Source organism: Arvicola amphibius, chromosome 2 (assembly GCF_903992535.2).
Source record: "Arvicola amphibius chromosome 2, mArvAmp1.2, whole genome shotgun sequence".
Lineage (NCBI taxonomy): Eukaryota > Metazoa > Chordata > Mammalia > Rodentia > Cricetidae > Arvicola > Arvicola amphibius.
Genome location: NC_052048.2, coordinates 163,738,913 through 163,883,091, shown reverse-complemented (window position 1 = coordinate 163,883,091; position 144,179 = coordinate 163,738,913). Strand labels below are relative to the sequence as shown.

Sequence of the window (144,179 nt, the reverse complement as noted above, 5' to 3'; positions counted from 1 at the left end):
TAAGAAGAGAATGTTCAAGCAAATGTGTGTGTGCATGTGTCAGGGGTGGGGAGACATTCAGTCCTGCCATATTCCATCCTGCTGCTGGAGGTAGCGTACTTGAACAGTATTAATCATTCTTATGTCATCTTTAAACATTTTAATATTGAAGTTCTTGCTTCTTTTGTTGTTTATTTTTTAAAAATATGGTCTTCACTATGTTGCTTCCCTTTATTTTAATTGTGTGTGTGTGTGTGTGTGTGTGTGTGTGTGTGTGGAGAGAAAGAGAGAGAGAGAGAGAGAGAGAGAGAGAGAGAGAGAGCGCTAGCAAAGGACAACCTTGGGTGTCATCCTCCTGAACTCAATCTCCCTTCCTTGAGGGAGTCTCTTGGTTTGGAAGTCAACTCCTGCAGTCAGGCTAGCCTGGAGACCAGCAAGCCTTGGACATTCTCTCATCTCCCTCCCAGTGCTGGGCTGACACATGCACATTCATTATTTTATGCAGGTTCTGGAGAGCAGACTTGGGTGGTCATTTATGTGAGTCAGTTTACCCCTGAGCTGGCTTCCCAGCTTTCTATTTATTCTTCTGATGACACTTTTTGTCTCTACTTCTAGTGTACTAAATTATAATAAGACACGGTGAAGATAAGATCTGATTTAAGAAAACAAGTATAGATATTTTATTTAACCCTATTAATAAAAGTTAAGTTCATTTTCTGCATAAATGTTATAACAATGTAATGTAATTTTAAAACTCATCATTTAACATTCCTACAAAATAATTCTGATTTTACTGAGTAAAAAATTGAAAGATAACCAAAACCATTGCTTAACTGTCCTGTATTTGTGGTGATTTGAATAAGAATGGCCCCACAGACTGGAACATTTGAATGGGAGTGGAATTACTTGGAAGGATTACAAGGATTAGGAAGTGTAGCCTTCTTCTGCATGTTGATATCCAGTTATGCCAGCACCACTTGATAAATGTGCGTTCTTTTTTCCATTTGACATTTTTTTGCTTCTTTGTCAAAAATCAGGTGTTCGGAAGTGTGTGGATTAATATCCGGGTCTTCGATTTGGTTCTACCGGTCCTCCTGTCTGCTTTTATGCCAATACCAGGCTGCTTTCAGTACTCTAGCTCTGTGGTAGAGTTTGAAGTCAGGGATTGTGATGCCTCCAGAAGTTCTTTTATTGTACAGGATTGTTTTGGCTATCCTGGTTTGTTTTGTTTTTTTGTTTTTTTTTTTTTTTCTTCTCCATATAAAGTTGAGTATCGTTCTTTTGAGGTCTGTGAAGAATTTTGCTAGGATTTTAATGGGCATTGCATTGAATCTGTAGATTGCTTTTGGTAAGATTGCCATTTTTACTATGTTAGTTCTGTCTACCCAAGAGCATGGGAGATCTTTCCACTTTCTGGTGTCTTCTTCAATGAAAATAGATCCATATCTATTAGCATGCACAAAACTTAAGTCCAAACGGATCAAAGACCTCAACATAAAGCCAGCCATACTGACCCTCACTGAAGAGAAAGTGGGAAATACACTTGAACCACTGGCACAGGAGACCACTTCTTAAATATAATCCGAGCAGCACAGACACTGAGAGAAACAGTTAATAAATGGGACCTCCTGAAACTGAAAACCTTCTGTGAAGCAAAGGAATGGTCAACAACAAAATGACAGCCTACAGAATGGGAAAAGATCTTCACTAACCCCACATCAGACTGAGGTCTGGTCTCCAAAAAATATAAAGAACTCAAGAAATTGAGCATCAAAAGAACAAATAATCCCATTTAAAAAATGGAGTACAGACCTAAACAGAGAACTCTCAACAGGAGTCTAAAATGGCTAAAAGACACTTAAGAGAAGTCTCAACATCCTTATTCATCAGAGAAATGCAATACAAAACAACTCTGAGATTACATTTTACACCTGTAAGAATGGCCAAGATCAAAAACACTGATGATAATTTATGCTGGAGAAGATGTGGGGTAAAGGGAGCACTCCTGCATTTCTGGTGGAAATGCAAGCTGGTACAGCCCCTTTGGATGTCAGTGTGGTGATTTCTCAGAAAATTAGGAAACACCTTCCTCAAGACCCAGTAATATCACTTTTGGGTATATATCCAAAGGATGCTCAATCATGCCACAAGGACATGTGCTCAACTATGTTCATAGCAGCATTGTTTGTCATAGCCAGAAACTGGAAACAATCTAAATGTCCCTTGACCAAAGAATGGATAAGGAAAATGTTGTACATTTACACAATGAAGTACTACACAGCAAAAACAAACAACAAAAATATAATGACATCTTGAATTTTGCAGGCAAATGGATGGAGCTAGAAAACATCATTTTGAGTAAGGTAACCCAGACCCAGAAAGACAATTATCACAATGCTCATTCATAAGTGGTTTTTAAACATAAAGCAAATAAAACCAGCCCACAAATCACAATCTAGAGAACCTAGACAACAATGAGGACCCTAAGAGAGACTTACATAGATCTAACCTACATGGGAAGTAGAAAAAGACAAGATCTCCTGAGTAAATTGGGAGCATGGGGACTTTGGGAGACGGTTGAAGGGGAAGGGAGAGGCAGGGAGGGGAGCAGAGGAAAATGTAGAGCTCAATAAAAATCAATAAAAAAGTGTAGCCTTGATGGAGTAAGTGTGGCTTTGTTGGAGAATGTTTGTCACTGGAAGCATGCCAAGTCCAGTCTTTCTCTTGGTCTGTGGATCAGGAAGTAACTCTCAGCTCCGGCTCCAGAGTTATGTTTGTCACCATGCTAGCCCCCATGATGATAATGATCTAAACCTCTGAAACTATAAACAAGCCTCCAGTTAAATGCTTTCTATTACAAGAATTGCCTTGCTCATTGTGTCTCCTTACAACAATAGAATGGTGAGTAAGACATTATTCAAACCATGTTCTAAGGTTACAATAAGAAAATTATGTCAAAAAGATTTAATTTTTGATGTTTTTCCTAGAATTTATTATTAACATGGTAATTGGGTTGATTAATTTTAATTGCTATGACAAATGTCTGATGAAATCAGTCTACTAAAGGAAAGATTTATTTTAGTTCATGGTTTTAGCCTATTGTTAACGGTTCTGAATATAAGGACAACATTGGCCATAAAAAAAGTCAGACTCATTCATATCAACTGCCTCTCTGTGTCTTAGCAGCTAATATCTTTCATGACCACCTCTTTCTAGCCAAAGGTTTTGCTCCTGCAGATATCCAGAGTCCTTCTCTTAGAATCACCTGGACAGGTGCCTGTAGACATGTCTTGTCGAGGTTGACAGGCTTAGCTCTAAGGTGCACATTCCTTCTGTAGGGTGGGACAAGCTGACCTTAAACTGCTGAGTGTGTGAGTATAACTCATCACTTGAAAGTCAGAGATCCTGGCTGCAGACACTGAGAAAGCAAATAACACACAGCTGCTGTAACATTGTCTCTGCATGTATGCTTTCCTTAATTTTGGAAAGATTAACATACTTTTCGATGTTGTTGGAGGTTTTTTCCTTAAGAATAATTGATTTCCTATACTTTAAAAATAATCTTTAAAACATAAATTTTAACAATTTTATTTATTTCATTTTTTATTTTATTATTATTATTTTTGGGGGTTTTTTCGAGACAGGGTTTCCCTGTAGTTTCCAGAGCCTGTCCTGGAACTAGCTTTTGTAGACCAGGCTGGCCTCGAACTCAGAGATCTGCCTGCCTCTGCCTCCCTAGTGCTGGGATTACAGGCATGCGCCACCACCTCCCTGCTTTTTATTTATTTTTTTATTAAAAATTTCCACCTACTCCCCTCCTCCCACTTCCCTCCCCTTCCCCTCCCCCTCCCTCTCCAGGCCAAAGAGCAGTCAGGGTTCCTTACCCTATGGGAGTTCCAAGGTCCTCCCTTCTTCTCCCATGTCCAGGAAGGTGAGCATCCAAACAGACAAGGCTCCCACAAAACCCGAGAATGAACTTTCATGTCAATGTAAGGAAAACGTCAAATGTTGGTAGTCTTCATGGCTGTGTGTGTTTGTGAATAAACTAAAACTCGAGGAAACTTTATAATTTAAAAGATATATTTTATGATTTTAAAATGACTGTTATGGAAATGAAATTATATCACTTTTTCCTCTTGCTTAGCTCCCCACAGCCCCTCTCAGGCACCCTTCTTTCAGGTACCCTACCATCTCCTACATTCTCAAATTGATAGTTTTCGTTTTCCTTTTATTATTATTATTTTTACATTCACATCAACATTTCTAATAACCTGTCTTCTATTTTAACTTATTTGTATCTGTCTAGTTTTATATCTTGAATGTTGTAGGTTACTTGTCTGTTTGTATCCTTTTTTAATCATGATAAAACAAAATGGGCAATCAGGTGATAATTTGAGAACAGGTTTACAATGGACCCTTCTCTAGGTAAATCTAAGCTGCTAATTTATTCCAACTCTGTTGTTGAGCAGTTTCCATGTGCCATATGACACAGCCATACCAATGAAGAACAATTTCATCAAACATCAAACTCAAACAGAAGAGTGGCAGTTTTCTGCACAAGATAGGAAATATCCTTATAAAAGGACATTTTAAAATTCTCTGAACCTAATCCTTTTTATAGCCACTAATTTAAGTTTTTTTTTGACTCAAATAAAATGGGTAATTAGTATACACAGTTTCTTCATTAAATAAAGGACACATGAATAAAATGCAGATTATTTATGGCAACACAGATTAAGTTATTTAATGTTCAATTTATAAACCAGTGTTCGGTTTTTGTATTTGTCTTGTGCTTAAAATACATCTTTAACTCAGAGGTGCTAAGCATTCTGTAGGTTCTCCACAGAAAATAACAAATCCCTTAATATTAAGTATAACTACAAAGCTGGGCAATGGTAGTACACACCTTTTAATTCTAGAATTAACTAGCACTCAGGAGACAGAGGCAAGCGAATATATGTGAGTGCCAAGCCAGAATGGTCTACAAAACAAGTTCCAGGACAGTCAGGGCTACACCCCCATACCTACCTCCAAAAGGGTAGCCATCATTGGCTAAGGATAGCCACAAAGGGGTGACCTCATCTGCAATTGCTTTAGGTAGTCACTGATGTGACTATCAACAATGCTGCCCTCTGTGTCTGGCAGAACAGTCTGTGTTGTCATGAGAACAGCAACAGGCAAACCCTAATGCATTTCTGATGCTTTCTAAGTAATTCCCAGGTGGTTCACAGTGAGGAACTTTTTGATCATTTTTAAATTATATTGCCAAATGTCATCAAATCATCTCCTGAAACTTGTAATAGAACATTACAATCTTCTGAAAAAAATAAATATAAGTAATCTTATAACTGTGTTTGTTCCAAGGAAAGAGGGGCGGGGGAGCCTGTTGGCCACAGCTGGCACTGACAATAAGTAAATGAGGAAGACCAAAGATGATAAACCTTTCACTTCCCTACACTGTCTGACTAGAGCATAAAAGAGGTTAATTTGCCAGACAGCATGCCATTGACCCTGAGGATGCTTCAGTACATTAATCTTGTGGCCAAGTGGCAGACTGGGAAAACCTTGCCTCATGCAAGGAGCAATGCATAAGCAAACACAGAGGGAAATTCTAAAATTGCTCCCACATTCTATGTGGCAGTTAAGAACAGATCTGAAGGAACCAGACATTCTGGGTTCAAGTCCTGGCTCTCATGTAAAGTGAATCTGTGATCTTGGGTGGTTTCTTCAACTTTCTGTGTATCACTTACTGCATTTTAGAATTAGATATTATAGAACCTACTTCTCTTGGTCTCAGGAACTTTGAATTAGGAAAGTTGAATGAGTTAGGTACACAGCACTCTTCCAAACATGGCTGTCCTAGAAATAGGACTGTGTTTATGAATTTATTTTCCTTACTCATCTTTCTATCCTTTTCTTCTTAAATAGAGTCTCCAAGTTAACTCAAGATGACCTGGAAATTATAATTCTCCTGCCTCAGCTTCTGAAATGCCAGGATTTCTCTGTGCACTGGCATACCACGCAAGCATTTCCATTGTAGCAGGACTGCTCACGTTTGTCTTCTACCTTAGATTGATGTGTAGGTGTTTTTCCTGTCCTGCAACCACTCTCAAATCATCACTCAGAGGCTTGGTGCTAATTATAAATGCTTGGCCAATAGCTCAGGCTTCTTACTAGCTAACCCTTACACTTAAGTTAACCTATATTTGTTATCTATGCTTTGCCATGTAGCTTGATACTTTTTCTCAATATGGCATACCCATCTTGCTCTCTCTGTTTCTGCTGATGACTCTCTCACTCTGCCCCTCTTCATAGCAGTATCTCCAGTTTCATTGTCCCTTCTAAATTTATCCTGTCTTGTTATAAACAAATCAGCTTTTTTATTAACCAATGAGAGTAACATACATTCACTCATATAGAGGAATCATTCCACAGTGTTACTGTTTTGGACTCTTAAGCTACAGCCCATATTTGTGGATATTTAGAACAGTGATTCCTAGACCTTGAAGGACAAAAACAGACCTTGCTGAATGAAAACAGCAAATAGATACCAGGGCTGCCGGTAATATAGCTGTCCCTTTATCTTCAGAGCAATTTGTCAGAAATAAGAGAGGCAGAAGCTTACTTTCTGATTCTGTAGCAGTTCAGATCTTCCTAGTCTCACATACCTAGGCTGGTGAATCCAAATTCCCATGTAACCAATCAGATTGTGTGGGTAAGCATAATTTCCCAATCCAAACCAGAATGGTGCACAATTCTATGGAAATCTAAGAACACCTATCCTGAGTCTTGGCTTCTGGTTGCTTGTTTCCCGAGTCCCATCACTCTGCTGTTTCTTTCCTTGCTACCCATCATTGACTCTGCACTCTGGCTTCAAAGGTGGAAAGCCAATCTGGAAAACTTTGCTGTTTTTTTTTTTTGTTTTGTTTTGTTTTGTTTTGCAGTGTATTTAACAATTGTTTTGGAATTAAAATCCTGATGTGGATGCAATCATGGTCTGTAGGAGGAGTTTTTTTTATTGTGACCGCTGGCTCCCAAATAACCACACAAAGAATTATTCTTAATTACAAATGCTTGGCCAATAGCTTAGGCTAATCTCCAACCAGCTCTTACAACTTAAATTAATTCTCTTCTTTTAGTCTATATACTGCATTGAAGCTCATTTACCTCATCTGTGAACTTCCAATGTTACTTCTTCCGAGTCTAGCTCTCCATTCCTCTGACCCCACCATCCTTCTACCCAGCATTTTCTCTGTCCCGAGAATCCTGCCTAGCTATTGGCTACCAGCTTTTTATAAGTAATGAGAGCAACACATCCTTGCAGTGTACAAAAGGGTTATTCCACAGCAATGGTCAGGCACTTCTGCAGGTAAGTCTCTGACAGTAACATCTATGACTCTTCCAAGAAAATACGCATGAAGAAAGCCATGGAGTTTTTGTCAACTACCCAATCTAGTCCCTTTTCTCTCCCCAATGCAAGGGACTATAAGAGACCTTAAAAATACAGTTCAAGCTGGGCGGTGGTGAAGCACGCCTTTAATCCCAGCACTCGGGAGGCAGAGGCAGGCAGATCTCTGAGTTCGAGGCCAGCCTGGTCTACAAGAGCTAGTTCCAGGACAGGCTCTAGAAACTACAGGGAAACCCTGTCTCGAAAAACCAAAAAAAAAAAAAAAATACAGTTCAAAATTAGCACTCAGAATAACGTCAAGCACTGGAGCCCAATGGTTAAAAGGGTTGGCATATTGCCAGCAAGGAATTATGTTCTATAGATGACATTAGCTGTTTTGGCATCATCATCATGATTGAAGAGCTCTAGAAGGACAAAGAAATTCTCTGTAGAGTTTTCCAGCATTATTAGGGGAATGAAATCTTAAGTTTAGTGTGATATGTTTATAATCTTGATATGCACTGTAGGTTCTTGCAGTGAATGAAAGAACTTCAGCAACGTTGGCCTGCATGTTTGAAAAGTAAAAATGTCACCAGCTGTTCTTCCCCGAGTATCTCAGATTCCTTCCTACTTTTTCCTTGATTGACTGCTTTATCTTTGGCAGAAAGAATTTCTCATTGGCAGTCTTTCGTATTTCCAGACTGACTTGGCACAGAACCTTGGCCCACACTTCTCAGTTTATTCTATTTGGATGTTAACAGGTACTCGAAGTGTCCATCTTAGAAATAGTCTCTAGATCACACACAACCTTAATCCTGTGAATTGCCTCTCATAGTTCTAAATGGTCCTTAGATGTCTACTGTTAACCAGAAAAGACAGCTCTAGTAAGATCTTTGTGCTGATGTTGCAAACCCCAAAGCAAGGATCATCAAAATCTGAACAATTATAAGGTTGGAGAAATCTATACTGACTCAGACACAATACTATGAGAACAATGGAGCCTACTATTTTCAGTCCTCTGTACAACAGGTTTATATATTTAAGGTAGAATCCCAGGGCCCAGTAGGACAAGGGTTTGCTTGACTTTAATCAGTTTGTTGTGTTCAAAGAGTGCTGAAAATGTATAACAACTTCATCCAAATTTGGGTACACAAAGTGGGAAACACATATACAGACGTGTATGTGCACACACACTGAAATAACAGAATACTTATAATTACCTCACAGTCTGTGAGATAATGCATACTAATACATCAGCAACAGACCCTTCAGTTATATATGCTACTCTCTAAAGATATGCCCTTTATTGTTATAAACTGAGACCAGAATCAACTAATGTCAAATAATGACATCTAACTTAAAATAGCAGCCTTATTGGCAGGGTATACAAGAGCAAACCACTACTTGGTGCTTGAGACCATCTGTACGTAAATATGATGCTTTTACATATACTTGTAACTCTATGGTAAAGTGGGTTTGTATGTGTGTGTATTTTATTAACCAAAGGAATGGAAATTTGCTGTGAAATTGTGTCTTATAGAAATGTCAGAAGCTATACCTATGAAGACTCACTAATATCACTGCCTGAATATAACCAGAACAAAAATGACACCATTGAGAATGGAGATATAAAAGGGGGAAAGCTCTTGAGGCCCCAATCCTAGACAAAGAGCTAAAAGTAACTAAGGAATGCTCAGAGTGGGAGAATAGTCTTCCCCAGGGAAAAGAACACCAACTGGTTACCCAATACCAAATGATCAGCCCTGAGTGTGTGTGTGTGTGTGTGTGTGTGTGTGTGTATACACAAATAAAGTTTAAAATATTAGAAACATTAAGAGGTTAATGACCATAGTATAGTTAATAGTATATGTTATCATAAATGTTACATTAATGTTTTCTCCATCTCATAATATCTTACTATAATGCATTCACACTTCTGTATCTGAGATACGATACAATATAAGGCAGTAATTGTGGATAGCTGAAAAAACAGGAGGGAAACCAAAGGGAAAGGGGAGTTACTATGCTTTCTCCTGCCCATTTTTTTCATGTTGTATCAATTATTTGTCCACAGATTTATTTTGTCATGTGTAATCTTTTTGTTAACATATTTATTATCTCCCAACTTTTTCTTAAACTTTCAGCTTTAAACACAGGATTTAAGCTTACCTTAAGTGTTGCTGATATCAGTTTAAAAATTAACCTAGCCCATTTTCCTCATGTTGCTTTTATAGATGAGGAAATGCGGTTTAGCTGTGTTATTTGATGTACTGGAGACAATGCTTTTGTTTAATGGCAAAAAAAACAGAAGTGAGTACTTAGCCTCCTCACTCTTAGGAGTTGTTACTTCCCTTCTTTGACAGTTTGCTTCTTTTAGTGTGTTAAAAATGCAGTTCTCAGCCTTAAGTGCACATTAGCACTACCCGAAAAAAATTTATGAAGCCCCAATACCCAGGTTACATGAATCATCAATTATTTAGAATCAGTATACTTAGAATTATCTAGCATATTCTAAAGTATACAAAATTGAGAACTGCTGCGTATGTCTTTTCATACATATGTGAAATACAGGTGCACAATAGAAGGTCCAGAATTTGAACTTAATTTAGGAGAAAACGAAGAATCAAGCCACATTTTAGATGGCTTTCTTTGCAGCAGGGTGGTTTTATGCATAGAATGAATGATCACAAAGAGATTCGTTGCTCAAAGAGTTCTTGAAATAAGAGACGATAAAGAGCTGGATTCAGGTGTCAGCAGTGACCCTGTCTGGGGAACATGGAGAATAGTGAGTTGCTTCTGGAAACACTTCTACAAGACCTGGATTCAGGTGTCAGCAGTGACCCTGTCTGGGGAACATGGAGAATAGTGAGTTGCTTCTGGAAACACTTCTACAAGACTTGGAAACACGTATGAAGGCTACCTGAGAGAACAATTCCAGAGCCTTGACAATCGTGCCTATCCCAATTCTGGAAGTAATTTGTTGCCCACATGTGGTAAATTAACACTTTGAATGACAGTGTGCCAATTTGCAAATTACTTCTTTCAGGGAATTAATGACTGCCGAGTATAATCACCATGGCATTATTTTATTGGCATTAGCATTAATAAATATTTCATGAACCACCAAAAAAATTATAGTCCCAACATTTTGAAGAATAGACATTGTTCCAAAATAGGAAATACCAACTCTAGACTCTCACCAGTGACAATATTTTTCTAAATATTCATAAATAAAATAACAATTCATTTGAGTAGCAGATTAATTGAGATGAGTTTCAATTATACTTAATGTTAAGTAGTTTTGTTTGTGTAATTATGGTCTGAAGGGCTTGAGAAATCAAGCAGCATGATTTTTAGAGCAATTTAATTGTAACATTGGAGTTTTCAGAGACTCTCTAGGTTTCGGTTGCCTTATCTATAAATCAAATAAAATGCTTTCTACATATGACAACAATTTTCTGGTGAGGATATCCCATTTATCTGAGTATTACAAAGTCTTACCTTTGCACTTTGCACATTGTTTAGTTGTGTGTCTCTATGTTAATTACTACAATTAGAAGTTTCTCTGATAAGTTTTGGTATTGATATACAGGTATAACTGTATGTCATTATGAATCATTTTGTTACTATGATCCTTTAGCAGAAAACTAACATTAAGCATTCCCCTAGGCCTATTACCTGTCTAGTTTCAGATTCTTAGTCATTTTAGCAATATCATCTATGGGTTCTCTCTCACAAAATGGGCCTCAAATCTAATCAAAAAGTGGCTACTTACTCCCATAACATTTGTGCCACTATTGCACCAATATTTCTTGCAGCAAGTCTCTGTTGTTGGTCACAGGGTCTACAGCTCTATAAAATTGGTGATTCTATTTCCCCCTATAGTGTGCAAAGTACCTTCCAACACCATAAATGGTGGGCAATGGAGATCAAACTTCTAGCTGTGGATGGCTCAAAGGAAACATTATCTTTCACATACAACAGGAATGAAACATATGAAGTCACACAAACTGACCACCTTACGAGACCCCTATAGATTCCAAACAGACAAAATCCCAGCACTGAAAAGTTGAGGTGTATAGCACAAATAATAAAAACTCAGAGACAAATATTGGGGTTCAATCTGAAGATCAGAAGAGCAAGGCAGTCAAGTTACTAGAGCTCTTACCTCTAAGAAATGTTCAGTCTGAAAGAGAAAAAGTTCCTGTCCCATCCTGTCTTATATTCCTCTCTAGTGTGGGGATTAAAGGCATGAGCCACCACCACCTGATCTGTTTTTGCATTGATCTTGTGTAGACCAGGGTGACTTAAACTCACAGAGATCCATCTGCCTCTATCTCCCAAATCCTGGTATTAAATGTGTGTGACACCACTGCCTGGCCTCTAGTGGTTTAGTTTTACCTTCTGGTCCTCAGAGAAGCTTTATTTATAAAACATAAATAAAAATATCACTAGGTTTCCCCTTTTTGTGTAAAATAAAAAAGTTAAGAACAGGCTATAACTAATATAAAAGCTATATACAATAAGTACAATAACTATATACAATATATACAGGCAATAAATATATCCACAATGTCTAGTCTATTCACATTTGACAAATTCAGAGAAAATACTCCATATCTAGCCTATCTTGGTGATTCCAAAGTCTTGTACCTAATTTACTTTCTATCATAACTTGCATTGATATCTAAAACTATCTTTTATTATTATTATTACAAATTTTCACCTCTTCCCCTCCTCCCATTTTTCCCCTTCTCCCCAATCTCTCTTCCCCTCCCTCTCCAGTCCAAAAAGCAGTCAGGGTTCCCTGCCCTGTGGGAAATCCAAGGTCCTCCCCCGTCCATCCAGGTCTAGGAAGGTGAGCATCCAAACAGACTAGGTTCCCACAAAGCCAGTACATGGAGAAGAATCAAAACCCAGTGCCATTGTCCTTGGCTTCTCAGTCAGCCCTCCATGTAAGCCATGTTCAGAGAGTCCGGTTTGATCACATGCTCCATCAGACCCAGTCCAGCTAGCCTTGGTGAGTTCCCATTAGAAAGGCCCCACCATCACAGTGGGTGGGCGCACCCCTCACTGCCTTGACTTCCTTGCTCGTGTTCTCTCTCCTGCTCCTCATTTGGACCTTGGCAGCTCAGTCCAGTGCTCCATTGTGGGTCTCTGTCTCTGTCTCCATCCATCACCAGATGAAGGTTCTATGGTGGTTAAAACTATCTTTTGATATCTCTCAACCTTATATTCTTTACATTTCTTTAGTGAAATCTATTTCTGTGTCACATAAACAATGATAACTATAATTATCTAGTCTTCAACTGCCTCAGAGATGCAAGAATGAGATAATATTAACTGTGTAAGCAGGAAGTGCAAACAAGCAACTTCTGAAAATTATGAGAAATGAAAGAAATAGCTGGCTGCCTGGACAGTCATCCAAAGTTCCTATGTAATATTGAAGAATCCATCTTTGGCCTACAGGCCTAGAATATCTGGAAGACTTTTCTATGAAGCACTGACAAACTTCCAATATAGGTGGAGCTCTCTTTGAAATTTTGTGCTTTATGGAAAAGTCTTCCAGATACTATGGTTCTGTAGGTTGAAGATGGATGCCTCAATGTCACAGAAAAACTTTGGATGACTGTCAAGGTAGCAAAATATCTCTGTCAATTTTAGAGTTTTGGAAGTTCCTTACAATGCATATCCTGTTTACTTATGTAATATTGTATTCTTCTTGAGTCTTTGATGGAGTTGAAGATAGTTATAATCATAAAAGATATATTAGAGATAAACTTTAGACTCACAAAGATAGGATAGATGATAGAGTGTTTGTTTAATTTGTCATATGGAAATGGACTAAATATTGTAATTATAAGTCTTGCTTGATAACTGCTTTGTTAAATGTATTTTTACATGTTAAAATTAAAATCTTCCTCTTTATTTAGGCAGAAAAGAGGAAGTAATGTGGGAGGTGACATATGTATGCTGTATGTTTTATTGCCACTGGTTAATAATGAAGCTGCTTTCGGCCAATGGCTTAACAGAATATATCCAGGATGGAAAAGATACATAGAGAAAGCAGGCAGAGTCAAAGAGATGCCATGTAGCCACCAAAGGGGAAAGACCATTTTAGAGCTTGCTGGAACCTTGCAGGTTGGCCATGATCTCGTGGTGATGCACAAATTAATAGATATGGGTTAATTTAAGATATAAGACCTAGCTAACAATATGCTTAAGTGGTTGGCCAAGCAGTGTTGTAATTAATACAGTTTCTGTGTGATTATTTCTAGTCTAGTAGAGCAGTCACTGCCTACAAATCCCCTTTTCCAAAGCAACATATTCTTAGACCTAAATTTTGAAGTCAAGATACCTTTAAAATATGTATTGGTTTAGCTTATCAGCCCCCATAATCAAAAATTTCTCTGTAGTCAAAAAATTCAAAGAAAACACAATAATATGCATAATCCAGACTCTTGTGTATTTTTTTATCTTTATGTGGCTTATTTTTTATTCTCTTTATTCCTTTAATCTGTGACTGCCAATACTCTATTACTTTTAATGTCTCTTTAAAGACTTTGTTTTATTTTTTTCTATATTCCCTTTTCTCCCTCTCCCAAGCCAATGTACAGTTTTTACAAACACTATGACCCATTCAGAGGTTTATTTCTGTCTGGTTCTATCTTTAATACCTATCTGTAATTATTTTATAACCAGGAGCACTTTTAAAGTGGTAAACAGCTTGGTTGCAGTGTCCCTGGATGTTGACTCTCCCTCTCTCAGCCTTTCAATATGGTGGAAGTACCTTTAAAGCCAGCTTTGGGGCTGCTGGGTGGGAGCCATGCTCACCACCTCAACCCTAAAAAGCAGTTGGCACATGCCGCCATCATGTACCTTGCAGCATGCTGCCCACAAGCTCCATTCAAGTGCTCAGCATCTTGAAAGAGTCAGAGGTATTCTTGCAACTAACATAAACCAGGAAGCCTTCTTAAAGGAGCCATGCAGCTTTTCCTACTATTGCTCAGTCAGAAAGCCTTCTCTTAAAGGAATTATGCCTCTGCTGTGTCTAGCAATCAGATCCTGCCCACGAAAATGCTATTACCATGAAACTGTGCTTAACTCAGTGTGTGTGTGTGTGTGTGTGTGTGTGTGTGTGTGTGTCTAGAATTTCTTTCCAAGCTCACTCAGGTTTTGTGTGAATGTAGTTGCCCACGTTGGCACGCCACTTTGTAGGCAGAGGATGCTTGTTCGTTCCTTGCTAGCCAAACCCAAAATACAAACACTATAAAAATACAGAAACTGTATTAATTACAACACTATTTGGCCTATTAGCTTAGGCTTTTTTTTTAAAAAAAAAAAAAAAACTAATTCTTACATCTTAAATTAACCAGTTTCTATTATTCTGTGTATCACCACAAGGTTGTGGCTTACCAGGTAAAGTTCTGGTGTCTGTCTCCTTTGGCAGCTACGTGCCATCTCCCTGACTCCAACTACTTTCTCTCTATATCTCTGTTCAGATTTCCCATGTAGGTTTATTATGTCCTGCCATTAGCCCAAAGCACCTTCTTTGTTACCCAGTGGTAATAAAACATATTCACAGCATACAGAGGGTAATCCCATATCATATTATGTTTTTTCTGTTCATTTGTACCAATATAATTTTTCTTTTTTTAATTAAAAATAGACATTTTTCTCATACTTATACCCTGATTATAGTTTCTCCTCCCTCTACTTCTCCCTCCAATCGCCCATATCCACTCCCATTGTGTCTCTCATTAAAAAGCATGAGCTTCTAACATAGAACTACCAAGCATGCAAAGTAAAATATAAGATGATGCAAAACCTTTATATCAAAGTTTTACCTGACAATACAGCAGTCCTAAGAAGAAGCAAAGGTGTCAGAGACTCTCTTATTCTTATAGTGACTAGTTTTAGAAAAATTCTAAGCTAATAGCTATAATATATATGCAGAGGACTTGGTCCAGACCCATGTAGGCCCTGTGATGACAGTGTCAATCTCTATGAGCTCATGTGTGTCTTATTTAGTTGATTCAGAGGACTTTGTTCTCCTGGTGTCTTTACAACCATTCTGCATCTTCCTCTGCAGGATTCCCTGAGCTCCGAAGGGAGGAATTTGGTCAAGACATTCAGTTTAGAATCTCTTTCTTTGCTTAATAACCAGATGTGAGCCTCTATATCTGTTCTCATCTGCTTCCATATGAAGCCTTTCTGATGATCACTAGATAAAGCACTGATCTATGAGTACAGCAGAATATCATTAGAAGTCAAGAAGTCATTTTATTGATTTTTTTTTAAAGACCAGTTGTGTTTGGTTTCACCCAAGGTCTCTGGGCTACCTAGTCTCTAGGTCTTCTCTCTATTCTCAAGAATGGTCATGTCTGAGTTCCTTCTTGTGGAGAGGCCTTAAGTCAAATCAGACATTGGTTGACAACTCCCACAGTCTTGTGTCACCATTGCCTTAGCATATATTGCAGGCAGGACAGATTGTGGGCCCAATGTTTTGTGGCTGGGTTGTTATCCACTTTTCTCTTCTGGTAGCCTATGAAGTACCTTTATGTACTACAGATGTTAGACTATATAGGTGACGGTGCCATGTAGGCACTAACTTGACTTCTCCAAGTTCAATGAATTGTGTGGGAATTGCTGTTATTTTTGGAAGAGGAAATTTTTGACTTAACATCAGCCTGGGGTGTTTGGGAATTTCCAAGTGACCTCCTTGGCCAACAACACAATTGAATGCAATCCAGTTCCACCACTAAAAGCCTTGCCTGGCTACAAGAAATGGCTAGTTGAGACTCCATACCTCCCACAGCAGAGTTCCTCATGGTATATAAAACTTACCGAAAGGAATGTATTACAAGGTATTAGAGGTATTAGAGAAAACCAGCATATTGAATTTCCAGCAAGTTGAAAAGATTGTTGCCTGGGTTTAAGAAGAAAAGACTCTAAAAAATACTCTTGAGCCTTTCTTTTATACAGTTGTATAAATGTCCCTGAGCCTTGTGGTGGCAGGTTAAATCCTTTCTCTGATAATTTTAGATTATTCTTTGATATATGTGATTTTTAAAAATGAGAATAGATTGTTCTTTAATACAGTACATCACAACCACAGTTATCCCTTGGTCATCTACTCCAAGCTCCTTCCTATATCTTCTCTCCCCTAGATCTGTTCCCTTCTGTTTCCTTTCAAAAAGGAGAAGGCCATCAAAAGAGACAACAACTAAACACGACAAAATGAGATTCAGTATGACAAGAAGAAAGCTCTCATATGAGGCTGGACAAGGCAACCCAATAGGAGGAAAAGAGTCCTCAGAGAAAACAAGAGTCAGAGACTCAACTGCTCCCAATGTCTGAAGGCCTACACAAACACCATGCTAACAGTTATAACATATCCACGGAGAATTATATTATGCTCTGAGCTCGCTGCATCTGAAGTGAGGAAGGGGTTCTGTGGCATGTTTCCTCTACTCCCCCGCACGGATTGACTTGTGGTCAAGAGCATATAAAGTATCATACATCGTTTGGAGGGGGAAAAAAGAGTTACCCAAACTTAGAGATTCTCTTCAACTCTCTTGAAATCTCTCTCTCTAAGTGTTACAATACTTTCATTTTTATTTCCTTTAAATTCGGGCTCTTGGCTTCCCCTCTCAATTTAAAGCCATATCAACATGACTTTACTCTAACCTGGACTATAATTCTTCGCCTCCAAATACCTGCCAGTTTCCACTTGGTCATGTGTTATTTCCTCAAATCACTGTTTCCTATATTTAACCTGTCAACACCAATTGAATTGTCTCAGGCACAGAGTCCACACGACTGTCAGCTCCTCTGGCCCGAAATCAGAAGCCTCTTTGATTCACAGCCCTTTATCTCATCTGCCTTGGCAATCTCTGAAAGGTTTTAATGATTACTCCAAAGCATTTCTTGTATGAATTATATCTACTGTTTCCTGCATCCATCACCCTAAGCCAAACCCCTCCCAGTCCTGTGCTGCTGAGGTGGTTTCCTAACAGTTACCTCACCCATAATTGCTCCATCCGACCTAAAGCTAATAAACAACATTTTTATCTATGTATAAAATATTTCAAGCCTGGCAGTGGTGGCGCACGCCTTTAATCCCAGCACTCGGGAAGCAGAGGCAGGCGGATCTCTGAGTTCGAGGCCAGCCTGGTCTACAAGAGCTAGTTCCAGGACAGGCTCTAGAAACCACAGGGAAACCCTGTCTCGAAAAACCAAAAAAAAAAAAAAAAAAAAAAAAATTTCAAAGTATACAGTATATGCTATCATTTAAAGTGAAGAAATCAAGTTTGTAAATATTATTTTAAAACGCCAAAGAAAAATATAAATACTTTTGATTTGATAAAACTGAAATTACGGTTTTAAAAAATAGAGTTGTACAAAAATATTGACAAGCCAGGAAAGCAAAAATTACCCATTTTTTTATGGGTCAAAAGTTTGAAGGGATTTTCTCTGGGCTAAAATTGAAATGATAATAAGACCACCGTTTTGAACCCACTGAAGGAAGGTTATGGTCCTTTTCCAACTCCCTGGGACACCTACACATTTTGCTCATGTATTCCTTTCAGTTTCAAAGGCAACAATGGCCTGTGTAGTCTTAGTAATATTTTCTGTCCATCTACTCACTCTTTGACCCTTTTTTCCGCATTTAATTGGTCTTTTGATTCCACCAAGAATATAAAAGTATTCCAGGGTTCCTTATTTCCAGATTAGCTAATTAGCAATGGTGCCTATATCCCATTTCCTCTTAAGAAGTAATATGCAACTTAGTACTATAGCTCACAAAATATTCATAGGTTTTAAGATTACAGTATGGATGTATTTGGGGACCCATTATTTTATCTACCATAATATATTTCAAATTCCTTGAACACACACACACACATATACTTTTATATATACTAAATTATTCAAAGAATAGATATCAGTGTCTAATCCATAGGTTTGAATAAAACATACTATTTTCATGTACTATTTCAATTCTTCTTAATTTAAGCAATGGCCATAAAGATTAGGAAAATAAGCAGAGTCATTTTAATGACTAATTTTGCTATTATATCCATTTGAACATCTTTCTATGACTTTTAATGTTAATGTCTTCCAAGTTGATAAATCAGATTTTCACTTGTATGTTTTTACTTCTGGACTTCTCTTGCTGTTTTCCTTTTACATGACTGGCCTTTCACAGATGCCAGCCATCCTTCAAAATGAAGAGTTTTAACTTCAAAGTTTCCTTAGATCGTCACAGCATCCCCTCATCTGAAGTTCTATAACACAGCTTATACCATGAAATTCAACCAAGTGCTAACCATTGAGGTTTGGAATTTAGTATCTAACCCTACCAATAAGATGGGAAATGTAGAGGCTTGGTAATAACAAAATACCCCAAATTGTTCCCGTAGTATCACTTGAGATCTGATGGCGATATGGTGCACACTTAAATATATTTGTCAAATATGCTTCTGAGATTATTTTTGCTGAATTTTTTAGACTAAAGTCATTTTGATTCATTCTTAGTTTTTGTTTCATTTTTCACAATGAATCCCATTTTGCACATGGAAATAAATCTTATTGTCTTTATGTCTTTGCCACTAAATCCTGAAAGTCATCATGCTGCCTACCTTTCAACTCTCTCTTCCCTGTTTCCAGATCCCCTTTCCTGGTCTATAATGTGATTGTCACCTAAAATTAAATAAAACTTTCTGTAGCTCTATATTCCCTTTCATTTAAATCTTTCTCTTGACCCATTAGCAGTCAAGTCCTTTAAAACCCATGTTCTCTGTTTTAATTCTCAAAGTTGATTCTCAAATTTTCTTTGGCTCTGTATCATAACAAAGGCACTCATCTGACAGATGATGTTTGATAGACAACCAAGTGGACTATTTATTTGCTTTTTCCTTTGTTCACTGTGTTGCTGTTGTTGTTGTTTTGCTTTGCTTTGCTGTCGATTTTATTTTTACAGGAACTTACAGCCCAAGCCCAAGTGGAACTCTCTATGTAACCCATAGGCTTCAACTTGTAACCTTCCTGCTTCATTCTCCTGAGATCTAGAGTTAAAGGTGTGCAATATCAGATTTTACATGTGAACTATTTTTTCTTGTTTATTAAAATCTTAATATAAAAATTAGGATAATTTATCTTATTACTCTATTATTTTATGTATTTTGACTGTATGTATATCTATATGTATGTCTTTGTACTATCTATGTACCTGGTGCCCGTGAAGTTCAGAAGCTTACCTAAAACTGGAGTTACAGAGAGTTGTGAGACACCATGTAGGCACTGGAAATCAAGCCAAGATCCCTTACCCACTGAGCTCTTAACCTCTGAGTCCACTTTCAGGCCCTGTGAACTAGTTTTAGTTTCTGACTCACTTCGCTACTTAACAGAGTTTGCCACTGGTGGTTGCCTCTTTACACTCTTCCTTGACTTGTAAAGTTTCCGAAGTGGACTCTGGCCTTGTCTATGTGGCCATCTGATGCATTCTCCATGTTTGAGACTTCAGAGATCTAAAAATTCATTCTCAATGGTACTCTTTTTAATAATGGGAAGGTATCATATTCTGGAAACTAGATTTGTAACATTTAGGGATGTATACTGTCTACTACTAGAGTGGAGAAATTGAACTGTGACTACATTTAATTTTAACAAACTTCAATTTAAGCAGCATTATGAGGCAACAGCTCAGTGTTGGCATACATAGTTTTAAAGTGCCTGATTCTTATTGGCAAGAATTTCTCAAACAAATCAAAGAGTCCTTGAGCGATAAGATAATCAACTCCAGGGTTTTATTTTGTTCATTTTTGCAAGAACCTACTCAATTCATGGACTATTTATTTATTTATTATTTATTTATTATAGGCACTGAAAGAATTAGTAGAGATGACCATTTTTCTTCTTTATTCTTCCAGAGAGATAGACTGAAAGAAGAGGACAGCAGAAGTCTTGAAGCAGGTGGAGAGGACTCCTCAATACTTTACATGTCTAACATCCATCACTCAGGAATTTATTGTTTTTCTATTTTAAACAAAGTATTGTAAGTACTCTTTTATCCTTGAAGCTTCAGATATTAATATTCAGATCTAGGAATGAAAGCTTTCTGAGTAGTGATTTCAAAGATATAACTCAACATAACATAATAGAATCATTAACTCTACTGTTTCAAAATAATACCCTTAAGCTACTAGGGTAGGTCAGATGTTTGGGGGCACAACTGAAGAATAAGAAATTGAATTTCACGTGATTCTCATGGTACCTGTGCCTTGGGAATTACTTGGTCATGTTCTAAAAGTTTTTCATGTCTCATGGTCCTCCCATTTCGTTGGTATCATTTTAAATATCACTACTCTACTCTTTTCATTATACTTTATCCTATACTTTGAGAAGTTATAATAAGCCACTTATATAGAGGAATTCCTATTCATTAATAATTTATGTGCCAGATATCTGTTATGTGTATGTTCTTTTCATTTTATATAATTTTATAAGATGAAAAGATCACTCTTTTTTTACTGATTAAGAATACGAGCCTTAGTTTAAATAATTTCATTATTTTTGTTTTTACCAATAATTAGTATTTTGGTAGGAAATGCTAACCGTACAGGTGCTACATGAATAGGTCCTCAAAACTTCATCAGATTAGAAAAACACATAGGTAATATAGTAGGCAATGCATATATGCAGAACTTCATTAGGACCCATTTAGCAGAATTCGTGTGAAGATGACTGATTGAAAAAGAAGGAGAATGGAAAATGTGAATAAAAGAATATGGATGAACAAAATTTAAAACAGTTGTAATAGTGACGGGAAGGAAAGCAAGAGAGAAACTGAAGCTAAAAGAGGAGAGAGAGAGTTCCAATAGCATTAGACTATGTTAATAAGAGCAAGAGTGACCCTCCCTCTGTTGTTTCCATACAAAGCTAAGACCCTTTCTGTGAAGCACACTGTTCAACAGAAACACTAGCTGTCAGAAGTGGGCACTTCAGCGGTATCCTTAGTGTTATCCATAATGTGTGCAGGTTACGGTAGGGAGCAGGGGGACCTCTGCCAATTGTTTTTTGCTCAGTATTGATGTCTGTCTCCTCCCGGTTTATTTTTAAGCATAGTTTCCTCATAAAACCAAAACATATAAAAACAAAATAGTTTGTAGTCAGTTTTCTTGGTGTAATTTTTAATTTAAGCATGTGGCAAAATTATATCTGTATCTTTGTCTTTTACATTTCAGAAATTGCATTCAGTTTTTTAGTAGGCATCAACTCTGATGGATATTAAATATATGACCTTCTTAATGTCTGGTTATTTATCACCGAACATTATCATAGGTCCTGCTGAATTTAGTCCTAATGTCAGGAACAATACATTAACACATACAGATCATTTCAGTGATGTTAAGTTAAACCAAGAAAGTTTAAACCATAGCGCTGGAAGTGAGAGAGCACAAGAAGAATAATGCTCTATACAAGATAATTGATCTACATCAGATTATTTTTCAATATTTTATCAATATTTTCCTTTTCTTGATGTTTATCTGAATTTACATTTCTTACCAAGCTGAGTAGCCTAAGGACAAAAGTGCTATCATGTGCAAAAAATTCAACACCACTTTTCTTTGTTGTTGTTGACTAAATCTGGTTTTAATTCTGAGAAGAATTTCCAAATATGACCCTGGAGCAAGGCAGAAAGCAAAAGTCAACATGATTCCCAAGGTATTAACGCTATCAAAAAAGGTCTAGTGTTTCCTCATATACACACAATGTGAAATGAATCAAGATATGATGTCATGCATTATTGCAGTATTTATTTTCATTACAATTTACACAGTTTGTCAAGGTCAAAAAGACACTAGTCTTACAAAAAATGTGGGATTTGAGTTACATCAATCCTTTCTCACTCTTGGAAAACAAACCATGAATTTTCACAAATTTAGGGCATAATGCTAGGGAACAGACGGTCTCCAAATTCAAACATAAGGGGCAATATTTCTCTTTTTAAAAGCTTCATTGGAGAAAGTTAACTTTTGTAGTTATGTTGAAAAAAAGAAATGCAAAGACCTGGGCAGACAGCCCTTTCTTCTTTAGAAGTTGCAGAGGCCTTTCTTTCAGCGGCGTGATTCCCTGCCATCCCCCCACTCTGCCGGTCTACTAAATTCCCTCTCACATCTTCTCCACAGCCCCCTCCCACATACACAGGACAGAAGCCGAGCAAGTGCAGAAGAAAATGAGAGTAACGCGAGGGAAGACAGCCGCGTGGTTCACATCACAAGATCAGAGGGAGCCCAGGAGCAGAACCTAGAAAAATTCTTTCACAGCATGCAATATAGAACAAAAATCCCCGGAAAACTCAAATACTACTATTATCATGTTTCAAAACAAGAAAGCTAGGAAAGGTGACAAAAGGACCCAAGAAAGGATTGGACACACTGTCAGCCACCTGTGCGCCAGGTGGAAGGTTCTCATCAGTCCCTTTAATTCTTCCCTTTGATGTACGTGCCCAATCAAGACAATAACAAGTCCTTGAACCAAAATGAATCTCCTGTGATAGGACTATCACTCTGGGTGATAAACAAAGCCGCTTAAAGACACAAACTAGCTCCGCAGGTGGCCTTCGCTCACTCCAAGAAAGCTTTTGATTAAAATAAAAATGTAAGGAGAAGTAAAGTTGAAGGAAGTCACTCACAAAGTTTTATTTCATTTGGAGGACATAAACACGGGAATGAGACCTCTTTAACATCTCCACGAAGGTAGGCACATTGATCAAACCAGTCGGGGAGTTAAAAGGAAACCACTTCCCTTCAACTGCCTCTGTGCTTGTGCAGTTTCAGGAGAATAGCCATCAAGTGTTGAAGAGCCTCTGAGTAATTCCTTTCTGCAGTTTTCTCAAACTTGCTCGACAGCGGATGGGAGCATCTGTTCAATGGGCTCGATAAGAAAGCAGAAAGGCAAACTTGATTTATAGGAAGACTGTGACTTCTGACCTAAATGCAATGTATTTTGAGGCAGCCTTCTCAGATCAAGAGATGAATACTGGGGGAAGGCAAGTGAAAGCAGCCAAAGCTCAGACGAGAGATGGAAGAACAATGGGAAGAAAAGCAAAGAAACTCGGGCCAGATTTCAACATGAGGAAGAGAAGAGCTGATGGGAAGGAATTTCTTCCCACATATACCTACAGATTGCTTGCTGGCCAGGATGAATGGCAATTTGGAGACACGACTTACTGCCCAGTGTTTGAACAAAGCAAACATAACTGTTATAGACTGACCATCTTAGAATTCTGTTAGGCCTCTGATCTCTTAAAGCCCTGGATCTCTTAAAGATCTCCGGGACTCTGATCTCTAAAAGATCTCTTGAAGCGCTGCTTCGTAAACAGCTACAAGTGAGAAGGAGCACAGAGTCACTGAAATGTGGTTCTTTATTATATATCAAGAAAAACTGATTTAAAAATGTAAACCATGAATGAACCAGCATTTTCCTTTTTTCCCCGTTTTAAAACTGTTTTTACTGAGCTTTATGCTTTTCAAGCTGCCACTTTGCAGGTGGGTTTGAAGGTTTCTAGGGAAAAGATGTTGCTCTAGAGCTCTCTGCAATATGAATGTTTATAAATGCTATTATTTTTCCTTGAAAATTTATAATAAAATTTTGAACATCAGAAATTAAAGACATTGAAATCCCTGGGTCTAAATTCTGTCTTTTGATAGAATCTAAAAATTAAATACTACCTTCTCAGTTAGTGTCTTGTACTTAAATAAAAATGAACATAATTAGAAAATCGAACTCAAATTCTTCTGTGATTCTAATTATCAGCCCAATTCTGCAAATTGTGTGCAATCAGAAATTAATAATTCTTGATTTGTCTTAATAATAGAGGACTAGGGTGACAAGAATAACTTAAATCAATAAGAATTACACAAATCTATCTAAACCAATGCTTTTCATTTTCACTTATCAAATAATTCTTATTTTAAAAATTAAGTGTTGCTATGCACAGATGCTTATAAATATGATAACAATAATTACTGTGTAATTCTAAATGCTATATAAAATATGCTTGAAGTGTAAAAAAAAGTGTTAGGTGCTTGGAGGAAGCATCAAAAACATCTATACATATTTGGACTGTATCAGTTTAAAACTTTAAAAATATTTGGCCTATAAAGATTTGACAAGCTTTTCCTTACACAAAATATAGAAACAAGAAATACAGAACAAAGCACAGTCAGTGTCCTAAACTCACCAATTAGACAAAAACACACTTTAGTATTAATATGCTTTGGGGATAAAGAGACAAGAAAGAGAGAAAGTGAGAGGAGAGAGAGAGAGAGAAGGGATGACTATGGAGAGAATCTCTGGCTAACAATGAATATTTTATGAAAATAGATATTAACCATTTTTATATGAAAGACACACTTTGGCTCTTAATAGTTATTGTAACATTTTTCCACTTAGCCATTTTCTCAGTAATTTAGTGGGTTTTGTATGTTTTGTATTTGGTCATTAAAACTCTTATAATTATAAATATAAGCAGAAGTGGACTATGGGAGAGAGGGCTTGAATTTCCCTCTTCCTTTAAGTCATTTTCTCACTATCTCTTTTCTCTTCTGTATCTCTTTTCTGGACTAGCCAACAACGGTTTCTTAATGAGAACTCTGCTTGGAATTAATCTCTCTTTTTAAGGATCTATATAATCATATCCCTTGGCTTCACGTTCAAACAATGATAATAAAAAATCATGAAGCAGACAAAATATTAAACATCCAAGGTGTGGGTCCTGGTGAAGTAGCCAAGGAAATGCAGATATCTGGATCTTGGGGTACCAGATAAGCTACAATGTATTCCTTTCCTGAGTCACTACAACAGCCACAAATAACACGTTAGTTTTCTTAATTGTCTTTGAACATGTATAAATAAACCAAATCGCTGTAAATAGAAAAAAAATAAATAAATATAATAATGTTTATAATTATAATTATAAATATAAACATGAATTACTTTTTCTTAATGATTCCTCTCACTGTGTTTAAACCTAAAATATCAGTAATAATTTATATAGAAGACACAGTTCTGTGTAGATGTGATCTTTGGAATCATAATTCTTAAGTATTTAATTTCACATTTTCTTTTTTTTCTATAAAATTATTAAAAACTCCAAAATGGTAGATTTTTGACACAGCATAGTTTTTATTAACCTGAAAGTTTATGAGCATAATGTTTCTGTGTGCTTCTTAGGCAAATGCCCTCAGTTAATTTCTTACATTATGTGTTCATCCAAATCAAATAATCAACATTCATATATTCTCCTTTATCCCATTCTAGACTCTGTCTAGATTTTGCCAACTTCTTAACTAAAAGCTTCTTACATTCATAATGAAGTTCATGGTGTGAATGCTGGTAACTGAGCTTGAAGAATAGCAATTGCTCTTAACCACTGAGCCATCTATCCTGACCTCATCGTTTTAAAAGGCATTTTCTATAAATAGGCACATGAAACTGCATTTTTCTTCCACATTCCATCTAAGCTACCACGTCACAACAACTTGAAACCATAAGCAGAAATTAGACTGGCTCCTCTGTTGGACTGGACAGTTTCTGGAGAATGAAAAACAGCAACGTCTTTCTTAAGTGTTTTGTTTAGGGTTTGTTGTGATCAAATCAGACTTCTTTGGCGTTTGTTCTTGTTGTTTCAACATGAATCAATTGACTAGATTTTCAAACTCTGTTTTTAATGTCTAATAAACTATAGAAAACTATAGCCATCATAAAAGATTACTGTCCCTGTTTACTTTGCTACAGCCGTTTAAGGATCTCGACTGGATTCGAACCATCTTCACCATTTGTCTGCCTCAAGGTCTTTGTTCTTGCCTTCTCTCTGGAAGGAACATTGTCCTTAGTTAGTAGAATACATATTCCCCTTACTTCTTTCAGGTTCACCCCTGGAAATGCCTTCCTTGACCATTCAAAAAAAGCAATCACAATCCATTCCACTACAGCAGTCTGTTGTGCTTGATTAAAAAGTATTAATTGTGTGCATTTATGTGTGCCTGTATAGGAGTATGTGATGTATATGTTATTGCAGGTGCCCTCAGAAGCCAGAAGAGGGTGTTGGATCCTCTGGAGCTGGAGTTATAGGTGGCTGTAAGCTGTCTTGGATGCTGGGAAGCAGACCCCAGTTCTCTACAAGAGCTGTACACGGTCTTCAGCGCTGAGCCACCCCTCTAGCCTAGTCCTCCTTTCTGTTGATGATGCCTTTTCAGTTTCTGTGATGGGCTAACTTTTGTGGTTGTTTTTTTTTTTTTTTTTTTTTTTTAAACCAAAAGCCAAAAAAACAGATTTGGTTTAATATTGCAACAATAGAAAACAAACCCAAGCACTACACACTAACAAACGTACTACAACCCAGGAAAGGGGACATGCAGAGGCTACAATCAAAAGCTAAATGTTTATAGGAGACCACAGAACTGACTATGACCCCTTTGTGGCGGTGGTGGTACAAGCAAGTACTATATCTAGAGATGCCAATGCCCACCCCAGCCAAACCTTATTTTCACACAATAGTAAAAGACACAGTCACTTAAGAGTATGCAGTCCTCACAACGAAGAGGTGGACCTGCTGCGTTTAGGTGGCTTCACTGGCTCTTTTTCCAAGCTGCTAGTACTACAGCAACAGATAACAAACAAGGCCTCATGGCTTCTGGCTGATCCGGGCACCTTCAAGGGCACAGATGTGAATTTCCATCAGTTTCAGTCTTGGCTGCAGTTCCGTAACTCACTCCAAGGAGTAGGTTATGACAGCAGCTAGCCCACACCTGAGAAATACTTTATCCTTGGAGGCTCTTATTTAGGACCCTGTTCTTGTGAACACATGTGGGGCACAGCATGTTGTCCTCCAGGTGTGGGGGTGGAAAGGTGCAGGCTGGCAGCAGGAAGAGGGCAATCACTTTCCCCTTCTTCTCAGGTACCCAGGCTTGTCCAGCGTGGAACTGCAGCCGAATCCAACCTGTTGAGTCTGCTGGAAGGCTTCTCCCGTGGACCACACACCATAGTTCCCCATAGGTCTCAGGTGTTGTAATGGACTGCAAAGCCTCGATCTTGTTAGCATTGGCTGCAATTCTGGACCAAGACGCCAACACTGCCTCAGAGGCAGTTGTGGTCACAACGGTCGTGCTAACTTCTTCATAGGACAGGAGGCTCAGTAAGGGCAGGCATCTGCTCCTCGGGTACAGGGACCATTTCCAGAGGAACTATCACCTGAGGACAAGAGTCTTGTCCCTCCCCCTTCTCCGTCTTTTTTTTTTTTTTTTTTTTTTTTTTTTTTTTTTGACGTGTCTTCACCCTGGCCTCTTTTGGTGTGTCAGGAATGTTCTCTAATTCAGGCATTTGTTTGGGGAAAGAACTTGCAAGGAGTCGTTTGTAAGTCTCTAATTTCTGGCCTTTGCTGCTCAGCTTCTGCTTCTTGCACCATTCCCGCAAAATGTCTCGGTGAATCAGGTTCACTGGGGGCAGATAATCTGGTAGAGGAGGAACTGGTATTTTCCTAGGAGTGGGTTTTGGAGTCTCAGCATCTCCTGTTTTCTTCTTTGATTTACAATTGTCCTCTTTTGCTGTCTTGTTTGGTTTTTTTTTTCTTTGCAGGGGGCTTTGCAAAGGATGTGCTCGGTTGACCAGACGTCAGGCAGTCCACTTCTCTTGGCTCTCTTGTGCTGCTCAACTCCTTGTTTCCAGCATCCTCTATCTTCGAAGTAGAGGAAAACGCCGACAGAAAATTCTTCCACCTTCCCTGTTGTTGTTTTTTTAAATATTTACCATCACATGCTAATATGTCTGCATGTGTATTATCTCTTTCTCCTAGAATGCAATCCTGTAACAACAGACTTTGCTTGAAAATATTTTTCTAACACTATATCTTCAGTAAAGCTTCTATGCATATTAAAGATTGTAATTAAGACATTAGTTGTTGTGGAGTATAGCTATTGTACCACCATTGGTACATAAAGATCACAAGCAATTCTTCAATCAATATTTTTGGATATTTGATATTTATTAAAATCAGCAGGATTTTGAAAGCTGTATTTTTTAAAAGAAGAACAATAAACTTAATATGTGTAATATTCGTGAGGTCACACAATCACAGAAAGAAAAATATTGCATGTTCTCTCTACGAATCTAGCCAATAATCTATTAATATATGTAAACAAAGGCACATGTGGATACAATCTAATACATAGAAAGTGCAAGAAGACAGGGTAGATTTCAGGGGATGTGGAAGGACTGCTTGCAGGTAATGAACGTAAGCTCTGAGAGAGGACAGAAAACCAATTGCTTTCCTAGTTGGAACTCTCAAGGAGATTTCATTTTCAGTGGTAGATAAATGCATACAGAAATATGTAATAGTGTAAGTGGAACAATCAATGTGGAGTCCCACAGCTTCAGAATGACTAGTCTACTATGTATAAGGTCAATGAGATATATAGATTGTGGATCCAGTTAATTTTTGTATGTGGTGTCCATTTTATTTGCAAGTTTTATAATATAGTTTCAAAATGCCATTTATCCTCAAAATTGTTTTGTGGAGGAGGTCAAAAATAATGGAAGTACACAATATATTTGTTGAAAGTGATCATTTTACACAAAATTCAATTAATGCATACTAATAAAAAGTAAATAATTTGAAAATCAATTTGGAAAATCTTTCTAAGACTGCTGGCCTAACAGCTGTACAGTATGTGGATCTAAAAAAATGGTTGTTAGTATGGCAATGTATTTCAAAGTTTACAACCACTAATGCGAGTTTTCTCGAAATAAAAGAGCAGCTTGAGTGGTAGTCTTATAAAACCTTGTATTTCTGTTAACTTTTGCTAAGAATCTCACGTTAGGAAGAACTTGTCCACTGACCTCACCTTCGTTAGGGTGCTGTTTTTTGTACACATGCTGTATATCACCAGAAAGGAATGGAAAGGGATTCTTGGCTTTTTCCTCAAGGAAAAGTTTGTCAAAGGATGCAGTTTTGATGTATTTCTAATTTCTCCCCAACTTGCTATGTAGGTCTAATATACATAGCTTATTTTAATTCACATTGCAAACAAGTGACAATCTGGGAGAAAAGCACACAGTATTAGAAAAGAAAGTCCTTCAAGGTCTGATTGCATTGTCCTTCATTAATTGTGCTTAACGATTCATTCAAACTTTGAAATCTTTTTTTTAAAAATATGCTTTACATCATTTATAAATAACAATAGAAAATTAAAGGCTATATATTATATTTTGAGCTACTGCACTCACTTCTTAAAAGAAAATTTTCTTATATGCTTACAATGTTATCCATGATAAAAAATAATGTTTATTAGATTCTAACTGTATTATTTCTTACTTTTTAAAATACTGGATTTTAAATGGCTATGGTTGTCTCAAATAGAAACAATATTTTACTTTTAGTATTGAAGAGCTGATGCACTTTAACATTAAGCTCGCCGACTGCTTATCACTTCTCCCTCTAATATATCCATATTATATGAGAGAAGAAGAGAAGAGAGGAGAGGAAGGGAGCGGAGGGGAGGGGAGGGGAGGGAAGGGGAGGGAAGGGGAGGGTGAGAGAAGGGAGGGGAGGAGGAAGTCATTTACAAAGCTGAATTAGGATGCGGTAACCTGGGTTACATAGTGAGTTTCCAAGCTAGGTAAAATTTTGTCTCAAAACATCCAAACCAAATAACTAATTAAAACAGAGCAACAGGCACAAAAGCAAGAAAGTGACTCTGCTGAATAAAATGGAATGTGTACACCACATTGAAAAATGAATATGAGGCTGTAGGTTCATATTCTGAGCAGAAACTTATTTACATTTTATACAAAGATTCACACAATGGAGAGAGTTTACCAGAACCTCATTGGTTCCTAACCCAAATTTCTGGATTGTTTTAATATGTTCTGTTCCATTGTACATTGGATCTTTTGTAACCTTGTTTTGGGTCACTGGGACCAAGATTGTCTCAAAGACACATCCCTCTGAGAGGCAGAAGGAACCCAAGAACAAATCCTGTCCAGTCTGTTGACTTTCCCACACTTCATGGTATACAAGAATGTTTGCCTAATGAAGCATCGTTGGACAGAGATGCCATATCCTTCTGGATCCAGACCATGCTTGTTTATTCTCCAATAAGTCATTTATATCCCTGTCAGCACAGAAGTAAATTGCAAACTGTAGGTACTCAACCTTTAGCATATACAGGAATTTCTTGTTTGCTTTGTAGGAAATCTAGGTCAGAGAACTGGTACAAATTCCTCATCCTCTACTCCAATGGTTCTTAACCTTCCTAATGCTGCAACCCTTTAATACAGTTCCTCATGTTGTGGTGACCCCCAATTATAACATTATTTTGTTGTTACCCTCATAACTGTTATTTTGCTACTGTTATGAATCATAATATAAATATCTGTGTTTTCTGATGGTCTTAGATACACCTATGGCAGGGTTGTTTGACTTCTAGAGGTGTCACGATTCACAAGTTGGGAATCACTAGGCAGTCCTTACTGTTGTTAGTAGTAACTCCTTCTGGTTCCAGAAACTCTGAGGCTTTTGAGTTCTGTTAGTATCCATGACTAACATTTTAAATTGTAAATATGCTTCTTACATCCTTCACACAGTTGACACTGCACAATAAATGAAGGTTAAAGTATAAGAATTATGTGAATAAACCTCTTATAAGTATAATTATGAAAAGAAAGCCTCAAATTACCCTAGTATGATGAAAAAATACACGATTCTACATGTTTATATACATTCATATCTATATTTATGAATGTGCACAAAGTATAGACTTCATTGTTGTCAGTATATATAAATAACACATATGTGTTTAAAGAAAGTTTTGGAAGGTTAGAAACCAAAACATTGTAGAGAATTACTAAATCTCTTGAAAAAGGGAAGGTGAGCAGACAACTGGGCTAGTGGTTGGGGAGCTGAGAATAGGGAGGGGAAGAATTCCTACAGTTGGACTGAGATTCAATTCAGATTCTGGAAAAAAACAAGTATAAGTAAACAGTAAGTAAATACATGTAAGTTGGCCAAATATCTTTGCTAAATGAATTTCCACATAAATAGACTAGTAGGATTTCCTGCGAGAAAGGAACATTATCCATGGAATTCCCTTAGTGGAATTATCTTCTTGTGAAAGGCTTCATAATTATATATTGATTTGTGATTCATGAGTTTATGAGGAATAGTTCTTTGAAGAGTGCAGTATAAATCATTGAACATTCCTTGGTATAAATGAAGATTTCATAGTCAAAGCGCTTCTTTTATAAAATCAGTTTCCAAGTCCATATTTAGGATCACCCAGCCAACCATTGTATTCTGGTTTTTTTCTTTTTTTAAATTTTTTTTTCTGATTCTTCTTAAAAGTAATGCAATTTTCATTAATCCTTCAATATAGCCTATGCATTTGTTAATTAGAACTGTCGTTTGTTTCTGTCATCAATTCTTTTACCTTGGATTCACTGCTGCTTTTTGGGTCTATTCTGCTTCTACAAATCTTCATTTGTTAGGCAATTGCTGGCTGATTTGAACCCTTCCCATTTTATACACAAGCCACACCACTGTGTCACACTGCTTCCTGGGTTCATCACAGTATCCCTGTCATATAAATTAAACGCAAGCTCTTGGATAACACGTTTCTTTGATAGCAGTAGTATCCAATGCTAAAATAATCTTCCAATAGTTCAAATTTGATTTTCTAGTGTTGGTCTTTCTTTTACCCCCACCTCAGAGCAAGCCCATACTGTATAACAAAGTAGTACAAAGCTGGCCATCTTTGCATGTGTCTAGGATGGTAGTCAGAGGTCAACTTTCGATGCCTCCCTCTTTCACTCTATCTTTCTTTCCAGATAAGATCTTTCATAAGGGTCACCAGTTGCCTAGGCTGCCACTAAGCTCTGGGGATCCACAGTGCAGACGATATAGACATATAGAAATATAGACGATATACTGCAGCTAGCTTTTTTAGTGGATGGGATATTCAACTTAGGGCCTCATGCTTGTGAGGTTACCACTGAACCATCTCTCCCAGCCCTATGGCTGGTTATTCCTAGCACTGTTTATTTTATTGATGTTCCTTATCTTGGCTGATGCCATTATCATTAGGGAGAGCTCCAAGTTAAAAATAACACAAAACAAAAGGCAACTTGGGTTTACTTTTTTCTTTTTTTTTTTTTTTTTTTTTTTTCTTTTTCAAGACAGGGTTTCTCTGCAGCTTTTTTAGAGCCTGTCCTGGAACTAGCTCTTGTAGACCAGGCTGGCCTCGAACTCACAGAGATCCGCCTGCCTCTGCCTCGCGAGTGCTGGGATTAAAGGCGTGCGCCACCACCGCCCGGCTTTGGGTTTACTTTTGACTTTTGACTCTTTCCATTTTCCTTATCAAGTCCCTTCTCTTTGACCTTAGCTTCTCTAGAGATTGTCTCCCCCTACCCCACAGTCACTTTCCCCTAACCCCATTCATTGCCACAGCCTTGTTAACCTCTGGTGCTAGATAGTCAGTTCCCTTGCTGTAATTATAACCCTAACTTTCTTCCTAATCTCTTCCTCCTTTTTAGTATCTTCCACCCTGTAGTGGCATTTCATTTGTATTTAATAAACAAATCTTACCTGAGCATCAGAAAAGTAAAACGGCCACACGGCCCAGCCTTACAGACCAGGCAGTAATGATGCACACCTTTCATCCCAGTAGCCACACCAGTTGCCATAGAAACCTGATGGTAGTGGTGCAGGCCTTTAATCCCAGCATTAGAGAGAATGTTAAAATGGGAGGAGACAGCTCAGGCTCAGCCTCATTCTGAGATTCCTGGAGACAGGATCGCCATTTTCACACTGAGGTCGAGGTAAGAGCCAGTGGCAGGCTGTTTTGTTTTGCTGACCATCAGGTTGGACCCCAATTTCTCTCTCTGAGTTCTTATTAATCGTGCTTCACAACCGTAGCTACATAAATGACCCATCTACTCTCACTTCCTGCTCCAAATGATCACACTTAGAATAAAATCCTAATTATGTGGCATTAAGAAAAACAGCAGCCAAATACAAAGCAAACATAATCACTGGGCTTATCTAAGCCCAGCTTGTCTTTTCGGTCTCTCTTTTCACCCTACCAGTCTTGTACAGCTGTTTCTCGGCCAGGGCACGTTCGGCATTCGCTGGGCTTACCACATTGTGTGATCCGTTCCATGTCATGGATTTGTAAATGCCATCACTCTGTATAACAGTCTTTCCTCTCTTGTTTCATCTCAAATGATTTGAAGACACTCACTTCAATGACATATCCATTCCAAGTCTTGTTTATCCCAACCCTCAGCTTCCTGCAATCCTAAACAGTTTTCAAGTTCCTCCAAGTAATCTCACCAAATCTCTTATTTATTCATGTGTGCTGGAGAGATAGCTCAGACGTTAAGAACACATCGTTCTTGCAGAAGACCCACTGAATTTCAGGTACCTACCTGGTGGTTGACAGCTACCTATAACTCTGATTAGAGGATCTAATGTCCTTTTCTGACTTCTGTGGACACCAAGTACGTGTGGTCAAATATACCTATGCAATAAAATGAACAAATCTTACTTTAGAAGATTTATTCATATTTTATTCCTTTCAGTTTACAGTGCCCTAAGTGCTAGAGCAACTGTAGTTTTTCTTGTCCCTCCCAATGCTTTGAAGGAAACAACCTCTTAAAAGGTGTGTATCCAACTGAATTGAGGGGTCCTGAGGATATCCAGATAGTAGATGTTGGGTACAGTGTAGAAAGGCAGTGATGGAGAAGATTATGTTCATCTAATTTTGGAGAAGTGAAAAGGCATTCATGAAAATGAAAGCATCAAAGCAGAAGCAAAGTCAGAGGTTATAGCACTAAACACGTCCATGTACAGAACGCTGAGAAAGAGCTAGCCCAGAAGACACAGGGCTCCAAGTTCAGACATGTCACTAGAGAGAAAAGAGAAAATGTTTCCTGAGTGACTAGTGCTAAATTTCCCCAAAACTGCCTTTGCTTAGACTGTTGTATTTTCAAAATTAATTTAGTTCACCATTTTCAAACTCTTTCTCTCAGAATTATTGAACACATAGAGGTAACAAGTACCTATGAATGTCAGGTGATTTACATGTCACTCTCTCTTAGAAATGTTTTATGAACTGTCATTCCTCTTGGAGAACCTTGGTGCTCTGGGTTTGTTACTCAAGCAGGCTGTCGAGCAATGGATTTTTTAGCATCTCATATTTTACGTGACCAGAAAGCCAGAATTTCATGAGTAGCCAAAAGTCCCTGAACCTTTCACAAATAAGAAATCGACATGCTCCATCATTCAGGCATCTTCAGAGGGAACACTTTTGATTTAGACTGCTAATTCCTTTTGCCAGACAATGCTAGGCACATGGGGATGATTTGAAAGCCTTCCTCAGCTTAATAAGGAGGATATGTTGGAGAGATAGCATACTGTTATGCTGTCCCAAATTTCTGAATTCCTCAGAAAAGGGAGCTGTCTTAACTCTAATAAAAGCTTGCTTTCTTCCTGAGGGCAGTGGACTTTCCCCGCTGCCTCACAGTGTTTGCTAGTCCTACCGTGATCCATTTGCTCTTCTGTGGCTTTCTCCACCCCCAGGACACTGCCAGTGGCCTCTGACAATAGTTGCTGAGCACAGTATGAATGTTTGTAATCTGTTCTCTATCTGTCCATGTTCTATGCAGAACTGCACTGTTTTAACACAGATTTCATCTCTTGGGAAGAAAAAATGAAATTTCTCACAACAATATTATACTCACATTTCTACAGAAATATCAGCAAACTTTCTTCATATCTGCCATCCGGGGAGGGTCCTCAGTGATAATGAAATGAAGATACACGCATAGATGTGCGCACATACCCACTTGGCTCACCGTGAGAATGATGGAATTTTGTCTAGTTAAGTGGAAAAAGCTTCATGATGAAAGTTAGAAATGTTTATAAAGCATAACTTTTAAAGTAAGTGAATTGATATGTTGCAACCTTGGATAGCATGCTTTTTGAAATTTCTCTTGATGAAGTTTAATGTAAGATATTAATATTTCATATTTCTATGTATATGCTCACATACATACAAGCTTCTCCCATTACCTTGTATGAGTTCCTGGACCATAAACTATTCCTGAGAATTGATTCCACACTCCCTCAAATATGACTTCTCATAAGCCAATTCCTTTAAAAAATATAACATTTCATATATTTCCCAGACTACCCATCAAATCTGTTGCATGCAAACATAATATTTTACGATTTTTCTTAGCACATGGTGTTGAGAGGGAAAATTTCAATATATCTATGTGATATCTACATTAATGCAATGGTGGAATATTGAAGCCTCTTTTATCTGCCATGTTTCTCAAATGAAAGTGGCAGCTAATTTTTATGGTAGTTAAACTGTGAACCTGGCTTACAATCTTGCCTCTGTGGCTGTGCCCTATGGTATTATTAAGGCAGTAGTCTTTATTTTTCATCTTAGACTTTCAAAGTTGCTATGGATATAAGAAGCCTAGCATGCGGCCATGTATATACCGGAAAATGTGTGCAGCCAATTCTTAATATAATTCACAGGCCTTTCAAGAGACAGCAGTAAAAATTGCCTGGCATTTCCAAGGTAAGCTTTAGTGAGTTTGCCGCTCTACTTGTTGCTTGTCTTGCTTGCTGTCTACCTTAGAGCTTCATGTTTCACACACCATGTGTGAATTTTCTTGGTGAATGAAGACTGTCATTCAAATTCTGAGGTAAATATGGCAACAGTAAATCTTTCATAGCAGTAGTGACTTTCTATAAAAAAAATCCTCTGCCAATAAGCCAACTTCTCGTGTGAATGCTTGAGTATCTTGGAAAGAGATTATTCTCAAATATCCTTCACTTTTATGTGAATCAAGCATGCCAGGTCCCTTGCTGCAATGCTGATAAACTTGTAGCACCCTCAGTCAACAATATCTTTTCTTTAGCTGTCCTGATTCAATGAGTGACATTCGGTGTTGGTAAATCCTCCAACAGAGTAACCTGAGCTTGCATGTGCCACACCACAATGCCAGTAATGACAAGATCCTGAGGGGATTTGAAACCCTACCTCAACAAATTTATTTCTGTTTTTCAACATATGCTCAAAGCAACACTTTGGCATTGTAATGTGATTCTTGACAGGGTAAGGTAAATTCATCATGCTAAACTGAAATGTTTCTGGCAGATGTCTACTCTGTAACAATCAAATTGAGTGTACTGTAATATATGACAACCACCGTGCTACCTCTAGTTGTAAAACTTACAAGTATAATACTTTATTAATGCAAACCTGGAATGCAATTACACAATGCATTATCCCACCATGTTTTTTCATTTAGAAAACTTTTTGCAGACAGTGTGCCAACTTACAAACAATGGAAAATTTTTAAATGAGTACAGGATGAAAAGAAACTGTAACCTTTACATTTCAAAGATATTCAGACATTTTGATACGTTTCAAAATCATATGCCTGCCTGAAATTTAAGAAAGCATAAAAGTGAAATGTTTTCTCTTATTAAATATTAACCTTTGTTCTCCATGGAAAAAGTCATTTGTCCCAGATGAATGCTCTTCTTCAGAAAAGAAATTATTAAAATGCCAACAGTAAGCAATGAACTCTTTAAAGTGGGTAGTTTTCGCACAACCTAAATATGGACACCATCTATATACTTCAGTATAATTTATTGTATTTTAGCTCCAAGCACCTAAAACATATTTTGTTTAAAATAAGGTGTCATCCAAATGAATGACACCCCTTTGACTTCCTAATAAATTCAGAAGCTCAGTATGTGACTTCTAGTCTATGGCATGCTCACTCCAAACAAAGGCACTCTTGGGATGGAAACACAAAACCTTTTAAGTGTCTGTTACATATAGCTCTTCGTGTTACAGTCTTCAGACAGCAGCAATACCTGTTTCCTTGCTTCTGGTACTTTATTTTAAAGTATGTATTTGCATGAAGAATAAGCTGCCAGTTCCTATTTGATGACCCAGTTGCCAGAGATAAATTGAGTTTCTGCAGGGGAGCTGCATTCTGACTCCCTTTAAGTATCTACATCTCTCAGTAGAAAAAACTCCTGACACCTCATCTCCCTGAAAAAAACTCACTAAGTGCTATTCTTTTGCTTAGGTAGCTCCCCTTCCTTTGCTCTTATTTGTTTTCCCAAAGACTTCCTTGAAAGTCCTTATGCATTTGCAACTCAAAATTTCGATATTTACATTTGAAGTTAATTATTTAAAAAAAAACAGTAATTCATTCAATGTCTCTTCTATAATTCAGCATGAAATTGAATTGTTAAAACAGGTTTGGTGCTTACTATTAGGATTATAGAAAAATAAGATATGACACATAGAACTCAAGGCAAGTGAGGTAACCTCTCCAGGGTAGTCAACAGCCTCTCAGAACACATAATTGGAATATTTCCAATTGGGAATTTGAATCAGGAGGTGCAAAATACAAAGACGGGCAAGACTATAGCTTTGGAAACTTTACTCACTAATTGTCTTGCTGCTGGAGGCCAAGCAGAGATTTGAGTCATCAAGTACCTAAGTCAGACTGGTGCCTGGACCTGGGCTTACTCGAATTATTCAATTAGTCAATTGATTAGTTACCAGTAAATGAATGGTTAGTGATTGACTGATTTTGTTTTCAGAGGTCAAGTTAGAGGCGTGAATAACCCAGCAGAGACCTCTCCTGTTAATATGCACCTGTCCCGTAAGCTGCTTAGCCAGTGTCTGACTCGGAACGTTTATGTTTCCATTGTGTAAGCCTAAACACCAAGAGCAGACACTGGAGCATCTCTCCCCCGCCAGGGCCTCCGGACCCCTTTGTCCATGTCCCCTGCTCATTTTCTTCCTTTCACACTCACCCCATCTCTACTCATTTCTCCCAGCATTCATCTTATCCCTGAAGTCACCCCACCCCTGCAGTTTGGCTTACAGGGAGCATTAGTAGACTAGAGAATTGGAACACTTCATTCCAGTTTGTCTTTTAAGATCAACCACCATGTACAGACCTCACATGTACAGCCATGGTTACCCTACAAACTTAAAGGAATTTTGGCAAAAGTGAGACTGCTTTAAGCACCTTTAAATCCAACATCATGGCGAAGGAAACACAGCTTTTATGTTTTGGAATACAAAGGTTCTTTCAAACTTTGATGAACTTGATTTTATTTCACATTCATCTAGTTCATATGAGAATACAGGACATACTTCACAAATCCATCCACCTAGGACATGCTTTCAATTATCACAATTTTTAAATGGGGTTAATTAAAGTCTTGCTGCCCTGAAAATATCCCTGCAATGTCTTGGTACAGGTCTGCACTATCATTTGAATAAGTAAATCAATGTATAATCTTTCCAAGTTGTGCTTCATTACCTCCAGTCCACCATCCATACTGTTTTCTAGATATAAAGAAGCAAAATATTAGTTTAATCTCATCTTGTCCTCATTTAGAATCCTCAGGAGCTTCATATGCCATGCAGGAAAAAGTATAAACATTTCCAAAAAGTATTCTCAATATTGCCTAGTGTGGCTCAGCTCTGCTTCTCATCGCTGCTCCTTCTCCATCTTGACCATTAGCACAATTTCAGAATACACTGATGACTGTGAACTTTCTTCGAATCCCAGGAGAATTCTTTCCACTTTCGGAAAAAGATCCAGGTTATCCGAAGGAGCCTCCCACTCCCATCCTTCTGCTGTCATGTACAGTCTGCTCTTCTCTCTATTAATGCTCACCCACTTTCTCTAATTCTGTCGACAACACCATACTCTGTGCACCTGTACACCCATGTGTTCAGAGGCACAGGACAACCTCTGCTACCATTTCTCAGGCACAACCCACTGTCTTTTTAGTCGGGGTCTCTTACTGGCATAGAATTTGCTAAGTAGGCTAGACTTGAAAGCCACTGACTCAGGGATCACTTGTCTCTGCTTCCCTAGCACAAATGTTTGGGCTATCATGTCACTTTGCTGCAAAGGGACTCACAAAGATGATGGATAGATATTCTTTACCTAACTTTGTGAATAACTGAAGTGGCAATAAAACGGTTACAGTTTACCTGTCTCCGAGTGAACTGATATCTAAGCCTGGTACTGGTCCTATTTTAGTTCAAAAATGATATAATCACGGAATGAAAAGACATACAAATTATTTTATTCCTATTGTGAATTGTATTTAAATACCCTCCAAAGGACACTGATTTAGACGTGGTTTTGCACACACGCAAACTTGCAGCCTTATTAGCCAGAATACTGGCAATAAATAAATGGCTCACTCAGAGGGTTTAAGAAAAGGGACTTTTATTTAAAAAAAAAAAACTGTTTGTAGAAGAACAACCAGTTGAAAGAACATGAGCAAGGGGACTCGAGTGTTAGAAACCAGCTAATCAGAAATGATTAGTTCCAAAGCCTGGAGAGGGAGGATGAGGTATCAGGCAACCACAGAAGGAGAAGCCCTGGGCAGAAGGCTTCTGTATGGAGGAGGTCAATTCACTGCAAATTAGAAAGGAGCCAACATGCAGGACAGAAGTTATTAACAATGACTTTCCCGCCTTTTGGGGTTTCTACCAGTGTCAACCATTCACAGATGCCTAACAGAAGCAAAGCTCATAAAAAGGCAGAGATGTTAGGGACGTAGAAGGGTAAACAGAGGATGAATGATGTGAATGACACTTGACTAGGATAAAGAGCACTGAGAAGAATCACGTCAGTAATCTATGTTAGGCTGACTGACTCAGTTAAAGGTCCGTACATGCAATAACAGTTAGCTACAGGCAGCTGATTTTATATGTTGTTGAAAATCTAATCCAGATAAACCATTCAAGTTAGGAAAGATGGGAGATAAGAAACATGACAGGTAAGATTTCATATCCCCATTCCAGGTTGAAGCAGAACAGTGGCGATCAAATCTGTTAATCCTACTAAACAATGTGTGAGAATTCATAAGACACGGGCTGATATAAAGACATGACCCAAGAATACGAATTAAGTTTCCTTGATTTATCTGCACAGTGAGCATGACTTTGGGAAGGAAACTCCAGTTTTACGTCCCAGGTTTTTCACATGTAAAACGGAGGTACAAATGTATATTCTGGAAGAACTGTAGTGTTGAGAAGATCAAATAGGAAAATGGATTTGGTTTCCTTTTGAAAAGCTTAACAAGCTCGACAAATGTCAGGCCCTATCCCTTCTGGATGCTATCTCACAAAGCTGGTCCCTGGGTACGTGCTTGCCAATCATCACGGACTATCTTCGTTTAACACATGGAACACTTCACTCAACTCCAACTGAAACATCCCACACAAAGGGAAGATAAGCGGTGAGAAAATCCAAATGTGTTGCCAATACTACTGCATGTTAAAAAGAAAGAACGAGGTTCACGTTGAACTTCGCTTCTGCCATGCCTAACTCCTCTTTCCATAGGTTCCATTAACTTCAAAGGGAGCTCCGTGCATGTAAATGATTATATTTATTGGATGCGCCAACTCCTTCTTATCCTCCGGGCACAATTAGAAATATCATAGAAAGTGAGTGCTAGAGACTTGGATCCATATTTGATATTCTATAGGAAATTTCCCATCGTTACAGATGTTAAAAATCCTGCCCAACAGTTCAGCTATGAATTTGTAGTATTCACCCTTTTATAGCCTTGGAGTTATTTTTTTCCCCTGTGGTTTTAGAATGTTCTTCTTACAACGAAGAAAGCTTATTCTCTTTATATATGTCTAGTGTGGTGATAGGATTTTGGCTGATGTACAACTTGGTCTAATAATACAAATTTAGATTGAATTGTCCCTGTCTCAAGAAACTGTTAGTGCCTCCTTAAGATTATTCCACAAACACGGCAGCTATGTTCCTACATCCATATCACTCTGAGAATTGCTATCAGAGTCACTGCCTAGTACCTAAATGAGCATCCAGGATACTCAGTTTACTATGCCATCCCCTAGACTACACTGCGATTTCAGGGTTCTTTGTAAATTCAGGCATTATCAATATTCTTGTTAGACAGTGAGCTGTCTCTGAGAGGAATCTCTGAATCAGTGGAAACCCCTCGGTGTGTACAGAGCCCCGTGCCTACCTTTTATAGCAATTTGCTCTTTATTTGCTGTATATTCAGGAGTCTTTCAGCTTGTAATGAAAGTGTCTTCAAGACTGACTGTGAGAAATAACTTAATGTCCTCATTATGTTCTATCAGTAAATATAAAGATCCTGTAAACGCTACAGTCATTGGCCTCAGCAGCACTGTGGGTGTGTGTTTGTGTGTATATGAGTTCATCAAAGAGGATAAGTTAACAACCAACAGTACTTTTCTTTACAGTGTCACATGGGGAGAAAAATGAGCCTTTCAAATTAAATATGTTAAATTACTATCAGAGGATGTTATAATTCCATGATGAAAATATCTCTACTGAAACGTAGCCACATGTAATTGGTGGATTGATAGATACAAATGCTTCTATACTGCTTTGATAAGCAACTAGTTATAAAAATTCTCCACCCACCTTATAGACCAACAAATAAAAATACATCAAAGAAATTTAGGTCCATCTTGAGTTATCTGTAATAAATAAATAAGAAGAGGCTAACTTTAGTAAATATTTATAAAGCAAAATAATCTAAAGTCTCCATAGCAATCAAATTTCTAGTGAGAATATGTGTAAGTGGGTTTATTTTGAAAGGAAAAGTCCTACTCCCAGTGTCATAACCAATTAAATTCTCCAGGTAATGACCCCATTTGCATAGTGAGCGGAGCCCACAAGTGGGAATTTTAATGGGCACACCACCTGATACCGTGATTGAGACTGGCACATCCTGAACTAGTTTTGTGCTTACCTCACTGAAAATTCTCCTCAGATTATTTTGAATGTCAAGCTACAAGTCAGATTCCAAGATGATGGATTTGTTCTTTTTTAAGCACCAAGTTTGAATAAAAGAAATGCATTGCATATCTTTGCTTTAACTAATCTGTGTTTCTGTTTCTCCCCATTGCTTCATTTTCTTCAGTGATTGGAATTTAATTTTATTCATTAATTTGTGAATAATTAGATAAAAAGAAATAATGTCCTCAGCAGCTAAATTGCTTTTGGATTGCAATTTAATGTACTTGTACCAGAATATATATTATATAGTTAAACTCACATAACAGTTTACTAGATGGTAACCGTGTAAATATGCCCAATTATTCTTTCTGATGATCTGACAAAATCTAATGTCGTGAGTATTCTGGGATATTTCACTTGTCTCTTACCCTGATGCTGATAAAACACACTTTTCTGCAGAGCTGATCAGAGCTGACTTGTCACCTGAAAGTGTTACTTCTAAGATATTCTCTGTATCTCTCGGGCACTATTCATGTCCTTGAAAGAACTGTGCACTCTGATTGAGGGATCATATGACGGCCACATTAAATTATATAATAAAGGAGATTTTAGAACTCTAAGAGTCAGGCACATGATGAACTGTGCTTTCTGGGTTTGGAGGTGACATTTCAAAACCTCTTTTGTTTCACTCTAAGATTGCTTTCAGTACTGTTTGCCAGTGTTTGACACTACTCAGCCACATCTGTAATTGGCATAGCATCCAGCAGACAGGCTCTGTACATCTTTACGCTGCAACCTACCAAGTTAAGAAATGTATTGGTTCAATATAAAACAGCAGGCTGTTTTTAGACATAGTGACTAGTGCACAAGCTTTAATATGGCTTGGCTTCATCCTATAATGAGATCTTTTGCTTCCCTGCTCAACAGACTTTTATTCCTTTGGAAAAGGCTATGAACTATGTCAAGTGGCTCGGATGCTTTTGTCCACCTTCTTTCTTGGCTTTGGAATGTAATTCCTTTGCTTCTACCCCTTTATGCATCAGACAGAACTTAAGAACCGTTTCGATTTTTCAAGTTAAACTTAGAATGTCTGTGTTTGAATTTGGTTTCTGCTATTTTTTTTAAAGAATAATTACTTTCTCAACTAAATTTCACCAAAGGGGCTGCCTGGAAGTCAATACCTAATTGTTGATGTCTGCTTTGTCTTTGTCCTCAGCAGATGTATCTTTAGATCCAGGTGGCTAATGTGTCAAAGGATGGGTTTCCTAAAATGATTTTTTTTTCACAGCTAGAGAAAAATGATACTTAGTTTGTATTTATCAAATAGGATAAGGGAAATGTCCCAGATAGAAATAATGCACAAGCAAACAAACAACAGGACTAAGGACTAAAGATGTGAGCTATTGTCTGACCAGGACACACGGGACTACTTATTTGACAATGGACTGTGTCTGAGCTTTGGTTGTGCTCTGCCCCTGTATGGTAAGAACAGTGTGGGACAGGTCTCTTCCCTGAAGGACTCTGCTTTTTAGCTGGAGTCTGATCATGACTCCAACCTCCACCTCCAGATTAGCTGTATTAATTATCATTTAATTGTAACTAAAATTTAATCTTATGGATAGTATTTTGAGACATCATCCTTTTTTAAAAAATAAGATTTATTAATTTATCTACTTTTTATATGTATGTACGAGGGAGAGAGGCTACATGAATGTCTATGTACCATGTGCATGTGGGTCCCAAGGGAAGCCAGAAGAGGGTGTCAGATCCCTTGAAACTGGAATTATAAAGGTGTTTGTCAGTACCCCGACGTGGGAGCTGATCACCAAATCTAGATCTCTTCTAATGTGGATCCTTGGAAAGAGCAGGAAGTGCTCTCAATATTAAACCAGCCATAGAGACAGAAATTTTTAAAGTAAAATAGTGCAGAATGTGTTCACTGGGAATTTTGCAATGGGAAGATACATAGTAAATTTAGTAACCAGTGACCATTTCTGCTAAACCAACTTCCATATTATTTCACATTGCCTATATAGTCCATACTATATTGCCTTTGATTTCATAACTATTTTCTATTTTAAACCAAACATGCTGTGGGAAGTCCTTCTGTATATGTGTTGCCTTTATTGGTTAGTAAATAAAGAAGCTGCTTTTGGCCAATGACTTAGCAGAATTCAGCCAGGCTAAAAGATGTGTGTCTCTCTGTGTGTGTGTGTGTGTGTGTGTGTGTGTGTGTATACACACACACACACATACATATATACGTATATATACGTATACACACACACACACACACACACACACACATATTCTGGCTCTTTCAGGGGGCCAAACACTTAAATGGGGTTTGTGGGCAGTGTGCTGTGAATTACTTGGTGACAGAATTGGCCAACTGGTTACCAGAGTTGAGGTGGTGAATGTGGCTTCCACCCGACAGTCTCAGAAGCAGTAAATGGACCTCCACCATGTTGGACTGAAAGGAGCCAAAAGACTAAACAGCCTTAGTCCTAGTAATGCCATGGCTTAAATTTTTAAAAAGTGCTCCTGGAAAAATAAAAATGATAAATACAAAATAAGAGAGATTCAGACATGAAAGACCTCTAAACAAAACACAATGTGTTTAAAAAAATATACAGACATAAAAAAGTAAAAAAATCAGTAAATGTAATATTAAAAATACAGATAGTCATAGACTAAAAGACTAAAGATAATAAAATAAATATTAAACTTATAAAAAAGTATAAATAATAAAGATAAAATGTACACAGAGAGTCTAGATTATGTATATTATTGTGTTTTCTTTAAATATTTTGACTATAAAGGGGCTAAATACAGAGAAGCACTTCATTGTATGGACTGCTAAGCTAAATCAACATACATGTTTTAAAGGTATCTTGACTTCAAAATTTGGGTCTAAGGATTTGTTGCTTTAAAAATGAGGCTCTTCTTTTGTTTCCACAGATGAAAAAAAGTTATAAAATCCTTCCAAACTAATGTGATTTAATGAACCAAGACCCCCCCAAAGGCACTGTAAACACCTGCAAAAATTACTTCACAAGGCTGGGTGATGGTGGCACACGCCTTTAATCCCAGCACTCGGGAGGCAGAGGCAGGTGGATCTCTGTGAGTTCAAGACCAGCCTGGTCTACAAGAGCTAGTTCCAGGACAGGCTCTAAAGCCACAGAGAAACCCTGTCTCGAAAAACCAAAAAAAAAAAAAAATTACTTCACAAAACAAAATACAGTTTTAAAAAATTATGCCCAAATTCCCAAATATTGTTTATAAATGTTTATTTACATTTAAAGGGGGATATGCTATAGAGATGGATACTTTGCACTGATAGGGATCTTGGTTTATTGATACAAATTTGAGATCAATTTTGTTATATATATATATATCTGCTCTTGACTAAGGTATTTCATTTGTGTGGCTCATTTGAAAATGCAATGTATAATTAAAAATAAATGTTAATAGATAGTCATCTATAATAATCAAGTTTCTAGTCATGTTAGAATTTTTTAGATATATAAAGATATATTTCAGTTGGATAGGCATTCAAATCTTTCAGAGACCTACAGAATATGACATTTAAATGTTTTAAGAACTTAGGAATTTTCATGACAATGAGACACATCTGCTCCTGGCAATACCAATCTACTTCAAGAGAACAATGGGCATTGAATAGGCTTGTCATGGAGTTTGTTAGCCATTTGATCAAGAAACAGCTTTTGCCTCGACTGCTTGATGGTATGCTGTGTAAAGTGGATATGCAGGACCCACAGAGAAATGACTGCTAAACTTGCCTAAAGGTGAAAGGTTCCTTTCAGGTTCCTGCTTCATAAAAGAGTCTGCCAGTAATTCTGCAGGACACACACAAAAAAAAAATGACTAGCAAACTGCAAACATAGGCAAAACTGTCTTTGAAATTTCCTGCTTCTTGCAAAAGTCTACAGTATACTATGGGCCAGTAGGCTGAAGATGGGTGCCCACAATGTTACAAAAGAATTTTGGGTGACTGTCCAGGCAGTGAAATGTCTCTGTCAATTCTAGAGTTTTGGAAGTTGCTTACGATGCACTTCCTGTTTTCTTAGGTAATATCATACACTTCTGGAGTCTTTGATGGAGTTAAAAATAGATAGTTATAGTTTTTCTTAGTTATGATAAAAGATAAAGTAGATATAAATATTGTAACTGTAATTCTTGCTTGTTAGCTATTTTGTGTTATGTAATTTTAATATGTTAAAGTTAAAACCTTCCTTTTAATTAAACAGAAAAGGGGAAATGGTGTGGGAAGTCTTTCTTTATATGTGTTGCTTTTATTAGCTAATAAATAAAGAAGTTGCTTTCAGCCAATGACTTAACAAAATATAGCCAGGTTAAACAGTTCCTTAAAATTAAAACAAATTCCTTAGGTAAACAAATAAAATCAATCTACTGAAAAAGTGAATACTAGTAGATTGCTCATAATGACGTACAGTGCTTGTGAGGTTGAGGAGGGGGACTGGTGTGAAGCTGAAGTCACTGAGGGTTATATAGTGAAAGACAAGTCAGCGTTGGTTACTGTATGAAATCTTATCTCAAAAAAAAAGAAACAGAGACAGAAAGATGAAGAAAGGAGATCGGAGGAGGAAAGAAAGAATAGAGGGAATGAAGAAAGGAAGAGCAGGAAAAATAAGCTTATTTTAGATTTATTTCAAAATAATAACATAGGGCAGCAATGACTTACATACATTTCTCACTTCATAAGTGGGCATGAACCTTGTGGTCTAAATAGAGAGAATGAGAAAGAGAGACTAGAAAAAATTTTCATGATGAGATATAAAAGGATGAATAAATTATTCAGGGTTTGCATTATCATTAAAATCATTTAAATATAAAGCAACTAACATATTAATCAGATATACAAAGACTCTTAAAGCACAATAAAGAATCCGTTGTTTTTTTTTAATTTGAAAATGTCCAGGATAATACAGCTCCAGTTTGAAAATATGTCACGTTTAAGAAGAGACTGAATGTCTAAGTGTCAACTATCACAATTAGTCTTGATGGCCATAGGATTCAACAAAACACTACATACCAAAATTCTAAAATATATTGAAACAGTTTTCACATTTGCCTATTTTTCTTTTGAATTATACAAGATGCCTTAAGGAATGGCTTGCCTGGAGTAGAGAGCTGGATAAAAGTCCTATATGTACAAGTATGGAAATTAAATTCTGGTATTCACAAGTGCTCTCTACTATGAAAAAACATTTCAAATGCACTAATATTTTCATTGCAAATCATAGCAGGGTATATTAAGCATCAGACAAACCTACTGGTTAAACAGTCTTACAGGATAACGAGTCAGATATTCTAACAATCATTAGGAGGCTTACATATCAACAGATGCTCTTCATCATCCTATGACACAAGCACAAGCCAACGCTGGGTATGTGGAAATATTAAGGTTCCCATTATAATCGACATAATAAATGAAGAAGGCAGTTGTACATTAGCATTGTATTTAAACCAACATCTTAAAGTGAGTAAATCGCACTAGACAGGAGATTCACTTGCTTTTCTTTTTTCAAAGAGATTTTAAAATAATAATTTAATTTTAAGATAGGCTTACTCTCAAAGGAAAAACATTGGAGATGTTCCCATCCTTCATGTGAAAAAAAAAAAAAGCCAAAAATAACAACATCAACAAGAACCTCAGGTGTCCTGAAAATCTAGGTTGGCTAAAGGCTTCCGAAAAAATGCATTGCTTTTAACAGTCTGATATTCATCTGGAACTGAAAAGAACCACTAAACCAAATGCACTTCCAAGAGCATACAATGAATTAGTCAATGAATTCAAATTTTAAAACTGAAGAGAAAAAAAATCTTCTTGCGAGGATGTGTGTAAAACCAAATGCTCTCCTTCATGAGAGCAGACTCCCTCACTCTACAGTTAGTCTCATTACAGACATATTTCTTTATACTTTTAGTATCATTGTAACCTGACACATTGGCATAATTTAACATGCAATTGGAACACTGATCTCTGGTGATGGTGTTGGACATCTGACCTCCTCCTGTAGTGGATCCAAAATACACATGCTCGTGAAACACAAGACTATGGCTACAAGCCAACCAAAATAAATAGATTCCCCAGCAGCCCCTCCATAAAGAACCAAATCTTTCAAATATAAGTAAGCTTTGGAAAAACCCCAAATCAAAAAACTGGGATTTTTTTTTTAAATCTTAAAAGAAATGAAAAAGAAGAAGAAAACCTTATTTAAATGATAGTTGTTAAAAAGTGTTCTACATTTTTGGTAAAATATAGTTATGTTAACAAGGTATTATGTTTTCATTAAAATTTATAACACTTAAATTATGTGTAGCAAAGTGCATATTTGCATTAGTTCTGATTTTATAGCTTTCAGAGAGCTGTGTTGCTGAAATGTGCAATGAAGGCACATTCTTTTCACTTGTTCAGAACCATAGACAGTTCAGGTCACCCACCTTCAAATTTCCCTAAATTTAAGTAGCTCATCCTAAGGCATCCGCAATGCCACATCCTCCTTCAAGTCTGCCTCCATAACCTGTACTTGGCTTCTGTTTGTTCCTATGATTTCTTTCCTTTCTGGTCCAGAAGCCAGCACGCATGTGACCTGGTTCATTGTTTACTGCTCATCTCCTGCCCTCCTCCACTACCCTGCATGCTTCTCTGAACAAGAGCAGAATGATCTCAGTTCCTTCTGGGTAGAATACTGGTGCTGAAAAGCACACAGAGGAGGCCAACATGGAGAGTCCCACATCTGATTACGGCTCTGCCCAATATGTGTGCTTCTTTAGAAAAATGAATGTTCACTTTTAACCTCTAATAGATAAACGTCAAAGATAAGTGATCTGGCTTAAATACCTACTGAGCAAAGAGTTGTGAGAATGATCAGGAGAAACAGATAAGTCAGCAGAAAGAAGACATACAACATTGCTGGGTGGGTGTGTTGAGATGTCTTCAAATTATTATGGTCTATGAAGAAGCTTCAAAACCAGTTAGTCAAGACTTCACATATGAAACCACATAGATCTAGTGAACGAGAACGAATTTCAGCGATTACTTAAACATCACGAGTTAGCAGTGCAAACACTGATTGCTTCATGAGACTCTTACCATCTGCCTTTTATCTCCCCTACAAGGAATAGTGGAAAATTGTCTCCAGTTTTTAACACAAACGAAAGATACATCTTTATGAAGGAAAACAGATGCCACAGCATTCCATACAGATTTCTAGACAGTCTGAGGATTCACAACAGGCATCCATGATGCCGCAGTCCATGTCGCAAGGGCAGTTGCAGTCATCGCCCATCTCGTCGCCACAGCAACAGCAGCAGGCTTCGGAGGTGCAGACGCCACAGGAAGCTTGTCCCAGGACAATATTGCAGAGGGTAAGGAATTCACAGAACAAGCACGCCAGGATACAGTGGACACAACAGTCTTCAGTCACAGGCCAGAGGAGAGAAAGAAGAGACATAAAATACACATGTCAGCCAGAGCCTGGGAAAAAAACTGGTCCAAGTCACGGCTCAAACGATCTGCAGCCCTAGATTTCTGTTACGGATTGTGAGCTAGATGTACAAGGACTCAAACTAAATTCCAGACAAGTGACCTCTAGATGTAGAGACACTGGGCTAGAAAAACAATCTACGGTGGTGTGCACGTCTGTGCATGTGTGTTGGATTACCACTCTGACCCACCGTGACATGGATCTTGGTCCCTGGTATCACTTTTCTGTGTATCTTATCAATTGTTCCTGCAACCAACTGCTCTCAGTAACACTCAGCTGAAATAAATTTCCTAAATAGAAAGTTTATTCCTTTGTACTACACATAGGCTTCAAAATTAGAAAGAAAAAAATTGGAAATATTATAAATATTAATCAGTAATATAATGCTTCAAGCGAGGGTCATTAAACCAGGATTCACATGCTTTCTTTTCCAATCAACTCACTTTTATTTTTCTTTGTTTTTGTTACAAAAGCATTTGAAGAGAAACAATGAAACTCTCTAGTTGGGTCCAAGTATAATTACCAGTTTTAAGTACTTTTCACAAGAGGGAGAGAAAACACCAAACATGACAAAGAGACTTTACCACTTCCTCTGGTGGTTAAGTAATTCAATCTCTACCATTTTTCGATGCTTTCCTACATAACATTGAATTTCAATTCTTTAACACATGGAATAGAACCGTATGACTAATATTTGAGTCTTCTGCTCAAAATCAGGGATATTTATACTTTTTTTTACACTATACATTTTGGGTTATCTTCTGTATTTTTTGTTGATTAGTTTGTATATGTATTTTGTACAATGTAAGTTGTACTATACTGGGGATTAAACCCACAACTTCATGATTGCTGCGCAAGTGCTCTACCACTGTGCTCCACCAGAAACCCTCAACAGAGATTCAGCAAACTGTATGAGAACGAAAGGACACAGGGACTCCCCAGACTCAGAAAGGTTGCTGAGAGGTTGACTTTGCTGTCATAGGGAAAACCACTCCTCACTCCGCAAAGTGTTATTCTTCAAGTAGCTGTGGCCCGACTGAACGATTCCATCGCTAGTGCTACAAGTGTTTCTGCTGAGGAGAAGCCAATGGGAACACTTCATTCACTTCCATGGGTCTGTCACTAACATCCCCCAGACCCTGCAACATGTCAGTGTCTCTGCAGTGGAGACTTTGGACGGCACCTGAAGAAAAGGTTGAAACACAAAGTTCTTTTCCATGCACCAAATGTTGTGTGGGAGAAGGGGTCAGGACACTCAGAAGGTGAACTCCAGAGTGGGATGTGGCACTGGAGACTAACAGCACACCCCTTCCCCTTTCCAAGCTTTAAAATGCCAAACCCACTCCCACACACAAAGCCCAGACAGAAACTGAAAAGAAACTAGAATTGTGAGAAATTAGATCTCCCCCATCTTCCCCTAACATGATTTTTTTGGAGGATCCAAACATTTCACACAAAACTTTTTTGTTGTAACAGAACATTTAAAGAAAAACACTCAGTGTGAACGTTTTGAGTCTGAAGTCATAGCCTTATGTAGCTCCTGCCCGATAGAGCATTTTTTGGGTGGGTTCTTCCTCCACTTCCTCCTGGACATCTCCATCCCAGTTTCCATTTGATAGTTCGCTGTTTATTTCAGTTTTTTCAGGATGATATTATCATTATGATTTGTGTAATATCAGAGACGTTATAGAGAACTACTTTATCACTAAGAAAATAGTGCTGAGAGCTCAGGTGACTGCCTAGAATCCCACATTTGTCAGGGGAGGATCGTGAATTAAAGGACAGTTCTTGATGCACCATGAAAAACTGTTTCAAGAACTGACATAGTGTTTAATTGGCAGTATTTCAGTATTTCAGCCCTACTCAAACAATTACCTACACAGAACAATTTCAACATTTCCTTAAGAATTTAGTTTTTTTGTTATATGCTTAAGTTTCAAGAATGAGAAAGGAAATTTATAAACAGTATACATTTCACTGAGTAGTCCTAAATACTAGAACACTGTGTGGATGTATAGATTCCTTATTTATGAATCATAGAATAGATCACACATAGCACTATTTCTGTGTAATGAATCTATCAAATATAAAGAGGAAAAGTGTGTTTGTTCCATTGAACATTATAGTTAGAGAGGCCAAACATGAGGGGGCCATGCCTGGAACCCTAGTAGTTAATAGACTGCGGTAGGCTGGTGGCAATGGGTTCTGGGCCAGCATGGGCTATAGAATAAAGCCCATTTTCAATCAGAAGGCAAAATGAAATAAAAGAAAAACACTGACCTCTGGAAAAAAAACAATGGCTATACTATCGACCTGTGCATATGCTGTCAGAATTGACATCATCCTACATAAACTCCAAAGAGCAACATACTTTTCTCAGAGTGCTTGAGACACATCCACCTTGACTCACAGGGCACATTTTCCTCTGTGCATCAACTTATTCAGTTAACACCCATCAGATTTACTGATGCAAGTCTGTAAATATTTTGTTTGCTCCCGTAGCCCTGCTCGACTAAACATTGCTTTTGGAGAAAACTGCATGCAAGTTCCTCAAAAGAGACATACTAAATAAGTAGCTGTAGAATATTGGGGTTGTGGGATTGCACATATTAAACAGTTTGGGGAAATGTATTGAAGAATAACTTTCCCCTGAGCAATTGCTCCATTGTTTATTTCCACTAACAAAACAAGGGATCATCTACATTTTCATTAACTGTTGAAACTGTCTCACTTTACCATATGACAAGTGGTTGAGTTTGACATAGTTCCGCCTATTTTCACTTGTGTTGACTATTCAAGCTTCTTCTTCATGGAAACCCATTTTCAATGGGTTCATGCTGTTCCACACTTTGGCTTTTTTTTCTTATTGGCCAGTATACAGGTTTTATATGTTCAAACTACAATCCCATTGTGAAATGAGATTGACTTCTCAGTGTATGACAGGCTTTGGCTAAAATAAAGCAACAAAAAGGACCGCTGACCTAATCTCTAGACTTTGAGAGTTTGGGGTGATGGGAGCAAATGCCAATCAAATCTCAGAGTAGTTAGCGATGCAGGATGACATGGTCAAGGAGGTAAAGTACATCAGACAAGATGAGAAAACAAAGAATGGGCAGACGAATAGGGATCACTACCGAGACCTCGTACAGGAATGAAATGATAAGTGTGAGTGTTTCTGCTTTACTAAAAGCCCAGTGAGTATATAAGCAACACCAACATAAATTGGACTTGTGCTTCTTCTTCTTCTTCTTCTTCTTCTTCTTCTTCTTCTTCTTCTTCTTCTTCTTCTTCTTCTTCTTCTTCTTCTTCTTCTTCTTCTTCTTCTTCTTCTTCTTCTTCTTCTTCTTCTTCTTCTTCTTCTCCTTCTCCTCCTCCTCCTCCTTCTCTCCTCCTCCTCCTCCTCCTCCTCCTCCTCCTTCTCCTTCTCATTCTTCTTTTTCCTCCACCTCTTTCTTCTTTTGAGGCAGGGGAGTGGGCACAATGGTCAAGGCAGACCTGGGAGGACTGTGAAGTAAATATGACTGGAGTGCATGATGTGAAATTCCCAAATAATCAAAAATATTATGTTGGAAAAAAAAAGAGTTGAGTCAAGGTGAACCTTCAAGTCACACTGAGTTGGAAGGCTGATAAACTGATAGCCACATTGCTGAAACAGATGGCAGAGAGTGGGTATCTTTGAGATGATGCCTCGCTTAAAGAAATGAATCTGCAAGCCCAAAACTACAGAAATTCATGGCCACTTATATGAACGAGAGCAGACACATTTTCAAAGAACTGCAGGGAAAGACCTGACAGGGCAGACACCTCAGAAGATGAAGTCATTTAGAGGAAAATTTCAATTCACAGAAACACATCATCACCTGAAAGACTTGGATCCTACATAGTTTACTAGAGAGCCATCAGAACTAAGAAAACAAACTAAAACAAAATACTGCAAGCCCTTTGGATACCTCTACACCACAAACAAAGAAGGCCAGGTACCTAGAGAAGCCACAAACCAAAACTTGTAATGATTACAGAGATATCAGATAAGACATCTACACAAGTGCCTTCATCTTCTGCTTTCCGTGGAGAAGTGGGAAAATGGATTCCTAAACTTTATCACATCAACTCCACAGTCATATTTATTACTCGCTAAGAGAGTTTTGGTTTTCCGGAATTATGACACAGTATAATGAAAAAGCACACAGACACCGAAACAAACAGTTGTTACCAGCTTTTATGACTGTCTACAGGAGTCAGGCCACACAAGATATTAACATGGTGGGGATTTACGAAGCAAAAATGGATTGTAAGAATTAGCATTCCAGTGTGGTAGAGCATGCCAGAAAGCACCATACTAAGGAGGTGGAGGCAGAAAGATCAGGGGTTCCAGAGCAACCTTGGCTTTAGGAGAAAAAAAACCTCCAAACAACAAACAAAATCAACAAAAGAAGAGGGAGAAATGTCAGACGAGGCAATGTACATTATAATGCCACGGTAGTTGCCTCATGAATTTGAGGCCAGCCTGGGCTACATACAGTGGATCTATCTGGAAGAACTAACTAACTAAATAAATAAATAGAATTCGGGAAGATGAGTAGAGAAAGTTTAAAAAAGATGATGTCTCTGTCTACATGTGGTTCACTGTTAAAAAAAAAAAAAAATTCCTTTTCCCTGAATCCTTGAGGTTTTCAGTTTTTATGGTTTTATTCAGTCATGATTTGCAAGTTTTGCCAAAACTGTTTAACCTTTAAGAAGCCAACTGGGTTCTGGGAAGTTTGCCTATCCTAAACTGGGCCAAGCAAGAATTGCGCAATTCGGTGTACTGAAAGGAGAGCTCAGCAGAAGACTGGCAGTTACTGTAAATTTAGCAAAAACAAAGGAACACAGCAGCAGCCAAGGCACTATGAAGAAAGCACAAAAGAAGATCTTTAGCAGGACTTCTGGGTTAAAAAGCATCGGTAAATAAAACAAAAACATACTGTTACAAATTACTGCTGTCACATTCCCAAGCCAAAGTCGCTACTGGCAAACCTGTGCTTACCTTACACCTCTGCAGAGCTTACAGACCCACATCAGCCCTAAGGTAACAACCAAAACCATAAACAGTCCCTTAGCTACTGGAGGGAATTGTCTGTGACTGATCTCAGTAGTTCGGTTCTGTTGAAAATGAAACTGAAGGTTCTGTTTGGGAGAGCAGCCACTTCATAACGAAAGTATCTCAGATTGATTTATCTGAGCAGTATGAGACCAAATACACTAGGAAAAATTGGTATCGAAGAGGCAGTTTGTAAAAGCAAACAGTTGATCAAGAGCCATCAAAAAACAATTTGTTGATAAACTAAGGTCTACTTTAGACAAGTCTTTTTTTTTTTTTTTTTTTCATTTTGTCCTCATAAGATGTATGGTAGGTACTCTTAATTTCTTGGAACAAAGACACCCAGCTGCAGAAGTGGAATACAGGAACTGGCAGAAAGCAAAGAATTCTTAGAATCACCCACAACCCATTTTTGAGTGAAGGAAGGTTTGTATATGTGCCTTATCTTGATTAATAAAGTTTCCTGTGACTTTAAGGGCTTGAAAATACTTTCTTTCCTTTCTGGGTAACTGACATGTATGTAAGCGAGATGTTGAGGAACGAGGTGCTTCAGCAGTTTGCAAGCCAAGGAGGAAATGTCACCTGAAGAGTGACACACGGTTAGTGATGGAGAAAACTGCTTTGAGATCAGGCCCGACTCTAGTTTTACCATCCAGAGTTCCCCATCCACCGGCTGAGTGGTGGCGCAAATTGCACAGGGGCTAGCCTCTGTACGATGTTAGGCATTCCTGGTCCCAGGTATTGCATCCCTGTTCCCAGATATTACATCCCCGTGTTTGTTGTTTCTTAATAGAGAAAACAGGCTGGAAAGAGGTTTGAGTGATCCCAAGTCACAGCCACAATGGTTGAGTGTCTAGCCTTGGCAAAAATACAGCTGGTAGAGCCCAAGACACAAACATCTCCAGGGAGTTCTGGTTTTCAAGTGTGTGTGGGGTATGTGGATGGGGCTTATTTACAAACTCTGCACAGTAGCTCCGCTGTAAGCAAATGCCTGACTCAAGACTAAGGCTGTGCAGGATACTTGGCCACCAGCCCTAGAGTGACCACCTGCCTGAGCGAGCAGGCCTGGACTGCACCGCCTACACAGAGCCCTCTGGCACATGGCAGTCCCTAGGGCTCTGGGCCATGGCTAAATAACAGAGGCAACATTTTCCTAATGGAGAGGAAAGTGAGCTAGGTCAGGAGGTTTCTAAAAAGCAAGTTAGAGGAGAGTTATATTTTCCATGCAGAGAGACTTTGGGGAAATGAACAATGGTCTTTATTATCGTCCTTCTCCTAAACAAATTCAGAAGAATATTAGAGCCCCAGTGTGTCCTCCTGCACCCCACCAACGGACTCCTCAAAAATTTCCCTACCCCATATCCAAATACTGGGACTCACCGGGTCTAATGCAGGGGTTACTGCAGGTTACAGGTAGATATCCTGGCTCTGGACTGTTTCTTGCTCTCTGGTCTTTATTCTCTGGGCAGCATTGTACACAGCTAAAGCACTAGGCATTTCAAACTCTCTGGGATTTGATCCAGAACTTGGTCTCAACTACAGCACTAGTTCAACAAGTCTGTCTAAAGAAAGGGTTTATAGTCTAGGAAGATAACATTAGAGGAATTACTGTTCAATAGAAGTTTAACACAGAAATCTGAAGAGTAGTGGAGCTTTGGGTATTAGCTATGTGTCTTTAAGAATTATTACATTTTCTCCAGGCTATGGTGATGGTGATGCAGCCTTTAATCCCAGCTCTCGGGAGGCAGAGGCTTAGCCTGAGCTACAAAGTGAGTGCCAGGCCAGCTAGAGCTGTTACACAGAGAAACCCTGTCTAAAAAAAAAAAAAAAAAAACCCACCAAAAAAAAAAATCATTACATTTTAAAATTATTTATTGTGTGTATGTGATGTGTATGGAATGCAGGCTCTTGCTTGCCACAGTATGCATGGAGGTCAGAGAACAACTTACTATAATCATTCTCTCCTTTTACTATGTGGGTCCTGGGGATTGAACTCAGGTCACCGGCCTTGGAGCAAACACATTTACCTCCTGAGCCATCTTGCTAGGTCAGAGGATCTTGCCTAGCACATTTTACACATAAAATTAAATCAGTACCTGAGCAGAGAGTGGCTAAAAGCATATGTTTACTGAATTAACAGGTCGGCAGTTGCCAGCAGTGACAGCTGTCCTGGTGGTGGTGGTGGCGGTGGATGTTGTAATTTAAGAAATGGCATGCGAGACAAAGAAGCCACGCAACAGAGTTCACAGAGTTCATGCAGAGGGGGTTTTATTAGGGGAAAGAAAACGTTAAAAGGGGGAAGGAGGGGGAAGACCGGCCTCTGAGGACAGAAGCATCAGAAGAGAAGAGAGAGGCAGGAAGAGAGAGATAGGGAGAGACAGAGACATAGTCAGAGGAGAGGGGGAAACAGACAGAGAGAGGGAAACAAAAAGAGATGGGAGTTGGGCAAGGCCCACCTTTTAAAAAGGACCACAGTGCATGTGCACTGGAAGTGCTCTTAGTGGCTGCCCTGTCAGGACCCCAAGGACAGCCCAGCACAGATGCCTGAATTCTAACAGTGGGGACAGTGGTGGAGGCAATGGCAGTGGCGGTGATGGCGTCAGAGAATTGAATCTAGGAAGACTGCAACTCTCCTCCTATGTCCAGCCAGCCTCAGTACTGCTCTACCAACATGGGGCCATTCTCAAAGCCGAGGAGGCTTGGAGAAAAGTCTGCTCATAGTTCAGACACAAAAGCAGAGAAAGTACCAAAAAGTAATTCCAAGAGACAGACACTGAAGAAGAGGGAAGCCACAAGCTAGCCAAAAAATTAGTAATCTGTGTCTGGCTTCAGCAGAAGATTTAAAAATAATAGTCTAGTTTTCCATATTTCAATCATTATCTATTTTCCTCAGCAGCTGGAAAGCAGGGAGGAAGGGGAATATTATGCTTTGCTTGAATGCACCCAGTGCTGCTCCTGAGTCGGCCAGTTGAAATATATCTAACGTAAGACTGAGCGTAAATTTTGCATAAGAAAATCTATAATACTTTATTTACTTGCAAAAAAAAAAAAAAAGCATTTGAAAGGCTGGTTAAAAAGAAGTGAAAGGTACTTGCCACCAAGTTTGACTCCCAGGACCCCGTGGAAGGAGAACTGGCTCTTAGAAGTTGTCCTCTACTTTACATGTCATAACAAACAGGAGCACACACACACACACACACACACACACACACCGAACAAATATAAATACAAATTAATAAATCATTGCTTTCCTTGAAAGAGCAGTGTCAAACCATCTTCTCAAGGTGGTAATAATGCCTCATATGGATAGGACAAACCAAATGAGCATAAGTTCTCTAGTTTTAATGAAAATAAGAATTTGAAAAAAATGACGGAAACATTCTTTCCAGATGCTAAATTTAATATTTTCCCCAATTTGATTTTCCAAACTGCATTTATTTCATAGCTAAAATTTTGGTTTGCCTCTTGTTAGACTTATATCTTTTGTTTAAGAATTGTGCAAGGCATATTTTGAAAGAAAGCAGTTTTTTCAGCGGCACAAAACACCATGTTACACCATAACTATGAAGTGAGGGCCGTGAGGAAAAAAAGTAAATTAATACACAAGCCAGTCAGTGAAAGTCGTGTGTTACGAAGACCCATGACTTGGCCAGGTTATTTATGTCCCAAGTCTCCACGGCAGGTGGAAGGGCACAAGCAGGATAAGAGAAGGCTTGGGTCACTTAGACTAAGGATTTCACAGGACACAGATCAGACACACTTCTCTGGGCTCAACAGGAATACAAAGGGCACCTTGGCCATCCAAATTACATAAATATCCCAACAAAGCTACTGCTGCAGCCTGGTCCTCTCCTGCAGAGGCACTACAACTTTTCCAGCAGGTGTACTATGTCCTACAGGCAGGAGATGACTGGTCTAGGGAGGGCCCAGGATGTGTTCCCTAGCCTTGAGAGAAGGGACGTGCCCCAACCAAAGAGTCTCAGCAGTCTAACACACACACTAGCAAGATGAAGAGACGAGCAGAGTGAGAAGCTATCATGGGACAAGACACCAAAGACCGATTCAAAGCAGGCGCAGGAGGTAAATCGTATTATTTATGGAACTAATTTGTGAATCAGGCACAGATGCTGGTGTTTCCACATCACCCGGTCTCACCCCGTCTCATCTATTAATGTGATGTGATATTTTTTCAAAGGCACAATCACGAGTCTCTGATGAACAAGACAGCATGACACAGAGATTATAAGGTGTACATATCTCTATCTGAATTTAGCATCTCAACAATTCTGAAGCCAAAATAACTTACAGGCGTGTTTGCAAGTGTCCTAAACGTGGCAGAAGCCTTGGGACCTGGCCTCCTAAACAAGACCTATTGTAGCTGTGTCAATTGCTCTAAACTGTGGAAGACAAGATAAAAACCCTCTCAGTGAGCTGCCTCTCAGTCCCCTCCACACTCCATTCCTGCCAGCCCCCAACAGAGCCTTCCCTCGGTCACAGCTCATTTCTTGTGACTGCCTTTCGGACAACAAAAGGAAATGCTGTAAGTTTCCAGCTGAAGGCTGTTTGTGTTTGTTTGAACAAGACTTTCAGCAAACAAGAAGAAACATACTTGGGGGCACACAGACAAAAGGTCCTCAGTGAGTGATCATCCTGTCTCCCCAAGTGGCACAGCTGGGAAATGTCAGGCTATTTAGAAGACTGTGATGCTAGGAAGCCAAGGCGGGCTCTCTAGTGCGGCTGCCTCACTAACACATTAAGAATCCTTGAGCAACTCAGGTGACTCTGTATTGGTGGGCAGGCATACAATGGAGGGCTAACAACTGCCAAGGTCTTCTGAGGAGCTAAGGTCCCAGCACCATGACATCTACAAGAACAGGCTTGTAAGTCTAGCTTAGGTTCTTCTCTTGGTCTTCTAGAGCTATTATTATGCTTATTGCAATATTTAATTCTCTTTTTTAAAAGGATTTATTTTTAATTTACACACAGACACATAGATACACAGACACACACACAGACATACACACACACTATATATATATATATATATATATATATATATATATATAGAGAGAGAGAGAGAGAGAGAGAGAGAGAGAGAGAGAGAGAGAGAGACACTCAAGTGTGCAGGAACTCAGGAAGTCCATAAGACTGCCAGATCCCCTAGGGCTAGACTTACAGATGGAAGAGAGTCACCTGATAGATGTGCTGAGAACTAAACTCAGTTCCTCTCCAAGAGCAGCAAGTTCGTAACCTTTGAACTATATTTTTAACCAGTCTCCAATATTCTCTCTCTCTCTCTCTCTCTCTCTCTCTCTCTCTCTCTCTCTCTCTCTCTCTCTCTCTCTCTCTCTCTCTCTCTGTGTGTGTGTGTGTGTGTGTGTGTGTACACAAGTGTATAGCTGTTGGGAGATCTGTGTATATGCACACATACATGCAGCCGTGGGTGCCCATGAGTGCAAACAGAAGCCAGAGTGGGGCGTCAGTGTGATATCACTCTCCACTTTCTCCCCTCAAGCCAGAGGCTCTCACTGAGCTGGGAGCTCAGAGTTTCTGAGCAGCTCAGGTTGGTCAGGAAGCACCAGGAAGCCTCTTACCCCACCCCTTGAATTGCTGGGCGACAGGTTTCTGCATTTGCCACTCAGGGCTTGCGTGGGTGTTGGTGACTCAAACTCAAGTCTCGTGTTTGTTCAGTAAGCACTGATCCTTGCCCCCAGAACACTTTTACCCATTAATCTCTGCGCCTGCTCTTACTGAAATAGTTTAAGCACAACGGAAAGCTAACTAATGCTGAATAACAGCAGACTAAACTTCAGATGAACCTGAGGACGGGATGGCCACAATGTGCACGAACCGTGATGTACCAGAGTCATCAGGCAGAGAATGGAGGCTTTGTAAAACTATTGGACAAAGGCCAACATATAAACTATGTTCTTTTGTTCACAGAAGACATACACATCAGGTAATATTAGCCATCTGAGAAGACTTTTGAAACTGACAAGATAGTAAAAAATAGGAAAACAAACAAACAAACAGAAAAACTGAATGACAAAATATGGTCGTCATTCCTTCTCAGCAGAGGAAACCAGAAACGAGGCCTTGATGATTAACTTCAACAAAACTTACTAAGAACTGGGTTGTGAGGCAGACACTGCGCTAGGTCCACAGACAAATCTCAGGAACATGATGTTAAAGAGAGCATAGTGCCAATATAGTATGATATAGTTGCTAGAATTCAGATGAGGCCGGAGCGCTAGGGAGCTCCAGCAAAGCAGGCTGCCATTCTGTCGATACACTGGGCTTCCTAGAAGAACGGCTGGACGTAGTTTACAAATGCATCTTCATTAAGTGCAAGATTGTATAAGATAGTTGCCATGATTATCCTTAAAGGAGAAACGAATAGAAGATTTACTGTCAATTCAGATTTGCAAGAGCTGCACAGGATGAGAGCCATGTGCACAGGGCTGACGGAGAAAGTCAGAGATTCATGAGTTATGCCTTGAAGAAGGACATGTTAACTGAGACAAAAAAACAAGGAAAGGGGGTTGCATCCAGCGGGAAAGTATGGCAAAGGAATACAGAAAGAATGCTGTTCTGCAAATGGTGTCATGGATCAGTTTTGTTTGAGGGGGGTCAATCAGGAAGAGATCCTTCAGTTTTCTATGTCGGAACCAACGAATCACACAGAACACACAGTCACAAACACAGGATCAGTGGGTCAGACAGGTGACTTTAAAGAGATATGAGGCATTAGAACTACAGAACTTGGCATAACACTGGTCGAGGAAACAAAGAAAAGAGAACAGTTCTATATCACTTCCTGGCCTCTGGAGCCATTTACCAAGGAGGAACTCTAGATTTGGTATAAAACTGATTCGCAGTATGACATGGCATCGACATGAGACACGCTATATCTGAATATACTCAAATGGGGATATTCAAGAGGAGCTGATGCCAGACCTGGAGCCTGGGGTGGGGTGGGGGGGGAGTGAAGAGCTGTGGGGGAGTGGGAGGGGCTGCAGCCTGGGGGGAAGTGAAGAGCTGTAGGGAGTGGGAGGGGCTGCAGCCTGGAGGGGAGTGAAGAATGTAGGGAGTGGGCGGGGCTGCAGCCTAGGAGTGGGGGGGGGGTGAAGAGCAGTAGGGAGTGGGAGGGGCTGCCACTTCATAGTGAACGACTTTCTGCAATTCCCAGGAAAAAAAAGTATAGGACGACAAGAGAGAAGATTGAAGACAGAAAAAGTGTTTGAGAGGAAGTGCTGAGCTAGCAGAGAGGGGAAGTGGCTGTGGAACGCTGTCTCTTTCATTTGGCATGGCCATTCAGGTCTTGAAACTAGAATAACTATGATTATACATATAAAACTCTCACAAGAGTAAGCCCACTAACATCCCCTTTAGGAGAGAAGAGTGTGAGGTAGTTCCTGTGGGCCGTGAACAGTTAATATCTGGGAGGGGGCTCTTCCTACATGTAGCCACCTAGAAGTTGCCCATAATCCTCCCTGGAGGTCCTGTAAGCAACCCCAATGAAACTCTCTGCTCACGAAGGTAACTTGAATGGAATCATTTCTTTGATCTGTCATGATACCCTATCTGGAATGAACAGACATTTGTTTAAGTCTCCCCAGGGAAGCTCACACAATAGGAGTTAACAAAGAATGAAAACCTGGGGAAGGGAGGTATCATGAAAGGACAAGAAAGAAAAAAAATGTTTGAAGAGGTATGTCAGGTACCTCTTCAGGCCAGAGAAATTCCAGGGATAGGGTAGGAATGCAGGTGAATTGCTGAGAGGTAAGGAGTGACTGAAAGGGACAAAGAAGAGGCCACAAATGTAAGAAATCTGTCTACCATGGAGAACCAGAACTAGAAATGCAAAAGAATGAGCAACTTAGAAAAGATCACAACACAAGCTCACATGCATGCGCACACACACAACATACACACACACGCACACACATATATGAACACACACGCTCACATGCATGCACACGTGCAACATATACACACATGCACACATGCATGGACACATAACACACGCATGCTCACATGCATGCACATACACCTAATACACAACGCACATGCTCGAATGCGCGCACACACACATTTCTAACACACACACACACACACACATTTCTAAATAGAGACATATGTGGAAAACCCTTCACTGACAGGAAGTGCCCTGCCACAGGGAGACGGGCAACTCCTCCTTTGACGTAGAGGTAACAGGATGAGGATGAGGTTTAGGTGAGTCGGAAGGGGATACGGAGCAGAGCGACTTTGAGGAAAAGCTGGCGGCCGTTTCTGTCCTTGTAAAGGGACAGAATGAGATAGCCCCTGAGAAAAATGAGAGCAGACAGGTGTGCTTGTCTCCCTAGCACTGATAGGAATGCTGTACTCCAAGGAACAAGTACTGAAAAGCAATGTGTTAGATGAGTTTGGGGCACACACCCTCTGCCGAGAGACTCTAAAAATCCTCTTCAGACTGAAGACCACATGAGTGTAGGGAGAGTGATTTTAAAGCCATCAAGATTTCTTCGGTAGTGCTACTCCCCGGAATAGTCAGAAAGTAAAAGTACAATATGGATTCCTGGTTCAGAAAGTAGGTATGCCAGGTAATGCCAGAGTCCCAAGGAAAGCTGGAGTTTCACTTTCGTGAACAGGGAACAGGAAGCATATAGGAGGACAGTGATAAACAGGTAGGTAGGTAGAGACGGGTATGACTAATAGGTAGGCCATAGATGGCACAATGATGACAGACGGATGACAGGCATATGGATGATGAACCATATTAGAGACATAGATAATGATGATCAATAAATGCCATATAAATAGTTGATAGATTTTTATATTCATAGATAATTGGGCTTCAAGATCCAAGCTTCACATTTATATGCTTAGGATTCAGTTCTTAATTTTATTTAAGTACATATGTGTGTCTCTGTACTAGTGTATTTGCAGGTATACAAAAATGCCCTCGGAGACTAGAAGAAGGTGTCTGATACCCTTGAGCTGGAGTTACAGATGGTTGAAGTTACCCAACATGGGTACTGGGATTTGAACTCCTGCCCTCTACAAGAACAAAGAGCAAAGACCATTCTCCTCCTCGTCCTCCTCCCCCTCCCCTCCTCCTCCTCATTCTTCAAGACAGATTTCTCAGTGTAACAGCCCTGGCTGTCCTAAAGCTCGCTTTGTAGAGCAGGCTGGCCTCAAACTCCCAGAGATCTGCCTGCCTCTGCTTCCTGAGTGTTAGGATTAAAGGTGTGCACCAGCGTGCCCAGCTAGGAAGTGTTCTTAATGACTGAACCACTCCTCCTGCCTTCAAATGTATTTCTAAAAACTTCTCTCTTTGTTTTGCTTTTTTAGGCAACATAGAAGAAGACGCACTTGATTAAAAAATAGATTGGGACTCCCCCTTTAGAGTGTGGCAAGCAGGCAGGCTGACCTTTGGTAAGTACCCGTGACTCAATGTCAGTCACCTGTGTGGCCAGCAGTAACATTGGCTTGCACTTTCCCCGGAACATCTCTTGCCGACTTGCAGACACCTGCCCCCAGGAGAATCTCCCTTGGCTACGGAAATGCTCTTGCTAAAACCGCCACTTTTTCTTATCGCTCCAAATGCAACTTCCACATCACTCACTGAGCATAATTATTAGAAAAAAATAAACTTCAACTTCTTGTGTCAAGTTTAAATGATGCTCTGCTATGGGGATATTATTCCCCGGGAGGTCCACTTGCTCTAGACTGATTTCCCCAGAGAAGCCACAGAAGAAACGTAGGCAGGCTTGATACGTCTCTGGAAAACTACATTAATTCAGTTTACTCTTTTCTTTCGTTTATCTTCACATTTCCCCAAACTCTTGATGTCTCAGTCTTCTAAGCAACAACTACGATTTGCTTGGCTGTTTTCCTTCTCCTTCCACCTCGGGAGCAGGGCTAACTTCCTCAAGCAAGCTGTTTTCTAATTATTCTGCCCTGCTCCTCTGATTGCCTCCCACATCCGCCTGATCAGCTGCAGCTGATCACCTTCTCAGTGTCCCTTCAGTGAACTCTACAAGAGGAAGGGACACCAATACCAACTCCCCCTGCTCTGCGCGGACCTGAGGCCACACTCACTACACATCAGTTGGAAATCACATGTGAAGATTGGCCTAACAGCCCTGAAATAAATGCGTCATCAGATTGTGGTTGACTCAAAGTTTTTCCTCTTGTACTTATCTATAGAGATTTAAATAATGATAGCTCAAAACATAGCATATAAAAGTCACATACTCAATTTCTCCCTTCTGCTTCTGCTATAGCCTGTCATTGCTGAGTATATGTTATTAACATATGGCTTGGAAATAAAAGCATTAAAATAAGACTTAGAAGTTTACTATGTACTATAGCTTTTGTTTGTTTGCTTGCTTTTGATTTTTAGACAGGGTTTCTCTCTAGTAGAATCCTGGCTGTCGTGGAGCTTGCTTTCTTGACCAGGCTGTTTTTGGAGATTCATCTGCCTCTACTTCCTGAGCACTGGAACTAAAGGCATGTGTCAGCACTGCCAGGCTACTGTAGATTTTTTTTAAGGTGACCATCTACATCTGCCACTTAGTATCATTTCAATTTACTGGGAGTCTCCGCAAAAGCTATTTGACAAGTCTTTTTCTGCAGTGTAAAAAAAAAAATAAGTTTATACAAATTTGAAATACATACATGTTATAAAACAAATTATTTCTATTACATGGAATGATTAGGACATTAAGGGGATAAGAGTAAGTATCTCTATATTGTTTCTTCTTTATTTTTTTTTTTTGATGTGCCATGGCTAAAAACTTAAATATGTGAAATAAGCACACAGAATACAAGAGATAATCAATGATGCCAAATCACTTATACCTATTAAAAGTTAAGGAAGAGTAAATGTGTTTCTTTGTAAGTATACTAGGAAGATCTCAGCATTCAGATGGCTACTGTAATTCCACAGTAATTATTATAAGTAGCATTCATGAGATCTACAACTGGAGTACAAAACGAAAACCCGAGCACATACATCTACAATCATTGAGAATACACACTGATTGTGCCTAAAAGGATGTTTCAAGAGAGATTTGAAGGAAGAGACTCAAAGCAATGGAGATAGTGGGCTGAATACAAGCAGAAACCTAGCCAAACACTGAAAAGCAACAGTCACAGAAATTACAGCAGTCCACATCCAACAAAATCAAAGTTGCTCTTACCCTAAGAACCAAGCTTTTTTCTATCTCCAGTATCACATATTAGAGGCAATGCCATTCTTCCTCTGACCAAAATGCTGGGAGTCATCCTTCATCCTCCCATTTCTTCTGCTGAAAGTGTGTTCTTCACCGAAGTGTATTCTACAATCAGTGTATATCCATAGCAACAACATCTCAAGGCCTCCAGCAATGGCACACTGATGCTAATCCATCACTCATCCTCTGAATCATGGCAAGAGCTCTTACAATGAGCACTTATTTGGCTGTTTTGTAACCTACTCTCAGCAAATAAGATAAGGTAATTTTTAAGAGCACTAAATCAGATCATGTCAGCACAATTTCCTCAATCCTGCAGCAGGGATTCTGTTTCAAAATTAAAACCTGCCACCCTGGTTCATTAAGTCCCATGATCAGTTCAGTTCTTAGAAATATTTGATTTTTAAATGAGATATCTTCTTAGATTTAATCTCTTTAGTTACCTCAAGAATATCACAAGCACTAATAAGATTTTATTACCTCTCTTTAAATCTTAGAAGAAAAAGAATAAATTTTATCAGATTCCCAAATTAATTCATTAAACCAAATATGATCAGTTACTGTGTAAGACACAATCACAATTAATCACAATTCATAATGATAGTTTAAATACGAATCTTTTCAAGTCTATGCTATGATACTAATTGAATGAAGAGTAGATCATACTAAAACACACCTTTGCTTTCGTTGTATAACAGTTTCTCAAAAATTAAAACACCCACACTTCAAGAAACATACTAAAACTCAGGAAATATACGGTAGCTTACGGAAGTCTCTGAAACTGACCACATTCACTAGGGCCCTCTTTCCCAAACATATATAAGTTGTAGGGATGGCTGCGAAACACTCTCAGACACGCTGAACTGCCTGGAAGTAGCTGGAAAGGCAAAGACCAAACTAAGTTGCCTGGAAAAGACACTTTAAGCTTTTGAGCTGCTTATGCGTTGTGGAATATGCTCTAGGCTTCCATCTTTTGTGAGCTGTCACCCATGCTTGGATGGGCTTTGTTGTTGCAGCTGGTTTTGGAGTATTTGTGCTCCAATAGGTAACCCTTCATACATATACCTATAAGTAACCTCAATAAAACTTATCGTTTCTCTCACTAAGTGGAACTTTGGTGGGATGCACACTTCAGATTGTCATTATTTCTTACCTGGGGTGAGTAATATTTGTTCACATCTCCCCAGGAATAGCATTTCACAACATCCTTAAACATATATTAAAATCAACATATTGTGTTCTTTTTGTCTGAATTACACAGTGGTTTCCTGACTCATCTTTCCTGCACACGCGCTCTAAAGCTGCAACCCTTTGTTCAGCACTTCAAGTCTTGCTTTATTGCTAACTATTCTTCGTGTAAAACCTGTGTTTTAATTCAACTCACGGACTTGTGAACATCAGTTACAAGCAGTTATCAAGTCCCATGGAGCTGTGGACCAAGACACAAAAGTCAGAAATGTGAGGCTCACGATGATGATTCTTTCAATGCCTTCCATTCAAATGGGATTGGTACTCGTACAATATTACAGGAATGGAGCCTTGAGAAGAGGGGTGTTTTAGTCAGCCAACCTTCCCACCATGTCATTCCATAGAAGTTACTCAGAAGTCTTCTAAGACTAACCAAGTAAGTTTACATCACATACAGAGGGCAGTGACTCATTAAATGCTTCTCTAGTTGCTCAATTCTCTTGCTTTGATAATGTTTGTGTATTCATTTGGTCTAGTGTGATGAACTCAAGACCTAAACGCCAAGGAAACAATGTGCTGGTTTGTGAAAAATGTATGCTAATTACCTTCTTGAATCGTCAACCTTTTTCTCTCTCATGGATTTTTTTCCGCTCAAATGTAAACATACTCAAATCTTTCCCATCTTGAAACAAAACAAAAAAAAAAAAATACAAACCTGAGAAAAATAGTTGACTGGTTCTGTACTTCAGCCTGGTCTATGTTTTTTATTTATTTCTATTTTTTAACAAGGGTTCTACTGATGATTTTCTTATACCATTGATCCACATCATTCTGGCTACTACAAGAAAATGGTTCTTAGAAGGGCATTAAATAATACCCAAGCTACTATATCCAATAGGATTATTTCTGAGCTAATCTTACTTTATTTGCCAACAAAACTTGGTACAACTGGGTATGGTCCCCTTCGTGATCTTAGATCCTTTTTTCCCTGTACTCCTGACAATAGGCTATCTACTTTCTTCGTCTTCTTGCCTTTCTTATTTCCTCCACCCAAGTGGTCATTCAATTCTCTCTGACTCTGAATCCTTCGAGTGTACCCTGTCAGTATGTCATTACTCAGTCATACTTTCCATCTGATTTTGTTTCTGGAGAAAAGTACGACATTGCTGTGTGTTTGTCTCCAATGGCTCCAACACTTACACTTCTATGGCAGAAAACTGGCCAGTCTCCAGGGACCTGAGACATTCTGATTCAGGCACCTGACCTTCACTTAGAAATCTCTACTTAGAGAACGAACTGAGCACAGGTTCAAATATCTGCTCCATGAGAACCAATATCGATAAGCATGCTTAGTTCTAAACTTTCTCCCAAGCCTCATGAATGTGTTTCCAAATGCGCTTTGGAACTTTCCACTTGAATTATTTCAGACTAACCAGATATAAGACCAGTCACAATCAGCTGCCAACTACATTTAGCTATTCCTCTTGATTTTGTAATTTCTAGTCATTTCCTCAATGACTGGAACTGGGAAAGTAATGGCAGTGCAGCTTGGAATGAGCAAGTGACTTCCGCTCATTTTCAATTTAGGACTATTCATGCACCAGGACTTCTCCATATATCTGGAATCCATGTGATGACCTCCAGGGCTTCTTTTGTCTAGACACGGCATGACTTGGGTTTGAGAGCGAATCCTCTACACTTGCCTACTGTGCCTATAGCATACATATTGTTCTCAAAGCAAAAAGTAACACACACACACACACACACACACACACACACACACAGTTCCTAACACTGTACTAAAGATTATACTAAAAAGCACAGTGTGCAAATAGGGCCATAGGTTTCCTCAGCTTTTTCCATTTCGTTTGACTCTGAATGCTCTCTGTTCCCAAGCACCCCACCCGTAAAGCTTCCTGGCTGATCTATCTGTATCTTCATTGTTTGATTTCCTCCCCACCCATCTCCTGAGTAGATGCTGTGCTTATTTAAATGGTAGATCAGTTGCCTGAGACAAACTGAGTACAAAACCAAAAGCCAGAAATTCCGATGATGGCGTTCACATACAGCTGGCAGCTTTTAATGTAACTCCAGATAGCCTGCAAAGATGAGGATTCTTATAACGAAGGGTGGGTGGAGGAACTCTGAGAATTGAGGCATGTTTTCAGTATCTTTATGTTGGCATGGGTGTGTGTGTGTGTGTGTGTGTGTGTGTGTGTGTGTGGTATGCTTTAGAGTTTCAGTACTTTGTGAAATCATTTCTATTTTTCCTATTTTGGCCTTTACAGAAATACTTCTTGTAAAGCTTTCGATAATTGTTATAATTTCTCAAACATTTAAATATTTCAAGTAAATTAAAAAAAACGATGACTTGCCTTGTATCACACATGTATACACACACACACACACACACACACACACACACACACACACACACACACATACACACACAGAGAGAGTACCTGTTATTCTACTTAGTGTACTGAATGAGCAGTGAAACTGGTTAAACTTCTAGTCTCTAAAGCACTGGTCAATACTGCCCCAGAATGCACCATCTAAACCAGTACCCTGTGTGTTATTCTGACATGCACAGAAACAACCAAGCAAAACATCATCCAGGCAAATTGAGGAATGCCCTGACATATCTTTCCAAGTCGTTGATCATCTGTCTCTGGACGCTCTGACTGTAGCACTGTCTGGAGATCATAAAACCCCATTATTATCCATCTACACTGAGACACTGGTCTGCTACACCTACAATTGTAGGAGATGCCTTTTGTATGGGAGAAAAATAGTGGTGGTTTTAAAGTGTTATAAAACTTAGTGAGGAACTTCATCTCAATTTTGACACTTTATTCCGGGTTTTCAATTTTGGAATGTGTAAGTTGTGCAAAACTATTTGGACTAAACTAAAATGATACTAATAATAGTAATAACTGATGAGGTTGGCAGGAATTTCCTGGAGGACTTGCTGTTGGCAAGAGGATGCTCAACCCTCTAGTATATTATGAAAAGCTGTCACAATATAAATGCCCAGAGAAATGCATACAAAAGAAGGATGAGGGGGAGTCTAAGAAGGAGCAAAAATAAGATCATAGAGTCAGCATCTCCAAGAAGAGTGTAAAGAAGGGCAGAAGCCAAAACCACAGAGACTGGGCTTCAATCCACCCACACGTCCAGATACCTCCACTGGAGCCTGTTAGCTTCTGAAAGGCGACAAGTCTCAAACCACTCATTATTTGACTTACAGCAGCGGGTCATCACTAGAGCACAGGAGGCTGTAAGAGAATCACAGTGAAGACCACTGCACATACTGCAGGTATGAAGGTGTCCAGACCTATGCAAGAGCAACCAAGGAAGTTCTAAAACACAGCCTAAAAGAACAGAGCCTATGCAATGATGTCCTTCAGCAAATCACACAGAGTGGGGATACATCTTCAAATCAGACATCTTGGCAGCCTGGGCAGTGACCCTTTCTTGTTCACTTCAGCATCATCTTTGCTACATCAACTTATTCACAAGATTAAACTATTTATGCAACATGAACATAGTATTAATTGATAAAATTTCTTGTACCCTTGGATCCTTCTATTTGACAGCGAGTTTTAATTCTTAGCTTCATACAGTATAAAATCACCCGAGAAGAGAGTCTTAAGGAGGAAATGTTCAGATCAGATTGGCCAATAGGGACATTTGTTAGAGACACTCTTATTACCTAAGTAGATGTGGGAAAACCAACCCAAATGGGCAATGATGTTCCCTCGGCCTGTGTTCTCATATAGTTGTAGAGAAGTGGTCTGAGCAGTAAGGATGTGTGCATGCGTGTGGCACATTCATTTCTCTTTGGCACTGACTGTTGATGTCATGTGACTATTTTTTAAGGTTCCACTTGCTTTGACTTTCTTACTATGATGAACTATAATAGAAACTGTGAGCTAAAATAAATTTCTCCCCAGAAATTGCCTTTTTGTCGGGGTATTTTATCACATCAACAGAAAGAGAAACTAGGACAGTCTACCTTCAACTCTCTAAATGAATTCTACCTTTTCTTTCAAGACCCTACCCAGCACCTTAGCCAGGAAGCATACCTTCCTACCGCCCACCCCCATGCACCTTAGAAATGATTATTGCCAAGCAGGCAAAGTTCACTAGGAACTGAGAGCAACCCTATGGCGTAGGGATGTATAACATCCCCGTTTTCCAGGTAAGATACCACAACGTGAACAGGCTGATAACTCACCCCCAGACGCATCATGGCCAGGGGTAAACTGATAATCTGTATTCTAAACATCAGGCTAGGCCACCTCTATATGATTGACAGGGAGATCCCCTAGTTACTGCTTTACACTGTCTTTCCAAGCAGCGATGTTCAATGAGATGCTGAAATTCATGGTGCACCTCTTACAAATACTGACTCTAAAGGATCAAGTGTGAAGCACAAATACATTATCAAACATCAGTGAAAAGAAAAGAAAAAAAACCTCTTTAACAATATTGTTGTTGAAACCAATATTTTACAAAAAAAATATAGCTATAAAGAGTACACCTAAAACATATTAGCATGTACCATCCCCATGATAAGAAGAGTGTCTTCAAGACTAATGAAAACCCTTGGCAATTTGAATATTAGATGATACTAAATTACACTATAATTATTTCAAAGGTCAAGAATCTTACACATTTTGTCTTAAAACTCTCCACCTGGGTGATGCAATCAGAAAATTTAAGTATGTATGAAAATATTTAATTATACAAAACAGGAAGAAATCTACTAATTTAATAACCTTTAAAATGTGCTATCTTCCCACATAAGTATTTTTCCCCTGTGCTGCAAAACGAACATTTTAGAAGAATATGTGAACTATGTTAGTTTCAAGGAAGAATGAGACACCGTGGTTTGAAATAAATCAACACATCATGTATGAATACGTGGGAAACTGTAAGACTACAGGGTACCATTGATAATACGACAGAGAAATACCCAAAATTTTTAGGAATCCAGTCTCTTAGAGGGAAAAAACCAACATAGAGAACAAGTGTAAGAGCTGCTCCTGAAATCTCCAGAGGAAAGGATTTAAGCAGCAAAATGCACACCGAGATGAAAGTCCATGCCTCCACCACAGCTGGATTGCCATCCACACTGAAGGGATATTGTAAATTAGCCTTAGCTCAGATTAATTAATTATTTCATTAGTTAGCGTGATTCTTCACCCCCACCCCTAGTTTTTTGAGATAGGGTTTCTCTGCGTAGCTTTGGAGTCTGTCCTGGAACTAGCTCTTGTAGACCAGGCTGACCTCAAACTCACAGAGATCTGTCTGCATCTGCCTCCCGTGGGCTGGGATTAAAGACGTGTGCCACCACTGCCCGGAGTTAGCTTGATTCTTTGAGGTAGTATCTCACTATGAGGAGAAAAATGGCCTTCAATTATGTCAGGAGTCCAGAGAGGTCAGAAGAGGGCACTGGATTCTCTGGAACTGGAGCTATAGACAGCTGTAAGCCAATATATGGATCTGTGAATTGAACCCAGGTCCTCTGGAACAGCAGCCAATGCTCTTCACTACTGAACCTCATTTCTGGCCCCCTGATTAGATCATTTTAAAAGCAGATTTGTCTTCAAGATTTTAATTTCCTTTTTACAGCTAAGTTTCCTCACACTTAGGACAGTTCTTTCCTCTCTTCATGAGATATGGAGAAAGCTGTGGCATTCCCAGAGGCCAGAGCCACAGTAAAATGGTTTTCCTCTGCTAGAATGGCCCCTGGCTGCAGGGACGTATGTTACATGCTGGAACAGGGGCTCTTGCAGTGGCTTTTTGTTTTGTGTGAATAAACATGGATGGGATTTGTTTTTGTAAAGCAATTGTAATAGGGCATTTTGATGAATAGACTTAGAAAACTGCTTCTGTTTCTTTTATTGAGGATCTTTGTTTTTTTGATTCTGGCAGACAGGGTTTTACTACCATGTAGCCCTGGCTTGTCCAAAATTGACTCTGTGGATCCAGTTAATGTCAGACTTGTGATGTTTGCCTACATTATTTTGTTTCTGTTTCATATTTTCTTAAGCCTTCATCATGTATAATTATTCTGCATGCAACAAACTAATAAAAAAGTACCAGATAATATTACATGAAAACTTCAAAAACAGCTACCCTCTTGGACACTGTACTCCCTTTTTGGTTGTGGTTTTTATACTGAATATTGAATACAAATAACACTGACATTTTGAGAGACATATTTCTGGCTCAAATGACAAAAGTAATACTCAGTTAATTCACAGCGTTTCATTATGATGATGACGGGCCTCTGCTGACCAAATGTGGGAACCAGTTTTAGAGTTGGGAGGCATTGTGTGTCTTAAGGTGAGGACTGGACTTCAGCATGGCTGAGCGTGTAGAGCGCCGCAACAGGGCTGACTGCCAACAGAAGACATTCCAGTAGCCTCTTTAAGCTGTGTTGTCTCATCTGGGCAATAAGTGCCCCCTCTGTACCAGAAACTGTCTACCTGCTTTGTTCTTGGGAGCTGCTATTCTTCTCAGCCACACTACTGTCCTGTGAATTGCATGCAATTATCAAAACATAAATGAGGAAACCGGTATTGGGGGTCTCAGAGAAGCCACTACAGTCAACGGGGTCAAGGTAAAATTCAACGTCCAAAGTAGATGCTCTGTGTTCCTGGCTTGACCACTGTATGCTATTTGCCTGTTGAAAGTTCTTAGAGGTCAAATGAGGTGCATGTCTGTAATCCTGAGGTAAATGTGAAAGACAAAAACCTTAAACAAGAGCCACATTCATGGAGATAGTTAACTTTGAGAATATATGAAGTAGAACAGTGAAATTTTAGTCTAGATTCAAAATAAAAATCACAAAGTATGCAATTTTCTAAATTCTAGAAAATAAAAGTGAAGACATAGCCAGAACTCAACAACCTCTTTGGATGCTTGTCTTTGTGTTTCATACTCTTCATGCCTCTAACTTGGTTTTAAATTCTATTTTGTAAGAATTGTAGTCTATAGGAGACTCCTGCATCCAATATTTGGAGTCAATCCTAAATAGAGATCGGAGGGCAGAAAAGAATATGAGGACAAAACAAAGAAACAGAGGAGAAAAAGACAGGAGAGGAGGAATGTGTTTCATCCATACCCTGCTTTCTTTTCTCCTCCATGTTACTACCAAAGCTGCAATTCTTGCATTCCAAAGAAATCCAAACACAATTAAAAACAATTGAAAAACCCCATAAGCTATTTCAAGTTAGACTTATATGTCAGTGGTATCACTTTTTAATATTAAAATAAGTAAAATGGAAAACAAGAGCCGAAGAACATAACAAGTAAATTCATATGTATAAAACAAGTAGATTTCAATTGCATTCAATTATTTCAGCCAATCACCTCGAAGGGAAGATCCTCTAAAGAAAATTGCATTGCTTTCCCAACTCCTTGGAGAGCCAGTTTAGTTAACAGCCTACCTACACTTCAGAGATGACCACGCAGCTTACATGTCAAACTCATTTTCAAATGTCAATCATGTCCTTTTCGATCTAATTAGTTTGGAAAGTAGTGTCACTGACCTGGAACTATGCAGACCATTTATTATCATATCATTTGATCAACCTAACACTTTGCCTCAGTTGAGTTTAAAACACCTGTAGCCAAAATGTAATATCCTTTTCCTACTCATTACTGGGAACTCTCAATACAATTCCCTATTTACAGCTCAACTTATCACTGTGAGTATTCATGGCTAGCTTTATGGGGACCTTCCACAGAATCCTCTTTAAGATTTCAGGTCAATTAAAACAGAAAGGTAAGGAAAATATACACGAATAGTGACTATATACATATATATGCATACAAACATATCTCATTAGTACCAAATATATACAGTAGATTCTGGACTTCAGATAGATAATTGCAGATGGGGAAGGGAGGAAGAACAGAAAGCCATGCACATGGGAGTAAGTCGCAAGTTTGACTACACAGATTGGGTTTTTTGCTTCCTCTAATATGACACAACAGACCATATTGAGAGATGCTGCAGGCTGTCATCAAGTGAGTTTGTATTAGAGAAAAAGTGCCCTGGTCCATAGTTTACCTGACTTTAACTCACCTAAGGCCCAATGAGATAGCACTGTAAAAGAAATCATAACCAGCTGCCCAGAAGTCAGAGAGCATTGGCAAGTGTATCAGAGAAGAGCAAAAGGCCTGGGCGGGGCTAGAGTGGGCGTGTGCTACGTGCTGGCAGCAAGGGAGTCGGAAGACAGCAAGCACGCAGACACTCCTCGCCTGGTCCGTTTTCCAGCAGGACCGGGGAAATTACACGATCTTTTCCCTATTTCAGCTTTGCATATTAAGAATGAATTTGCAAGACAAAAATGCAAGCAGGTAATCTTATCTCCACTGCACAGCATCACACACTGCAACACGGAGGGAAAGAATACCGGCACTCTGATATGCCCCAAAATGGTATATTCATATTTTTAACTGTGGCATTTTAAAAAAAAAAGTGCACCTGCTATATTTAAAGTAATGACTAGTCACTCTAGGATGGTAATCTAAAAGCAGAAGGCTGGCTGCCGGGTCTTCCTTTTTTATCCTGGACTTTTATTGGAAAAAGTTAAGTGGATTTTACCAAAATTTATGTTTGTCTGATGGAAGGGCAAGAATGTTACTCATGTTTTCCAGATCAATTTACTGCTTCTGAATAATTTTACATGAGATTTAAAAAGAAAGAAAGAAAGAAAAAATGCACATCTAATGTATCCCTACTTACCTTCTGGGGAGGAGGCGGACTTTTGGGAAAAGAGAGCGTTGACTTTGCTCTTCTTACTGCTATCATTGTTTACAGACAAGCTGGACTGGATTTTCCTATGCATTTTCTGAGCAACGGGAGCTGAAATTTTGTGATGATCTGTGGGTGCATGTTTGGCTCCGTGATGAATTCCATTTCCATTGCTCAGACTCGTGGGGCCCCCATTCTTTATCTTGCCTGTTTCCTCCTTGCTGGACTCTTGTGTTGTTGTCTGCAGTCGAGGCAGGCGCTGAGGTTGGGCTGAATTAAAAAAAAAAGTTCATCTAGTTAAGCAAGAAGTTAAGAAGCTATTATTTTACAATAATGAAAAGATATATTCAAAAATACAAATTCAAAAATAGACTGGAGGTCTAACCAATGATAATAAACAGAAGAGGCAGGAGGGTTATAGAGGAGAGGAAGAAAGAAACGGTGAATCATGAAGAAGAGGAATGTTCTAGAAAGAAGGAAGAAAAGAATGAAAGGAGGGAGGAAGAAGGAAGAAGAAGAAAATAAGGGAAAAAAGGAAGGTCTAGAAAGTAAAGTAACAGTATGTTCAACAAATATCACTATACAAAGATATAATATAAGAGGATTTAAAAAAAAAACTCTGTTTTAAAAATAGGTAATTGAACACTGGCTCAGGGAAGGCTGCTCTTGCTTGTTGGTCTCCTAACTACATATACACCAGCATGGTCTCAATACTAAACTCACAATTCCATTCTGAAATGAAAGGAACGATGAATTCAGACGTTCAAATTCGGACAATAGTCAAACATAGTTTTCTTCCAGGCAATTCTAAATCTGGGTGAAAATCTTTTCTGTGTTTTTTTCCCTTAGCTTCATTTTAAAGAAAAAACTAATTCAATCTGATATGGTACCGCTGCCAAAAGCACATGGAAGCACTTCAGAAGAACTCCTATTTGAGACTGGACCAAGCAAAGGAGACCACCTTCATTCCTCTCCTTCAACACTACACAAGACGTCCCAACAAAAGAAATGAGTTAGAAAAAGAATGAACATCAGAGTTCTAGAAAGGGGAACACAAGCTTGTGGCATCGTGCCCTCTTAGGAATGAATGAAAAGTTAAAAATTAAGAAAGACGTATTTAAGATAAACTGTACAAAATAAATAGTATTCCGTATGCAATGCTAATAGTAGGCAATTAACAAGTGAACAAGAGAAGAATTAGCTTCTCATCATAGGGAGAAAAATGGAATTCCAAACCCACCCCTTAAAAACACGAGTAAAGATCCAGCGCAAGAGCAGTAAGAATGGGTCAATGTAGTTCCAGGGATCAAGAAAATGACAAAACACTATCGAAAAGAGCGGAGATGTCCAAAGAGTGGGCAAAAGGATGTTCATTCTACGAGTTTGGAAATTTGGTCCTATTTTAGTTAGTGTAGTTCCCACTAACATTTCTTTTTGTTTGTTTGTGGTTTTTTTTTGTACTTAAGAAGTTGATCCCAAAATAAGGAAGTGGAATAAATATTACCAAAGACATTTTAGGGAAGAAAAGTGAGGGTTGATGGAACTTTAATTAGATGTGAAATTATGTTACCAAATTCCAGCAGCTCTTGCACTGTGGCATTCGGCCATACACAGACACGTAACCAGTGGAACAGAAGACTTCCAGGTATGTAGACTTATGCACACATATAACATGTCTATGACATACAAATAAATTCCAGACCATCCACATGTCTACGTATGAAAAGAAACTCTTTAGTTTACTAAAGTGGAAAGGGGAACTATTTTAGTGGCTTGGTGCTCAGGAGGCTAATGAATTTAATTCCCTGGACACCGCATCATTGAACAACTGGGTGAGCAATGACAATTTGTGTTGATCGGCACTACAGAGCAGCTCCATGTGACCCCAGGACCACTATTACAGCCCAGCATCTTAAACAGAAGGTCCGTTTCTTAGGAACATGCAATCACTTGATTTAGAGAATCCTATGCTCCTGCTTCCCAGAGCGTCCAGAATGACATCCTAATGACTGCCATTGAGCCCTCAGCTGGGTAGGCATATACATTTCGAAGATGCCAAAGAAGACAGCTCAACCTAATTTACTGATCTTCCCAGAGCACTTTCTAGAAATCTCTCCAAAGAAATGGAACGTTTGAGCTACTTCTCTAAAACGAAAAATTTCAAGCAATCTCAGAGCTTGGTTAAGTTGAAATGTCACTGACCAATGCTGGGCCAATCAATCTTCACCAGACAGTCAAAAATATCTTCTCATACTCTAGTCTGAGATAACCCGAGAATTACTACGCAATTGTTAAACTGTCTCAATAAATAAAAAAAAAAGCAAGTGGTAAAAGATGGTTGTGTCCTGCCTCCAAATTCAAACAATGATAAATTTGACCTTTTTTTTTCTTTCTACTAACAGACAGACTGCAAATTATGGGTTACAGCTGGAGCGTTAGTTTAATGCATACTTAACAATTTATCTGCGCTTCACTCTTCAAACCGTATCTATTTCTAGGGGCAGATAAATGATAGAACTTTTATTTTTTGTTTCACCGTCACCTAATTATTTTTCTGAGTCTTTGAATTATACTTAAGTAACCAAATATTACCTCTTCACTTCAGGTTTTATTGTTTTTGCAAATACTAAAACCTTTTTTTTTTTTTTAGCTGAATGATTCTGCCGTCTGTGTGCAGCCCATCAAATCAAAACTGAATATGCTTTATCTCAGTCACCTTAACGGATAGGAAAAGTAGCTTCCCTGATCATTTTTCAAGGGTATGAGTTTAATCTTATGGCCAAGTTGCCATTAGAACTAAACAGGAAACATGATTTTATTTTCCAATGAAGAATGAAACTGCCTACCTGATTAAACCACAACAACTTAGCCTAAAATAGATTTCTTCTTATTGTGCGCAACTCACGGAGAGCTCTACACCAGCATGCTAATATGGGGGTGACACAAGGCTTCTTAAAACACAGGCGACGCCTGGGGACCCTCGCTCCCGCTTTAATGATGCACTGTTCTCATTCAGCTGTCTTGCTTTTTTTTTTTCAAATCTTTACATATGTGACAGCTCTCAAAAGTAGACCATAGACCATCTGGCATTTTCCGAGGTGTAACTGGTGCAAGTTCAGCTCTATTGGGAGTGCGCTGCTATCTTCTGCCTGTGTTATAAAGGGACAATAGAATGTAGAACTTAGGGCTTGTTTTGAATTATTCATTTTTTTTGCCTGTATATTCAAGAAATTTTTACAAACTCTGCATTTTGTACGACATAATCACATGCGTTAAAGGTACAAAGAAACTTTTTGACACCTCTTTTCTACAGAAGGCTGGCGTTTTGTTTGATATGTGAACATTCAGCATCTCTTATATCACTCCAAACAGGACGGGTGCCGCTACAAAAGACCCCATTTTAAATTTACTCTCTATGAGCAAAAAATGTATTCTTGATATTCAGGAGTGAATGCAATACTTGTCAAAATTTCAAACACCAAGTACTAGAGCATCTCCAGACCTGGATAGCGTCGGTCACCTGATCACCATATGTGTAGAGATTTTTTTTTCTACACCACAGCTCACACAATGCTGCATGATTGTAATTTTAATATCCATAATGAATAGTTACAAAAGTCTTAAGAAATACTGCTCTTTCTAGGTTCAAATGTTTTCAATCAGGGAGGAATAGGTCTAGCAGTTTTCATTGGGAATAATAAACATGGGAATAAATGAGTCAATAGCATGAACTTCTTCTGATAATTAAAAAAAACCTAGGTGATATTGTAACTAGTAATAAGCATACATGAAGCTGCAGTTGCTGGAGCAGCAACAGAAAGCCATGTTTTACTCCAGCATATAATCTATTAGTGGGAGCAGATAATCTATCTTCATTGCTGATGTCCACACAACTCATATTCAATAAAACTGCGAGGGTTCTCAGCTACTTAGCTAATTTAAATGTTTCTATACACATTTAAAAAATCACACTAAATCCCATTGCTTTTCTCAAAGATAATTACAAGGTTCTTACTGGGCATGCAGTACCACATGGTCACTATAGGACACACACACACACACACTCACGGAGTAATGATAGCCATATGGTATATGAAATACTGTATATAAATATATAAACAGCTTAGCATAGTAAATGTTATTAAAAGACACCTCTCATCCTACCCCTCTATATGCAATAGTGTCATTAAATGGGAGATAAGATGTTTTATAACATGATTCATAATTATTAATGTATACTGCTTTTTATTGCCATATAATGTGAATTTAGTTAAAAATCACTTAGAATCAAGATGAAAGTCCTCTCTTTTTCATGAGCCAGTGTGAAGACTTTCTCCATGTGCAAAGTCTGGGTGCCCATGCCTATAAATCCTGCCCAGCTGGAGCCTCCTGGTACACTCTACAATGCTTTTCGTTTTCATCCTCCCAGGGCTTTTGGAAATGCCTTATTTATCTGTGGAGTTTCTGGAGTCTTTTGGTCACATATCCTATTTTCTCTCTGCACTGCCTCTAAGATATACATTTAGCATATTAAATTATATTTTGGAATTCTTATGCTTTTTTTGGAACATTCATGATTTGTGATCCCGATCAGACACTGTGGCTCCCTAGCTGTAAGTTCACATTCTTACGCATCGTATTTTCTTAGAAAAAAATTAATTCAATTGTAATTATTGTGAAATAAATCATCAGATTTCAATAGGAAGTATTACTATTCAAAATAAAAAAAGACAAAAATTGTTTGGAAAGGCAACTGGTTTTTTGATATTGCCAAATTTCATAAAGAATTATTAGAATATAATTAAACATATTTAATGTCCAGAGAAGGAGACTGGTAGCTTCCTGAAAACCCATTTCTGGGTTGTCCCAGGTAGCTATTTACTCCTGTGTTCCAACCTTCTCTTGCAGGTAGATTCAGCCATTCATCCATGTTCTTGGAGACACACTTGTTTCTACACACTCTTTCCAGGCTTGGCCATGAGGGATTGGGTGTGTCTGCTCTATAATGTGGCAGGCAGCCACCGAGCTTCGACCACAGTAAAGAGCATACTTCGGAAATCTGAAGGAACCAAACACTAGGATCCTCATGAAAGCAGAGAAGACTGACTCCCTGTCTCATCATGCCCATGTTGGTCCCGTGCCTTAACCTCACCTACATAGATTCCCTATACTTTAAAAGTTTTCTGTTTGCCTTCATCTTTAAATACTGTGATAGTGCTAATAATTACTTATTTTCCAAACAGTCATTGAAAAACATGTATCAAGTAAATATGAAAAAAATGATCTTGTATTTTCTAGAAAATATGTAATAAAAATAAATTCAAAATAAGATTTTTAAGGAATATAACACATATTTTCACTTAAGATGTATATGTGTATGTGTGTCTGTATTGCTTATATATATATATATATATATCACTTAAGTCATTAAAGAACAAACTTTCATATCTACTGTTTGATTTTTTATATTTTTATTTTTATTTTTTTTGGTTTTTCGAGACAGGGTTTCTCTGCAGCTTTTAGAGCCTGTCCTGGAGCTAGCTCTTGTAGACCAGGCTGGTCTCAAACTCACAGAGATCCGCCTGCCTCTGCCTCCCGAGTGCTGGGATTAAAGGCGTGCGCCACCACCGCCCGGCTCTACTGTTTGATTTTTAACTTAAATGAATGACATATTATTGTGCCTCACAATCTCTAGCTAACTTCTATGAGTAAAGAGTTTTCCATTTGTGACTCTGAAAAGTTTAAGTTATAAGGTTTGGTTATTGAATGACAACTACAGGATTTATGTTTGTGTTTAAGATATTATTCTTCCTGGAAAACTTTATAGCAGTATGGTATTTGCTGTGGGATCCCTTTTGCTCCCTGACCCAATAGATACCTCTACCACTGAGTCAACTGATAAAATTGACGACCACCTATAATTATTATAATATATTACTAATAAATATGTTATGAATATACCTAAGAAAATAAATGCATATGCACCTATACACTATTTGGAGAAAAGAAATTACACAAATACTGCTTTACATTATCAAAACAATACCTCAATAAAACAATTGCCATAAATGTATGAGTTTTCGAAAAACTATTTTTAAATATATTGCATAAAATGGCAGACAGATTTATGAGGAGCAATGTATTCATTTCTTAAAGGAAACACCCCTGTGTTTTCAATAATGGGCACATTTGTAATCAATATATCCGTGATGTTCCTAAGACGTAAGACACATTTCTTTCATGTTTTATAAAGAATCAATTAACAGACAAGTAGACATGCAAAAAGCCCTACTGTTACCTTCATTCTGTATCACCAGACAGAAGCTTTGCTAGCAAATCTTCAAACAGTAAGGCGGTAACTATGGGAAGACTGCTGCTTAGTACTTTGACCACAATTAAAAGTGAAGCTTTTCTCCCCTTTTGTTCATCTTTCTCCACAAAGGATTCAGAAAAATGGCTTTTAAATTATTATTTGAAGGTTTTAAAAAAACAAAAACAAGCAAGCAAACAAACAAAGAAACATGGTTGTTGAAAGGCACCCTATGGTCTGTACAACAGGACAGGATGTATTTAAATATATTCTTCTTAAGTTAATGCTTTGAAACCACATCACTGAACCAAACTTTTTGTCTCCTACAAACATGTGATGCATGCTACAGTGAAATTCAAGTGAACAATGAATGACATTTAGTAGGCAATCATGGAACATAAGCCCAAATGACTAAAACCTCAGAATTCACCTAGAGGCTGTCCAAACTAACGAAAATATCCAGGACCACAAAGCAACCTTCAGGAAGCCTGGAGAAATCTAGGCTTCACCCTAATAGACCCACAAAGACTCAGACAGATGCCGAACTGATCTGGCTTATAGACCCTAGACCCAAGCTCTGTCTCTGGGTCATTTAGCCTTCTTGGTGTCTTACAGACTTTTAGATAAGGAGTGAACATGTATCAAAATGCTTTAAACCAAGAATCTGATCCAGAGTAAAAAATGCCTGAGGAGGAAGATTGACTTTTGACACATAAATCTGGCTAAGTAGAGGTAAACCTGGGAGAAGGGATATCAGTCATCCTTGTTAAAACTAAGCAGTCAGGAATAAATATTAATGAAGGGTAAGTTACACACGTTTCCATCAGTTTTTGGGAGGCAAAGCTTGTGTTGTTTATGGCTGGAGTGTTATGGCATGCTGTATGTAGCAGGTTTTTCAGTAATAAGGAATATAATGGATACGGACATCCTGGACACTGGGCCTTCTATAGTTAAAACACTAAAAGGATCTTGTGATGTGGACATCTACTAGAAAAGGCAGGCAACTTTACAAAAAAAATGATTTTCTTGTTGGCAAAACAACCATTGCTAGTAATATATAAATAAATTAGTCACTATATAAATCTAAAGCTGTGCACCCCTTTATATAGACAAATATCAAACAGCCACTGACGCTGAGGCCTTGGTGGAGTAGATGCCTCCGGAGACCTTTTTGCCATCCCTAAATACAGGATGACAGGAAACTGATGGCCTGGATAGCCAGTGATCTAGACCCGCTGGGGTTCAGAGAAGCATGCGCGCTAGCTAAGTCACAGTAGGCAAATCCATTGTTACTCTCTCAATTTAGTGATCTAATTACAATGCTATGAAGAGCAACAGTGGAATCCGTGATGGAGGAGGGTCATCTGTCTATGTGTTACTTTTATTGGTTAATAAAGAAACTGTCTTGGCCCTTTAATAGGACAGAAAATCAGGTAGGCGGAGTAGACAGAACAGAATTGTGGGAGAAAGAAAGCAGAGTCAGGCAGACGCCTCAGTCAGTCGCCATGCCTCTCTCTCCGAGATGGATGCAAGTTAAGATCTCTCCTGGTAAGCCACCACCTCCTGATACTACACAGATTACTAAATATGGGTTAAAGCAAGATGTGAGAATTAGCCAATAAGAGGCTGAAACTAATGGGCCAGACAATGTTTAAAAGAATACAGTTTCCGTGTAATTATTTCGGGTAAAGGTAGCTGGGAGCCGAGCTGCAGCCACAGCTCCATCTACAAATCCGGAAATGTCAGGCCATTGCAAATACCTCCCTGAGCCCTGCCTAGGAGTTCTATAGAGATGATAATTCTCCAAGTGGAGACAGATTGAGGTATAGGGGCAGGGACTACCTGCAGCAAGCCTCACTACCACCACAGGTAAGGCTGGTGACAGGAAGCTTTTAAATGGTGACTAAATGAGATCAGAGGAGGGCAGATCTCAAAACATGCCATCAAATGAGGTCCTCCACAAGGAAAAGAGAAGAAAGAGGAGAGACGGAGGCAGAGAAAAGAAATTGGACTGCTACCAAAAATAAAAAATAAAATAAATCTCTTGGGACTTTCCCACTGAATCTAAATATTTGTTAGAACTGAAGAAGCACTGCTAAGTCTCTTCTATTAGAATCTTCTCTGAAATGGCTTTCACAGATACCAAAAAAGGAAATCTTAACAGAGTCTTCCAGTAAACACACTACACACAGAGCACAGGCCAAAGTCAGGGAAGAAACTATGGGCAGATGCTGTACATGGAATACTCATACCATCCTCCCTACCGTGCATTCCTTGACCCACCCTGCATCCCCTTCACTGTGTCTTCATCCACAGACAGGATGAAAACAAGTTATATCAAGTTTAATCTAGGGCGTCTTCCAATTTCCGAGGAGGGTTGCACATCACCCAGAGGGGCTGAAAAAGAGAATGTGCTAGATCTAGATGTATCATTTCCATGACTGACTCCTCATGAGGAAGGATGAAGTGCATAGGTGTTCGTGAGAAAGGGCAATTGGATCTCATCAAGTAAACACAATGTGGAATTGCATGAACAGGAGAAAAACAATCTGCTGTATAACTGTACACTACGAGCTAAGGTCACCGTAGCAGACATTTATGCTTGTCGATTCAACATCATCACTGTTGTCCCGGTGACAATATAGATAGTAATGAGAATGGAACTAGATTCACTGACAGCAACTTCTGCAGCCACGAAGTGTTTTTAGTTACAGGCATTTGTACACAGAACTTGACAATCCTGGGTCTTTGCTGACTTGCATTGACAGCAGAGCGTTCCTAGAGGACAAGATCCTGTATTCCTCGGATTCCATCAACCTTATCAGCACATGCATGCTGACAAAGAGCCTTGTGTGATGCTCAGCACCCAGTGGACACCCAGTGGAAATTAACTGATGATGATGAATTATCCTAGCTTTTAAGCTGTCACTTGATCCCCGAATATAATAACCTTCCCGAATAAATCAAGCAACAGTTTGGTATTCAGTACCATTATAAACTTCATCCTTCACCTTCCCGAGCCTAGGGAATTGCTGTAAAAGCATAATATAAGGATGGTAGAACTGTAGCAAGAATTCAAGAAATTCTCTCTGTTATAACAAGGGAATTAAAGATTCCGTTACAGATATCATAAAATGTGTGGAGAAATGCATCAAGAAATGTTCACGAAATAACCTTTCCAAAGAGGAGCACAAAAAAGTCACTGCCAAATTATCTATCTAAAAGATCCTTCCCATAAGAAAAGCAAACTCAACTTAGTGTGCAAGTAAGGCCGGTATTTCCTTAAGCACAGGGCAATGGACGTACAAATGAAGTCCTAGCTAGAGGATGTGAGGTCAGGTCGAAGAACCTGAGATGCTAATTAAGCAATTCAATATTTAAGAAGGAAAACCCATTTCTTAATAGCTTATGTGACATAAACCAAAAGAATAACAAATCCAAAAAGAATCACCAACTTTAACCAAGTTCCTAATCTCCAAGTTCATTGGTGAGTGGTGGCAATGGCAAGAACTTCTACAAATCCCCTTAAAATGTGGCCTGAGACTAGGGATCCTCTGTGCTTTAGCTCTTGTTATAAATGATGCATCTGCCCAGATAATTTAAAAATTCAAGACTGAGAGCAAAGTTACAGAATTGACTCAAAGTTTAATCAGGTCTTAACGATCATGTTTGACTCCTACAGGGACCCTGGCAACATCCCTTCCTAAAGGAACTACTGATAACTTTCTATACTATGGAACTGCTGACGATATTCAAGGTAATGATGCAGAGAAGTTTGTCCAGGTTGCAGAAGTCCATTCTCATATGCACAACTGAGCAAATATATTTATATAGGGTATTCTAGCAGATGCACAATGGGGGAAATAATTATGAAAATACATAAGGAAACACAACAGTGCTTTCTCATTCTTATCCCCCAGGTTACAGTCTTAGTTCCTCTATTATAGGGCTGCTTTAACTTTTTGGATCCTGATTTAGATTACGGTATCCATCAAATTGCAGTATGGCTTGACAGAATAAAATACTACTTAACACATAAGCATCAACAAGTGGCTACATAGAAAGGGACAAAACCATTAATCATGCTTGAAGAGTCACAGATTGGGACCATTTACATAAATGGTTCCTCTCCTAATTTCTCCATTAAAATATACTAAATCTGTCAAGGTCACTTTGGCTGCAAAATGGCTGAAATAAGTCATTGTAAAATATTTGTGATGTACTAGTCTAGGGACAAGGGACCTTACAGGGAACAGATTTACAAAGAACTCATTCACTGTAGAGCTTATGGATATTTATGATGTCGAGTAACAATAAATTCAGAGGGCATCTCTACTAGTGTTAATTTCACATCTTAATGTGAAAAGAGGAAAGGATTCAACTGCAGGAAAAATAGCTATCAAAATGACGTCACAGTTTTCCCATCTGCCAGATATCGGGGTGGACAACGCGTGGTGCCCTCTCGCTATCTGCGAGGTTTCAGTGGTCACTTCGTCTACATTTCTACTGCCCCATGCCCAAGGACATACTAGCTTTGCTTTCACAGAAAGCTGAGTTTGCTTTCGTTATGGGAAGAAAGAAAAAAAAAAAAAAAAACCAGAAACACTTTCAGATGTACAATTTGGCACACTCTCCCGAGAGACAGCATCCTCTGCAAGCGTGTGTATAAACACACTTCAGAAGCACGCTGTGGAGACACATGTTATTTTATTTGCATGTAATATGTTTCAGTCACAGTGTTCTTGAAAAGGAAAAACAAAGACAAATCTGAGATGCAATGTCAGAAAACAAGGATAAAATAGTAGAAAAAAATGAAACGGTAAAGGAAAACGTGACAGAATGAGAGATGAAAGAGGATGAGAGAGGAAAACAGCAATATGGAAGCGGGGTGAGGGATGAGGCAGCAGTCTGAAAGGCAGCACAATGGCACAAACAGCCTTCACTGAGGCTCTGAACCACTTGCCCCTGGAGCTGAGTCTTGCACACAATACCTGTGCCTAACAATCCTCCTTCTGCCTTGGCAGCAACAGCTTAAAGCGTTGTTGGTTCTTACCTAAGTTATCACGGCCTCCTAAGCAGAGCTCTCTAACTCTGGCCCCCTTTCACATCACTAACGAATCAGAACAAACCCAAAAGCTGTTTGCCTTATTGTCTCGGTGAAAAATTCTAGGTTTATTGATCGTTAGGGTAAAATCAGCACTTTTCAAACACCCCACCATTTTCCTGGCCCCCAGCAGTGTGAAACTGATCCTGCTTCTCACACGGTCCAGCTCTGCTGGCTTTGGATGCTCCACTGCATCTTACTTCAAACCTACGTCCCATTTCATCTGCCTTCTGTCCTTGTAAATGCTCCCTCTGAGGTATAAGTGACTTCCTCCTCTTGAAATTAGGAGAAAACCTTATTGCAAAGTCTGCCATTTCCACCAACATGCTGCATTCCTCCACAGCAAGCACCATGCCATTCATGAATTCGCGGTGTCACTCAGCAAGCCTCTGTTTAGAGTGATATGCATGTGTCCTGTGCCTACCAAGTGGGGCAGAATATCCAGCACCTAGAACAATGGACGCTAGACAAAAATCACACAAATGTCAAGGTAGAAAAATTGCATTCTTCCACTGCTCCCCAATTTGAATTCTTTAAACAAAGCCCTAACATATAAGTATATAGTGCTCTCATGAGAAGAACTGCCTTTCCCTATGCTCCCAAACAGAATCTGCCTTCTTCTTCCATTCCTTGGTGAAGATTAGAACGTAGCTGAATCCTCTGAATCCCCAACCACCATGTAATTCATTAGGCCTATCACTATTTCTTATTCAAATGAATTAGGGAAAAAAAACTGTCAAAATTATGTATTACCATGAACTTCATATTAATTCCACATTGGAATAATATTACTATGTAGTCCAACAGTGGAAAAGAAATCAAAAATAATTAAACATAATAAAAAAATACTGAAACAAAAGACTTTAGCACTTCAGATAAACAGCTGATAGAAATGGCTGTTTACAGAGAACTGGGATTTGAGGAATTGTTTCTTCATTTTGTTTTCGATGCTATGCATTCTTTCACCAAGTGCTGACCGGATATATTTTAAGTATCAGACACAATGCAAAGGCTAGTTAAACAGTGGTAAGAAACAAACAAAAGTCATGCACAACTGAAAATTGTGGTAGCTGTTGCAAAGTAACAAATGCTACTGGAAGTAGTTTTCTCCCAGTATCAAGAAGAAAAGCTTCACTTCGGAAAGGCACAAAGGGCATCTCAACAAACAGCTGAGCAGAGAAGGTCTCACAAGGAGGAGAAAGAGAAATTGGGCCTGACCAGAGCTGCCAAAGCCTTGAGGCACGAGAGACCTCAGGGCTTTCGCTGACCTGAGACGAAGCCAGCATGGCTAGGGAATCACACACTGCCCTTTGGACAGTCTATTTATTATATAATTAAAACTATAAACATTAATGAATATACTGGAACAAGAAACACAGGATATGCCTCCAAAATTGTTCCTGGCAATACTTTTTTCTGGATATGGTGCTTCTTTACCATAAGTCCATTACTACAATAAATTATTCATTTACAAGACCACTCTCAACTTCCACTGACCAGAAGCTGGCATAAATACTTTGATTTGATTCAAGACGCTCCCAACGAAAGGGCTCTTAGGAAGTTACCGAACACAGTCGGCCACTAAATACAAATGTAACATGAAGCCACAACTCGGATTATTAGGAAACATTTACAGAAATCTTAGACTTTAATTACCTTCCAAGAACAAAAGACATATAACGATGCCTCTGAAATGGACTAACCAATTTATGCCTCATTTCGGTGAAATGTGAGCTGGGTTTTCAGTGGTGAAAAGGTTTAAGAGAATTAAACTCTTTTCCCAGATTTAGGAGTGAGATTATTACTCTGGTTTGTTTTATCTGGTATTTTTCTAAACCAGCTGCCTTTATCAGTTAATGGGCATAAACCTCTGGTAATTGTTCCCAAACTTAGTCCAACTCCCGAGAGTTCAACAACATGTTTACCTCACGTTATCCCTTCTCCGGGAACTGTCTCCTCTCTTCCAGCATGGACTGTGCTCCAGAAGAACAAACAGAAGACATGCCCATAGATGGTTAGAGTGCTGACCATGAGCACTTTCTCAAAAAGTTGAACTCCCAGAAAACACACAGCAATTTGACAGTGAACTAAATAAGTTTGTCTGCGTGGGGCTTTATGAATTTCCTATTAGTGTCTAGTAATTGTTTCCTATTAATACAGCTTTTATAAATCCCATATGTCGATTTCAAATTGCAAGTAGTTAGTACATGTCCTTATCCATAAACAAAACTCACTATCAAGAATTACATTCCAGGAATCCTTGGGCAATTCTTTACCTTATTCAAGCTCAATCTGTCAATTGGGATTAAACATATCAATTCCTCATGGCATCAAACTGATCTATAACATTCCAAAAGCATTGGTCTAAAGAGCATTGTTAAGAAGTAGGAACATAATATGCATATGCCTTACTATCCAGAAGCTAGTAAAAAGGAATATAGAGTGTACTTAGTTCTCTTGGGACTTAGGATTTTGAAAGCTATTTCAAATAATATCCATCTTGTGGGAGAGTTGTCTCAGCACTTAAAATACCTCTGCTTTGCCATGAACCAGGCTTCAGTTCCCAGCACACGTGTGGCAGCCTCCAACAGCCTGGGACTCCAATCCTAGGGGATCAATGGACCTCCTCGGACACCAGGCAGGATGTGGCACACACATAAGTGGAAGCAATACACTCATACACATAAAACAATAAAATAAATAAACCTAAAAACAAAGAATATCTATCAATGATATTGTATGGATTTTCCTAGAAAAATGAGTGCAAAAGGATGTAAAGAGTAACATCTTCTCTAGAAAAAGTCTTTGGGAACTAATCAAGCTGCAGGAATAATGGAAGCTATTGCGTGCTTTCCTAAACGCTTACAACAACAGATATTAACTGAAACAGTGCCAGTGCCCCTGTTTGTTCTCAAGGCCACTACAGTGACAATAGCCATCAGCAGTCGGGAAGATTACATCTCTGCGTTTTTATTGTTGTTGCTCTGCCAAATGGAAAAGCACTGAACAAATGGGAATATGAAAATAAACATTTTCTGTATCTGGTTTTCACCAATCTGTGAGAGTAATTGGTTAAAGGGGGGTTAGAAGTCTATATGTACATATGTGTCAGAGATGAGAAGGAAGAGGTTCCTCCTCTCTCTTTCTCCTCTCCCCCCAGGGTCTCACTGTCTGGCCTGCCTGCCTGAATATCCTGATCTGTTACAGACAGAGAGAGACCAGGCTGCCCTGAAACTTACAGAGCTTCACCTGGCCTTGTCTCCCAAGGGCTAGAATTAAAGGCTAGCGCCACCATACTCAGCTACGTAGTTTGTTTTTCATTTGTTTGTTTGATTTGGGTTGGTTTTTTAAGACAGAATTTTTATGTGTCATCCTGGCTTTCCTGGAACTCGCTCTGTAGACCAGGACGCCCTGAAACTCACAGAGATCTACCTGCCTCTGCCTCCTGGGTGCTAGGATTAAAGGAATGAGCCACCACCACCTGGCTAAGCTTTTTATTTTTATTTTTAAATTCATGTGATAATATGAAATAATAACCCACATTAAATGGCAATGCATAATAAAGTGCTGCTTGTGTTGCTCTCCCACACTTTTTCCATCTGATAAAAGCAGGTCATGATTTCAAACTCAGCATTAACCTTCAGTAGACTCTGCTCACTGTAGTGGCTTCTTACCTCACACTTGGCAGATAATCTGATCAGATACAGTTTTGAGTATTTTAAGATCATTTAAGAGACACCTCACTAGACCTTCTGGTTGCTTCTCCCAGAGTGCTGAGTAGCCAATGAGATGTGCAGTCAGACTCCCTTGACTTGACTCCAAATCTCCACACAGGCCTGAAAAGACAGTATTTCTACAACAGCATCGGATACGGTATGCCCACACTTCTTCCTCCAGCCCCGTTAGGGAACACCTCATCACTGAGGATTTGGCTGGTAACAAGTATATTTAGATCTTCTTTACCAACTATATGATGAGAGAATATATACCTCTAAGCATATATCAAAGTTGGCAGAACTTACAGCTGAAAGACCTAGTGAATTGTCCACTGTCCCATACTAAGTGAATCTTATTTAGAAGTAAAATCTAAGCCCCATGACCCTGAGCCTCACCGTCTCCATGTACATAAAAATCTATGCATCTTGCTGTTGTATGCCACCTGCACCTTTGCTGTGTCTAAATTCTGTCCAAAATACAGCTTGCTAGAGGCAAATTAAATTTCAGGCCATTACTTCATTTTCAAGCTAATTGGCTAATGGCATCTGTATTTCCTCTTTTGATGTAAATCCTGTGCCGCACTTATCTATGGTGGCTCCTGCAGTTCTTTCAAAGTCTTCCTTCATTATTCTTGGGGGCACTTCGAGCACTCACCGTGTGGACTACCGCAGCCAGACGCGATGGAAACTATCCGAGGTGAAGAGCAGGGCCTATGAATAGGGAGGCATCACTGCGACACGTTACAAAGGACTGAGTTGCAACGTGCTGCGCCAAAGGCTATCACAGAGATGCATTTATGACGAGGATTCATGCGGCAGCAAGGTGATCTTCCAAAGAGACAGTCCACACACACTGTCACTTTTCTTACTCCCATGCCAAGAAGCAAAGATGACAGTATCAGGTAAGAGGGAGGAGGATAAAGTCATCCCTAAAGGATGACCCCCAACCCCAAGGCACGCTATCTTAAAACTACAAACTGCCCAGTTTTGGGTCCACTGTAATTTAGTGTTTCACGCACTAAAATGGACAGTGAAATCTGTCATTATTACTGCCCAGCCTGTAATCGCTCCCACTCAGGCCTGCCAAAGCTCTAGAATCTGACTCTGAGAGCTCAGATATGCAGGTTCAAAATGTGGCATGGTTAGCTTTTGTTTTTAGTTATTTTTTTTTAAAGTAACTGCAGAAAATGAGCACACCCACATGGGCTTTCACATTAACTATGTACCATCCAGTCCTTAACACGGGAGATCAGTAGATGTCAGGAAGAAAACAAGTTATTAAAGACTTCTTCCCAGGCACTTCTCTACAAAGCCCCTGTTTTCTTTAAGCTTAAGGAGGAGAAGGAAATGATCGTGACCTAAAGACAGATAAACCTCAGAAAGAGGTAAGCCAACGTGTGATGGGTAGAGCGGTGCTATGGGCTCTGTTTCTCAGGAAGGAAGGTTGGGTTTTAATAAATGATCTTTAACTAAAGATCCTGATGACTCTACTCACTGGCTGCAGAGTATAAATTTCAAAATGTCAGAGGATAAAGGTTCAACATGCTGGCACACATTTAACCTGAGCACTTAGGAGGTAGAAGCAGGCGGATCTCCATGAGCGCAAATCTTTGTCTACATAGCAAGTTTTTAGGACAGTCAGGGCTATATACCGTCAGAAAAGAAAAAAAAAATAGAGAGAGTTCATTTTTGTGGGTTTTTATTATTTCTGTGGAAAATTCCCAATGATATCACTCCGTGAAAATGTTGTATCTTGCTTATATCTTTGCAATTTGATATTTATTGTTATCTATCAGCCATGACTATATCATGACTTATTCATCCATTCTACCCTAATGTGCCTTTGAGTCATTTTAAGGTTTGATCAATCATAAAAGTGATACTTTGAATGTATATAGTAAAAGCTACAGCAAGGTGAGTAGAAATGATATTTCATTTGGGAGACTTAAGGGGGGGGCGAATGAAAACTATGCATGCATGCAGTCCTCTGTGCTATGTATGCTGTAACCTCACTCGCTTCCATGGTGAACATGCAATGTTCAGACTCTTCCTCCACACGAGGGTGACTGGAAGTCCTACCAGACAAGCAAATTCTAGTTTAGAATACGTATTCCCTGCAACAAATCAGTTCCTTCCAGAGAGACACTTCCTTCTCTTTCACTTAAGACACTCAATGTATGACATCCTCTGTTCTTCCCCTTCTAGCCCATGGTTCATTTCATGATTCGCAGTTTCTTAATCTCTAGATGCTGGCATTTCTGCAGTAGTCCATTGTTCATTATCATTAAAAAAAATCGTCATTTAAACAGCCAATCCCTATTCAGTGCTAAACACTGTCATACCATAACTCACATACAAACAAATGATTACTAGCTCGCTGACTCGAAACAATGGCACCAGGCGCTGTATAGAAACAGTGTTTTTCCAACTGCTCTACAAACACTGCCTACAATTCTTGTTTTAGTCCCTGTCTTAAATAAGCAAACTATGAACCTATATATCATAAGGATGGTTTAAAATTGTGCCTAATAAATCTTCTCAGTCTCCTACTGTATTTCTATACCACTGAAAGAAATAGCTGATATTGCACAAAGTTTTGAAATACACTGTTCTCCAAAGTATATGCTTCATCAGCAATTTATTTTAACATCCACATCTCCCTCACAAAGGGAATTGAAACTAATTATGTATTGTCCCAAATGCCTAGATTCCACTGATACCATATGGATTCATATATTATTCAAAAAGCTGATTTTTCTGTTATTAATATGACTCTTAGGTAAACTGTATCCGTATTATGAAAGACATCACTTTCCTCCAAGAACAAGCCCTAGATGTAATAGTTAAGATGATATTCTTTCCAATTTATCTACAAACAGTTGATTAGAGGCTGCGTATTCCAGGCACTTTTAACTGAAAGAGAACACTTAGTCCAATTCAAGACACAGAATCAAAGGAGGATGAAAGAGGCAGGTGTGCGTAATTCTTCAGAAAATTAGACAAAATGATTTTCATCATCAAAATCTCACTCACATGTAAGGTAAACTTTGATTTTTATTTAATGTATCAAGGATACCAAGACAATCAAATAATTCCTTAAGCTACGTCTAAAAGACTCCAGAGTCTTTTCTTTGCGCCATTTAACAAGACTACCTGTGCAAACGAAACAGCTCCTTCTCAATACGACAGGACTGATGAGCCATGCCGAGTGAAACTAAAAGTAAGAAACATCTGAAGAATGTTCAAGAAAACAACTCCCCCAAAGGACTGTGGGGGAAAAAAAGCCGGTACCAACTCTACCCAACAGCCACACCGATGCCGATGGGGTTTTAGTGGTTTTAGCAATCACAAGAAACCTGCTTTTTCTTTTCTTTTCTCTCTCTTTTTTGAAAGGCAAATGATCAAGCTGATAACTAATGCTCAGATGGGGCAGTATGTTCCAGCACAAACCTTCCTGGTTTCTCTGCAAGGGAGAATTATCCTGGGGCCTCGTGGATGCCTAAGTTCCACTCCCACATGATTCCAAGTTAATTGGTTTGGGCGGGACCTAGAAAGCTGTCTGTTCAGCTAATGCTAAGAGTGGGAGCCACTGCTCCCCACAGAAAGATGTGACCACAGAATCTTGTCCCTGCCCACCTATGAATCCAGCTTCAGTCTTCGAGACTTCTTCTCACTGAAAATGGAAAGCCATTTAAGAAAAAGAATGGCACATGCCAAGGTTCTTATCTCTCGCCTACAATGAGCCCAAGCTCTAAGTTCCAAAAACCAAAGCAGTTTCCTTCCTAAGATGTCAAGTTTATATTAAAACCCAGAAATTTTCTTGAATTTATTAGAATAAGAGATGAAATATGGACAGTGTATCGTATAACGTAGCTATCCAACTTTTTCCTCCAGCTCAACACAAAGGCAAGCTACAGATTCCTGGGTAATGATGGTAAAGCAGCAGGAACTTTCAACTAAGGAAGAAGACTAAAATACACACTTTAGTCAAACTGCCTTCCTATGCTGGCGATTCAAATGTGAGCTCAAGAGGACCCTGGATACCGCACGCTCCCTTCCCCACCCTTCTCTCTGACAGCAAGGAAAAACTTTCCTTTATTCAGCGACAAACACAGAAGTGACGAAACAAACTCAGCGTGGCCATGTCCTGTCCAGCACAGTTCAGGGAGATGACAGCTATGCTGTAAGAATCGCTGGTCCACCCGTGGATAAGAGGGGCACACACAAGTGAACTGCAACCTCAAAACCAGTGAGCTTTTCCAGAGAGAGGCAGAGAAGCCCTATCCTGATGCCCTTGCTGCCTGCCTGAACACAGGGAAGAAACACAAAGGAAGCCCAGCCCCGAAGGAGGAAGAGGCCATCACACATTTACAAAAGAAAGTGGTGATAGCAAAAGCAGGACTGATTTTAGTCCCAGATTCAATCACCCAGAACCATTCCCCCAATGTTTCCTGTGGTTGTGGAATTGTGACATTTCCCATGACTTAGAGCTAGGGGCCAGTAGGCATGGGTTTGATCCAAGTCACAAACTGTGGCAATGGCTGAAAGAGGAAAGAGCACTGAGTGAAGCAGGATGAGCTATCTGGGAAGGCTTCAGAACGGGCTTTGGGAAAACGATTGGGAAGTAAGACCCCACGCCAGCTAAGGCACTCGCAGGCACCCGACAGAAGGGAAAGGCAGGCTCACTGTCTAGGAAGGCAGCAGAACAAGGGGCAAAGAGGGAGGAAATGTCCTTCAGGATTTGGGTCCCATCAGCTACTACAGAAAGGATAAGGGAGGAAATTAGTCTACTGGAAAATGACCATCAACCACAGAAAAACCTTGAGTAGTCACTACTTAACCCTTGTAGGACAAAGACCAAAGTGGGTTAAGCCATCGGCCATACGGTCCAGATATGGGGTTGAATCCCAGTTGCTGGTGTTTAGCTAAACCTGAAGTATCTCGGTGATGAACATTATAATCTGAGTCCTTTAAGAATGGTAAATGTCGGGGCTGGAGAGATGGCTCAGTGGTTAAGAGCATTGCCTGCTCTTCCAAAGGTCCTGAGTTCAATTCCCGGCAACCACATGGTGGCTCACAATCATCTGTAATGAGGTCTGGTGTCCTCTCTGGCCTGCAGACATACACACAGACAGAGTATTGTATACATAATAAGTAAATAAATATTTTTTAAAAAAAGAATGGTAAATGTCTACTTCCACTTTCCAGGTGGATCTATACATGTTTCTCTTAGGGTTCACTTTGTTACTTAGTTTCTCTAGGATCATGAACTATAGGCTCAAAATCCTTTGTTTATAGCTAGTATCCATTTATGAGTTAATACATACCATATTCATCTTTCTGGATCTGGGTTACATCACTCAGGATGGTGCTTTTTAATTCCATTCATTTGCAAGCAAAATTCAAGATGTCATTGTTTTGTCCCACTGAGTGAGTAGTACATTAATGTGTAAATGTGCCACATTTTCTTTATCCATTCTTCGGTTGAGGAGCCTCTAAGTTGCTCCCAGGATGTGGCTTTTACAAATAATGCTGCTACAAACTTGGCTGAACAAATGTCTTTGTAGTATGACTGAGCATCTTTTGGGTATAAGCCCAAGAGTGGTATTGCTGGATCCTGAGGTAGGTTGATTCCCAATTTTCTGAGAAATCACCATACTGATTTCCAAAGTAGTTGTACAAGTTTGCATTTCCACCAGGAATGGATGAGTGTTCTCGTTACTCCACATCCTCTCCAGCATAGGTTATCATTGGTCTTTTTGATTTTAGCCATTCTGACAGGTGTTTTGATTTGCATTTTCCCTGATGGCTAAGGATGTTGAACATTTGCTTACGTGTCTTTCAGCCATTTGAGATTCTTCTGTTGAGAAGAATTCTGGTTAGTTCTGTACCCCATTTTTAATTGGGTTATTTGGAATTGTGATGTCTAATTTCCTGAGTTCTTTATAAATTTTGGAGACCAGTCCTTTGTCTGATATGGGGTTGGTGAAGATCTTTTCCCATTCAGTATCCTGCACTTTGTCTTATTGACTGTGTCCTTTGCTTTACAGAAGCTTCTCAGTTTACAAAGGAGGTCCCATTTATTTATTGTTGCTTTCAGTGTCTGTGCTACTAGGTTTATATTTAGGAAGTGGTAGCCTCTACCCATGCATTGAAGACTACTTTCCATTTTCTCTTCTAGACAAGATCGCCTAATAAAATGGGAACATAGGGGTGAGGGGAGAAGACAGGGTAGAAGGGGAAGATGAGGAGATAAGGAGAGGGGTAAAGAGAACTTGAGGGAACGGAATAGTGAAGATGAAGGACAGAGATGAGAGAAAGGAAATATTTTGATTGACAGAGTCATTATGGGACTAGCAAGAAACCTGGCTCTAGAGAAATTCCCAGGAATCCACAAGGGGGACCCCAACCAAGACCCTAAGCAATAGAGGGGAGGGTGCCCAAACTGGCCCTGCCCTATAGTCCAACTGATGTATATTTTATATGTTACCATAGACTGATGGAAGCAGAGGCAGAGACCCACAGCTGAGCACTGAACTAAGCTCCCAAAGTCCGGTTGAAGAGTGAGAGGAGTGAGAATATGAGCAAAGAGATCAAGACCATGATGGGGACACATTGAAACAGTCTCTCTGAGCTAATGAGAACTCACTAACACCAGTTGGACTGGGAAGGAACAAGCATAGGACCAAACTAGTCCCTCTGAATGTGCTTGACAGTAGTTACATGGCTGGGGCAGACTGTGGGACCACTGGCAGTGGCACCAGGATTTATCCCTACTGCTTGTACTGGCTTATGGGAACCTATTCTCTTTGAATGGATACTTTACTCAGCCTAGATATCGTAGAGAGGGCCTTGGACCTTTCCCAAAGCAATGTTCCTTACCCTCTCTGAGGAGTGGATGAGGGGGGGTGAGGATAAGTGGAAGAAATAAGAGGAGGGGAAGGAGTGGGAACTTGGTTGGTATGTAAAATGAAAAAAGATAGTTTGTTTTCTTTTTTAAAAAATTATATAAAAAGGACAGTAAATGTCACAAAAGAAAGGGACTGGACTAGAGCAAAGATGGAACTGGGAACTGAGAAGCAGGTGTGTATCGATTGAAATCGAGAACATATTTTTACAAGAACCAATTATTCCATTGTAGAATATTGCCCACTGTCATCACAGACCTGGAAGTCTACTGAGAAGACGGAAAAATGGTGGCTGCTGTGGTGTCAGTGTGAGTCTGGCAGTTGTGGCACAGGGCTGTGGAATTTATGGGCATGGGCATCATGAGATATGAGATATTCCAAGTTCCTTGTGGGCGTGGGAACAAATCAGGGAAAATCGCAGAAGAGAAGAGGAACAATGAGGGACAGGAACACATAACAGATGAGACATATTTACTTCTAAGGCCACGTTCTGGAAGAAACAAGAGAGTGGATTTCTGATTTCCCAATGTTGGTTGGCACAGATTTTGGTGCTAGGAAATACCAAGCTATGTCCACATTTGTAAGATTGCAGAAGGGAAGTAAAAGGCTCACAGAAATGACTGTGTCATTTCAGTGACAGTGAAAGAAGCCCCAGGATGGTCAAATCCTGGGGAGTCACAGCACAGAAGTTGAGATGCTAATCAAGAGTTCACACGTAACCTACACGTTCAGCCAGCAGTACGCATGCTGAGTAAAGAAAGAGTCACGGTCACAGCACACTCTGACTCGCTAAGCTTCAGTCTTCTGGCTTCTACTGTTACCTGGAAAATCTCTCACATTAACTGTCCAGGATCTAGATACACGGTCAATATCACATTTAAAAATCATTCAAGCAATAAGATTCTATTCAACCAGTTTTTAATAACTTTAAACAAATTCAGAATTTAGAGAAAAATACAACTCACCTTTAAAAAGGATATATTTTAACAATATATATTTTTTATTTCATTGGGTCATAAGTCTTGAAATTTAAAGCATTTAAAATTAACCATGTTATTTAAAATGTCAGTTGTATGAATGTAAGTAAAAATTATAAATCTTTAGAAGAGATAGAACAAACAATAGCCGTTTTCACTTAGCTCAAGTACTGAAAACTTGAATATATAGGACAATTGACTTAACTTTGGTGCCAATAATGAATTTTTGTATTCAGAATCCTTTAAGAAGCTGTATGTGCTATTGTTCTTGTCACTCTCCATGATCATAACAGCAGCTTTGTAGGGTCAGAGGACTGAAGAGAGGGACAACCTGCAATGGTGGGTCGACACTAAGTGGAACCGGGGACAAAAAATGGCAGGCAGCATCCAGAGATGAGCTGAATGGGTACTTGCTGGTTACCCTGGCATGAATCAATTATTCATGACAATTTGAGATGGTGAGAATCTCTATTTCTTAAATTTTCCAGGCCAAGTTCTCACAAGTTCTCAAGAGCCATGGCAAATGTATTTAATTAAATAATGCTCCAAAGCGGAACACATTTCTGTATCCGCTCCCGTCTCTGTTTCACTTAATGTAATTTTCGCCCTCTAATAGCGCCACTCGAGTGCTTTAAAGGCGGTTCCCCCTGGGTTTTGTGCATCTTGCTGCTGAACCCAAGAAACTTGGGAAGACTTCGGCTTTTAGTGGAGAACTGTGAAGCAATGATTTGCTCCTGACTCCTGAGGACTAGTTGAAAGAAACGGGACAAGAACAGCATTGATTCTTTCCTCTGCTGTGTCGAAAAGGGAGCAGAGCTTCTGAAAGGGATGAAAAGAGGCTTCCACAACCTCTCTCATTCCGTACAACCTCGCCATCTGTTCCGGGCCATGGACTGAGCTGCAAGTCTCACCCTCCTCTAGGCTGCAGCTGCTGCCAGTGGAGCAGCATGGCTGTGCAGAGATAGTCCTAGTTCCTGCTCCCTCAGCCAGAGCCGCTACTTAGTATAGCGACTAAGGGAATGACAGATTTGTCTAAGCCCAGAAAAACTCCTTATCCCTGAATTGCAAGAACTCAATGAGAAACGTATTATAAAGTTGGGATGCAGATGTTTTTCATGCTTAGCGACGGTAGATCCGGGCTTCTTCATGGCAACCGCTCCATCTGCCCCCAGCTTTACTGACCTGTGACCTCTGAGGATAGAGGCAGAAAGGCCAGTTCTTAAAATGGCCCAGCACTGGGTTTAGTGCTCTGCCTCTGCTTTCTTGCATTAGCAACTGTCTTTTCATACGAATAAGCCACACCCCATCAGCCCCCACATTCTGTGAGGGTTCCTGCCCTTTTCAGACCCTGAAAGTATTTAAATTTCCTAGTCTACTTACTGACTTTACACTGGCCTACACGTGTTTGACTGGGTTCTCTGATGTCTCGGGAAGCTGGTCCTTACTCTAACACTTTTACTATGTGGGAAAACGTTCTTTTAAAAATATTATTGTGTTGTGTTTTATGTATTACGATAAGCTTAAGGAGCTGATCAGAAATGCAGACTAGAGCACACAGAATATTTAGAGGATACTCTCTTCGCCTATATGTCTCCACTCAATTTCACAGGCCCTCCAGGGAAATGACTCTAAATGGGTGATCATATATCTTGTAATAAGGACTCTAAATGGATGACCATATATCTTCTAGCAAGGAAATATATATGTAATGTTATAGATACAGATACAGGTAAATATAAATATCTCTATCATAAAGGTAATACTCATGATATATATGTATGTATGTGTGTATATATATATATACACATATATTTCCATTCCAATTGTGTATTTACTATAGTATATAAAAAAAAACCTCCTTAGAGTCTTATGATAATAAAGACCATTAGCTCGAAATGATCTGTATCATTTCCCACAGTTTCAGAGGCTGTAATTTGGGGATTTCAAGCTACTATCTACACACAGACAGATGCAAACACAAAGCCACAAGCACCAGATACAATCTATTGAGTATGTACACTACTGCAGGAAGCTTCAACATGGAACCCATGTTGAAGGCAGGCAGCTAAAGCCCCAGCTTTGCCCCTTACTGGGTGTGTTGACAGGAACACAAATATCTCTGCTTCCCTGCTAGGTAGCATGGCAATCTTGCAAAAAGCCTCCAAAGCTTTGATTGAAGCTATTCCTCTATGTTTGACATGAACCATTTCTGTTGTTTATCATCATGGCCACATTCAGGCTCTGATCTCACCTAAGATGGTTCCATCTAAACACCTTAAGCCCATATTTTCCATTATATCCATCCTTATCCTCCCACACTTCCTATCCATCAACGACAGCTGGTTCTCTCCTGATTCTTAAGGAGGAGAAACACTTCTGGAATATTACCCTTTGTTCTTTTAGTTGTAAGCCTCTTCATGTCTTCTTTCCCCTACACCCACAGCTCCTCATTTTGTAAACCCTGTTGATAGAAGACTTCAGCTTTTAGTGGAGAACTGTGAAGCAATGATTTGCTCCTGACTCCTGAGGACTAGTTGAAAGAAATGGGACATTTCCCTGGGGTATTGTTAATGCAAGCTTTCATCTCAGGAGGAATGTCTGCCTCTTAAATGTTTTGTCTCACTGTCCTTGTATAACAGCTGACTTTTGATCAAATCTAAACCCTTGGCGGCATTCCTGGCCCTTGTTTCATCCCGTCCATCTGGCAGATTGCACCTCACACAATAATGACAAGTGGTTCACATCTGGAATCTCAGAACTCAAGAAACTGAGGCAGGAGAGTTGCTGTGAGCTTGAAGCTAGCCTGGGTTTACATAGTGAGTTCCAAACCAATCTTGCCTAAAGTGAAACCCTAGTGGGAGATGGGAGGGGAGATTGAGAGAAATGGACTTCCTCCTTCTTCCTTCCTGCAATCTTAGCCCACATAATCTAGACCAAACACCTTTCTTTCTTGTCTTGATTAGCACAACAGTCCTATCATAAGTCTGTTATTGACTTTACTCCTTCTCATTTCCACTTATTTTCCAAAGTATTAAAAAAACAATCATTCAAAAATAAATCCATATTAAAAAAGCATAAACCTGATCAGGTCACAACTCCATCATCAGCCTTCACTTAAATTCCTTTCCTCTCATCTCTCTCTAAATCAAGACTTTATATCCTACTTTGGGCAAAACCTCAACTCCATTCAACCATTCCCTCTCTTATTTCTAGGTCCAAAGATGTGCTATGCTTTGGGTTTGTAATCCACACACACGCGCACACACACACACACACACACACACACACACACACACACACACGGCAAGAATGTGGGAGGGAGAATGAGAAAAAGAGAGATCCTTGAAGCTTTTTGGTAGAATCACACATACAACTTCCTCTGGAAAGCTCTCTCTGATGCCCTCTCCCATGTGAGAACTTGGATTTGTCCCGTGTGAACAAACAGTAGCCCTGCACTGTTCCCTGAGGCACTGCTAATGCAAGCAATCATCTCGGGAGAAAAATGTCTGCCTCTCCCATAAGATCACAAATTTCACATGCAGAAGCCATACCTACATTGATCATGACTTAATCCCCAATATAATCCAGTAGGAAACTAAACACTCAGTCATAATTCATCATTTGCCCAGTTTTTTAAGCTTTATTTTAATTCCTAATCGTGGAAGTCTAATATAAAACACAATCTACCCCCCACATAAAAAAAGTAAATAATTTCTGTACAAATTCTCAGAATGTTCAGATCCAGGAAGTTTGAGGTTGGAGAACTAAAATTATCTAGACCACAGCATCTGCAGTCTTGATAATTAAATGTTATTTATTTCTTCAGAGGTTAACATTTTTGAAATGATCTCTATGATAATTCCCAGGCCTTGGTTCTTCTTTGAGGCTAGAAAAGTTTACAAATGAGAAGGAACTAAATCTAGTGCCCTTGGTGAGTCCTTATCCCTTACCTACACTCCAGTTCAACCTCTTCACGGGTCAGGGAGGATCAAAGACTTTTGTGATATCAGTAAGAACTTGAAAACATCTGGCTGACAAAAGTGTGTTGAATCTGCCAAACTAGAGCAGTTAGTAGAATTTTAATTTTTAAGGAAAATAAAGAATTTTATATTTCTTAATAAAATGTATGTTGGGTTATTGGCAGAAAAAAAAATGACCATACCACTGGATTTAACCAAAAGGTTTCTACTGTAACCTTAAACTGCAAATCAAATAAACTCTCCCCATCCCCACCCCCTAAAATATGATGTGGATAATAGCCAAATGCCCTACTACATGATAAGGAACATATATAAATAAATTAGAGCAAATGTATCAGTAGAAGAGCGATGACAACATGAGTTGTATTTTTCATAACAGAAGGAACTTTATAGCCAGACATCTTCATAGAAACAACCTTGAGTTCTTAGACTAGAATTTTCTAAAACAGGGATTTTCAACCTCCCTAATTCTGTGACCCTTTAATATAGTTCTTCACATTGTGGTGACCCCAACCATAAAATTATTTTGTTGCAACTTCATAATTGCAATTTTGCCACTCTTATGAACCATAATGTAAATATCTGATATCCAGGATATCTAAGGTGCAATTCCTATAAAAGGCTTGAGTCCCCAAAGGGTTTGACTCAAGGGTTGAGAACCACTGATCTAGAAAAAAGAAAAACAAACATGTTTTGGGGAAAGATAAAGAGGCATTTATACAAACATCTATTCCATAAGTATAACTAGAGACATTTTCTGTCCTTCCGGGTTCCAGTACAGGGATTTCTCGCCCATCCTCCAGTTCCCACAGCCGTTTTTAAAGAATCACTCAGAGGCTTAATATTAATTAAACTGTTTGACCTGTTAGCTTAGGCTTATTATTAACTAGCACTTACAACTAAATTAACTAAATTAACCCACTTTCAATAGTCTAAATTTTACTACTAGTCTCATGACTTGCTACCACACACCTTGCTTCCACAATAACTGCTGGCGTCTCCCTGATCCTGCCTTCTTTCTCCTTGTCTTTCTGCTTGGATTTCTTGCCTAGATATATTCTGCCCTGCCATAGGCCAAAGTTGCTTTACTCATCAACCAAGAAAGGCAACACATATTCGCAGCATACAGAGGACATTCCACATCACGTAAGTGCAATGCAATCTTTTTTTATGCTTTGTGTAATGGCTTATAAACATCTTGCTGTTATATAACACATTAAAATTCATAAGCAACTGAATGAAACCAACTGTAGCCATGGATACCACAGGTCTCAGAAAACTTTGTCTCTGTATCTTGGTGCTTCCAAGCATTTAGTTAAATAGAATCATGATGAACAGGAAAAAATATCTAAAAATTCATAGCTCAACTTAAAGATAATACTAACTCACACTGATAAACTCACACCATCAGTTCCTCACTTACCTAGGTATTAACCCTGCAATGGAACACATTTTCTCTGAAGTCATCCTCAAAATAACACAATGAGGTTCCCAGTATCAGCAGTTCCATTGGGAAGAGGAGAAACTCGAGTTTACAGATGTGACATAACCTACTCAGCACCAGTTTCAGCCATATAATCAGGACCCTGTCCCTCCAGTTCATTTCTACTGACCTCCTCATATGTAATATTAAGCTGTTCAACAAAAAAAAGGTTGGAAATATTTCCCTTCAGTTCAGGGGAAGAACCCAGGTTGAGAATGGAACAGCCTACCAGGAAAGTGAATTGTGTCAGGAAACTTCAGCTTTGCTCTAGAGTAGCAAACTAGACAGAAGACCACTGTTAACAGAAGGGGTAACCACAGTAGAACATCAACAAATGAAGGGCAATCACCCACCCCACCCGGAAACCTAACCTCTCCCTTGATTTTGCAAAAGATGATGATTAAATGTTTTGCTCCAGGACAATAAGAAAAGCAGCTGTGCTGATGGGTGTAAACACTTAGTCAGCAGAGAGGATAACAAAGAATTTGCCTGCTGAGAGCTGAGTAGAGGGGGGAAGGGACAGGGAGCAACTCAAAAGTCATAAGGACTTAAGACCAGTACTTCTCAAATACATGAAGGAGTATAAAGTGTTAGGCAATGTCTGGGGATATTAAGAAGCATGATTTATTTATTTGTTTGTTTCTTTAATAAATTAAATTAATACACATCCCAGCAACAGTGTCCCCTCCCTCCTCTCCAAGTTCATCCCCCATCCCCTCTCTGTCCCCACACCCCCAAACCACTCCTCCTCTGTTTCCTTTTAGGAAAGGGCGGGTTTCCCATGAGTATCAACAGACCTTTTTAAAAAGCTACATCCACGAGTCCTTGCTAGGTGCTACGTTAATGGGGCATAATTTTTAGTTTCATGTAAACTGAACTCTAAAGAAAGCCAAATAATAGTTGCTGAAATGTGCATTCAAGCAAGAGAGCTGTGGAAAACACTTAAATCAAAACCTCTTCATGTTCCCTCTTTACCATGGAAATAAGGAGTGCTCTGAGTATTTGACAGTGCACCCAAGTACCTGCCTTTCGGTCGGTGTTTTACACACAGGCAGAATCCCCTCGAGTGATGGAATGGTGTTCATTCGGGGTGATCAGCTCGAAGCTGGCACAGGCTCAGAAAAGAAATAACAGAGGTCCTCACAGCACAGCTTGTTGATATAGAGAGGAGATTCGGATGGTGCCAAGAGGAAGGCTTCAAGTAGGAGGTGAGTGGAAGGGCGAGGAGCTGTTGCTCGAGCTCTCCAGGGCGGGGGAGTGTGAATTAAGAGAGTGGCCCGCATTCTCCTGCCAATTAAGTGCTTACTATTATGAGAGCTAAAAACTCTTCAAAATGAATAAATGGGTTAAAGAGAACGGGGATTACCATTTAAGTAGAGCATTCTAACTTTGCTTCAGATCCTGGGAATTCTGCAAAATCACAAAGGAGAGAATTAGCTGAACCAAACAGTTTAATGGGAAATTTATTTCAGAAGGGAAGCTGAGGAAAATTTCTGGACTTAAGTAATGACATTTAGAATTAGAGGCCTGTGTGTACAGAGCAGTGTCCATGGATAAAGTTAAGTAACAGGGATGCTCAGAAAGACCTAGAAAAATCTGCAATAGAGACCTCAGGCACTTTGTACAGAGGAACAAAGAAAAATGTAAGCTCTTTATAGGAAATAACTAGGATAGTAGAATTTGACCCAAATTGAATCAAAACATTACTTACACACACCGAGTGCCTGTCAGTAAAGGAACACATGAATATACATGTATTCACATATAAGTTCATATACACATATATGCACAAATATACACATGCACACACGGACATCTACATGTCTACACACATACACACTCCTTCCTACCTTAGAAATCATCCCAAGAGCATTCCTTTTTTTAGTATAATTAAAACATACAGTGTTGCTCAATACCTGTTATGGATTTGTGGTGCTACAGATTGAAGAAAAAAATTAATATTAACTGGCATGTCACTTCACTGCAATGTATATTTCATGAAGTCATAAAAAATGGTGATTATTAGAAAAAAAGCGCTATGAAAAGGCATAGTTTCTAATTACACTCCACAGCAAACACGCTCTTCTGGGGGGGGGGGGAGGGAGGGAGAGGGAACCTGGATTCCCAGCCCATGCTCTCAGAAAAAGAAGTTTTCATAAAGTCTGAAATTTAAAATAAATCCCAGAAATTGAATTATAAACCAAAATATTTTCTCAGAATATAAATGCTTTTTAAGCATGGTAAAGGTTCTCCTTTTTAAAAAATGAAATAAAATAGAAACTTTCCAATTATAAAATATCCTCAGAAAAACCACAATTATGCTTTTAATTCTTTGCTAATTTAAGGATTTTTTTAACAAGCTTAAGTGGCTAGAACTGTCTTTTTTTTTCATTTGAATTTCATAAAAAAGAGATTCACAAGGCACATTCCCTCACTAGACTAGACTCCGTGTGGCCTATTTATTCGCAATGCTTCATTCCGTATGGATTTCTTCTCTTTTATTTATTACTTCCAGAAAAGATTTTCTCTAATAAGTTAGCTACTCAGGGGCAACAGATTTGAATTACAAGCCTTCAAATCACAAGACCACACCTACCATCTACCCGGTATCTTCTAGAAGCACCAAAGAAAACAGAAAAGCTCAAACTCCAGGTGACACAGGAACCAACTCTGTGTGAGCCACAAGCTGGCGGTCCACAAAAGTCAAGGTTAAAGTTCATAGAATAATCTAGAAACGGTTCTCAGCTGGGATCTCATTTATGAAGCCTGAGAATACACCCTCTAATTAGAAGGCAATTTCCAAAGCAGCCACTCCCTTGATTTTCCTGGGCTAAGTTTCATTCTCAGCAAAGAAAAGTAAAAACAGCCCTCTTCACATTTCCAGATAACACTCCATTATAAATTATGCCTTAAATAGCCAATAAGAAAGGCGGCTGACATCCTGGGCAATGGAGACAACGCGTGAGCCATCAGCCCTCAGGAACCACCCTCAAGAACAGATAAAGAGAATTCAGATGCAACAGCCACTCTCTGCACTTTTGACTTCTGCAGCTGAGGTAGCCCATGGAAGATTGGAAAAACGAGTGGGTTGTGGTTTGAAACCGTTCCCACACCCCAGCCGCCCAATTTTTTTTTTCCTCATGACCTCTTCATCCAGCCACCCTAGCACCGTAGTGAGGCGTCTCACACCAGTTCTGTGGGAGCCAGCTGTCCTGTTCTGCGGTGCTCAGGGAGCCACACAGGACTCCTGGAACAGGAACGAGCCAGAGCTGACTCACCACAGCTGCTCCCTTCCAGCCCCACGGAGTTCTGAGCCACAGTCTCCCTTTCCAAGGCCTATTGTTATTACAAAAGACTTGCTGAGCCGCCAAAATGTGCTGAAAAGAAAAGCAAGAAGAAAACGCCCTCCTCACCTAATGTGGGAAGCAGACTTTGAAACAGGCAGAAATGGCTGAGGACCCTGCCACTCTGCCGTGGAAGGCCAAGAAGGGAAGGCAGACAGACAGCTACATGGAGTTCAAAATCAGCGTGGACCAGCTGATGCTGCCACCAAAGCAAACTTCTTGATGCTGTTGTGTTTAAAGGGAGTCGTGTTTAAAATGCTATACGTTATTCCACTTTAAATGCTTATTATACATCCTTTAAATGCTTATTAGACAGACTTCGACTAGAAAAGTGTGACTCGGAGAGTAGCAGAAATAAGAGGTTTTGGAAAGTTAATCCTCATCCTGGGTCAGATGTTCACCCCCAAGTATTTGGAAATGCTTGCCAGCTTGGGTTTCCAGTGGCATCGCAGGCTATGGCTATTATTATCACATAGATCTATTTATCAGCCAAAGGCCCCAGCAGCATTCTCATAAGAGGTGACAGATCTCCGGATCTCTACATTCTTTGTGTGAACATTATTAGCAACCTAAACATTTGTTCCTAGATGCTCCCGTGTCCCATGGCACACACCACATCATTATCTCAGTAAGGAAACTATTTCCTGCAGTATGTCGACTTCACCAGCAGAGACAATGGAAAGAGTACTTCACTTTAAATTCTGCCTTTTTTAACAGCATGAATTCTGGGTCTAAAATGAGCTCTACCAAGTTGCAAACAAATTTGACACCTTAATCCAATTCTCCAAATCCTTATGCACCACTGTTATTTCGGGTTTTGTCTTTAGTGATCTTATTTACCTTTTCCTGTGTGGGCTCTGGGAAAGAAGATTAGAGAAATCAAGCAATTAAATGGAACACTTACAATTCTGTTTCTACACAAAGAGAAAGAAAAAGTGGACTAACCACATCCTCAGTAAGTCGAGTTTGAATTCTCTCCTATGTACCTTAGAACAAAGTCCAGTTGCTAGGAAATCTCAGGCAAAATATGACAGCATCCCACCAGACATTCTGTTTCACGTTTAAAAAGTCGGGGATTTCAATAAAAAATGGTCACTATATGTTGAAGGATAAATGTTTACTTGAAATAGTGACTGTTTGAATTTTTGGAAATGGCTATATAAATCTTGTTTGTCATTAGTTTCTGAGTGTCATTTCCTTCCTTCCTATTCAAGAGTTTTTTTTTTTAAAAAAAAAAAAAACAGAAACCTATAAATGTCCTTCAACAAAATTTTTACTATTATTATTAATTTTCTGTCATGTTGATCTTTTTTTAGTATTTCGTGAGGGCTGGACATTGAGCATTCTAGAGAAGAAACGAAAGTCAAAAATTTTGAAGAAAATATGTAAAAGAAAGAATCTATATTATGAATTGTCTAGGTATATTGAATTTAAATTAGATAGTACAGCACGTGAATCTGAGGAATGTGTTCTCTGTCCACTCTATCATACTAATCACGAGATGCAATGAACCATGAACAAGAATTCAAAAGATTTCCTGCTTGCTTTTTCAGCTGTGTCCCCTCATGCTCACTCGTTTGCTAAATCCTTTTCATAGCAAGTTTAGTTTGAACAGTCTAGGGGGACTCAGGGACTGCACATAAGTTCCAGAAGATCTAAGGCAAAACCTCATGTAAAAGTCACATTCTGAGCACCACCCAGAAGATCCCAGCATTTCAGGACAGTCTCAGAGTAAATAAATACACCAATGCTTTATAAATGCTCTATGAAAGAACCTGGGAGGGCATCAAAAAGATACAAATAGCAATACAAAACAGGTTTGGCAGCACTTGTCAAACGAACAGAGACCACAAGAGCATTGTCCTTTAGATCTAATTTTGTTTTCTTAGTGTCATGGTCCAACATGTTACTGAAAGATACCTGATTTTGACTGAGTCCACACTGAAGAAAGAGCTAACTTGGACTAAATCTAACAGTGGAGTTTAACATTTATAGGTCAGTTCTTCTATTCTAAAGAAAGTATGGGAGTTTATGGAGTATTTACATCCTAGTTTTAGCTCTGATATTTTAGCACCAACAAAAACACTTTCAGATTTATAGAAGTGTAGTAAAATTACTTGGGAAGGTAACTGAAAGTATATCATCTTTGTACCCCTGAATCACTCAAATTTTCTCTTAAAAAATACTTACTTCTGACGAGTTCCCCATCTGCAGGATTTCCCCAGACGGACTGGTCCTGCATCAGTCCATACTTGCAGTGACTACTGCTAGCTTGATTCATACCCTTCTCAGTATTGTCTTCATTGCATTTCTCTGAAAAAGAGATTAAACATTTATTGTCATTTGATGAATGCTATATATATATATATATATATATATATATGTGGTCATATTTTTTTTTGCTTTTAGTTTTTGGTTTTTGTTTGTTTGTTTGTACATTTGAGACAGAATCTCATAGAACTAAGGCCTGGAACTCATGATGTAGTTGATGAGGACTTTGAATGGTCCTATCACTACCTCCCAATTGCTGGAATCACAGGTATGCACCACCAAATATGGCTTACATTTTTCCTACTGCTTCCAAATCGGTCATAGCTTAAGGTAATAGAATTATATCATTATTGACTGTTGCATATGTTATTGGCTCAATAACATTTGTTGAATACTTACTATCTTTTCATCATTAAAGAAAGAGGTTCACAATAAAATAAAAGCTATCAAGATTGTGGTAAATAAATTTTAGCATGGCAAGTGATCTGTCATTAAATTTTAGCATGGCAAGTGATCTGTCATCATAGAGAAATGTAGAAAGGTTACATCAAGGACGAGGGTGAATGAGTCCATCCAGATAGGGGGCAGGTGAGACAGAAAAAGCATCAAAGAAGAAGAGACTACAAATGGTTGAGGGAGATGAAAGCCAAACCACAGCTCAATGAGGAGTGACTGGGCAGTCAGGATACAGGAAACCAGTTCAGAGTTCTCTCTGTAGAAACTGGAGGAAAAGTCAAAGAGTGCACGATGCATTCTCGGAGATGGAAGCATTAAGGATGAGAGGTTGATGTGAGGGATTATGAGTTCTTAGGTGGAAAGATAACATGTAAGGAAATGGAATGTCTTGTTGGGAGCATAAGTCAAACAACACACAACCTATAACACAAGGTAGGTTATACGCTATGAAAGGTCCTGAGCACCAAAGGCACTCAAAAGAAAGGGGGAAAAAACCCTCATCAGGATTCAAAGATCAAGAAAGACACTTTAGTGAAAGGAGCACATTGGATGGTTGCTAAAAGATTAGAAGAACTTCAAAAGTCACATGGGAGAAAGGTGGAAGAACAGCATGGGAAAACTCCAAAAGCAGACGCTTGGACAAAGGTCCCAGATCCAGGCTATGAAGTGCTTTCAGAGGGACAGGAGGCAACACTATAAAATTCTCATGAAGACATAATGTGGATATTTGAATGCCAACATGGGAAATCTAGACTTAAAGAAAAAACAAGATGAGCAAATCAAAGTAAACACTGAAGCTTTGTGAAACACCTAAGCAAAGCTACATATTCAGGAGAGAAGTAAGGAGGTACATCTGTGTTTCTCAATCCTCATTGGCTGGAGAACAGTTCTGAAAAAGCAGATTCCCAGGCCCCAATGAATAATTCTATTTCATTTGAGAGATAAGAAGCCATCCTCGGGGTGATCCACTGTTCCTAAGCCCTTTAAATATCCGCTTAATATCTGAGGAGGGGGATAAGAACAGGATGAAGAAGAAGAGAAGGAGGACAAAGGGGGAAGGCAGAGACAGAGACCAAGACTGTTGCATTTGAATGTTTACTGCCCTTATAGGGTCACATGCGTGAAGATGGGAGCAGATGGAACTACTTGAAAAGGTTCTGGAAATGTTATGAAGGGTTATGCGGTCGAGCCTCGATGGAGGAAATTGGTAACTTGAGGCTTCACAGCATGCCCCACCTACCATTCCCCTGAAGTGCAGACAAAATGTAACTAGGCAGCTTCCTGTTTCTGCCATGCCACGTGGAACTGTATTTCTCCGAAATAAACCTTTTCTCCCTAAGATATCTTTGTTGGGGTGTTTAATCATAACAACAGAAAAGGAACTAATACAGGCTCTGAAATGGAGACTTAGCAAAGTTCAAATAGACGCTGATGAGAGTTTAACTGGATGAGCTGGGCAATAGTGGCGCACACCTCTAATCCCAGCAATCAGGAGGCAGAGGCAGGCAGATCTCTGTGAGTTCGAGGCCAGCTTGGTCTACAAGAGCTAGTTCCAGGACAGCCAGAACTGTTATACAGAGAAACCCTGTCTCAAAAAACAAAAACAAATAAAAACAAAAAACCAAACCAAAACAAAAAGAAAAAAAGAGTTGAACTGGATGCTATAATAAAAATGGTGACAGATGTGAGAAACTAAGTAAGGCTTGCACAGATAAACAGAAAGGGTTGGTAATGACCAAATTTGTAATCTGGACCTAATGGTAAAAATCTGGAAGAATCAGAGAATAACTTATTCATTACGTACATAGAATACATATGGTGTATGCAAATGTTTATTCATTTCACTGGGTGATGATTGTACCTTGATAGATAACACATTACCCAGCCTTCACGCAGTTCATAGTCTAGGTGATGAGGTCAATACTGAGTATCTGAATGTGCAAACCAGAAAGAAAGGTATAGCTAGTCGGCAGGAAACGAATGAAGTCCTGAGTAAATGTGTATTGCGGGGACCTGAGCCAGCCATGTCAAGAACCAAAGCCTCAGCCTCACAAGGAATTGGCACATTCCACACGGGATGAGACTCAGAGAGTCTTCCAAGCCTTCCTCTGTCCCAAGAGTAAATGTTCATAGTGTCTGCAGAAATATGTGTCATATCCTCCCCCTTTACAACCTGAAAAACAGCCCTCCTATAAAGCTGCTTCTGGTTAGATTGGCTAAATCAGCCACCTTGATTCGCCTGTATCCATAAAACCTCCACGATTCAGCTGTACCATGCTCAACTATCTATAGTAAACATGCGCTTCCAGGGTACTGTGGCTTCTCCATCAGAGAGCCCAGTGCCGCAGATTCCCGGCTGTTCTGTGTGCCCGTGTCTTCTCTCCATTCCCTTGATGCCCCTGTCAGGTCAATCCCTGGAGCCTGTGCGCTGGACACACACTAGGCATCCTCTTCAACGTCCACTGTTGAAGCATTCCCAGTCACCGAGCTCATCACAAGAGAGAATCTATTTAAAAAGTATGTGCCATTAGGAAGCATGAGGCCAAGCCATAAAGGCCAAGACACAAACGAGACTCACACAGGAGTTGTTAGCCTGTCTTTTTAACATTTCCAGTACAAGGAAAAAAATTATGCACATGCAAAAAAAAAATTCTCATGTATCATAGAGATTTCACAACAAATTAACAATTCTGCTGCAAAACATATTTCAATACGTGAAAAACTGATGAATATAAACTCAGGACTAAAACCAGAGGTTAAGATTGCTACAAAAAAATGGGTCTTCAGTGCCAAACATTTTTAGACTGCAGAACCATATTCCAACATCAGTAAAATATAAATTAGAAGCATGTTAGACCAGTGTGTTCTAGATTTACGTAACATTTGCTCAGCAGTATCATAGGGAAAATGTAATCTTCACGAGATGTGTTACTTTCAATTAAAATCTTAACTTTCTTAAAGAACTCCAGAATTCTTTACTGCTGTAGTCAACCCCGAGATTATCAGTAGGAAAGGCTGTCTGCAGTATCGCTGGTGCTCGTGAACTGGCTCATCAGCAGTTGCACATACTCATACTGTTACGTAGCTGACTGCCGCCAGGTGTCATGCTAGTAGGCTTGATTCAATTAGTAACTTTAATTGAAGCTGAATGAAATTAATTATATAATTTTGAGCTGTTCAAGTTTAATTCCATTAAAATTAATTCACGAAACCAAGGCATTATGAAGCATTGCTGACTAAAAGAAAATAGGTATGAATAAAGCCTCCAGACACACTTGACGCATATTTGAATCATGTCCAATATTCGAGTGCTAAGCACAGACCCTCTCGACTCCTCACTGCATAAATGACAATGCCACGTGGTCCGTAGACACGGGGATTTACAATGATGCAGCCTTCTCCCGCGTGGGGAGGTCAGAGTTCTTCCTACCCCAAATTCTTATTAAGAGACTGTTTATCATGCTTTTTAAAAAGGAGCTTTCATATCTGGAAATTCTAGAATGAGTTGATCCCAAATGTACTGGAGTCAAAAAAGGAAAACCACCACTCTATGTAATGAATGATACAGGTAATAAATTCTGCACGGTTCCTACGACATCACAATCACCAGCATATTCCACCTTGCCTCCTTTGAAAACCAAATGTCTTGGCTTGAAAGCTGGTACCTCATGAGTCCTGTGATGATCCATTGCACCCACACCAAGGCAAGGTTCAGAAAAGGTTCCCCATAAAAACTTAAATTGTCTTCCGCTAATTCTTCACTTGGATAAACTAAACTTCAGCGCTCACTCGTCAGCTCCGGGCCCAGGTAAGGCATGCACACCGTTTATCTCTATTGTTTTACATTGCCTCAGCCTAATGGAATGTTAGATAGCAGCCTCACCAATAGTGGAAACTTGCAGGCGTCACTGAAGAAATGGAAGGATGAGAGAGAGATTCACTGACATCAGTCATGTGTTGGGGGACAAAGAGTTAACCAAAGTCAACTTCGCAACACTCTTCACCTGGCTGTCTAGGTCACTCCTCCTTAAGATGATGAAACGTCTGAGAGCAGAGGACTGCTACCCGTTTAGGTTGCTGTGTAACTTCCGCATTGGAAAGTCAAGGGTTCAACCACTGCTTCTGGATATACGAAGATTTGTGGTTGCCATTCAGCTACTATTGTGGGCCTAGTGTGTAGCTCCCCAGCACCAAGGGATTTCCCTAGCATAGGACATCAGTTGTACCTGGCCGTAAGGTGTAACAAGGACAGTTGATGGCTCTTCTCCTCTGTGTAGAGGATTATTCTCCTAAGCCATGGCTTTCATTTTGGTACCGAGTTAGAAGCATGTAGAGAACTCTGGCCGCAGACAGATGCACAGACGTCCAACCTTCGAGCATCTAGTCCAGGTGACTTTGGTGGGTGCAATGTTGATGTCCAAATGAAATAATGTCCATCCGTATCTTATTACTCATCCCCTCATCACAGGATTCCACGGGATCAGAACATCAAAGTTGATCTAATCATCTAATTAACACATCTGCATACAGTCATAATTCCATGAAAAGACTTGTATGAAAATACAAATGTGAATGACTTAAAATATTAATCAGTTCTACTGATGTGTGGGATAACATTAATATATTTTAGGTACCATAAATTGAAAGCCTATTAAAACTACCATGAGCCAAAGGATTGAGATATACTTGTGGGTGTGCCCAGCTTTTTAGTGTCCCTCCTCTGCACAGGGAAATGAAGAGCAATCTTTGGATAAGCAAGGAGACCATGTCCTGACAACACATCTCTCAGCCAGCCAGCGAGACACGAAGTAATCAAGGCCCAACACAACAGAAGGCAATGGAAACTGCCCAGGGTCAGACTTCTGGCTGCAAGGCTGACAGCTGTGGGAGCAGGGCAGGGCCTAGTCTCCTCCTCCTCTGTGTGGGGAAATGTAGGTGCTGTGTTGTCAAGGCCTTCTCACACTTAGGCTGTTTGACTCTGAATGGCGCCCTAATATCCCATCCATGCTGAAGGGTGTTCAGACTGGAATGCGTGACACAGAAAAATTCGTAGATACTGGATTTGATTTAATTCTTAGGGAAAGTCCCAATTATGAATTAAGTTAAAGAAAAGGTCAAAGGGGTAAAATAAGTTCTAAATGGTCAATTTAAACACACGATCTCTTCCTCCAAAGTGACTATCTATATAGCAGGACCAATTCCCTTTGGTGGATTTTTTTTTCTAAAGTTCAGCATGGATAGTGATAGACAAGCCCTTCCAATCTTAATTGTTTTTGCTGAGGGAGCATGGGGAAAATTCAAGTAAATAGAATTTATATTTAACTTAAAATTCTATAATATCTTACCTAGCTGGCATTACCCAAATTTCAAATCTTGATAGTGCTACTTAGCTCAGACAGTTGGGGAAATCAAATAATTGGTTAGTTACAAGAAAGAAAAGTTAATAATAGAAAAGAAAAATCTAAGGATATTAAATGAATTAGATAATAATTTAGGTAAAATTTATGAGTCATTTACTTGATATGTGGTTCGGTTTTTTTTTTAAGAGAAAGATAAAAATGCTTTGCTTTGTTGAAAGAAAAATGTTAATGAAATTTTACAATTACAGTACTGTCCTGGGAATTTCCAGGGGACTTAAACATATAATATTTGGTTGATCTTCACAACCCTCAGTGATATAATTAGGAAGAAAACATCAGTTCTACTGATGAGAAAACAGCATGTCTCAAAGTCAGATACTGAAGTCAAACAGGATGATAATGGCAGAGGCGGAGATGATCTTGTACTCAGCTGATTCTATCAAAGAAAGCTCATTGCTCACTCAGCCGTTCTCCCAGAATGTATGGAGTGACACCATGTGGGAACACGGTCTGCTCTTAGTCTGGCAGATCAGTTACTTGCTCTTTATTTTGAACACAAATACGTCATCAAGTAACCTATATCTAGTTTTCCTTCTCTCTTTTGTAGTTAGAACTAGTGAGTTCAACTGCTTCTATTGATGATTACCCAAACTATTAAACAGGAATGTTTCCACTAGTTTATATGCAAGCAAATATATTATCCCAATAGTTTATCTTTCCAGTGTGTGTGTGTGTGTGTGTGTGTGTGTGTGTGTGTGTGTGTGTGTGTGTGTGTGTATGTATGCTCACCCATGTGTGTGGATGTAGACACAGGAAGATGACATTTTTCCTACATCATTCTTCCATTATTTATTTATTATTGGAGACAGGGATCTCTCATGGAACCCAAAGTTTACTATTTTGGCAGCAATGGCTGGCCAGTGATATTAGGAACCCTCCTGGGTCCACCCTTGGCAGTGCTGTGTCCCCACGTCGAGCTTTAATGTAAGTTCTAAGCTTCAAAACTCAGAACCTCACGCTTCTACAGCAAGCACTTTATCCACCAAGGCATCTCTCCGGCCCTAATAACTAAATGTTTTCAATAAACAACAGTAACAAAGGAATACAAACAAAAGAATACAGAATGCTGCTTCACAAGGAATTAGGCTTAGAAAAGTCATTGTACAATGGTGCTTGAATAAACTTTAAGAAACACAATAAAGTTCTGGACATACACAACCTTCCAAGAAGTAAGAACAATGCCATTTTTTTCAATCTTAGATATCTGTATACTTCCCTGTCAAGAAAAAAGATTATCTTCAGGGTCTCTAGGACAAACACAATTTCCCTAATGTGACTCTACACTAGAAAGGCACTCGGGAGCACAGGCTTGAAATCAGTGTGCTACACCACGGGGACCATCGCTAATGATGACAATCCTATGAAAGCTATTCTTTGTTAACATCCTTCATCTTTAAACTGAGAACAATCACGATACCTAGAACATAAGGTGATGTCAAACTTTACGGACTCCCGTCTTGTTTATAGTAATGGGTCATTCACAGTAGTAATCACGGTTTTGTTTTGCTGTTTGTTCTTGTTGTTTTTACATAACCATCTTTCAAAATGCTGCCATGAAAATATCCTGGGGAAGCGGTTGAGGACAATACCCACCCTGCAGTCCCTTCCTGAAGCACCATACAAACTGCGCGACTGTAGGCTGAATAAGGAAAAGCACTGCTCTGTGACAGTTGTGTCAGCTTTAAAGCTGTTCTATTTGTGGGCAAGGCAGTTCTAAGAGGAGAAAAAATGTCAAGTCCATTTCACGGACAAATCAGGATCCGTGTATCAGACTTAGCAGTCTGTAGCCACGCAGTCTGGGTCTTCCTCAGCCGTTCCTATCATTCTGGTTTCACTGTTTCTTTTATTGTTCTATCATGTCATCTCAAGTATTCTGCCGAGCTAGGCAAAGGTATGTGCAAAATCCCAAAGCCAACGTCAAGTATGCTTTCCTCTTGATATCTGCATGCTATCTACTTACTTACTGAAAGTCTAAATAATGACAGGGCTTGGAAACTATCTTTCCAAACCCTTCTAGACTTTAATAAGTGTTCAAAGTACTTATATTTTTACAGAAAAGAGAATACAAACCTCTGTGGTTAAATTCAGGGGCTTTTCGATGTTAGGCCTCATATACTTCAATTAAGTACTCGGTAATCTATAACAGAGACAGTTACCAAAATAGCTATGTTGTCAGCACTTGCAAACCTATATTCCCATGTACTTTATCTATGAAGCTTGTTTTATACAACTAGCTTTACTTGATTTTCCACTCAAAACCCAGATAACATATGTGTATTCTAGTTGACAAAAATCATAAGAAATCTGATACAAAAATCCCTAAGAAGAGTGACAAATTCTGTGACTATATTTTTCCCAGAAGCATGTGACCTTTAAAAACAAAAAACAAAGATAAGGTGGTTCTCAGGAAGACCTGGGACCTGGAATTTCACTTCCTCACAGATCCAAACAAACAAACAAACAAACACACGTGTGCGCGCGCTCAGACACACACACACACACACACACACACACACACACACACACACACACAAAAACCTTTCCAATCTCCAGACCTTAGAGAACAATGCAAATCCAACCTTCTTTGTCTAATCATCTTCTCAATGGATTACAATCTCCTTATCCAAAAAACACATCAAGGTCACGTACACATTTCAACACGTAAACAAGTATGTTTTATAAATACAAAAGAAAAACATGTAATCACAGATGAATTATGAGTGTTTATGGACTGAATCGAATGTTTCATTCAATTCAATAAATTTGTCATTTCCAGGGTTTTGCAAACTGGGAAGACTTTTCGGCATGATCTAAAATGCATTCCTTCAAAAAGCTTCTTAGGAATCCAGAAGCTTAATGTGTGATTACATTCAAAATGGAAAAAACAAAACAAAGCAAAAATAAATGACATCAACGTACATCAATGTACGCAGCTTATCTATTGCTGTGGCCAAAGAAGGATATGCATAAGCAAAATAAAAAATATTTACAGAAAAAGTAGGAATAGTGATTATATATAAACATTAAAGAAAGGTATAAAATTCACCAGGAGTTTAAAATGCATCTCAGTAAATGAGGGACGGAGGGAAGGATACCACACTGTCCACTCTTAAAAGGAGATGGGTTAGAAAGAAATTGGATAAGGAGAAGAGAATATATTACCTCTGTCATCTTATTCTGCAGAACCTTCACACTCCTAATCCAATGAAGGAACTTTTAAAACATCTCACCCTGCCTGAACCATAGACGTTCCTGCTTTCCCAAATTTTCAAGTTTAATGATGTTTACTGGACCAAGAACAGTCACACTATAGCCAAACATTCAAAGGTTCATGGAATGTAGCGTTACTGTCTTTGAGGTCTCCAGAATGACTCACAACCCAACTTCAGATGAAAGCATTCAATACCCAGCATCCTCAATAACTGGCAAATGATGAAGGCATTTGTCTTTCAGGAGAAAGGAACTAGCCAAAGCAGAAGCAGCACCCGACAGCTGGGAATCTTGTTCCTCAAAGACCTCCTATATGTCCGGCTAGAGTCTTCTCCCATACAACTTTCACTGATTTGCTTAATTGCGTGGTTCACAAAATTGACTAATAAACAAATCTAGGTCAATTTTTATCCTTGCCTTTTGTGACTGCTATAGTTTTAAGATTCTTTCTTGGTCTCTCTCCCCTATGATAAACACCTCCAGTTCATTCACTGGCTTTGCATTCAAGATGTCCTTTTGGACACAGCACTGTTAACCTTACCTAGAAGCCCTCCTGTCAGGAAACCCTCCGTGTAGCTAGCTGCTGAAATCCACAGATGTGGTGTCCACAGTAGCTCCCTTCCATAGGAGTCCATAAACACTATGAAATAAAACCCCGCCATCTTCCCCTGTGTCACCATGATGATACACACTCATCTTTAATCTTGGCAAGATCGCCTTTCTTTCCTTTGTTTCTCCTTTTTAAATTAGTATTACCGAGTGAGTACTCCTTGTACAAAATAGTGAGTGTCATTGTGACATCTTATTCACGCACGTAATGTACTTTAGAGTCACTCGTTCAGTGGTCTCAGTTTTCAAAACTTTTCTGTTAGCTACAGATTACATGAACAGGACCACATTCCTTTTCTGGCTCTCTGGCTAAGCAATGAACCCTTATTTGGCACTTTTACAAGAATGAAGGCCACTGGAACTCAACAATGAGCCAAAGGGGTTGTTTAATCTGTAACAGCATTTCAAAGCTGAAGAGTCTGACTTTGAAGTAAATAATAAGAGAAGACAGGGCAACAGATTTGGCCATTTCAAGTTTCGTAAAGACACAAATAAAATTATGATGCATGAGTTAGAAGGATATTGAAATGGATTTCTTACACTTCAGGAGAATTGATAGGGGCTTGACTTAAAGTCAGAAGGTATAGCCTCTGCTAGTTCTCATTAATGCCTAAGCCAGAAGCCTCTCCAATAATTCACTAACCCACCTTTGGGTCCCTCTTAGCCCTAACCCTAAGATGCTACATTGTTCTTTCTTTAAGGCCACACACCCATTTTCATCCAGCTCTGCAACCTTCATCATCTCTTTACCTTTCACACCATCAGCTGCTACCAGATGACGACACTGTCTGGCTCTTTTATCCTAGACACCTGCGGGCTTATCATCCTAAGTTATTCTAAATCCCTCAGCATCTCATGTCTTCCTGTCTGTTTTCCTCCTGAAGTCTGCAGTCTTGGGCAATGGTAGGAACAGAAACATCAGCAACATTTTACTTCCCAGTTTTCGCCTTGCCTTAAACATGAATCAGTTGCCGTTCCTGCTCATGACAAGTCCCCACCTTCTCACAAATATAGATGCACAGGCCATCCATCTCGTTCATTCCCAACCAGAAGAACTTTCCTCTCAGACAAACTCGACACACTGTTCCTCAATCAAGAAGCTGTATTTTCTGTTCTTAGATTATGCTGCTTGTTTTAATATGTCTATACAAAAAAGTTAAACATTTGTTTGCTAAACAAACAAACAACAAGAACCACAACAAAAAGAATTGCTTTCCACACTTCGTATCGACCCCACGACCAGAATAGTTATTTTAACATCTTGCCTACTTTAATGTCGTCAAATCCTATGCTGTTTTCTCATACTTGATAACTTACCGTACTTCTTATTGAGAAATGGTGTGAAACTATTCAGAAGAAAACTTATAACTTGGGTAATAAAACAAGATGCAGATCTATGTTCATAAATGATCTAAAGGTCAGATGTTGCTCCATCGTGAGGAAGGATCGGGAAAGCTATGCTTTGGGTAGAACAAGCAGAGGCAAGCTGGCTCCTGGAAGCGTCACCTTCCAGCCTCAGAGTGCCTGACAACTGCTCCTCCACAAGTTGCCTTATTTTGAGTGGCAGCTCTTCACAATTCAAACCAAAATAAATGAGTAAATAAGTAAATCCCAAGGCCTGTGTTGTTCATTCTTCAACTGAGGTCACTAGCAACACAATCCCAACAAAACCAAGCCCTTCCTGCCATCTTGAGAGTCTCTTCCAATTGCAAAGAAAAATGAAACTCCAAAATGAGACCACCCAGGTGGCAAATAATCTGTCACATGTTCTTGCTGTAAGATTTAAACAATATGTAAATGAGGAGTGCATTTCCTTTTGGCATACTTCCCATGCTCCTTCGCCAGTGTGCATATGCCTTCTGCGTGCATCTCTGCACATAAGCATTCTATATCTTCATGGGATCTTGTACTGTACATGGCAGGCACACAAAACAGCTGGAGTCAGGGTTTTCCCATTCAAATGCCAATACTAAAATGTACGTGCTAGCATAAAGCAATCATTTCCACCTTCATGCCTGCGACTACAGAAAGACCGAGCAGAAGGGCACATGTACGTGAATCATCTTTCTCCAGATCATGTGGGCGTGAATCTGAAAACCAGAAGTAGACTGCAAGTAGAAACCACAAGCAAAATGGAAATCGGGTTAAAATTAACTCTTTTCATAGCACTTCCGGCTTACTGGATATTGAGTGATCAGAAATAGAATCTACAAACTAGAACTCAAAACTACTTCAGGCTTAGTGTTGATGAGCTATTTCCCTTCAGGATGTTCACCCTAAGGAGAAAGGACAGCTAGACCTTTAAATCCCTTCCTGTGGAGCCACTGTCAGCAAGAGGGACAGAGTGGGAAGGGAGAGGGAAGGAGGGGGCAAAAAGGAGGGGGACAGATCTAAAATACTGGTTCATATATACAATATCTGACTGAAATAGAAAGCTTACAACTTCTTCAGTCTGTCCCCCAATGAATCACCAACTTTAGAAAATGTTCCAGTGTCTAGAAACAGGCAGTCCCCAAGCAGTGGTCTTCTTTACAAAAGCTGAACACAAATACTTAGGGATAGAAACAGAAATCACATGATTTAGCTTCTGCCTTCATACAAGAGAATGGCGATAGATTCTCATGCATTTCGATGGAATTTTTCCCTGTTGTTTGTTATTGTTCTAAACAATTTTCCATTTTGAAATGGTATAACTTTAGACAATGTCAGCTGATGTTTCCTTAGTTTTTTTTTTTTTTTTTTTTACCCAGCCTTTTATTACTATAAAAATAAAACACTGGTAAAGTCCACTGTTATTTGGCTTTCTTTCCATGAAATCATCTCTACCAGATCCAGGAAATAAGGTTGAAAGAAACAGGAAAAGTCCCAACACGCCCCAAAATTCCACAGCTTCCCTCACATCTCTGTAAAGGTCACTGGATCATATATATCAAATCCTTGAATGCAGACTGACCAAACAAAGCAGCCGTCACTTAGCTGGAGTCTTCACCTGCCTGTGGTAGTTTTTGCTAGCTCTGGAGCTCTCTCTGGCTATTTTCCTCTCCCTCCCACTCTCTGCCCTTCTCGTCTACCAGCCTGGAGTGGAGATCAGTGAGGACAAACATACTCCACCACATTTATTTTAGAGATATTTGTCCTTTTCCCATCTCCTTCCCTTTGCGTATGAAATCCCAACAACTTCGAGTCCTATGCCAATTCCAAAATCCATTCTCTCTGCTTCTATTCCCAAGCCCCCACAAGTCCCCTTCTGAGAAGGGCAATCAGCCATGCTGATCCATGTCCAGTAGAATTCATGCCAGCCATTCTTAGTTAAGCCCTCGGTCTTATTGGGCAGCCTGGGGGTTACATCAGATTGATTCCCTTCTGAATACTTTCTGCTTTCAAAATTTCCCACAAATCTCAAATGTCTTGACTCATCCTAGCCTCCATAAAATTATTACAATCGACTTTAATGAGAAGATCTAGGCTTTCAATAGTCTCTATATCAAATTTTCTCCAGATTATAACTTAATCCTTTTCTCCCACACCATTTCAAAGGAAAACATTCCCTACTCTCTAAAGCGTCTTTAGAATTTGGCTCTTTCAGCAGCAAGTGCTTACCACAACACACACCAAAACCAACCCGAGTTATCTTTCCATCCCTCTGTCCTGAGCTTTCTTCCCAGTAAGGTGTCATGAGAATTCTCAACCCTCGGGAAACATTATATGCATGTCCTTTGTCCTTTATAAATGACAATGTTTATCTCCTGTAACCACTAAATACCACTAAGTGTTCAGTACTTCTGGAGGATTATCGTGTGCTCTTTTTCTTATTTTTCAACTTCCATCCAAGGTGCAGCTCTTGCTCAAGATTCTGACTCCAGACTCCATGACCTACCTCCCTAGTAGAGAACTCTTCATCTGTGAATCTGACCATCCCCTCCACCTAGTTACAAAACCGGTTCCTATCTACTTATTGGTGACTATGACCAATGCTATGTTGCTTGGATCCAACATAAACAAAACAAGACTTCAATGTTCCTGCATGTTGTCATGCTAGTGACGGAGCAAATCTATAGACTGCTTTAAATTCCCACCTTTACAACAGCTTCCACACTACATATAGCATAAATATAACAATAAGATGAATTTAATTTATTAACATGTCTGAAAAATGCACCTGAACTCCAAGAAGTTCGGAAGGGATACAAGACAGGATATCTACTAAGGTGGCAAATGGAGTGTCCGAATCCTATTGATTGTGGCAGGCTTTTAATTTTCCTCTTCTATCTCTTTTTATAATACTGACAACCTCCTTTATTTTAGAATAAATGATTTTGAAGCTCAAAAGTACTCTGAGAATGCACTAAGAAATTGAACCAAAATTTGGAACATCAGTAGAGAGTTTGTATGGAGTAACAAACTTTAGATTTTGGATCTGTTTTTATAGCTTTTTGAAGTCTCTATTCCACTCCCCACAGCCCATTCCCGCACCCCGGGTATAAAAGACTGTTCTCCTCTTAAAAGTAAATATAATGTATCTTTTGGCGGATGGGGGTTGAGGGAGTAAATTAATAGACCTTCGTCTTGGGTACATTCTAGCAGCACCGAGAACTCATGTAGGGGCAGATTTAGTGGTTTTCTGCCTGGAGAATCTGATTATGCACCAGAGTGAAGACAAAATCCTTGCTGGCGCCCAAGAAATAAGGACAGAGATTTTTCTGTCTAAGCCATTATTGACATTAGGCCAGATCACTCATTATTGTGGGACTGTGCTATCCAGGGCCCTGTAGGATGCCGATCAGGATCCTTATCCCTGTCCTCACCTCACCAGATGTTGGTAACATACACTGCCACATTAGGACCAACTAACAAGTCTTCAGATATTCTCAAATGTCTCCCTGGGGGCAAAATCATTGCTCTGTGGAGGCCAATGACAGACGCTGTCCAAAGATAACACATTTTGAGAAACGGCATCTTTAAAAGGGATAAAGCAGCATGTACAGATACGTACAAACTCACATTACATAAATTGAAATAAACAGGCTTCCTCCGGAGGAAATCTGATTAGCTTCACGAACTCCCAACAACTCAGCTAAGCGTCTAAGTCGGAGCTCTTACGCAGTTTCTACTTGAAGAGCCTCTCCCTCGCTTCTATTTTAGATTATTTTTAATTAACTTCACTGGCATTTTGCATCCTGCTATGAAAAGTCCGCCTAATAGTCTCAGAGGACTCTCCCTAGAGAGAAGAGTACATTAAATCACACATTATCACATTAAAGTATATACCAGCACTGAGTCCAATGGTCTACATCTTGGCAAGTGAAGCAGAGTGGGGGTTGGGATGGAAACAAGACTCAAGTGATTCGCAATATCCAGAGTCTATTAACTTCTGTGCATCTGCCCCATGTGAAAAGGTTGTATTGATTCTCTACTTCATCCACATTTATCACAGTGGCACACATTTTACAATTGGTGCTCCACCCGATTTCTTGTTCATCTCTGTATGTGGGGCAATCGTGTGTGGAGCAAGCCCCTTAAATTCTTTGAAAGTCCTTTCCTTCGTCTAAAAGTAAACAGATTGAAGTGAATTATTTCTAAAGATGCTTCTATGCATAGACCACAAATTTATGCAGGAAACACTTGAAATTAAAAGACTTTTTCAATTACAATACTGCATGAAAACAGAAAGAGCATTAAATGCTTAATTAAAAAAAACGAAATGCCAATGAGAATCATTCATACAAACCCATTTTCTCTTAAAGCAAAGAGCAAGTGTGGTCCAAATTGCCTTCACCTACGGAGGCATTTCTACAGGAATTTTGCATGGGAACATAACTCAATGTGGTCAGTGGTAAACAGGAAAATCATTTTAAAACACATTAACTTTCTGTTTTCAAAAGGAGGAAAACAGACCAGGGGCAGCATCCAGTCTCAAGGCCTGGAAGTTACTTTATTACAAACAAACAAAAGTACTCAATTAGTTCCTATAAAGTGATGGAACAATACACATACGCATCTAGGTTTCAGTAGTCCTTGGGATATCAGAAGATAGGAACCCATGTGGCAGGACTTAGCTAGATTTAAGCAGGGCTATCTCCTGCCCCAAGAACTCTCCTGGTTCCTGAATCCCACTGACTCAACGGCTACCTGTCCTGGTTCACAGTTAAGGCCAGCAACAGGCAAGCTCCTTACTCTGGACCACCTTTCAGAATATACCAGAAAAAGTTCTGATACCAATAACGCTTTCAAAGCAATAGAAAAGCGTGCAGAGGCACAACAGAAAGGTAAACGTTCTCCCAGTAAAGAAAATCTTTCCAGATTGATGTTGAAAACATAGTGGGTTACTCTGCTAAATTTCCTAACAACACCGATCTTGAAGAATATAAAACTGATTCCAAAATTTGATTAAGGGGTTCAAGCCAGATTTAAAAAAAAAATCCCTAAAATTATTCCCAATTTTTAAGAGTTATTCCTTCGGTTAACTTAATGGATAGTTCATTGCCACACCCTCACTGTGGTATTATATATATATATATATATATATATATATATATATATATATATGACCACATTGTGCATATAATACATATGTTTAATTCTGCAGAAGACATGCTGGTTTTTGGTTTTTTTTGTTTTTTTTTTTTTACGAAATTATCTTCTGTGTATGTCCTTAAAGTATTATATTTTCCTCACTAAATTTAATGTACAGAATTTTAAAACTAAGTAAGGTAGGAAAATTTGGGAAAGGTTAATTTTCAGCTACAACAGGACACTGATTTTTCCAGAGACAATATGCACGTTGCATCTTGTCCAGCACTTAACCTCAGGCCCTTTTAAATGCCCTGCTTCTTGTACTCGGAACACGTGATGCCAAGCGGCTTTGTACTGCACAGGCGCACTAGGTATCACGGCAACTTCCTTTAGCTTATTTAAAAACCCCACAGCATTCACACTGCAAACTGTGCATATTAACTCTTTCCGAGTCAAACTGTTTTCCGTGGGTGCTTCATGTTGATGTTTTGTCTCGGCGTTGTTTAACAATAGTGATGAATGGCCCAAGTGGGAGTATAAACAGCCTATCAGCGAGGCTATATGACTGCTGAGGTCATGCCTCATGACAGCAAACCAAATGCGTTGACATAACGATGCGTGTAAAATGGACTGCTTCTGAGAAAACATATGTTTACCATTTTCTAGCTCTTTGCTTTTCTGCAGCTAATCATTTGAATTCTGTCTGTTTAGGAAAAGAAATGAGTCACTCTTCTAAAACTAAATGATAAACATAACTCAGTTTAACAGCCCAGATGCCAGAGCATCTCCATTCGAGCTTGGATGTTTTCTGTTTTCATCTACTGCGGCTAGAACAGCAACTTCTAGAACAACAATAACAACAGCAACAACAACAACCCTTAAGACCCTCAATATATATTGGAGTCCTGGGGGGAGAGAGGAGATTTTAGTTATGCTTAAAATCAAGAGTATAGTTTTGAAGACATGGAAAGTTTGCTGGTGCATGCCAGTCAGAAATCTCATCTGAATTATCCTTACAGAAAAAAGTAAGAGAAACACGAGTCTGGTTCTGCCACCAGTGAGTAAGTGAAGTTTATAACCTTCAAATAAGATACAGTCAAATTCTTAAAATGTTGTGGAAGTTCCCCAGAAGCAAAATTACCCTTTTCCCTTTGGAAGAACACAAAAGAGCTAATTCATTCCGGGAACACAATTCATTTAAAACATGTTTATTTCAAAACAAAAGTTATTAAAAACATATGCAGGAGCCATTCCAAAAGCAACTGGTCCCAGAAACCGGAATGGTTAACCTGGTGGCAGAGTACTCTACAAGAATCAGAAAGATGAAGAAAGCCCATGCTTGTTTAGAGAGCAGAGACAGCCCTGAATGAGAAAAGGACACAAGAACTTAAGAGAACTAAGGGTCCGAGACCTCCGCTCCCTCCACACGCACCCCAGCCCCAGATACAGGCCAAGAAATGCACAGGCATTAGGTAGAAAGCCATCTAGTCATCTTGTTTCTCACAAGGAAGGGGGAGTGGAGGGACCAGGGACCCCGCCCTCCTATCCGGTTGTTGATCTGGGGCAGGGATCCTTGGAGAAACTCGTTTAAGTAACTTGAAGTGTGCAAAAGTTCATAACTGCGAGGCTGGACCCTGTCCCCCGAGCACCAACACTACCACCACCACCCCTTTTGTAGGTGTGCGTGCAAACCCAGCCCAGAAGCTCTCCATTTGCAAGCGCTCACTCACCGATGGCCGGGGAGCCCAGCCGGCCGCCGCCCGCCTCGGCCGAGCACTGCTGCCCCGCGGGCCCGGGAGCGAGGGCTTCGCCCGCACCGGACATGAGCCGTGCTCCGAGCCCGCGCCGCGCCGCCGCCGCCTCCAGCCGCCCGCGGGGCACACCGACCCCGGCTGCTTAGGTGTTGGGGGCAGGAAACTGACTGCTTCTGGCGGGAAAAGCAAAAGGGACAGAAAGACGAACTGTTTTTAGAGAGAGTAGCACGCTGCCGCGGCGGGCCATTCCCTCCCCCTCTGTGTCCCTCCTCCAACTCCACCCCGGGGAAGTTAGGATTTGAAAGCTGCTTAGGGGACGGTGCGAGCGGGACGCGCGGGACGGGAGGGGACGCGCCGGGACCTTGGAGGCAGAGCGACCCGAGGGAGGGGACCCGACCACCTCCCCCACGCGCAACTTCCACCTACCTCGGCATCCCCTCCGAGGCCGATCTGAACCCCTTCCTCCCGCCGCCGGTAATCAGCAAAGCTCGGGAAGCGGTCCCATCGTGTCCGGGCTGCCTGACCACGTCCCGCCGCCCCGGGCAAAGGCCAGACGCAGCGGTGGCCGCGACAGTGGCAGCCGCCGGCGGTGACTCCGCGCACTCCGCCCCCTCCCTCCAGCCAGCTCAGTTCGGCCAGCCCCGCTCTGGGAGGACTTTAGGATCCACTCGTGCCTCTCTTTCACCCTCAAGCTGCCACTCCTACACTCTTCAAACACTTCTCTCTCTGTGGTTCCCTTTCATCATATCCGGATGGGAATGGCCTCGAACTCTTGGCAGGAGGCCTCGCGACTGGGGGCGGCTGGACCTGGGCTTGGCCCTGCACTCCCTTGTGAAGGGATTTGTCTGGGTCAGGAGGCCAGGGCTGGACAGGCCTGGTGTGTAAGCTCTGCACTCCAGGTCCATGGTGCTTTGGGAAAACAAGGAGGGAGCTGCTGGCCTTGGCACTTATGAAATCCCCAGACGAGGCCGAGAAAGTTCCCCCAATTTCATTCTCAATCCTGCCCACCAAAGGACTATTAAATCTACAGGAATGCCCCAGGAAACAACCTTTGAAACCAAGAAAGTGTGTGTGTGTGTGTGTGTGTGTTATGCTTGTACTCACTCAGACTTTTCTAGTAATGTGAAAACCTATGTATTTAAAACCTTGTTCCCAGCTACTTGTTTAATCTCCTCATCTTCCCTCTACTTTTGACTTCTTTTGTCAAACAGGATTCCTGATCCGGTAAAACCAGTAGCCCTACACACAGCCACTGGCGGCACCCAGCTGAGGAAGGGTGACATATTTGAGAATCAGTTCTACTTCAGGCTGAATGCCTCCCTGGATCCATGTCCTCTGTGAAAAGTTAAACTGTGATCCCAAGTGAAGAGCTTATGAGCTGTGGGTTTATAAAGGTAATGTCCTGATTGTAGCGGCCTCCAAGGGGCCATGCACAAGGGTAATTAAGTATAAAGTACTTTATCTGGCCAATATAGGCTTTTTCATTGAGTTAAATGCAGAATTCAGTTAAGGAATTCTCAAAAGAGCACACCTATGGATGGACTGTCTAGGACAAGACGAGGCCCCCATGTTACCCAAACTGAAGAAACTTGGTGAATTCACCTTCTCTCTAGTCCTGTCATTACACATACACCAGCAATGTTGTCTTCCAAAAATGATCATTCAAGGTCTTTTCAACATACTGAAAAGATCCATTTCTCCCCTATAAAGAACCAGTGTGTTCAAAGTTGAATTCAATTACCCTGAGAAATCAGTCTTCAAAGGTTCTGAAGAGAGATATTTGGATTATGCTCCCAGAAAGATAAATGACATTTTACTCAATGACCTACAGCTAACAAGCATGCCCCCCCCTCCTTTGTAATTCAACTTGGAGATTCCCACTGTAAAAGGTGCCCTAACTCTCTTGAGAGTGTGTCAAGGGTCTAGACTATGTGGAATCTATTCTTCCAGAGCAGGTCAGCTCTGAGGAAGAAACCATCAACATTTAAAAAAAAAAAAAAAAAAAAAAACAAACACCAGAAACTTGAGCTTTCTACAGCATAATCTTTACTTATAAGAGTTAGTGAGAAAGTTCTAGAAAGTTCTTCTTTATTCCCTTACTGTGTATTTCCTTGTTCAGTTCTGGAGAAGGGATAGCTTGCTTATACAAAGTTATAATGATTTCTTTCTTTCTTCTCTTTTTTTTCTTTTGTCTTTGGTTGAGCAAGCATGTGTACCCTGGTGCCTGTGTGGACGCCAGATGATGGCCTCGGGTGTCTGACCTCTTCTGTCTTGTTTGAAACAGGATGTCTTGTTCCTGGCTGCATACAGCCCGGCAGCTGACTTTTACACCCGTGGCTATTTGCATGTTTCCTGCAGGAACACCAGAATTACAGGCTATACAGCTAACTCTCCACACTCAGCCCTTCACACTTGACACAGGCCATTCTCTCCCACAAAACCATCTCGGCAATAAATATTTGTTGAATTGCACACCCTATTTTATTTTTACACATGGCATGCAATACCTAACTTTCCTGGGAAGTTAAGCGTTTGAAATCTTGATCCCCTTTCACCATGACTCCTTGAATTAAATATAAGTGGCTTACTCAGGCAGAGAAGAAATAAAACTTCAGATAAAAATATTAGGAACAAATGGAAGACTGTGGTAGTATCACCAAGTTGGTCAAAGGCTGCATCTTGGTCTTGTGTGTCTTTGAGTATGTTAGTCATACACCCCGTGCTCCGGCTGCCTCAGAAAGGGAGAAAAAATAAGAGAAAGTCTTTTAAGGTTCTCCATCAAGACTGAATAAGGTTATATTACAGCCCCACTGCTGGAAAAGTGTCAGGCATGTGGTAAATGTTTACCATTATTAACTATTGGTATCGCAGAAAAGAGGAGAAGAATGAGTAGCCGGGGTTGAGGTGAGGGAGGGGATGGGTAAGGGTGGCCAATGAGTCTAGGAGTGCGTCTGGACAGGAGGAATAACTGTAAAGGCTGTGTGCCACGCGAATGCAAACAGGGTTAGCCACAGTTACTTGTATACTTAAAATAGCACATACAGGGCATTTTCACAGATAAAGGAATGAGAAACACCAACTAGTAGGCATTAATACAGAATAAACAGTTTCAATATTAGTGTGCCTCTGTGATATAGCAGACGTACTTATTTTCCTGATAAAGTGGAGTGTAAGGTATTGACTACCACCAGGGCCACATCAAAATAATGAATAATAGGCTGCGGCTCAGTCGGTGAGTTCAATTACCAGAACACAGGTTCAAACGTTAGGCGTGGTGGCATGCACTTGTCATCCCAATGCTATGGGAAGGGGAGGCCAGACAGCACGACCTAATTACAGGAGATCCAGGCCACTGAGAGACCTGGCTCAAAACCAGGGGTGAAAAATAGCCAATGGGGCCTCTGGACAAAGTTTTCCAGACAATTATGTCATGTACTTCAGACCGCTTATGTCGATGAATTCTTACACTAGCAGGATTGTGAACTGTGGGCTTCCCTCTGGAGCTCATGTCATGAGTCCCCTGTCTGCCACATCAGGAGTTAAGTGTGTTCTCCCAAGAGTTCCCCAAGCTTCGCTCTCCTCCCTTCTTACTGCAGTAGTTAATTCAGACCACTTTGCTTGGCTCCTGGAGAACAACCCAGTGCCCACATCTCCTTCTCTCGTTCCATGTCATAGGGTGTTTATGTTTCCCGTCCAGTTCCTGTGTTGAAAGCCTAATTCCCAGTGTGACAGTATTAGCAGAGGTAGTTAGGTCATGTCATAAGTGGCCCTATAAAATGACATTATAGTTTGCTTTCTCAGAGCAACACATAAACAAGCAGCCGAGCCTCCCTTTCTAATGCCTCTTCGAGCAGCATTCAGCAAAAGAAACTGGGGGGCACACAAGCCTTCAGACGAAAGCATGGGCTTACACCTTGAAAAATAGGGTCTTAATACATTTGGGGGTAAGTGGAGAGGTGTGCATTCATATGTCAGAGAAGCAGGGTGGAGGGCAGAGACCCCCTTCCACCACACAGGGTCACGGAATGAAATTCAGGTGTCAGGCTTGATGACAAAGTCTTTTAGCTTCAGAGCCATCTCATGGGCCTTAAACTGTTTTACAAAAAACCACCCATAATAATACTGTATATTGAAATATTTGGAAGCACTGGCATGCTCAGTTATGAGATCATAAATAATACCGGTGGTAAGAATGGAGCCAAAGAATCAGACATAAAGAGGAAGACTAGAGGAATTAAGATTTCTGTGTCTAAGGGGTAGTGAACAGCACAACACCCACAGGATGAAACCCTCCAGAGAAGTAGACTTAGCTAACCACATGAATGGAATAGGACCTACAAGGCACGCAGGAAGAACCTTGCAGCAGGCTGCTGGGTGTGCATCTGGAATGCCAGCACATTGGTTGTGCTTTACGGTTGGGTGGTTACAAGAGTGCCCACGGTCAGTATGCCGACTCATACCAGAGGGCCTACATAGCTATGCTCTCCATTCAAATGTGTCCCTACTGGCTTGTCTGTTTCTCCACCCCCTTCATATTTCCTGGCTTAGGAAATCACAAGCTGGGCACCACCGCTGCCAATGCCCCACTTGCTGCTGTAAAACTCCTTATGCCTGAGTTTCCCATGTTGTAGCACACAGTAATTTAAATAGAAGGAAACACCTTATGATGGCAATTCTTCCAGTAGAACTGAATGCCTTAATCCTCAGTCAAAGCCCCCTGCCATAGATATCCCAGTGTGCTTTGTAACGATTCTTCACGAGTGATATAAAGATCTAATGAAATATATACATCTGTGAAAACATGTTCTTGAGTTAGGACAGTGACATTGTGAAGCTTCCTATGGACTACTTAATCCTCATTGCTCATTCATTACGTATTCATGAGGCATTTCTCAAGCACCTATGTTATATGTTAGACTCTGAAAATAAGATTGATGTTTGAAAATCATCTTTTGTCTGTACAGAGTTTTATTTTTCCAACTAACATCAAAGTTAACGTCCTCACATAGACATCTAAGCCAGAGTTCTATAAAGAGGGTATTTTGCTTGCGTATGTATGTGCCAAGGGAGTACAATACATACAGAAAGTATTAAAATGAGCATGTATGGTTGTTTTCACATAATTGTGAGTTTAGAATTACAAGGTACAAGACATACTATAAGCATTTGTGTATAATTTATAAGTGAAGATACATAGAGGGTTCATACTAAAATATTTCACCGGTCACTTTTAAAAACCAAATGAATTTGGGCTAGTGAGAGGCTCAGCTGATAAAAACGCCTGCCACGCAGCCCTTATGACCTGAGTCTAGAACCCAACATGGAGGGAGAAATTGACTCTTGAAAGCTAGCTCTGCATGCATGCTGTGGCATGTGTGTGGAGTCTCCTCTGTTTTATAATAACAATCACCATTATTTTTAGAGATATGCTTTCAGAAAAAGTGACTTAACTATTTTAGCATTCGGATTGAATCAAGATGGTTTTGCTAGAGAACAAACATATCAGGTTTATGTTGAGCAATGACTTCAGAAACCTCAAACCCAAAGGCATAGAAACTAGAAATGAATTCCAACACTTTTCACAGCCTCCACAAAACATCAGCCTGAGCCACAAACATTCTCAAGTTATGTTTGTTCTTTGGTGAGGACAGCCCTACTGAGCAAACTATTTTTCTCTTTCACAGTATCTAGGAAGAGGAAAACAGGTTACGGGGGAGGGGAGGTGGCGTTTTGAGGAGGAGAGAGAAGCTAAGGGAGCTATTAGGTCAGTGAAATGCCAGCAGGAGAAGTGGCAGCTGACTGACAGGAAAGACACAGGAAAATAAACATGTCATAACAGCACCTTAGTGAATTCAGTACAGTGGAGGCAGTGTTCCTAATGAGGGCCAGAGTCATTGAGAAGGGACTCCCTGATGGGGAAGTGTGCTATTCTGTTTTCCAGGGAAACAGGTTGGTGTTTTTACATTTGAGGAAAAAAATCCATTAAAAATTTTTAAAAAATAATAAAAAACGTAAATGGAAAAAACAAACAGCATTTTTACTGACAGTGGGAATTCCATAGAATGGCAGTTTTACAGCTGCAAGGGCAATGAACCGCCTTGAACCACCTTGACTTGGGGCCACATTGCTTTAACTATGCTGTTCTGACCACCAGGGTCTTGATGGAGGAAGGAAAGCTCAAGGAACAGGTGTATGGAATCCCATTCTACAAATAAAGTGCTGTGTGCTCATTCTCTGTGATGTGTTGGTCTTCTAAATCTTTAACTAATCAGAGGAGAAAGATGGCTCAGTGGATAAAACGTTTGCTGCACAATCTTGAGGACCTACAGTCAGAACCCAGAATAAGCCAGGCCCAGCCATTTCTGTAAGAAATAGGCAGCAACAAGTTGATCCTGGGGAATAAGTGGCCAAAAGATATAGTGAAAGCCCTAGGTTCATTGAGGAACTCTCAACAACTAGGATGAAGAGCAAGAAGCGAACTCTGGTCTCCATATGGCCAAACACAGGTGAGTGCTGCTCACACGTGCACGCGTGTACACACACACACACACACACACACACACACACACACACACACGGTGACTTTAAAAAAAAAAAACAGAGGGAGAAAACAGCTTTCCCGGATTTAAAAGATTGATACCACTGGTGTTGACAACTCTTTGTTTCCTCTGTAAAGAAATCAAAGAAGTAAATATTTTTTTCATTCAGTTCAACAAGCAAAGCACATGACAGATACAAATGTGCATAGGAAATGTTTTTTATATCTATTTCTGGCAACTTCTAGGCAGAGGAGGGTCAGAGGAAGGCAACAGAGTAGGAGAGTACATTCGAGTCATTAAGGTAACACAGAAAGACCCAGAAGGGGCATCTAAGTGCTCATATATGGGTGTGGGAGGCCCAGGAGATGTTTCTGAGAGGAAAAGACACTAAGTCTGGTGCTTCTAATGAGTCAAACGTGCCTGTCAGGGGTCAGGGAATTCCAGAGAGAAGAGATGTCAGCTGCAGAAGCATAGACGTGTGGAAGCCTCAGAGAAGTTAAATGACTTAGCGAAGGCATTTAGACACCAGAGCTGGTACTAGGGGCCCAGCTTCTCTCTTCGCAGGCTTTGCCAGTTCTCCTTGAATACATGCAAATGAAGCCATAGTTTCCAAATGAAGAGAAAGCAAGGACTCTCTGGATGTTTTTGTGAGGAGTTTCAAAGGTTCTGTTGTTGAGAATGTATGGACAGAGACTGTGGACAAAGTCTTGTGTGCTTGAGTTAATGTGACTTGTCCTTGCCATCTAAGGTCTTGGAGTCTCTTCTGGCTGTCTGACGTCTCCAGCCCTGGGACACTGGCCTTCATGGTCTCTACTTGTATTCTACAGGAAGAAATAGAAAGCATATGGTGCTACTTGTGACTTAAGGACAGCATGACTGAAGATCAAAAGAAAACGGCTTAATAGATGCACGGAACAGAAAACAGCTCTTTGATTCATACAGAGGAAGTGAGCCAGAGGAACTGGAGTGAGACTGGCGGGTACCTGGGTAATCCCCGAAAATGACAGCTGGCCACCTGGCCTGCTGGGTCTGCTATTATAACATGACAACATATTGTAAAAGACATAGGAGATGGAGACCCCTGCACTTCCTAAGATTCTCAGGGAAAGAGAAAACATTTCATTCTTGACATTTAAGCTAGTGTTAATATTTCTCAAATATCTAAATTAAGAAATAGACAGTAAATACAATGCATAGGATTGTAGCTATATGACTTACCTTCTTCTGAGACTGGTCTTACTTATGTATGTCCCAGATGCATGGAGCCTGTTTATAGGCATGAAATCATCCCCAAAGGCCATATGGTTAAAATTTGGGCCCCAGTACAATTTTTAGAAGTAGGACTTTGGGAAAATGAGTGGATCAAGAGAAATCTAAGTGATCAGTGGGTGATCCACTTGGCAGATGTGTTATTTGGTGGTACTCTTGGGTAGAAGTAGAAACTAGAAAATGAAGTAGAAACTAGGAAATGAAGCATAGCTGGAGGAAGCAGGGAGTTGGAGACCTGCCTTTGGCTTTGCCCACTGTGGTGATTTGGAAGAAAATGGTCCCATAGTTTTATGTAGTTGAACACTTGGTCCCCAGCTGAGGAAGTAGTTTGAGAAGGATTAGAACATTTGGCCTTGTTGGAGGAGGTGTGTCATTGTGGGCGGAGTTTGAGGTTTCCAAAGATTCTTGTTCTCAGTGCTCTCTTTCTGACTAGTGTTTGCACATCAGGAAGTGAGCTCTCAGTTGCTCCTTTCTGCTTACCACTCTAGCAGCAGTAGGACTTGGGGGAGCGGAACAGATAAACAAGGCCAACTAGTCTCGTGCAATAGCCAGTTTTATTCAGTGCACTGGACAGTTTATACAACACGGATTAAGAGGAGTCACCGGAGTAAAGTGGACATTGCCAAGGGCAGGCAGCACTTGTCAGGCAAGTTGCACATGGCAGCAGCATGGTCTCCTATAGAGGCATGTAAACAGACAACTGTGGCCCCCGTGTGTGGTGAATTACCTGAAGAAACTCACTCCTATGTGCCACAACTGAGAACAATCCAAGAACATCTATGCATTTTTGAGGAAATTGAGGTCACAAGACTCCTGTCTTATTTTCTCTGAGTTTCCTCATTTTCTCTGAGTTTCCTCACAGCTCTCAGAATTCTCACAGGACAGTGTCTTGAACCATATCATGACATCTTCCACCCACTAGCGTGACTCTAACACTCTGAAATCTAAGCTAAATTAAACACTTTCTTTTGTAAATTGCCTTGGTCATGGTGATTTGTTTTGGCAATATAAAAGTAACCAAGACAATCCTCTCTTTGCTTCCTGACCACAATGAGGTGAGCAGTGTTGCTTTGCCATGCTTTCTTACCTTGTGGCTCAAACTTATGAAGTTGGACAAAGCTGGATTGAAACCTCTGAAACCATGAAGCAATTTTTTTCTTCTTTTATAGTTGTTTGCTCGGGTATTTTATCACAACTGAAGGGAAAGTTATAGTTTATTAAGTTGCTGTTCTTGTGCGACTCCTAACAGTGGGAACAGAGCTATATTAGACTATTTTGCTTGCTTTGGGGACCCTATTTCTCCTCCTGGATGGTCTTGTCCAGCCTTGATGCAAAGGGAGGTGCCTAGTGTTATTGCAACTTGATATAAATGTTTGATTGATATCTCTGGGAGGCTTGATCTTTTCTAAAGGGAAATGAAGGAGGAGTTGATGGGGGGTTGGAACTGGGGAAAAATGGGGAGGTGGGGGAGAGACTATGAAGGGAGGAGAAAGAGGAAACCACAGTCGGATTGTATTATATGATAGAATAATAAATTTAAAAATTAATAAAAAATAAAAATCAACGAAAGAGAGAGCGAGAGAGCACTGATTTACACAAAGGCTACCCCTGTACTCACAGCCCCTCCAAAATGTATTGGGCTCCCAATGAGGCATGTAAGGTTATTTCCTGCAAAGTTAATATTCATACTACTGTTAATAACAATAACCACAATAAAAATATTACCTCAGTTTCAGAAAGTCCAATAAAATTATCAGAAGAAAAGAAGATTTGTGACTGTATATGGGAGGAGGTTCCTTATACACATCCCAATCATTACCAGAGAGATCACCGCAAAACTTTTCTTTTTCTCATAACAACATTAGCAGACCTGTGATGGTTTGGAAGAAAATGGCCCCCATAGGAAGTGGCACTCTTAGAAGGTATAGCTTTGTTAGAGTAGCTATGGCCTTGTTGGAGGAAGGGTGTCACTGTGGGATGGGCTTTGAGGTCTCCTTTGCTCAGGCTATGCTCAGTGTGACACAGAGTTGCTTCGGCTGACTTTGGATCAAGATGTAGAACTCTCAACTCCTTCTCCAGCACTATGTCTGACTGCACACTGTGGTGTCACCTGCCATGACGATAATGGACTGAAATTCTGAACTGTAAGTCAGCCCCAATTAAGTGTCTTCCTTTATAAGTCTTGCCATGGTCATGGTGTCTCTTCACAGCAATAGAAACCCTAAGACACCATCCTATTTGAATTACCCAATCTATAAAAAGGGCATATTTCCCCTTATCCAAGCCATACAGAATGTTGTAGCCAGCCTCCTAGTGGCTAGCGGTGGATATTATCTAATTTAATAAGAATCCTTGCAAGTGTAGCTAAACCAAATATATGCTGAGATATAGAGAACATCCTGTATTATCTACATTGTACTGGCTTTTATGTCAACTTGACACAAGGTAGAGTCACATGACAGGAGGAAACCTCAACTCAGAGAATCAAACTTCATAAGATTGACCTATAGAACAGTTTTCAATTAGTGATGGACGTGGACAGACCCAGCCCTTTGAAAGTGGTACAGCCCTTGTTGGTGGTCCTGGGTGGTATAAGTAATCGAAATGTTTCATTAGGAGCAATCCTCCACAGCCTCTGCATCAGCTCCTGCCTACACCTTCCCTCCCGTTTTAGTTCTTGCCTTGGCTCTATTCAATGATAAACAGTGAGGTGAAGTGTAAGCCAAATAAACTCTTTCCTCCACAGTTGCTTCTGGTCATGGTGTTTCACCACAGCCATAGTAACCCTGAGACAAATGCAGACCCGTATTTCATTGGCAAGTAAGTATCCCTGTAATAGACACAGAGAGAAGAGGTGACAAAAGAGGAATTTGTGAAGATGGATATACAGACTGAAGCTAAATGGATGCAAGCCAAGGGATCTAGTGACCATCGGAAGCTAAAAGAAGCAAAGGCACATTTCCCTAGAGTCCCTAAATCGCATGTGACCCTGGCGATACCTCCATTATAGACTTCTGATTGTGAAAATTGGGAAGTAGAACATTGTTGTTTTAATCTACTGATTAGGGGATTATCTGTCACAGCAGCCAAAGAAATGAATACAATGTTGTAGAAATATAAAGCTGAGGTGTTTGGAAAAGGTATATTTCAATTGTTTGAATTGAATTGAATTATTTAAAATTTGAGGTTCTCTTACTATTTAAAAAGAAAGCCATAAACTAAATTCATGATGGGACTCAAACTTTTTCACTACAACCTTTTCTCCAGCCTTCCCGGTACCCACTCTAACATCTTGGTAGCGCTTAACACTAGTTATAATGATAGACACAAAGTACGTTAGAATACACATAGTTTGTTCTACTCATATTTCAATTTTACCACTGAGATCAATATATAAAGATATTAATGTATTATTATCCATATTCTATAAGTTGAAAAGTTTGGATATTATATGAAATTAATATTTAATTATTTTCCAGATATTTATTGAGAGTATATTCTACATCAGATGTCATGTTATTTCCTGGAAATATATAGTTTATGTTTCAAATACAAGATGTCAGATGATTTTGTGAACACTGAAATAAAATGAAAAACAAAGAAAATGAGTATTTTCCTTGTAAAGTTTAGTCTTTACACAGATAAACAATAAAAGTAATCATATATAAGCATATGTAAGTATAAATAATAATTCATGATGAAAAATATCTAATGATGCGAGTGGATAGTGTGAGCATATAATTACAGACAAAGTCACCACTCTAAAAGGTCTTTAAAATAAAGTATGGGAAAGGCCTATGAACAGACAACTGAAACGGAATAGAATTTATTCAGGGACATAGAAGTTAATCTCTGTGGCAGGACGGAAGATGAAGCCTGGAAACCAGTTTGAGGAGATGTCCTGGATAAGAGGTAGTTATCCATGGGGACAAGGAGAGGAAGGACCAGGTGATCAGCTAGTGTAGGGTTCAGATGAAGATGGGAGAAGGCTCATTGGGAAACTCCAAGCTTCAGGCCCATTCCATGGTATTTTTCACAATATGTGTGCCGCTTATAAGTTTTAAGGGCTTCAGTTATCCACAACTCTATTGAAGAATTTTCTATGCTAAGTTTTCTTCACTCCCACAATAAGATCTTTTTTTTTTCAGTTTCACCAGAACAACATATTTGAAATGTGTCCAAATCTTCTGTTAGCCATTTAATGTTAGTAAACACCTATGTTATACTCAACTTGAAGAAGGGGGGAAAAGGACATGAAGTAGAAAGGGAGGTTGATTATAGCACTTTTATAAATACCACATGTAGTTGGAGGGTGGTGGCTCATGCCTTTAATCCCAGCACTTGAGAGGCAGAGGCAGGCAGATCTCTGTGAGTTCAAGGACAGCCTGGTCTACAAGAGCTAGCTCCAGGCCAGACTTCAAATTGACAGAGAAACTCTGTCTTGAAAATAAGTAAATAAACAGATAAATAAATAAATACTGCATGAGCTACGCCATAAATATCACAGAAATGTTGGCACATTCCTTTGGTCCCACAGTTGGGGCAGAGCATAACGAAGATTGGTGGCACATCTCTTTACTTTCTATAGTCTTCATTTTGTTGGTTCTGAAGAGCAGAAAACAACTTCTGGGTTGCTATGTGTTCAACAGAATGGTATCTGGAAACCCTGTTGATGAAGTAAAGATATAATCTGTAAGCAAATGAAAATGTCTGAAATGTCTAAAGATTAAATTATTGGACAATGGAAAAATAAAATACTGAATCCAGGTAAAATGTAACCATTGGTGCCAAAGATTAAATAAGCAAAAGATAAGGTTGACAGGAACCATTGCAAAGTAAAATACAGAAATAGCTCAAAGTGATGCCTATTTTCATTTTTGGCTTTCTGGGACATTGTCCTTGACTCTCTACACAGCCCAGACTAGCCTCCTATTAATGGTCCTCCTATCCCAGGCCCCCAAGTGATAGCCTATCAGCACGTCCAACAACACAACCTCTTTTGAAGAGTCTGTTTTGTTTGACTGGAGACACAGAGTGACCTTTGCTTGCATGGTGAATGAGGACTTCGTATGCAACCTCTCAGTGCTACAGACACTGAACATTCTTACAAAAGTGACTACTTTCAAAACTACACACAAGCAACCTCTTCAGGCTCAGCAAATATTTTACCTTCTGACAGATGCATGTTAGAGGGTATCTGAGATTTTGAGTTACTTCTGCTGTTTTTATTCGTGTGTGTGTGTGTGTGTGTGTGTGTGTGTGTGTGTGTGCGTGCGTGCGTGCGTAAAGGCTGCATGTGCTCAGGTCCTCACAAGTCAGCAATGGATATTGATTATCTTGGTGTTGAAGTTACAGGTGATTTTAAGGTACCAGACGTGGGTGCAGAAAAACAAACCCAGACCCTTTAGGAGAACAGCAGGAGACTTATTCACTGAGCTTCTCTTTCCAGACCCCTTTAGATTAATAGTTTCAAAGAAACAACTTTAAAATTCAGAAGTTACTTTTAGTATTTTTATGTGATTTTGTTCATTAAAGTAACCAGCCAATAGGCAATGGATTGTTCCCGCAATCAAGTTAAATTTATGTATTACAAACTATTAATACACAACATGCACAGATTTCTATTTCTGAAAATAATTCAGTCAACTAATCTTTTAAATTAACCTTGTATATTTTATGTTGTATTCTCTTTATAACTCAATTTTGCAAAATACAATGCAAATTTAATCATTTAAGTGAAGATGTTTGAGTGATTATCTTAATCTAGTTCTGTGGTGTGTGTGTGAGAGAGAGGGGGGGGGAGAGGGAGAGAGTTAGTTACTCTAAGGTGATTCTGAAGAAAACCACAGCAAATTAAGTCATTTTGTTCCACTTTCAATCTGTATTTATATTATATACCTTATGTTGTGAAGGTTTATTTAAAATTTGTTATATTTCTCTGTAGCATCATGATGTAGCATCTCTGTAGCAAAATGTTTTCAACAGTATTAAGATGAAAATATTCTGATGTACCTCAGTCCCCTTGGGGTTTGGCTACCACTCACGGTACAAACCCAGGATTCCTTTGGTTCCTCCTCTTCAGCCCTCCACCTTGGACATTCTGCACCACCCATCTCCTTCCTTACTGACTCCAGGCCTGCTCTTTTCTAGGGACACCACAGCCACCACGCTCAGAAGGAACCCAAGTAGGCTACCAGAGTCCTCCTTCACCTCCTCCACTCTGGTCCCTAGGGTCCCCTGAGTCCTCCCTCTGCTGCCCACTTTAGCACCTGCTCTAGTAGAGCAACCATCAATCCATATTGGGAAGTGTATCAACTTAATAAAATATATGAGGAAACAATTTGAGTGACATGCTTGTTATTGTCTAAAATAATGTCAAGAAAATGTTTCAAGATTTCATAGGCATTATCTGAGAAATAAATTGAGATGTAGGAGTCTTTTAAATAAAATTCAAAAGCAAATATTTCTTGAGATAGCAACACTAAACCTAGTTGAAAAATATATCGATAATTATTTATGATTGTCTGTAAAGTCTAGCAAATATTATACAAATAATTCAGACATTACATCAGTGGCAACAAGTAAAACTCCACCCTCATTTTTTTGCTGTAATTAGACGGTGTGTGAAGCAGTACAACACTGATAACACAGTAGCTTCCATCAGAGTCATGTGGAAGGGTAGACAAAATGGTTATACATATGTATCTTATCTCTTAATTGGTAATAAAACTTGAGAAGGGAAAATTAGAATACATCAATTCCCCTTTCTCCTTTCTGTGCCAACCCCAGACAGCACCTTAGAGAAGAATATGTTTTTGGCTTGAGGCTTAAGAAGGGATAGAGTCCATGACAATGGGAGGACATGGCAATGAAAGCAGAAGGTTTTCCTTCTCGTAGCATCCTAGTCAGGAAGCAGAGAGAGGCAGGTGCTGATGCCCTGATGGTGTCTTCCTTTTCTTCTTTTCATTCAAAGATTCCAGCCAAGGGAACTGTGCCACTCGAATTCAAGGTGAGTTTTCCCTTCTCACTTAAACTTCTCTGGAAAGACATACAGAGGTCTATGCCCTAGGGGTTCTAATGTCAGGCACACTGAAAATGAAGACTAGCTATCACAAAGAGCATTGCTCCTTCCTCTAAAATGCTCAGGGCTGTTCAGTTGCTGGAAATAAACTCAACAAAACAGGTGACCTATGAAGAAGTTTTGTTTAAAAGTCCTACGCCAATCTGGACAATGAGTTTATGAGAGAAGTTGTACTGGGAGAATATATTCTCTCTTAAAAGCAACTAATACATCAGATGTTAAAACAGTTACAATTTCAGTTTCATTTTTTTCATTTTCTCTTTATTTTGGAGCAAAATCATCTTTAAATTAATGTGTAGGAAGAAATACCAAAGAAGAGCTGTACCTGGCCACCCCTGCCTCACCCCTCGCTATAACAATATAAGATAAAAGAACAATGGTGTTGATTGATATTGACTTGCCTTATCAGTTAGCAAAATATTTCTCTATAGTCACAATAATCAAACAAACATAATATTGACAGGGAAATGAACCAAAAGACTAAGAAAGTATATATGTATAAAATCATATACATATTTTCAAGTATGTTATCTCTTCATGCTTCAATATGAAACATACAATTATTGGCATAATAAATGATTCTGCTGCGGTAAACTATCATGATAATTTATCTCAGTGGTCAAGTTGATAAGAATTGGAATCACCTAAAAGACAAGGCTTTGGAGAGGGATTATCTGATTTAGTTAACTGAGTGGGAAAATCCTCTGTAATATGTGGTGAGCCAGTGAACACGAGATGGCTCCATTGGTTAAAGGTGCCTGCCACCAAACATGAGGACTTGAGTTCAATTCACAGGACCCATGTGGTGGAACCAGAGAACTGACTCCTAAAAATTGTCCTCTGAATAAATGCAGGCTGTGTCATGTGTGTACGTCCCTACTATACAAAGAAATAGAAAATAAAGGTGTAGATTGTGTTTAGGAATAAATATAAATACAATTATATGTGTGTATGCATGTGTGCATGAGTGTTTGTGTGCATTTAAGTATCAGCAATTAAAGAAAAAGAAGCCATAAATTTAAGAGCTAGAAAGAGTACATGGGAGGGTACAAGTGGGGAAAATGATATAATTACATGATAATTTCAAAAGCCATATATATGGATCCTAGATACTTTTATATGTCTAGGGTCTTTAAAATGTAATAAAATGATTAAAAGTGAGTGGC

At 39.6% G+C, this 144,179-nt stretch overlaps 1 protein-coding gene and 1 pseudogene across 1 annotated transcript; both read right to left on the bottom strand.

Moving 5' to 3' along the window:
* Positions 1–27,198: 27,198 nt before the first annotated feature.
* Positions 27,199–29,307, bottom strand: LOC119807442 (annotated as a pseudogene).
* Positions 29,308–47,162: 17,855 nt separating this feature from the next.
* On the bottom strand, positions 47,163–128,818 carry Mdfic (MyoD family inhibitor domain containing). The gene is made up of 5 exons (XM_038320867.2): positions 128,551–128,818; positions 128,101–128,297; positions 110,082–110,204; positions 76,061–76,339; positions 47,163–49,715 (listed from the first exon to the last, which is right to left on the bottom strand). The coding sequence occupies exons 2-5, from the start codon at positions 128,192–128,194 to the stop codon at positions 49,468–49,470; spliced, it is 744 nt and encodes a 247-aa protein (XP_038176795.1). The 5' UTR covers positions 128,195–128,297; positions 128,551–128,818; the 3' UTR covers positions 47,163–49,467.
* Positions 128,819–144,179: the final 15,361 nt, after the last annotated feature.

What these genes read in the sequence shown, in the direction of transcription:
- Mdfic (XM_038320867.2), bottom strand. Translation starts at nt 128,194, where the DNA reads ATGTCCGGTGCGGGCGAAGCCCTCGCTCCCGGGCCCGCGGGGCAGCAG. An exon ending in GCTGGGCTCCCCGGCCATCG is followed by an intron (nt 110,205 to 128,100) that starts GTGAGTGAGCGC and finishes TCTCTTTTTCAG; the next exon opens with AGAAATGCAATGAAGACAAT. An exon ending in AGATGGGGAACTCGTCAGAA is followed by an intron (nt 76,340 to 110,081) that starts GTAAGTATTTTT and finishes TTTTTAATTCAG; the next exon opens with CCCAACCTCAGCGCCTGCCT.